This window comes from Callionymus lyra, chromosome 16, assembly GCF_982586985.1.
Source record: "Callionymus lyra chromosome 16, fCalLyr1.hap1.1, whole genome shotgun sequence".
In the NCBI taxonomy this organism is placed as follows: Eukaryota; Metazoa; Chordata; class Actinopteri; order Syngnathiformes; family Callionymidae; genus Callionymus; species Callionymus lyra.
This window is the reverse complement of record NC_141833.1, coordinates 6,843,973-6,988,151: the sequence shown is the minus strand read 5'-3', so window position 1 is coordinate 6,988,151 and position 144,179 is coordinate 6,843,973. Positions and strand designations below refer to the sequence as shown.

At 38.2% G+C, this 144,179-nt stretch overlaps 4 protein-coding genes across 8 annotated transcripts; 3 read left to right on the top strand and 1 right to left on the bottom strand.

Moving 5' to 3' along the window:
- The first annotated feature begins 33,065 nt into the window (after positions 1–33,065).
- Positions 33,066–105,690, top strand: LOC148063396 (uncharacterized). The gene is made up of 27 exons (XM_087811759.1): positions 33,066–33,408; positions 56,132–56,713; positions 67,985–68,124; positions 73,125–73,223; positions 78,084–78,215; positions 80,154–80,273; positions 80,502–80,540; positions 83,561–83,626; positions 85,307–85,366; positions 87,200–87,247; positions 87,359–87,467; positions 89,781–90,401; positions 92,408–92,499; positions 92,775–92,824; positions 94,551–94,711; positions 96,987–97,068; positions 97,145–97,289; positions 99,174–99,321; positions 101,323–101,464; positions 101,543–101,675; positions 101,741–101,938; positions 102,009–102,249; positions 103,747–103,875; positions 103,941–104,104; positions 104,581–104,734; positions 105,286–105,357; positions 105,428–105,690. The coding sequence occupies exons 2-27, from the start codon at positions 56,644–56,646 to the stop codon at positions 105,580–105,582; spliced, it is 3,570 nt and encodes a 1,189-aa protein (XP_087667885.1). The 5' UTR covers positions 33,066–33,408; positions 56,132–56,643; the 3' UTR covers positions 105,583–105,690.
- A 90-nt stretch (positions 105,691–105,780) lies between these two features.
- On the bottom strand, positions 105,781–110,910 carry c8a (complement component 8, alpha polypeptide). Its single transcript, XM_087810258.1, has 11 exons — positions 110,713–110,910; positions 110,499–110,610; positions 110,152–110,299; positions 109,190–109,337; positions 108,935–109,124; positions 107,858–108,040; positions 107,426–107,666; positions 107,231–107,362; positions 106,404–106,561; positions 106,109–106,334; positions 105,781–106,036 (listed from the first exon to the last, which is right to left on the bottom strand). The coding sequence occupies exons 1-11, from the start codon at positions 110,823–110,825 to the stop codon at positions 105,885–105,887; spliced, it is 1,803 nt and encodes a 600-aa protein (XP_087666384.1). The 5' UTR covers positions 110,826–110,910; the 3' UTR covers positions 105,781–105,884.
- A 679-nt stretch (positions 110,911–111,589) lies between these two features.
- Positions 111,590–121,251, top strand: LOC148063394 (uncharacterized). Of its 4 annotated transcripts, none has more exons than XM_087810852.1 (19): positions 111,590–111,699; positions 112,845–113,712; positions 114,551–114,727; positions 115,272–115,776; positions 115,843–115,952; positions 117,397–117,416; positions 117,480–117,520; positions 117,600–117,635; positions 117,694–117,829; positions 117,921–118,080; positions 118,829–118,967; positions 119,027–119,058; positions 119,268–119,331; positions 119,558–119,592; positions 119,672–119,726; positions 120,545–120,637; positions 120,722–120,735; positions 120,805–120,838; positions 120,912–121,251. In XM_087810852.1, the coding sequence occupies exons 1-19, from the start codon at positions 111,691–111,693 to the stop codon at positions 120,979–120,981; spliced, it is 2,598 nt and encodes an 865-aa protein (XP_087666978.1). In that variant the 5' UTR covers positions 111,590–111,690; the 3' UTR covers positions 120,982–121,251. The 4 variants fall into 4 exon arrangements, with proteins under 4 accessions (XP_087666978.1, XP_087666977.1, XP_087666976.1 ...); XM_087810851.1 differs by having other exon boundaries at positions 119,555–119,592; XM_087810850.1 differs by having other exon boundaries at positions 120,545–120,735.
- Positions 121,252–122,194: 943 nt separating this feature from the next.
- Positions 122,195–138,411, top strand: LOC148063393 (phospholipid phosphatase 3-like). 2 transcript variants are annotated; one of them, XM_087810255.1, is made up of 6 exons: positions 122,195–122,477; positions 130,981–131,138; positions 133,606–133,886; positions 133,946–134,003; positions 134,071–134,247; positions 136,031–138,411. In XM_087810255.1, the coding sequence occupies exons 1-6, from the start codon at positions 122,342–122,344 to the stop codon at positions 136,157–136,159; spliced, it is 939 nt and encodes a 312-aa protein (XP_087666381.1). In that variant the 5' UTR covers positions 122,195–122,341; the 3' UTR covers positions 136,160–138,411. The 2 variants fall into 2 exon arrangements, with proteins under 2 accessions (XP_087666381.1, XP_087666382.1); XM_087810256.1 differs by lacking the exon at positions 130,981–131,138 and adding an exon at positions 129,588–129,742.
- The last annotated feature ends 5,768 nt before the right edge of the window (positions 138,412–144,179 follow it).

Below are 144,179 nucleotides of genomic sequence, written 5' to 3'. Positions count from 1 at the left end.
GGACGTTTTTTTTTCACGATGTTTCCGTACCTTCTAATGTTGAATTGCAAAATGTAATAGCTAACATTTAATAGTTTATTATTGAGGTGTGATTTAAGAAACATGGTAAAATATATAAATATATATTTCTTGAATAAATTATTAGCGGCTAATGCTAGGTTTCAGCGGCTAACAAATGCTCAGGTTTGTTGACATCCTGTCGTCGCTGATCTCGTACGACACGGTGTTCAAACAAATTAATTTCCTTCTGCCTTTTTTTTTTTTTTTAACGGTAAACATTTGACAATGACCTGCTATTAGCAGCTGAACCGAAAACTCCATTTCATTCTCTGTCAGTCACAGATTTGTTTTACATGATAATGCCGCAGCCCGCTGTCTCCTCGGGCGTTTTTTTTTTTTTTTTTTCCGAAGACATCACAGGTCAGGGAGCGCTTCCACCGTCGACTGCTAATATCCCACCGCGGGCTCGGAACAGAGGGAGCCGGGAATTGTTGTTTAATGACCTTGCTTCGGGATCTTCGGGAAAATATTAATTGGTTGTGAGTCAGCTGTGCTTGTTATGCAACGCAGGAAAAACAAAAAAAATACACCCATTTTTTTTTGTTTTTTTTAATCGATGATGCTGACGAGACGTTTAAGATTCTTTTACGGCGACGATGGCGCGTGATTTTTATCAGCACCTGCCGTCGAGCCGTCTTCAGCGGCGACAACAAGCGAGCGCGAGATAACATTATGAACAGCCTCGGTAATTAACTGTGTCTCTTCTCCTGAGCCGAGGCCCGCAGTCGCTCGCTCTTCCTCTCTCTCCTCCAGCTCAGCTCTGCCAAGTGGCATTAGTATTCCGGTGGTCTCCGTGTGTGACTCTGCAGAGCAGGTGTCTCGGAGAGTGATAGCCCCCCTGATAAGCCGCCCGAGCTCATACATGATGTTCCCCCTTCAAGTCCATTGAGGTGTTTTTTTTTGGTTTGTTTTTTTTTAGGTTCAGGTTTGTATTAGCTTCGAGGTCTGGTGTGAGGAGCTCATGCGTCTGCGACTCGGACGCCACGAGCATTTGTTGTCGTCCACCATGTCGCCGACGATCACGTCTGGTGTTCGGTTTAATAGCTTTGTTTGACGACAACCAGAGTCAGTTGTTGCTGCTCTAATGTTCTACGTCTTAAACAGAATTTGCTAATTTGTAAATAAGCGCAAACACTTTCCATTTTTTTTTTAATACTAGCGTTGTCTTCTGTCACAATTGCACGTTTATCTTCCCCCCCGAGGTCTTTCAATACAGCCTCCTGATTGGCTAATGGTGAGATGAATGGATGCCGCATTGTTTTTTTTTACGCCACTGTACTGGGATTGAAACACTTTTTTTCACCCTTGAAATTAAAAGATTTACAATAATTACCTGAGTTTGTCTGTCAAATCATTAAAACATTTTATTTTAAATTTAATAGTTTTTTCAAATTTGAAATATTATGGTGAATATAAAATACAGCTACATATATATATATTTTTTTACAATATCAACTTTTTTTAATCTATTTAATTAACCAACCAATACAAATGGGGAATAAATGTATAATAAAATGTTTATCATAAAAAAGACTAATATAAGTGATTTATTTTGGTTAGAAAGTAGTAAAGGGAATACATTTACTTTTAACTTTTTAGAATATGAATAAATGAGTAGCAGGAAATCAAAAAAGGAAAAAAACTGTTGAAATGAATCTGTATTAAAATCAATCAAATATTTGGTTTAACAATAGTAATAGATAGATAAAGTGCAAAGAAAAGAAGCAACAAAGGGTAATAAAGGATCAATGGAAATTAATATTGGTTTAATACGTAAAATAAATAGTAGTCAATAATTAACAGCCAAATAGTTTAAAAAGATAAGAAAACAAAATATATTTTTCTCTAGAGGGCTGGATGGAAGGAAAAAGATGAAAAATTACTTATTTGTGAATTATCTTAGACACTTTAATTTTTAACTAACCAAGCAATACAAATGGGAAATTATTAAAACGAATGGCTTTTGATAAAAAAGTAGTAAATGGATAAAAAAAATATCTTCACCTCCGGAATAAAATAAGTCTGTGATATTTAATTTAACACTAGAAACAAGTACTAAAATAAAATGGAGTAACAAAGTGTTAATGCAAATAAATATTGGTTTTAAATTGAAGAAAACATTAACGTTAACATGATTGATGAGAAAATAAAGACGTAGCCATTAGCACTGCGGTTGGCGTTACCCAATTCCCTCCATCCTAGCCACTGATTCATGACAAATGAATGTATTTTATTTCTTTTGAACTTAATCATCTTGAAGAGACTCAGAGAAGAGCTTGTTCAACTAGATTTTAGTTCTCCACAGTGAGCGAAGCATGTCTGAAATAAAACAAAAAACTATATTTGACTCTTACTGATTACTTATGATTATCTAAGTCAGAATATTGAGGTCATTATAAACCATTTCTCTCCTGAACTGACTGTTTATCCATCGCTGCGTCGACCTCTTCCTTTCGCTCGCGGGTCAGACGTCGCCACGAGCAAAAACGAGGCGCTGTGAACGTGACGTGGTCGAGCATCCGGCCAACGCCGCGGTGATTATCTCTGCTCATCTTTAATATCGTTCCAGGACGGAGGACGGATGCAATAAAGCTGCATCTGCTCACGCTGGTCGTGGCGGCGGCAGAGGTGAGCGAGGACGACCTTGACATGAGGTCGTTCACCTCTACAGACACAAAAAAAAAATGGTTTTAGTTCCTCTTGAAGCGAAACAAACTGGTGAAATCTGTTTAATCTGCTAATATTTTCTTTATTTTTCTGTGTTTTTTTTTCAAAGTTGGTGACTTTGTGTCAACCTCAGTGACTTCCAGTGAGAACGTCTGCACCACAGTGTCGCGAACAAACAAACAAAATCACCACGGGGCTTTTCACTTCTTGCTGAGTTCTAATGTCAGGGTGTGCAGTCGAGTGAATAATTGAACGTTTCCATAAATGAGCAGCAAAGACAAAAGGCATCAGCGTTTATTTTTATTTATTCAAATACATGCAAAAAAACTGCAGTGTAGTTTATTTAGAAATATTATGTATGTATTTCAAAATTATCTTTTTCAATGTATTCAGGTTTGAAGTATTTTCATTATTTATTAATCTGATTAAATATAGTGAGAAAGCATCAGATTGATTTATTATTATATTTCATTCTTTAAGCATAAATCTTTACACTGCTTGCCATAACATTCCAAGGTTTTCTTCATTTAATTACTTGATTTAACTTGTATATACTTGTTTATTATGATTTCTATAAAGTCTACTTTGCTTTTGTATCTGGCTTCCCTAACTTTTTTGGGGGGATTTTTTGAAAATATTTTTCTTGTAGATGTTTTCTTTTGATAATTTAAATTATACAACTATATATATTTTTCTCTTGAGAAATAGCAAATTATTACTGATAAAATACAACATTTTAATTGGATCACATCATTAATTTTGCACAAACGACAGCGCATACCTCTGCCAAAGATCTGGTTTCACATGAATTTATAAATGATGGATCATATGATTAGATAAACTTTATTGATCCCTCTGGAGGTCTCCTTCAGGAAATTGTTTTTCCAGCTTACAGCAACACAGACGATAGATTCATGAAACAAGAACAAAGTGCAATAACAAGATAGTGCAAGATGACACAATCTATATCTAAAGATAATAAAGACAAAGGATACAAAGATTAACATAGAATATCATCATCTTTTCGCTCCACTCCTGCCCCCAAACTCAGAATTAAACAATAATAGCACAAGGAATGAATGAGTCCCTGAGTCTATTAGTGTTGCATCATGGGAAGGAGCATTCGTGCACTCCATCTGTTTCACTGATGACAGTGTTCAGAGGATGACTGTCATCATCCATGATGGACAGTAGTTTATCCAGTGATCTCCTCTCTGCAACTACATGCCATATCAAGGAAATTCTCATTTTAGATGTGCACAAAATCCAGACCAGGGCCATTTTTTCAGCCGTTGGTCAATGAAACTTTAAGATAAATGCATTATAATGATTTGGGTACTTTGGCCTTTTTTGTTATATGATTACACTTTGTTTTATTTCAATAGTCTTTAGATTGTTTGTATCTTCGATACATCCTCTGATGGTCTTGAACGCATCATCAGCGATGTTACCTGGAGCACCGAGATGGCACATACCTCTGTCAAGGATCTGATTTCACATGATTTTATAAAAACTGATCATATGATAAAAATATATCAATATTTCAGACGTACACAAAGTCGGGCGCTATATTGACTTTAAATTAAATAATGGATAATTCACTTGATCATGATCATTTTTTCTAAACATCTTTCTTTAGTAAAGATTTTACAAAAAAAATAAAAAAGCAATGGAAATGATGATAGAAGTGCTCGAAAAGCACTGAGGCAGTGCATACCTCTGCCAAGGACCTGATTCCACATGATTTAAAAAAAAAAAACGGAGCACACGGAAATATTGATGTTTTTGTCACATCCCAAAGGTCAGGACTGGGGGCCTTTTTTTTGGCCCTTGGTCTGAATTAATGTGGCCCTCTCTCAAAATATCAGCAATCCCTCCTTCTCACCATACAAAACTGTTTTTTCCTACAATTGATTCACAAGATCTTTATTGACAATCCTTATTTCAGCAAACATTAAAAAAAAGCAAGTTTAAGATACATTCATTTTGAATATCAAACCTATTTTACTTAAGCATTTATATTTAATGCTTGAAAATAATATTTGGTTGAAAAGTTTAAACACACACATTTACAAATAGTATCTCATGAACAGATATTTCCCAGCATGCCATTTATACTCCATTTGTTGCCCCAATTTCCTTTTGTATATTTTTGCATGAATTGTTTATCTTTATCTATAATCCTCTTCTAATTTTTGTCACAACCCGTTCCGAAAGACGTCGACGGCCACGAAAAATTCCATGTATTTATATCAATATGTACTGGCGAATAAAGCTGTTTGGGAAAAGTTAGGACGACGCTAATGAGGTTTTCACTTCCTCCCCTAAGAAGCTTTAGCTCCACCACCTGCTTAAAACGATAAATTAAAAAAGAGAAAAATCATGCCGAAGTTGGCGTCAAACCCGCGACTTCTGGGCTCGGCTGGACACGTGGATACGAAGAACTCGTGGCGGCTCACCCGGGAAGAAGATTGGTGTTGACAGCGGTCCTTCTCCCGCCGAGCCCGGGAGGAGGATCACACGACCTGTCAGTCAGATTGATGTCCCCTCTGACAGCCCGAGTTAAAAGGGAGGGAGGAGAATGTAATGAAGGAAGGGAAGGGAAGGGAGGGAGAGAAGCTCATAGATGATATCTCGGAGCAGGTGTGCGTCGCCGCTGAGGATCAAGTGTGTGTTATGTCACCGGCTTCATTGTGTATCCCTTGCAACATTTATCGTCTTCACTCGTCGACCTTCGACCGGGTTTCATATCATCGCCGATTCCTTCGCCCCCCCCGTCCTCGTCCCGCTTGGCTGCTTTTTTCCCCTCCGCACGCTAACGAAAATCTAATTTCTATTTTCATTAGACGGCGGCGTCGCTCTTTCACGAGTGAACAAATGAATGTTTCATGAATACTTTTTATGACGAGGACATGCAAATGAGCGAGTGAATCAATGTTTAATGAAGGCTTGTTTAATGAAAAGGACTTATTAACCGGAGCGCTGACGTGGCGGGAGTGCAGGCCCGGGAGCGATACAATAGGTTCTGATTAACACCGAGATAATCACCGAGTCCTGATGGAGGCGGGAAGAAAAATAAAAAAACTCAGGTTTGTCACCTGTCTTCGATCTGCTTTGATTGACACACGGGAAGAGCTGGTTGTCATAGCGGTCGGTGTTCTTGCTGAACTTTTGAAGGTCACGTTCGTCATCTTTGTCCTTCATTCTGCACTTCCTTCACACATTCTTTCTGTTGCGTCAAACTCGAGGTGTGAGATTTAAATACATACTTGACTTGGATTCATAATGCTGATTTAAAGGGCAACGAAAACCATTTTTAATGCTTGTGATGATTCATAGTGTTGAGGATTTGAACCAGCAACACAAGGTTTAGTAGCAGGTTTGATAATGGAAAATTCCTGTAGGAAAATCAACGCAAATCTAGATTAACTTAGCACAGCGCTAAATGCAGAGGCAAAAACTTGTTGCGGAACTTATTCGTGGCATTAACAGATTTTTTTTTTTACATTATTCTATTGTTATGACCCTTAAGTGTTTAAGGAATATTATTTGATACTATCATTTCCAAGTGGTTTAATACTTCTTGAATTTTCTTTTTCAATGCTTTGTGAATTCAACACGCTAACTTCCTGCATTGTACACTTCTCCATTTGAGCTACTATAAAAAAAAAAGTATCTTGTTTTTATGTTCTTTAAAACTAAACTATTGATTAATGTACACTAAAGTGGACTACATGATAGAGACCTGAGGGCCATCACGTGGCATTCATGAGGTTAAAGAAACTATTTTATCTTCTATTTTTGTTATACTATCTATTACTAGTTTCTAAATATGACTATAGGGTTTTTGTTTTAATACTTTTTGTCCTTCTACTTTTGTCAGTTTATTGCCCTTCAAAATGGTTTAAGTGAATATAAAATGAATATTGGTTACAAATAAATGCTTTTTAAATCAACATATGATTTCATCTATGCTGTATGTCTTTCATACATGTATATGTGACAATAAAAGAACTTGAAACTTGAATAAAAAAATGACATAAAAAGAATAATTTAAGGTTGAATTTATTACTTTGTTTAATCAATTTCTCCTTTATTTTTGCTTTATGGCCCCTCACAACAGCCACTGTATAAAATGTGGCCCTTGAGGACATGTATTTGACACATTAGATGTGAGGGAATTTTATTTTTACTTTTGCTTTAACATTTTTGTTAGGAAACTGTTTTTTTAATTTGTTCAAATGCGTCGTTTTCCTCAAACTCCAGTCAGGAATTCTATGAGAATCCAATTTGGACACGAACCCTAGAACTAAAACACTAGTCAAGCGTCGCCACGTGTCGTCAAATGTGCCCTTGGGAGGAGGACACGGTACGACCCCGGGGTCCACCAGGTGGCCCCTCTGATATAATCTCTTCATCAATCCGAAGCCTGCTGGCACTCAAATCCAAAACATATTCCCGGAATAATCGCCATCATCTCTTTGATTAGCTCGAAGCGTCGAATTCACCAAATGGCCGTTCGTGTCTCTTATTTGACCTTCTGCTCCGGCTTCTCCTCCATCCTTCCCCTCTTTTTTCTCTCTCTGTGCTGCTACAGTTTGGGTGAAATGAGGCTTAACAAAAACATTGTCAAAGCGCCCGAGAAGCCAAGAGGAGAGAGCCGGGCGAGCATATCCAAATAGCCTGGATTTGAATTGCTAATTCAAACTTTATGGGGGAAAAAAAAAAAAGAAAAAATCAAAATAAAGCTGAGAGCGGAGGAGAGAGTGTCCGTTATAAAAGCGCTGCCGTTGACTTTTGGGTGAGCAGGATCAAAGCTTTTTAAAAAAAAAAAAGAAAAGAAAAACAGGACAGACCTTCAACCGACTTTTCCTCTCCTCTCTCTTTCGCTCGTAAATCCCCTTTTCCTCACAGCTTGGGCTTTTGCAGGGAAATTGCTACTTCCTCAAAGATGCAAATGTGGGGATTTTATGTGTGACAGAGAAAGAGAAGAGGCAGGAGGATCCGAGCTTTTGTGTGCGATGTCTAAATTTGCTTGTCTTTGTGTGAAATTCAATGATTTTATTTTGGTTGAATAGAGAAATTAGCTTTTGTTCGCATGAAAAATGTTTCTTTTTTTTTGTGCACTCAAATGAAGTGTTAGGCAGCTAGCTAGCCGGCGGGGGGGAAAATGCCGAGCTAATGTTATCTTAGCATCATTTCCAACCGCTTGTATTGTTATATTTATAAAAATGTTGGGGTGACTTTGTGCCAGGAACGATCTCCAAACAGTTGACCTTGAGTAATAATAACTCATTCAAGTTTGTGTTTGCTTGTTACCTTCATAGTAAGCTAGATTTGCGACAAATGTATAACACGGATGATACACTTGAACTGCAGCTAAGCTAGCACCTTGTATTGCAAAAGGTGAGATGGTTTCAGGAATACTTTAGTTTTTTGTAAATAAACTCAATTTCCTTTGTTAATTAAACATTTTGAAACTATATTTATTTTTAGTAGTAAGATAGATAGTGAATTTGCGACAAATGTATAACACGGATGATACACTTGAACAACTGCAGTTAGCACTGTAAGCGACAAGCTAAGCTAGCACCTTGTATTGCAAAAGATGAGATGGTTTCAGGAATACTTTAGTTTTTTGAACATAAACTCAATTTCCTTCGTTAATTAAACCTTTTGTAACTATATTTATTTTGTCTGCTCAGAGGATAATTTTTTTTTTTACTTACAAAACATAGACCAAATAACTAATGCTTGAACTGTTGGGACTTGATTTGTTAGTAACACAACTGGAAGTGTTCTTGGTCCTTTTCTTTTCTTTTTTTTTATTTTAATTTGATTATTGACAAAACGAAAACTAGCACAAAACGAAATTCACTTAGCATAGAGCTAAAGGCAAATGCATGGACCTAACAGCTCTGTGCTTCAGAATTTAAAGGCATGCAAGAAATTCTGTGTTTCACTTGCAAGTAAAACGTGCGACTTTAAACCAGATCTGAGGTCGTACATGTTCAAGTAGATCATGAGAAACTAATTTATTTATTTAGCTTTTATTCCATTATTCATTATTACTATCTTAATATGACGATAGGGTTTAGTTTTAGTTTTTGGTGAGTGTTAATATCTCTTCATAAATGTTTACTGTATTTATATACATATCCTATATAACAAGTTTAAAACCCCCAAAAGTTCTATAAAATTAATTACTAAGCTTGTGTAAGAGTGTTATAATGTAAATCATTGCTTGTGTATTAGAGCTCTGCTTGTTCTGGTTCAGAATGAAATATCTCAAAAGTAAATGTGTTGTTTATTATTATATTATTATATTTTGGCCTTTTAGAGTTTTTATATTTGTAGGTATTTTCAAATGTGTATTCTAGTCTGTGTTTTTCCGGCTGTGAACTTAATAACTTACGATGAAGTATAAAGATGTGACAGAAACAGTTCTTGGTTCAAAGTAAAATTGGACATTCTTCTGAGATGGTTCTGTATTAAACTCTCCTTGCAAGTAAAATTGTAACCAAATTCTGATCATTAAATTGTATCTTTCTAGTTTCCTAACCTGACAGAAATACCACAAAGTAATTACTTCAGTATTTATAATATTTGACTTGATTTTTTTGTTGTATTGTCAATGGACCGTCAAAATAACCATTCTATAAAACTTGGCCCCTGAAGAAATGTAATTGAATTGTGTGTTTCACTGTAGCCAAGTCATTTTGACCTCATTTTGGGAGATTATTGACAATTCTGCAAGGATTCGGTGAAGCTGATTCCCCTCTCTGTTTACTGAGCGACTCTAATAAGATTTTATGCAAACAAGTTGATAATGAATGATGGGAGGCTCTACTCAGCGATTCATGATTCACTTTGAGAGCCAGCATGAAGGAGCTCCATGAGCAGCGATCGTTCGCTCTGATCCTCTTTTCATTTCATCTTGCTGCTGGCAAGTTCCTTCTCTGGTTCGTAGAAGTGGCGGACGACAATTTCTCTCGTTTGCCTGCAAATAAAAATAATGATACACACATGTTTGTTCGTCATCCGTCGTTAGGAAAATTAAAAGGAAAGATGTGACGACGATAGCAACACTGATCATCGCTAACATTGCTAAAGAGTCCTCAGAAGTCTTGGAAATTCCGGATAAAAAGCCACAAAAAGAACATGGCAGAAATGATTCATTTCACGGAAATGTTTATGACTTGTTTATGATTTTTTTTAAAGTTTAAATTTATATAAAATACAAAATATTAACAGGAATAAAATGATTTTGTTATATTTTGCATTATTACATAAAAGCATGTATAAAATATTATTGTAAATTATTTTTCTTCTGCCAAGGAGGATATGTCAGTTGTTATCAGAAAACATTTTCATGGAATGTTGATATTGGTTAAAAGATCAAATGACTTAATTTTGGTTTTGGGGATCAAGATCTATCACATTTAAAAAAAATAATAATAACCTAAACGTTTTACTCTTTTTTGTTTAGAGCTGAGATCATAGTAAAATCTTTTTAAATGATCATGTAGAAATGTTTCCAACAGAAATCAAAATTATTATTGATGGCAATAAGCCCCAGTTTAATTTGTTATTGTTTTAATGCAAAATTGCAAAATGCAATATTGAAAAACATTGATTAGAAAAAAAAAAGGGTTCACATCATGTTTACATTTTCTTTACTCTGTTTATATACATGTTTGAATTATACCATTGTGGTTTTTTTATTATTAATATTATTTGTTTTACTATTTTTGGTTTGAAATGTTATTTTTGTTCCCTGCTGAGCAAATTAAAAAGATAAACCGTTGCAGATGGCGAGATTTGTCGGATATATTTGCTAACGCTGATCCTCGCTAACGTTGCTTAAGAGTCCTCATTAGTCTGAAGCAAATACTGGATCAAAGAAAACCATTTATTGAAAAAGAAAGCTGAAATAATAGGAGTTTTTAATGTTCCTACTGTGTTTACACTCTTTATAAATCACTTCTGCCAAGGAGGTTATTAGATCATTAAGACATTTTCACAAAAAGTGAATAATAATAATATAGTTTTAATCAGATAAAACTAAATGAGCTTATTTGTTTTTGCCATTTTTCAGAGTTGACGTCTTAACTTGCAATATATATATATATATATATATATATATATATATATACACACACACTGTATATACATTACCTTACATTACATTACTAGCTGCAGACCCAGGTGGCCCTTTAAGTGTATTTACGTGGCCCCCCATGAGGACGTCATAAAACTAACTGATCATGTATAAATGTTTCAAACGGCTAAATTAAAAACTACTGTCGATTTAAAAAAGAACTAAAAGAACCAATTTTTATCCTCTGAGAAACCATCTTTAAACTAGATGCTTTGTCAATTTTATTTCCTATAGTTGTTTTATGGTATATTTAAGGTAAGGTAAAACTTTATTATTATTTATTATTATTACTTAATTGTTTTTTTCCAATAGCCACAGAAAATACAGCAATTTTTCATAAAAAATAAATCAAAATAAAATAAGAACAAGAACAAAAATAAATAAAGAGAAGGTGATACAATCTAAGTCTAAAGATAAAGAACATTTAAATTAAACTAAAAAACAGTAAACAGGGTTGGAAATGAGACACACTCTCAAGCTGGCATTTGATTCTTTTCATTTTATATTTGCTCAATTCAAATAAATATCATAAAACTTTTGACTATTTCTGTTTTACGATAATGTTGAGGCTCTTCCTTCTTCACTACTTTCACGCACAGTTTATAATTTGGCCCTTTAAGAAACACATTAAGAAACAGGTTGATTGTCTTCTTAAATTCCATATATAAAATAAAACAAATATGTAATATGATAAAGGTTAATTTCAGCAACATGATGACAACCGTTGAAGATATATACACATCAGTCAGAAGATGCATTTGTTGCAGTGGAAGAAAGTAGCAAAAGGTCATCCCTCTGTCATCGCTGCGATAAAAAGAAAGCGTGGGTTTCGTGTTTCTCCCGCTACCTGTGTTGTCTGCTGTGAAGATTGAATTAACAAGTGGTACATTAAGCAGCTTATGTTTAGTTTATGACTTATATTCCTTGCTAACATGTCGGAGATGAATGTCAAGTCGGGTGTGAGCGGGGGGGCGCCGCTCCACCTCACTCCTGTACCTGCCGGTGAGGCTCGGCGGCGGCGGCTCTGTGTGTTTGTCGACTTAATGCCGAAGCCGGGCTCTAATCTGCCATTAAGACAGGGGGGGAAAGAGGCTTACTGGTGTTTCTCTTACAAATCCACTTCCAGAAAAAACCCCAGCAGAGATGCTGCCTGCATCCCGGAGGATTAGTGACGGGGCAACCACTGCCTGGGAGAGAAGGGGGGAGCGAGGAGGAGAGGAAAAGGTCAAAAGAAATGATTTGATGGCAGAAAGAGTGGAGATCCCATAATATAAGTATCAGCATGAGGCCACGTATCATTGGAAAATTATACCTTTGCAAATACGTACAGGGTGAAAGAAAATCTTCCTCAGAGAGTCCATTATTTATGTTTTAAAAATAAATGAATGTCACCTTTCTTTAGGACGTTTACATTATGTTAGACACTAACACTCCCGTTTTATAGTTCTTACTGTGAATCGTGTGGAATTTTTTTTTTAGAGATCAGATGAATAATTGTTTATTCTGAAGAATTAAATGTTTTTTTTTCATAATGATTTCATGAATTTGATATTAGAAATTATAGGTTTATTCATTTTAAAGTGAAGATTTAGGAAACTGTAATACTAGATAGTAATAATACAAAGATAGCGCTGTTAAAAAGTATACCATTTAGATTAAAATATGTCACTTTACAGTTGAGAAAATATAAAATAATGAAATAAACGTATGTCCATTTTGCTTCTCAGGATGGTAAATTTAACCTTATCTAGTTGCTAAAATGGCTACTTTCAGTCTATAATGTATGATGACCGTCACTGTTAGCGACTAACTAAGCTAAACATTATAACATTCATATAAAGATTTCCTTTGCTTTTCATTATATTTTCAAATTTAAAAACGGTTACCCTGTTGTGTATTTTATCGCTAAATGATTGCAGCTAGCACTGTTAGCGACTAGCTACGGTGAAAGGATCACCATGAAGATTACAATTTCCTTAAGTTGAAATAACAGTTGGCAAAATTGTTTCATATATATTTTTTCCTCATCTATTTGTTATTGGGCAGTAAATTACATCTCATGATGACTGAAGCTAGCACTATTAGCAGCTAGCTATACTAAAAGATTTACTGTTCATTTACTTTAACTGTTACTTGTCTATGTGCTACAGGTGCTAACTTTAACAACACGGGGTGACTGCAGCTAGCACTGTTAATGCTTGGCCAAGCTAACAAGTAGAACATTCAGATTAAGACTTTGTTTGCTTTCCATTACAATTAAGATTTAAAAAAAATAAACATTGTTAAAACGGTTTTCTTGTTTTTTTATGTGTAAGACGGTGTTGAATTTCACCTTGGAATGACTGCAGCTAGTATTTAGTATTTAGTATTAGTACTTTTAGTGACTAGCATGATTCACACTATGATACATACCATATATACTATCATATTATGGGTTGTAATATGATGCATAACAGAGCCTACCTAGCTACCAAAATTTTTTAATTCCTCCACAATTTGATATGATTTATTTGCACCGAGACCTTGGCTCCTGCATTGGTTTGAGGGATGTCAGCTACTGTCAGCTAGCGTCTGTCACTTACCGAAACATACTTGCAGGAATAAGCAAGCGTTACGCAGTGGTGTGTAAAATTGAATTTGCAAGAAATTAAAACAAGAATTTTCTTTAAAAAGTCATGAAAATATGTCGTTGGAATATCTCTTATGGTTTTATATTTCGCATTTTCGTCAGTTTCTTGGTGTTCAGTAATGTGTGCTAGTTTGTGGCTAGTATTAAAATGAACAGATTAACCATAAATACTTAACAAGCAAAGAAATCCAGTTCCTTTTGTAAAAGGACCAAATGAGTTTGAGAAGTAAATTGTTTGTGTTTGTGGCTCCATAAACACTACAACTGTATTTTTTTTTTTTTTTTTTTTTTTAAACGATGGTCTTTTAGTTGTTTTTCTTTGGGCACTAGATACATTTCAGTATCTTGCCGTTTTTCCACCAGTATCCAGGAAGATTCATTCAAGATCCAAACCTTTTATAAATAATCTTTCATTCCCGAAGTGTACATTGAAAAGAGGGAGAAAGTAAAGGGCACCGGGAGTCGTGGGAGCAAACGAAAGGACAATTCGGTGAAGTGGAAGGAGAACCGTCGGGTGAAAACATTCAATATCGGCGACCATCGCGGCGTTTATTTAACGTGGTGAGCAAATATTACCCACAGATCCCCCCGGTCAGCTCCTTGACCCCCTGCTCAAATACAGACCCGGACTCCATCATCTCCTCCTCGCGAGTGTCATTGCCCACCGAGGTGTCACCGCGATGCAGCCCAGGCATGACTAACACCTTCCTGATAGCCGTCCATCTGGGCCGGGATCACTGGAGGATCCGGAAGGTCTGAGATAGAGCGTTCCTGACGGGCAGATGGCGTCGAACTGTCACGCCAAGACTCGGCCCAGTTACTCGCTCCCATTACGCTTCGGAGCCCCATCTGTGGACACTCCTTGAGGGGGGGATTCGGGTCCACCTGGGCTGGTTCTGACTCATGCTTCTGTCCGAGCCCACGCCCGTCTTAAAAAAACGCCGACGCCGACCCTTCAGAGTTTGCCCCTCTGAAGGTAAGTGGTGTTTTTTCCTCTTTCTTCTCCTTCGGCAAACACTCCTGGCTGTCTGTGGGCAGTTGCCATGGTGACCGAAAAAAAAGCGAGCGACCACCTGTGGGCCCACTTCTGATGTAAAAAGCAAAAAAAAAAAAAAAAGGAGACAAATCACCAGACTGCAAAGTGATTGAAGAAAAGTATGCTGCGATAAATCCAGCTTTTCCAGGACCTTGTCTGGTGTTCGAGGACATTCACATTAGGAGTGACTGACAGATGAGCCCAGGCTTTCACGTGGAATTGTGGTGTTTTTACTTGATGTATAAAATACCGCTTATTAACAGAAACAACTTTCTATTGTTACTAAATGAATATAACAGAACACAATTACCATTTAAACCTGGTATTTATCTTGCCTGAATAATTTTTTTCCATCACCACCTGTCGCTCATGTAGCGCCACCTGGAGTTACAAATAGAATTTTTGAGAGGTTCTTTTTAATTTTGCAGCGACTGCTTAACTTGGGGTTCCTTTACTTTGATTTATTGATGCGAGTTATTTGTAGCATTCAAAAGCTAACGGTAGCTGGTTTGTTACCAAAATTCCCAGAGAGTTAAGTGCTAGCTCGCTTACATGCTAAGCTAAACAATGTTTACAGTGTTGAGACTCAGTCTTGTCTACATATTTATGTATTTACTGTTTTGTTTTTTTATTCAAATTGTATCAGATCAAGGTTCTACAGTGAAGAAATGCTAAATATCCATGCTAATATGTATGGAATAACAGCAGTGCTATAATTGGTTAATAATAATCAGAAGGGGAAAAAAGAATTGTGATTAAATTTGTTTATATATATATAAATGTTTGACATTTTTGAGTTGGACTTCATCATTTAGTCAAATTATTTACAGAAAAAGTAGATTTTATAATTAAATGAATGGCCTTGAAAAGGATTATAAGAGATTTTTTTTTTAAATAAAAAAAAAACTTGTCAAACCCAATTATACAAGATCATTTAGTCGACTAAATCGCAGGCCCAAAAAAAAGTTAATTTACCAAAGTGTCTGCGACAGTAAGTATAAGTCTGAATGCGATATTATTTTTGTTCTTGGATACTCAATATAATCCTAAATATCTGTTTTTCTCGTCCTGAAACACTCACCGAGAAATTCCTTCAAAATAAATGATAATTGTTGAGGAGCTATGTTCCTTATCTTATCTTAAACACATTCATCTTTAAGGATCACCATTTTTAATTTACTTTGATTTGAGGCCAGGGCCGGGTCTAGACAGGCATGTATGAGGGGGGCAGCCACAAATCTTGAGGCATTGTGAGACCCGGCTCTGGTTTGAGGGGGCACAACATTAATTTGAGGGGGCCAGGCCCCCTCTTGCCCCTGCCTAGACCCGGCCCTGTTTGAGGCAAACATCCAACAGGCCTCATTAAATGACTTTCACGGCTGACAAAGTCATTATTTTACATTGAAATGGTTGCAAATCAAGAATTTTCAAGGCTATTTAGGAAAAGTCGAACATCGTAACTTCATCCTTATAAACAATTCTTTATCCAACTCTGTAGGTTTGAAGCAACATTTTAATTTCAACCCTTCATTGTTGTTGCACGGCTACAAACGTAAACAAGATATGTATAAGCACGGCGGACAGAAACATGTCTGTGCAGCAGACAGGAATGGGTCGCCCCTCAGCTCAATTTTTGGATCAGTGAGATTGGGGGTCAGTGGCGGTCGGCGTGGGCAGCAGATTTCTACCCGGGTCAGAGGAGCCCTGAACCCCCCCGGAGGATCCCTGCTCCGCAGATTCCCCTCCTGCTGGACATCAATCTTTCGGAGCTGCTGTCTTGGCAGAGAGCAGATTTGATTTCTCCACTGAACAGCACACGACCCCTTGACCTCCGCTCTCTCTCCGAAGCCCGAACGGTCTCAAGTTGTTGCCATGGTAACTTTATATCGCCTGATGGTAGCGGTTTCATCCGTTTGACATGCAGAGCGTTAGAGATTCGTGTGTTGAACGCTCACCTGGAGGCAGGGATGGAAGCTTGTGTTTGTGCGTACATGTGTCGACCCTCGCGAGTGTGCGCTGACTTGAGCCGTTGAGCAAACGCCACGCGTGGAGCTCCCATTGGTCGAGGTTAACAAGCTGGAGTGCACATCTGCATCAAAGCAGGCTACGGATGACTGAGGCCGAACTATTTTCAGAAGTGTGTCACTGAGGCAGGGGTCCTCGGGAAGGGGGTCAATGTGCCAGCGATGGACGGATTATTTCGATAACCGGTAAAATCCCTTGTTACTGCGATCCATTGAATGTGAGCTTTGGCCCCTGACTCCATCTCTGAGGCCTGCATAAGGTTAAAATAATAATTAGAAATGTTTTTAATTTTTGAAATTGCTTTCAAAAGGCAATTTATATTAAGTGAAGTACTTCAAAATGTCATAACATTCTGGAAATCCTAACGTTTATTTTTTTTGCATTTGATTTTCAATTGATGATGTAGACCAGGGGTGGACCGATGAAATCATCTCAGGGGCCACATTATATTATGTCACTGTAATAAGGGGACGCCACGCCAAAAGACAAAGGGGACCAAAAAAAAAATAATAATAATAATTCTTCATCTGACGTTTTATTTCATTGTTTTAATTTGAAAATGTTTTGCATATTTCATATACTTTAAAACTGAAATTGAATGCATCAAAAGAAAAATGTAATGTTATAATTATAAAAATCATTATTTCTTTAAAAGTTGCACATAAAAAGAAAAAAGAGAAATTGAAAATAGAATAACTGAGTAAACTTTATTAGGAATCACAACCAAAGTCCTTCCCCGCTCCGAAGTTGGTTCTGTATAAACATTCAGATTTTCTCTCTCTTCAAGTCCAACAAATCTTAGAAATATACAATATTAAATTATAGGATTTAAAAATTAAACTACTTTTTTTATTAACATGTCATGTCTGGGTTTCCTTAAAAAACTTTCTTTCTGAATACTTAAAAAGAAAAAAACTTTTTTTTTTACTACAAAAAGTTTTAAAAAAATCAAAAATCAACGTCTCAAAAAAGGTTTTAAGAAATTCAACAAAACCAAAGTTCAATATCCGTCTGACCATGTGACACAAATAAATGTTAATTTGCTCTTCTCTCTAGCATGTTAGCAGGTATTTATATCATGTATATAATATTTATATCACTACACATGTCAGAGTTAAGTGCCATGTATATACAGGCCGAGAGTTAATTTTCTATTGTCTATAATTAATGCCCCCTCATGTAACTAACTACCTTTAAAAGCCTTTGTATTTACGTAACAAATGTTTTTTTTCTTGCTACAAACGTTGCTACTTTGTGATGTTTCCTGTGCCGACAAATGTAAACCTGACCCCCGTGTGACCCCGTCATTGATCCCGACAATAGTTTGTTTTCCTTCTCCGAAGACCTCCCGCTCTTCTGGGCATATATACGATAGTGCATAAGTATGTTTTTGTTCCTCGCAGTGTAGTTGTGCGTCTATCTAGGACACAAGCATGTAGCGACTCTTGCGGACATTTACATTAGAAAGCACGGTAACAATGGGAGGAGATGGAATAGCTAGCGGGCTTTTAAACGTCGAAGCCCCTCGTTCTTATTGTCTCCCTCCACCAGAGAATGTAGAATTAGCAGATTGGGCGACGGGGTGGGTGGGTTAGTTGGGGAGGGGGGTTAGAAACTGCCTACATCTGCTGTTTGATTTAGAAGAGGAAAGACAGTGATGATTGTTTGGGCGAGCATGTACGAATCTGCGAGTCTATTTCTGGATAATGAGTGGAATGGTGAGCAAACAGGACCTGATGAATGCCAGCAGGGCCTCCGTAACGCATGTGTCTCCCTTTTTTCTGAAAGTAGACCATGAAATGAAGCGTGGTGGAGAGACAGACGGGGGGATGATGAGCGGAGAATGAGAGAGGGCAAGTCTATCCCTCTTTACCTTGGATTCACTGTCTGAGTCACTGCAGATGGAGAGCATTTTTCATGCTGCATTGCTACACAACCCTTTCTGTTTGTGTGTTGTACGACAATCCTGAAGGACGGTGGCGTCAGTTTCTGACTGTGTAATATAACAAGCTGGGGTAACTGACTGATATTTGAGTTTCATAAACCATTCCATATCTGGCACCTCCGCTATTAAAAAGTTTAAGCAGCGTCGTGCTACATAAGATGCTAATGAAACTCTGGTTATTGCTCCTGATGATAAGGTTCCAGGGTTGAGTCAGTACTTGAATGACTTGGGCCAGTATGTCAAACTGAGCCTGAGAAACCTGGGTGTTGTATTTGACAAAGACATGTCTCTACTAAAAAAACGGACTAAAAACGGTTTCCATAAACTGAGAAAAAGATTTATATTTAGGAAATGATGTCACAACATGATCTGGAGCTTGTAATCCATGCGTTTTTGTCTTCTCGTTTAGACTATTTTAACACTTTGTTTTCATGTCTTAACAAGAAGGATCTGTCTCGCCTGCAGTTAATACAAAACTCTGCATCGAGAATTCTGACCTGCTCTGGTAGAAGAACTCACATTTCCCAGATCCATGAAACTCTGCATTGGCTGCCAGTTTCTTTCAGGATAAACTTTAAAATTCTAGTTCTTACTTTCAGAGCTATTCATGGTCAGGCTCCTCCTTACATCAGTGATCTGATCCAGACTTACACCCCAGCTCGGGCTCTGAGGTCTGTGGATCAGAATCTACTGATGGTTCCTGGACAAGCTTCTGGACCAGAGGAGAGAAATCCTTTCAGGCTGTTGCTCCTAAGCTGTGGAACGATCTTCCTCTCTCTCTGTGTTTGATGATCTACTGACTCCTTCAAGAAACATCTTAAGACGTTTTTATTTGTGCAGGTTTTTCCATTTTTGTTTGCATAAAAGTCTGCATAGTTTCTGTCATACTTTTGTGTAAAACATACATTTAGAGTCCATGGTTCGGTACAAGGTGGGGAGTCGTGAGATCCTGTCTCAAGTGAAGGACTTTAAGAATCTTATCTTGTTCACAAGTGAGGGAAGAATTGAGCATGAGATCGGCAGGCGGATCGGGGCGGCGTCAGCAGTGATCTGTAGTAGTGAAAAGAGAGCTAAACCAAAAGGCAAAGCTCTGTACTGTGTACCGGTTGATCTATGTCCCTTCCATCACCTATGATCAGGAACTGTGTTTAGTTGTATTATATATATATTCTTCACGGTTTGGAAAACTTGGTGAACTCTATATCTTACACTGGAAGCACTCCCGATATTTACCCAGAGTACTTCCTGTGTGTGTAGGATGTTGGCCTGGCAGCTAGTCTAGCAGCGTCCGCTAAAACAAGCGTAAAATACAGACTTATTCAAGTTTTTCCGAAACGATTTCTATCGTCGATGCTTCAATTCAAAAATACAAGCAGTATAAAGGTATTAGGTCCTTGTTTGTCTTTTGGACGAAGATAAAGCTGGAGACTATTAAAATGGACATACAGTACATTATTTTCTATATTTCTAAAAAGGAACCATTTACTTTGAAAATAATCCCAACCTTAAATCAACACGAGGGTGAGTGGAAGTCCTTTAATTGATTTTATTCTGCGCTCTGATTTCATTATGTAATTTAAAACTAGCTCCTTGGCAGAGGTATGCACTATCTTACTTTTCTAGTAATTGGCAATATTTCTCTTCCACTGTCTCCGCCTCCACACTCTGGTCTAGTTTCTCCATAAAACTCAATAAATCTGCCTCTTTAAAAGGTATCGCAAAAAGATTCTTGTCTCTTTTTTTTAATCATTTTTTTGTTGGCTTTAAAATAAACTCCGCCCCTCCCTGGCATCAGAGAGCAATTTGGAGAAGAGGGAGGGAAAAAAATAAGAAAAAAGAAAGCCTTCAATTGCCCTATAGGGTTCTGTAATGAATAGCATAACACAGTCATGGCCCCGGTGGAACAAATCAAATCTGGGTCAGAGTTTGGAAATATGAGCAGAGGAGTCTTATTATCATGTCTGGGTATTGTGGAGATTCAAATTCTGCCAGATAGAAACTCTCTAAACAATAGGCTGGCGCACGCAGGAAAGACTTGGAAGCAGAGAAAGGAGAGACTCCAGATGTCTCTGCAGTGTGTGTGTGTGTGTGTGTGTGTGTGTGTGTGTGTGTGTGTGTGAAGATGCCTGCAGCTTTTAAATAACCCATCGTCAACATCTTGGCAAGCCAAGCATGACGATCAAAGCCTCCAATCTGGCCGTACAACAGTGCGAGTCCTGAATCTCTCATGGATGCGTCGGGTCAGACCTGCACACGTGCGAGTCTGGTGTGTGTGTGTGTGTGTGTGTGTCACGTGAAGTGTGTGTGGCTGGTTAAATATATATGTCAGTTAGGTGTGCGGCGGCAGCTGCCCCCATCTGTCCCGGAGCTCACGGGAGGAGATGATGGAAGCATGTGCGTGTCGGTGACTCTGGATATATCTGAGGAGATGGTTGAGCGATGAAATAGTCACGTCACCCCTACACTCCACTGTGACGCCCCCTTTTTTTTTGTGACACCAACTTTTTTTTACTGTGCCCTTGATCGAGCTTTATCAGCTGACAAACTTCTTCTCTTTCAGAGGTAAGGCAATCCCCACCTCGACTATCACTGTGTGGTATGTTGCTGCAACTGTCGGTTTGTTTCCATCCCTCTTATGGACAATAATGCATGGATGGTAGGATTGTTCTGAACCTTAAAGGGCACCTAAAGTAAAAACCCAACTCTCCTGACCACATGTTTTAAATGTTGAAGTCGTCCTCTTCAAAATTGCTCCGTTTTGAAGTTATTACTTAATAAAGTTCTCTCCCGTCTGAAATATCGCCAAACGAGATTAAGGTTTAAATTAAACATTCTGACGTCACACTGGTGTAAATGTCCTCCCCTAGAAGCCCTAAATCAGTTAAGTACCTTCATGTTAATCGTGAAACAAAATAAATATTTATGTAAACATGGTGAGAGTTACTTCTGCCTTTAGGTGTTTTTGTAATGTGTAAATTAATGCAGCAAACCTTATTTTTATTATTTGTTTTTAATGTACAAAACGGGAGTTTCAGGGCTGAGTTTGAATTTGCGTGAGTCCTTGAATGCAACTCGTGTTTTTGTGACCAATCAGAGCAGAGTGGGCGTGGTTTCTTGGACGGGATTTCATCTCAGCTGAAACAGCACATTTGAAGTAGGCGGGGCTTAAGCGTATTTTGTAATGTAAATATCTTTATTAAAGGGGAGTTTTGTGCGAAAAGAAACATACTGATGAGTATATTAAAGGTCCTGGAACTATTTAAGACACACTTATATCAGCACATAGGTGCGCTTTAAGAAGCAACTCAGCATCTTGATTGTCAACGGTTGTATGCACTAAATGGCCAGATATTTGACTTTCTGTACTTGTAGAATCGTCTTTAAAGTTTGTATTATCAATAAAATGACTGGAAACAACACTCTGCACGTTAAAGCCATAATACAATTTTTTTTTAAACATTGCGTCTGGAACCCCCCAGTGTTAAAGCAGTGTAACTAGAATATCGTAGAACATTTATTGCTACATACTAGTGCCCATTTCTTTACAAATAAAAGATAATCTTCCTGGTAAAAGAGTCTCTCAGTACGTCAACAAACTGATTTACAGCAGCGGGTCAGAGACTGTGTTTTCATGAGGAAAGTGTTTATAAAAAATAAATATTTACAAATAATGCGGAAAATTTTTTTTTTTTTTGAATGTTACTTATTGCTGCTATAAGAGAGAAATAATTCCGTTGCCTCAACCTTATGAACTAAATTCATGTAAGCACTGTTTTGATCTCTCTATGAAGTCAGGAAGTTGAATTCAAAGGGAAAACTGGACGATTAAATCTTTATAGTTATGTCTTTAGCTTACTTTTATTCCTTATATCTCATGGCCTTAGCATTTCACTTTTTCCTGAAAAGCCTCGAGAGTCCAAAGAAAAAAAAACGCAAAGAAAAGGATACAAGGTCCATCTTTGTCTGCATTTTTGTCAGTTCTAAGACGTGCAGAAACGGCTGAAAGATTTGAACCAACTCCTCCACAATAACCATGTTCCAGATTTCAACTCTTGTGTAACCTCCGGGTCAAGGTGACCCGAAGGGCCCGAGACAAACGTGTTTGAGGTATCCCTTGTGTTGTCAAGGTAACAACCTCCTCTGGCTTCCAGAAATACATATGTAGTGGTGGAGGTTGTTCACCTTGACACAGAGACAACGCAAGAGATAACACAAAGATATTTGTTTTCGTGCCTCTGGGTCACCTTGACCCTGAGATAACAGAAGGAGCTTGAACGATCCACACTCCTGGCTTCGTGTCTAAAGAGGTCCATGTAACAACTAGTGTTTTGAGCGAGCAGATGCAATTACTTCACACGTGTGACACCACACAGTTACGAGAGCATGTTTTTCGGAGAAACAGAATCCTTTTTAGTTTGTCTTTTTCACTTTCCGTAAAGAGCATCGATGGAAACCAATTTTCGCTTTTCTCCCCGGATTCATTCGACACTTGGAAGTCTCTGGGATTTTGCACGAACACACACCCACACGATGTGACTGTGACCACACGCGTACACAAAACCCTCTTATTTTTAAAGCAGTAAATACCAAGATTGTATTTTGACTCCCTTTTTTCTCCCCGGGTGGTGACAAGTCTTTTTTTTTTTCTTCTCTCTCCTCTCACATGGTTGAAATGAAATCCAATTATATCTGTAATGACTCTCCAACTCTTCCTTCTGCTTTGAAGAAATCGGGGCCTGCTTGAGTCACCAGTGTTGGACCCAAATGTGTTTCGGTAAATCACCGATGTGCACTCGTGCAAACGTGCTATAGGGAGTGTGTGTGTGTTTGAGTGTGTAAGTGTGCGTATGAGAGTGTGTGTGTGGTGCTTTATAGGACAGAAGGTGACAAGATTCTCAAACTTTCTCACAGTAATGGCGGAATATTTGCATATTTTAATTGAAAAGCTTAAATTTAGACTTAATCTCGTCCTAAATTTATGGGGTAATTATATGGTGGTTGTCCTTGACTTGTCAGCGTCGCACACACACACACACACTCTCCTCCTCCGCCGTGAGTGAATTCATCTCCGTCTTCTGATGGCAGGCAAAGTTACGCTGACACCTACAAACTTTCCTGCCTCCACGTACCCTTCAATTACCCCCATTTTTTCCCGTTCCACTCTGACACAATAAATCACATACTGTCACAATTCTGATGACATGGGTCCACAGTGTGTGTGGGCGGGGGGGAGTGTGTTCAGTCTGTAAGTGCATGGTAATTTTTTTTTTTTTTTCGAAATGTTTTGATGCATACCGGAAAAGCTGTGACATACAACCCCCCAAATACAACGTTTTAAAGTCCATTGTTATACTTATTTTATAGCCTTTAAAATGGTTTAATTCCAATGATACCAATCAGGTCATGGGGGCAGCAGCAAGAGCTAAGAGACCCAAACTTCACTCATTCTGGGAACCAAACTCGTGTTGTTTTCACCTTTAATCCATAAAAAAAAGCTCTACGGACGGCTCTTAATTAAGCGAACTATGCAGGACCAAGATGCCCAATGTCAGACATTTTCAAATCCGAATTACAAAAAAAAGGGCATAAATTTGGTTTAGATTTTTGTCTTGCATCTAAGAAAAAGAAAATGTTTAGATTAATATGTGATATAAGACAAGTTTCAGATATAATTTTGAAATTTTTCATTAATGAAAAAAAGTACTTCTCGACTAGCTTTAAACTTTACACATTTTTAGTCACAAGTAAAGTGTGCTTGCACACACGAGCATGAAAATGGCTAGAAATTACACTTTTTTTAAAGGAGCAAAAATTATGATTGAATATTTTATTGCTGGCTCCCCCTAGTGTCAGAGTAGTGTTACCAAAATAATAATAAACCTGTTTGACTGCTGCCACAAACCACACGTGCATTTATTTACAGAAGGTCTTCTAAAATTTCTGTTTGTTGCGTTATTTTGTCTCTATGCATGTAAAAGGTACTAGTACTGTCAAGAGATTTTGAAATGGTGATTAATTTATATATATTTATATCTAAGGTAAAAAAAAGCTGAGAAACCCCTTCAACTTGGGTTTTTTTTCCATTATTATTGTAGTAGATGAAAAGATTTATATTTGTATGAAAGAATACATTTTTTTCATAAAGTCAAATACAGCAGAATTTAAATTAAGTTTCCACCAGCACGGGTGTTTGATTTGTTCTTTGTATTAATCCTAAAAAAAATGCCGTTGTTAACACTTAAAAAAAAGGGACTTTTGAATACAGTCATATAAAAGATACAAATATAGTCAGAACTAGCATTTTACACTTTTTAATAGAGTTAATCTGTGATTCATTCATAGCAATTAATCACATGTTTTGACAACATTGTTGCAAAATGCTTTAATAGTTTAACAAGGGACTGAAGTTCAGATTGAGCGGAGCCTCCTACGGGATTTGAAAGATGTTTTTTTTAAAGAGGAACATTTTCTTGCTCCTGCAGATTTGAATAATTCTCCACATTAAATCTGTATACTTTAACAAATGCACTGATTGGAAACATTTGCATTTCCATTCACTCCTACACAGATGAAATCCAACAATGTGTGTTAATCTCATTAACGTCCCAGATTAACAGATGGATTTAAATGCATTTCCCAAAACAAAAAACAAAAAAAAACTGGCATCTGTCAGTGTAAACACTTCTGATTTTCTGATTAAGCTCCCGAACACCTTGATCTGGGACCAGGTGAAAAATAAAACCCCCGTCTTTTCGTGCTGATTTGGCTCCCGCGGTGGGAGTTCTGACATTTTGAGCCGTCGCGCAATCAGCTTGTGTAAAAGAGCAACATAATAGAAAGTAATCAGTCGTCTTGTTTCCACAATTAAAGGTTGGAAAATGAGCCGCAGACAAACGACTCGTCTGATAAAAAAAAAAAAAAAAAAGTGATAATGTTTTCCTGGAAAAGATGTAAATATACTGGCGCTCATTTCCTCCAGGAAATGTAAAAAGTTTGGCTCTGATTAGTAAAATTAGGGGTGTGGGGGGGGGGGAGTAATTTGCAGCTGGAGCTGCAGTTCTGGCCGTTTATTCGATTTGAGGCTTTTATTTGTTCTCAACCACTTGAGACACAGTTTGCATCTTTATTTAGTCCCTCGGTGGAGTTCACTGAGTTCCTACAATCAACTTGGCCAATTACAATGAAGCACAAAAGGATTAAAAGAAAAAGATTTAAAATAATGATTTTCTTTTTTTTCTTTTAGAGAAATAGAATGCAAAAATAACCTGTGGAACAAACGTTGTTTAAACTATAAAATGTTTTTAAAATATGATTTAAAATATAGCTAAAAGTAATTTATTTACTTAGACGGTTGCAGGATTTTTTTTTCTTATAATCTTCTGTATGTCATAGGTAATTATATGCAAGTAATGGCTTTAGCTTTTTTCTTTTTTAGGTAATTTCAGTCCAAATACAGTCGTTTTTTTTCCACCATTATGGCATTTTAACTCTTAAAACCTTATTTAATTACAATTTTCAAAAAGTTTTATAACATTCAAAATGAAAATTCTATATATTTGGTTGATCGGTAGGAAAATCTGATAAAACATACAGTACATACAAAATTAATTAAGAATGAAAGTACACAAAAACAAACTCATATTTACATTAAAAGTGATGACTTAAACCACGCCCCTCTGCTGTGATTGGTCAAGGTTTGTCACCTTGTGTCATCAAAGCCGAAAGTCCCCACCTCTAAGGCACTCGTTGTTTAAACAAAGCAGGCGTCATTACAGCTGGCTGGAGGAGAAGTGAAGCCAATTATTACATCATTGTTGACTCTGCTCTTGTAACCTCTCGTTCGCCAAGATTTCAGATGGGGGATTAGTTTATAAAGTAATAAGATCATTTGTGGGGGCCACCAGTTAAATTATTCATGGCACTGGTCAGCACGGTTTGGTGTCTTTTAGCTGTTTTTTCCGCAAATCTTTGGATCCATATTTAATTCATATTATGATGCTTAATGTTTTTTTGTGGTTTCACCGAAAATCTGGGCAATTTTCGACCATTTTTTCGGCATAGTTGTATCCCAAATGTATTATTGAAACGATATAAGTGATAACATTCGAAGTGATTAAAAAATAATTTGAATAAAAAGAACTCAAACGAAGGGCCACGTAATATCTCTATAAACTGTCTCAAGGGACCCAAATGGCCCCAAGCTTAGAACCCCTGCCCTCGACTAATCTCGATGAACCTGCTTCATCTGCATCTCTCCAGGAACTTCCAACCCCTTATAAAATATGTAACACATCATAATCTCAATGAGCGCGACGATCAAAAGTGCTCCTTAAGTATTACTGTAACCAGGAACAGGAAGTCCCTATTGATCAGCTCCAACCCTTCAATTGGTTAACCACCTGCTCCTCTGGGAGATGACTAATCATTTGTGGGGTGCATGATGGGAATTTGGCCTGTGCTAATCTTCAGGGTTGAAGGGAGATTACCCGCCATGACTGTTGATGACTTTCGTCTTTTGTCTTCTTTTTTTGTGTGTTGTCTGGATGAGGATCTGCTGCTTTTATCTGCTGCTTTTATCTCATCGCTCTGCCTCGTTTCTCGGGGGCAGTTCTCCGCCATTATCGGCGAAGTCCTATCTGCATGGAAATCAAACCGATTGCAGAAGTGGAATACAATTAAGAAGGGAGGGGTGGAGGGTGGCGTCTAATCTCTCCCCCTTTTCTTTTTAATTCATGCTAATCGCATGGCGACCTATGGAAGGGAGTCCGTGGAGGGGCCCGACACTGTTTCTCAAGAGCGCCCGGACGGATGGATGAGCAAAGTGTTTTATATTTAACTTCTTGAATGATTTCATATGCTAGGCTTCTTTTTTTTTTTTAGTCTCCGGGCCTCGAGGATTAACTCTCGCCTCGGAGGACACAGCTGCCGACACTGACCTCTTTTGTTTCAATGGCGTGTTTGTGTTTACAGTAGCAGGAGTGTGGCCCCCGGTTGCGGAGCGGATTAGAACCCACACACACACACACACACACACACAGGCCACCTCCCTCCTGTCTGCGCGTGCACGAGCCGTGCAGATGTGTTGGTGACACCAGACCAACAAAAAAAAAGAAAAAAAAGTCCATCTGTGGAAAAAGCAGTGGGATTAAGCTATGCTCGAGCCAAGAGCTTCATGTCAATCAAAGTGTGTGTGGAGGGGGGTCGGAGGGGGAAGGGGGGGGGACCCCGACATTGTTGTTCTCATTTGTAATCTGTTGGATGGAGCAAAGCCAGCGATACATCAATCACTCCGAGGATGAAACAAGGATTTTAGTTTTTCGTCGGCGTCTGAGTTGTGACTGACACTTGGTGGTGGAGTGATACGTCTTTGTGAATAGTGAATCTTTGAAGGTACTCTCTCGTCCCTCCCTCCCTCCCTCCCTCCCTCACACTCGGGCGACGCTTGTTGTGGTCCCGTCGGGACCCCCGACCGGTAAAGCCTGATTTATGCTACAGTGTCATCTCAGCGTTGAACCTGCACTTGTGACCTTTGCTGTTGTAAAGCAGAAAACATCACAACATTCCAACTAGATCAGACCAAATGTGGCCCTTGGAGTGTATTTATGTGGCCCTGAAGAGGTATAACTATGTAAACAAAATAACTAGAACATTTTCTTACAGCTAGTTAACTTATTTTTGTTCATTTTAATGACTTTATTCATTAATCTTTTTATTGAAAATAGACTTTGAGAGTGTTTGTTGTTGTCAAAGGACTAGTGTTTTTTACTCTTTTTGTCCTTTTCGTGATAATTTCCCTCAAAATAAACGCCATCCCATAACATCATTTATTTATAATACTTTATAAGGCTTTGTAGAAGATGTTATGATGGTTTATGATAAAGTAATGATGTGAAATACTTTATAAACTATGTTATAAACCAGGGGGTGGGCAAGTACATTTCCTCAGGGGCCACATTATACACTCTGACTGTTATAAGGGGCCGTCAAGCAAAAAGAATAAAAAATACAAAATAAAATAAAAAATAAAAGGAGATTCTTAAATAAGCTTTAGTGTTAATCTGATTGTATATCATTCATATTTATTTAAGGATTTAAAAAAAGTAAAAAGAATTATATATTTTTTAATTAAAAATAAAGTATATCAAACACATTTTGACATAAAACAAGTTTTGTAATACTTAATTTAATATCAATTCCAATTTAAAATGTGAAAATTAAAAACAATACCAATAAAAAGAACAGAGAGAACAAATAAAAAGAACTAAAAATCACTAAGATCTTTAACAAGTTACATGTAAAGCTGTACTACTAATACAATTATTTGATAGCCATGGAAAACGTTTGAAAACCATCAGTTTTATAGTATTGTTTGGACCTCATATGGGCCGCATAGATGTGGTTGGAGGGCCACATGTGGCCCCTGGACCAAACGTTTTTCTTTTTAAAATTGTATTAAGTTACTGTTATTTATTCATCAAGTCGGCCCCTCACAACTGTCACAGTGCATACTGTGGCCCCTTGAGAAGTTCAATGACCGACCCCTGCACTGGATACTTGCTCCCTGAGGTATCGTCAGAATATCATGAGGTAATGGATCTTTTTAATACCTTGAATCGAGTCTCGAAGTATTCTGACCTTGCCAATGAGTCCAATGAATGACACGGAATCTCGGGTCATGATAGTATTGTAGGTGAACTAGCCGTTGATAAATACGTATTTAAAACTCTTTCGGGTCACATAAAATCACAGGGTGGGCTGGGTTTGGTACTTGACGTGAGACATTTGTATGTTCACCCTGTGCTTGGTTGGGTTTACTCTACGCACTCTGGTTTCCTCCCAAAGTCTGAAATTTTCTGTTTATTGACTCTATATATATATGTATATATTTGATTGGTTATGTGTATTTAAGTGGCCTTAGTAGTACATTTAGCCCTGGCTAGCTGGAATGAGATGTTGAACTTGAAATAATTTGACTTTGTATGGTTTTTCAAGAGTTAAAACATGATTAAGTGCAGTCATGCAGTAAACATGTGAAAAACAGCCGACCTTTGTTAACTTAATAAGTATCCTGTACACATAACTATTATTAAAAGTATCTTAAATTAACGTTTTTTTGGAACACAAAATCTAAATGGTGACTTTGACTAGTTGTACGATATTGAAAAGCGATTTGTTTGAATTTAATTGTCAAAGTTTTCAGGTTTATTTGTAAATAAAAAATAGATTGATCAATATTATTTTTACTTCTTAATTTCAGTCTTCGAAAAGTATAAACATAAAACACTGTGGCTTCAAACAAACAGTTTCCTTAAAGCACAAATATCTGAAGGCAAATGTATACACAGTATAAATGTATATAATATCATGTAAATGTATTTAATACCTGACACCTTCTGTTGTGTCATTGTGTGAATGAAACAATTTCACTGACACTTGCGTATGAAGCTAATAGTTTTGTGAAAGCATCTTTTAAAACAAATCAAATTTCATTGATTGCTTTTGCCTTGTCTCATGTTCATTCTTATCTTATGACTAAAGTTGTAGAAAACTAGCCATTGAATCGTTGGAACGACTACAATTTTACAACCCTGATTTTAACATTCACTTTTTTTCCGTAATTCAAGATAGAAGTTAGCATTAGCAAAAGTACCCTAACATAAATCCCGACAAAAGGTATGAGCCCGGAATGTGTGTGTCCATGTGTGTGTGTCCATGTGTGTGTCTGTGGGGCTTGACCTGGATGTAGCAGAGCATGAAGGTGTAGGGGGTCATTATGCCCCGGTGTGCCGTGTACAAGAGATTGAAGCTGCCTCGTACCTCTCGCCCCGGCTGGAGGGGGAAATTGAAATCAATACATCCTATGATGAGGCGGCTGGAGTGGGACACGTGTGGAGGGAGTTGTGGGGGAGAGAACACGGGAGTCTTGGCGTGACGGATGGCTGGTTAAAGAGGGACAATCAATTACCTTGATGGATCACTTTTTTAGCAATATCCGGAATTAGGAGTGGTTTTTTTGTGTGTGTTTTTGCTGGGAATCAAAAAAACAAACAAATGGATTAATGACCAGCAGTGACTAAATACATGAAGAGTTGGTGTGTTTGTCATTGTCAGGTGAACATTGCTAGATGTAGAATAAAGTCTAGAAGATTCCAAAGTCAGATTTGTTTTTGACTTAAATCCAAAATGTGCCATTTATTTTGCAGTTTTGGTCAAATTGTCAATGTTGACTTCACTGTTGGTTTATATGTTCGATGATCGATTTTGACTTGATGTTGAAATTACAACCAGAAACCAGTATGAAGAGTTTATTTATTTATTTTTTTTACTGGTTGAAGTGCTTTTTATCATTTTTCTTTGATTTTACTGAATGAAAATCAACATAAATAATATCAAGTAAACGATTAACATTCAGGATGTTATTTCACAATATTCAGTCGGTGTGCGTCAGTAGATTGTGTTGCGTCACATTCTTGATGTGTTGTATTGAAGCAAAAGAAACCTTTGTTGAGGGACCAAAAAAAAAAAGGATTTAAAAGGTTCAAAATGAATCACACTGTAATGATTCCAACATGAATAGAAGGATCTGATTTGTCTTTTCATTTTTTTTTTTTTTTTTTTTTTTTTAATTTTTTTTTATTATTATTTTTTTTTAAATTTTATTTACATACCTTCACCAGTTACAATGCAGTACATGTAAACTATAACAGTCACAGAATACAATTGTATTGTCCATTCTGTGGCGGGGCATCCATTGTACATCAACAGTTTTTCATAAACAACTTAGTTGTTTGATATGTATGAAGTATGAAGAGTTTAGATTTGGCGTGTCCAAATTTTGAGGTCTGTAACGCCAGATAGCCCATAATGCTGTGCAACAATCGTAACTCTTGTTACAGTTCACAACGTGAGGGTCGTGTTGTTTCATTTAAATTCCTGTTTGGCATTTTTGTTTACTGGACATTATGGTCATCGAGATGTCTTTTAGGCAAAAATATGTTTAAGATTGAGTCGTCCCTAACATTTTTATCAAGACTTTAAAACATGATATTGAAATGATGACACGTGTAACATTTTTACTCAAGGTATTGGTTAAATAAATAAGTATATGGTTGCGTTGTTTTGTCTAGAATAGTTAAGACATAAAAAACATGTTTCACTGACAATTCTAGGTCTGTTAAGAAATGGACTAACTTGGAAGTGATTTGATTATGTCGCAGGTTCGTCTGGATTTAAGATCATTTAGAAGATTTTGTTGTTCACTTGTATGGCTTCTAATCGCTGCTCCTGATATACAAGTATTAATAAAAGTACTAGTTTGAAGTTGCAACTGGAAGTCTCAGTTTGACAACTTTATTTGGAAGTTGTTTTATTCAAGATTGTTTTACAGTCAAAATGTGTCCCTTGGTAGTGGTGTGCACTCGATCAGTGCCTTAGTATGACTACCTAATACTTCATTATATATTGAATAATATTCACACATTGTGACCAGATAATTTGTGTTTTTCTTTGTTCATATAGTTTATTTAATGGTGGACTTTAATAGTGCCACTATTTCATGGACTGACCTTCAGATAAAAACAGCAAAAATGAAATGTATGATTGGAAAAAAAAAGGTCTTGAATTATATCTCACTATAACGAGTCCCTCCAACAAAATGGTCCCATATAGATTGTTTACTCAAATATTTCCTAGTTATCAGGATTATTTCTTCTTTATTTCCTTTAAACACTTTCTTGTTTCTAGGAAACATCACGAAAACAAGCATCCTGACTTGTCAAGAGTAACAGGCTAATGTTACTTTAAAAAAAAAACTTTTTTAAAATGAAATAACTTTTAGACAGTAATAATAAAAAGTACCGGAATAATAATCGTATATATCTAAAAAATCTTTTACTTTTTCTGTGCAGCCCAGTAATAAATGCCACATGGATAAAGATGAAGACTTGACAAGAGTAAACAAACAAAAAAAGATTGAATTTTCATGTATTTAAGTCGTTTTCAATGTATTGTGTAAATATATATAAGTTGTAATTCGTTGAATAAAAAGAAGGGAAGCTGCTTTATTTGTTTGCTGCTCTGAGTTGTATTAATTTCTGTAAAAACAAAACACCGCCAAAGTTGTTTCTAACCGATGTTTGCCTGGAAAAAACAACCAAGTAACCCCAAAAAAAAAACAATTTCAGTGTTTCTCTCACTTTCATGTGAAGGTCACACAGTAAAAAAAAAAAAACTTGATCTGTTGTTACTTCAGCATCAAAGTGGATTTAAAAAAAGGTGGCCACATCTCAACATCTATGGAATAAATATCAGTAACTTGCATCTTTGTTGTCGTGAGAAATGTCAACTGGTCCCTCCTCCCTTCCATCCATCCTTTTATTTTTTTTCGAAAAAAAAAAAAAACTGTTTAATCCTCTCGGTCCCCTCCCCCTTTTGCCACACATTCTCTTTCTCTAACGGATCCCCCTCTCTCTCTCTCTATTCTCCGTGCATTTTAATTTTTTTCTCCCCTGTCACCGGGGGCCCTAGTTTTCCACGCCCACTCCCCCCTCATTTCCAGCCCTGAAAGTGGGAATAGTGGAGCCAAGAAATAGTTAATCTCTCGGGCTGCTGCTGTGATTGGCCGCTAGTACAGCAGCCTCAGCCTCCTTGAATGAGAAACAGGGGTAACCAGGCAACTTCACTACTGCAGAGGAGAAACATCCACAGCCCGGGATTTTTTTTTTAGTTTCCAACCACCATGGAAAGGTTTTCCAACGCGATGCCCAGACGCGCTGTCATGTCCGGAGGATGGAATTAACACATGGATTGACACGCATCTGAGGAGGAAACAAGGGGTTTGGGGGGTAACCGATGAGGAGGTGGTGGAGGGGGGGTCCTGATGGAAGGTGAGTGACATCTCTTTTTTTTTTTTAAGTCTTAGTAGAAGTGCGTTAAGGCACGTCAGGGTTTTTTTTTTTTTTTATGGGACGCGCCGATCGGGACTGCGGAGCTTCGTCTACACGGGGGATGACCAAGTGGTCACCCTGGGAAGCTGGGAAAAAAAACAGTGAAAATCCTGATGGGGAAAAATAACGACAAGTGCGTGTTTTATCAGGTGTCTGTCATCGGGTTGGACGCGGTGTCCTTTAAAAGCGCAAACGCCGGTTGTCCGGATTTGCGCATAAATTGGATCCAGAGAATCCTTTGGATCCGGTCGTGATCCAACATCATCATCATCATCATCATCGCAAAAACATAGATTATTCTCCCACCTCCTCCTCTTTTCCCCCCCACCTCTCCTTCTACCGCAACAGCGCTAAATCATCTGTAAACGACTGTCAACGAGTTTCTGGACCTGTGTGTGTGTGTGTGTGGTTGCGCGTGTGTGTGCGTGCGCGCCGGTGACGGTTCCGAGGATGACTCGCTGGTTTTTGGTTTTAAGGGATGAGGGGTTGGGGGGAGGAGGGGGTCTAAAGTCTGTGTTCGGTCATGAAGGACCTGTGGATGGAGAGTTGGATCAGCAGTTTTTGCGCAGAAAGATTCCGGGCCCAGTATGTGCGCCAGATTTAGGATCTGGATCAAGAAGACACACCACGTGACATCTCACGTCAAAAGATTCGAGTCTGATTCAAACACTTCGGGAAATTTCTAAAAATAAATATATAAGCTTGTCTTTAAAACCAAAGAGGTTCTTTTTTATCGGAGGAAAAAAAATGATGATGCGTTCACGTGCTTCTTGTGAGTCAGTTTTTGGGTCATCATCCGATTTCATAACGTGTTTCTATAGAATATGTAACTTGCGTGTTTAGACGCAATTTTACACCCAGTTGAAATCATTTTCCATTATGTTAAGTACCAATTGGTAGTCCTTTCATGGATGAACTTGCATAAAACTTTTCCCCAAAACTTTGGTTGTACTCTGGGCTCGGATTTTTGGTTGTTTTCGGAATTCAATAAGTCATCGGTGAACAGGGTATTCTATGAATCGCATTTTGCCTCGACTTGTCGCAATCTTAACCTAGGTGTTACCTCAGGGTCAATGTGACCCGAAGGTCCAAAAACAAATGTGTTTGAGGTATCCCTTGTGTTATCTCTGGGTTAAAGTGAACGACCTCCACCACTGCATATGTATTTATGAAAGCCACAGAGGTCGTTCACCTTGACCCAAAAGCGACACAAGGGATACCTTAAACACAATTGTTTTCAGGCCTTTGGGTCAGCTTGACCCTGAGATAATGGCTCAGAATTGGCGTTATTTTTTATGATGCTTTTTATTACCAAAAAAAGGTATGTTTTTTTTCAAGGCAGCGTCAGAATGGACTTCGGAATAAGTATCGTAATAACAAAATGTCGGCTAAGCTAACAATGTCCCTCTGTCTTCGCCCCCAAATGGAGCCATCTTGGATGCAATTCTCCAAACAATCAATCACTGATATCTTACAATTGTCAGCAACATCAATCTTAAAATGATACGCGGCTAGCATGCTAACAAGCTAACAACCCTCTCAACCTCGCAAACCTCAACCAAACGATGCTAATGTAAAAGGTAGTCGTCTTTAAATGTTTAAAAATGGTGCCACTAACTCAGTTTTTTAAACTTTATATGACATTTTCTTTAGAAATGAGCGATAATACAGTGGTACACCACATACTTTAAATGTATTTCAATGACTATAATAGGTTAGGTAGAACTTTATTGATCCCTCAGGAGGTCTCCTTCGGGAAATTGTTTGTTTTTTCAATTAGCCACAGCAATACAGCAATCTTCATAACAAATAAATAAAAATAAGAACAAAGAGAAAGAACAAGATTATACAATCTAAGATAAAGAACATAATATAGTTGTGTATACTTTTATTTGCCTTATTTCCAATATATTATCAATATTCATAGAACAGTTTGCAATAGATGGTTTGATTATCTCTGTTTTTAAGAATCTTTTCATGAATTCCTTCTTCTGGTCTTGTCTCTCGTGTGGCGCGAGCGCTCCAAGAATCTCCATTGAACTGATAAAAGGTTCGACTTGAAAGCAGCATCTACAAGTTTTTACATTTTCCTTTTCTTTAATAGACATTAGCCAGTATCTTGATACTGCATAATTCAATGAGACGCCATCTTTTAAGAGATTTCTCAAAAACGACCTGCATGAACTCTAATCCCATTTCGCCGCACGACAACGTCACATGTTGACGACCACCTCTTGATGGGATATAAACAAAGGGTCAGCGTTTGTTTTGCAACAGACGAGGGCCAAGGTTCAATGCCAACTTCTGCCGGACTGATTTCGGTAATCTCCTTACAGGGGATCTTCTGCAATAGACCCCTTAAGCTTGATTGTGGGACACATGTTGTGCGCGCACGTACACACACTCGCAACACACACTTCCCAGTCGTCCTCCCAAGACGCCCTTTTCTGCAGAACAGTGTGAGCCGAGCGGCTTAAGTTGGATCTTAACGGAACACTAGAGAGCAGAATCTCCAGTAAAGACTTCTTTGTTGGGTCCCTCTGTGGGAAACACTCTTAATTTAGCTGCTGACAGTAAAGCTGAGAGTGTACGTGGAAGATACAGTACATCTGATCCCATTAAGACGGAAACACTCTTTCCCATAAATCTGCGCGAGTTCTCGGGGAATATAGCAAGGTCGGGGGTGCTCGAGAGGCTTCTTATATAATCACGGACATCTTGTTCCACTTCCTGTACCCGCTGTTCATCGACTACTAGTCAAGATTTTCTGAGCAGAAACAGAACTTCTTGAGATCCTCTTGTATATGTTTGAGCCAACAATATATCGCAACACAATTGACAGGAATTTATTCTTCAAGATGTTGATCTGACGAAGTTGGACTTAGCTAGCTTGTTGGAGAGTTAGCATCTGTAGGCTAATTTGCTAATTATTGGCAAATAATGGGCGTAAGTTTTTTGTAAAGACGAGTTATCTTTGCAACACTACTAAGGTGCAGAAGTTTACTTGTGTGATATACATCAGAGATCCCCATCCCGGGGACCGGTACTGGCCCGAGAGGTTTTGTTATGGGGCCGCACAGAAAGAATAACAATTTGTTTTATTGATTATTACTGTTAATGACTAAAAGATGGTCTTTTCTACAGTAAATCCCAAGTAAAATCCCTTTTGGTTCTTGACACACCAAGGCGCTTTTTTGAGTTTTTATTTAAAAAATGAACCTGTAAACTAGTAGTCTCTATTTTATTTTTACTGTTTCTAGCTTAAGGTCGGTCCGTAAATATAATTCCGACATGATACCGGTCCACAAAAATGACTAGGGACCCCTGATATACTTTATTCTACTACCAACAAACAATAAAACATACTTAGGAGTAATCTTCAAGGCTGGAAATGGATCCATAATCCACTACTTTTAGAATCCAAATGATCAAAACTTTCTGATTTTAGTTGAGTATCAAGTGGCACAGGTAATATTTGAAGCTAAAAACTATCTTTTATCGTTTGATGTAAAAAAGCTGAACTTTAAATTGATGTAAAGATAATGGATTTTGCTGCGTGGGTGTGTTGATATTCAACAGCGGAAAAGCCTGAACATGGAAGTAAGAGTTGTGAATTAATACATTTGGACTTCCTGTCACTCATTTTAAAATCTTTATCAATGAACAAAATGTACTATAAATGATAAATATTAATCTATAAATATATATATTTCAAGACTTTAAAACATGATATCGATTGTTATTTTATATTTTTTATCAATAAAAAATGTAATTTAAAAAAAGGTATTTAATAATCCTGAGGCACCATTCAACAAACCTTTTTGACGCAGAAACCTCATCATAACTGGACTCTTACTGGAAAAGTAGTAGGAATAATGTTGTAATGGCCAATATAAGTTCCAAGCAATAGTTCTTTATTCCAAAATATATTTTCATTTATTATTTTTTTCTGAATTCATTCAAATCATCTCCTGCCTCTTAACCTACATAGCTGGGACCTCCAGCTGAGCGCACAGATGCAGAAAACCAGCGCTCTAAAAAGTTAAACAAAGATTCTCATTGTATTGTCATCATGAAAAGCCTTTTCGTTTAATCACGTCGCTTTTTTCAGCCCCGACACCCTGAAGGACGGAACACAGACTCACAACCGTCGTCGTTTCTGCCGTTCAGCAAACGTCGCCCCAAATCTAGAGCAGCCTGAATATTTCATACAAGTATCTTTAATGAGAGACCGAGGTTGTGTCTCTCGTTTTTTTTTTTTTTTTACTCCCGTCGGCCTCGCCACATCAGCCGTATTCATTAACAAAGAGGTGGCCCCGGGTAGCAGGAAGGTCGGAGGTCACACCAGCCGCACGTATAGAGCGAGCAGAGATTGCGGAGATAGCCGGTGTTTTAACGGACAAGTGAAGGCAGCACATGTTCCGGCGCGAGAGTAATCAACATGACAGGTGCAGGGTTAGTGGCGAGAGCAGGGCGAGGGGTTTGAAAGTGTCGAAGGGAAAGGGTGGTTAAGGGGTGAGGGGGGGGGCAGAGACTAAGACTACAAGCAGTGAAAATAGATTAAGAAATGGCTCCGGCGTCTGCGACGGGAACATAAAATTTCACCTCCAACAAGCCGGTATAATGTGATGGAAACAACACTTGCTGATTACTCTCCCGGAGCGCTCACGCCAAATATGAAACCTGAAATTGAAAAGATAAACATTTTCATTTCGGAAGGGAAAATGTTCCTCGCCAGGTTTTTCGGCTGATGGAATTGGAAATGGGTCGACGTCAACAACACGACTGAATTAAGGATCTCGCTCGCTCCCGTTTTTTTTTTTTTTGTGTGTTGTTATCTGGTTTCACATGGATTGGTTAGATTTGGGCCAATGGTCATTTAGACGTTATGTAAGCAGGGCTGGGAACCACTCACACGTGCGCAACCTCATTACGAGTGAACTAGATTCGGTAATGAGAAGTGGTAAACAACAAATCATTTACTACAGTTGGTTCCAGGCCAAACCTTCTGTCTGACGCTATGATGGACGGTTGTGAGTTGAGTTTGATTTGCTCTTGCGATGTTTATAGGATGTGACGGATGGTTCTAATTTTATTTGAATTCATTCTTCGAATCTGGTCATGAAACTGTGTCAAAATGTATTATCAAAATTATTTATTTATACTTCAATATCAAACCTCGAACACTTGCCGTCTATGACTAAGACACTGTTTTTTTAATTGACATGGAAGTAAGTAAGACCAGGGTCACAAAGCACTTAAACAATCAAAACCATATTCAATAAAGTATATACTTTAAAGGTCAAGATAAAACTGATAACACAACAGGAGTTCCAGAAAATCAAGGAAAAGCCTGAACAAATAAAGAACCAAATTATATCACTCAAGCTGGTGCCGGAGCCAAGGTCTTAAGAAGCCACCACTCTATTGTTTATACTCTATTTGCTCTTTTTGGTCGACGTGGACAGTTATGCTTAACCGGACCACCCTGTACCGCTAAATAGAAAGAATGATTATTAGATAGATAGATTGAACTTTATTGATTCCTTGGGAAAACGTCCTTTGGGAAATTAGGATTCCAGTCACCGCAAAGCCACATGAAAAAAAAGAATGAAACGCACACAATAAGAACATTAAAAAAACAAAAAAAACAAATAAGAATATAAAGCAGTTCATACAACAGTCTAAACATATTAAGACTTGGTAGATACTCTTCTCCATCACTCAAACTAAATGAGTAATTGAGTAAAGTATTCCTAATTATTTTCACAGTTTATTTTAATTGTATTGCAAAGTGAGTTTAAATCTGAATGCTATACTTGTTAGCTTAGCTACACCAGTCGTTTTAGCACCTGTAACACTTGGAATATTTGTATATTTTAAACACCTGTATTCTTTAAATCTCCAAATAAATAACAAACCTAACCTATAAAGAATATTGTCTGTTACACGGAAGTAAATATGAATCAATATTTTCCAGGAAAAATTACATCGGAGACAAAATAAAATAAAAGTTGGAGATTGATATATTATTATTTGAGGGACAATAAAATGCCACATGACAGTGGCTTACATTTTGTAAAATGACCAAATAAATCACCAGATACTAAAAATATAATTTATATTTTTGTATTTTATATTGAATTAGAGTACACAATATTTAGAAATATAGTAAGTTATTTTCCTCTTCAAATACTTCCCTACTACAAGTTTCATCATAAGTCAAAGTTGTAGTGGGAACATATTTTCCCTTAAGTTTATTTTTGTTTTGAACATCTCTGAAATGAGGTTAGATGGTATAAAAATGAGGTAAAGCGTGGGTCGGGTCATCAATTCTCCTCAGTTACTGCCTTAAAATGCGTTCAAGAAAGTTAAAGTGATGCATAGACGTGTTCCTCTGGCTAGCTGGTGTAAATGCTGTACTTTGTCTTCACTATTTAAATGGTTCTACTTCCTCGGGTCACAGCAGTGGTTCTTGGCTAAAAGTTTAGAATTGTTTAAAGGAAATACATTTCAATAGTTTTATCATCATTTTAAGAATAATACAAATGGAAATTTTTGGTCGTATGGTACAAAGAAATACAAGCGAAATAATATCGTGATGTTGATGATGAACTTGACCAGTGGTCCCTTGACTACATACCCTTTGGATAGAACCCACCTCCACACTTGGCCCCGCCCCCTGAACAAAACCAGATACGTATTTTAAGTTTTTTATTACATATACAGTACGTGACTAAAATATAAGACCACTTGTTTTTAGGGGGTACATTTTGTGAGTAGCTAAATCAATATAAAGACGTTTTTTTGTTATCGTACACCTACCTACATTTTTTTTTGCTCTTAAAGGTCTGGTTTGAAAGGTATCTTATGGGGACTTGGCCCTCACAGGTAAAGGTTTGGGGACCCCTGAACTAGACGCACAAACCTGACGAGAATGCAACACAAAAAACGACTGTTAAACTCACTTGAACTTTCTACCTAATCCATCATCTTTGGCCGCTAACATGCTAGTAAATCCCTCACGTGCACTTATGTCGATGGCAACATCTGTCAGGGGCCATTGATTTTTTTAGTGTTTAGCAACAGTCATGTGTCTCATTGCATGTGCCATGTTGAGGCAGCGACCCAGACACTGTATAGTGAGTCAAATCGAGTAATGAATCCTCAGTCTGTGGCACAATTACTTGTTGTTGTTGTGAGGCCTTGTTGACGGTCCCTTACGCCGCGGCCTCGGAAACATCTGCTGGTTTGCGACTGAAGTTTTCAGTGGCGGGGGGGGCCCCGACATCTCTTCCAAGAGGGGAAGCGGTCGATGCATCAATGACACCAGCCTCCACCGGGGGGACGTGTCGCCCGCCAAACCAATGATTCATTAGGACTCAATTAGCCGCCAGGCATGCGGTGCCCCCGCCATATGCCTTTCGAGGTGATACCGCAATCTGCACCAACTGTCCTCCCAGACTGTCTTTTAGACATCGTGTACGGTGGCGCTCCGTCTGCTCCGGAGTCTGGCTCCTCTCAACTTAAAAAAACTCGGCAAAACCCCGCCTCCCGAAACTGGAAATGAGTCACAATGACCTTCAGCTCAACTCGTGTAGCGCCAGTTGGCACCGAATAAAACGCTCATCCGTCCGGTGAAGTACGAGGTACTGTAAATCTTAAGTAAGAGAAGCCTCGCTCGATATCGACTGCGCTCCGTCTGCCAAGAGGCGGCGGCGTGCGCTGCCGACAAGATCTATCCGCCCTCAAATCTAGTTTGTCTTGTTATCTGTGCCAAGGCCTCCCCTCCTTCCTTCCCATCCTCGCAACTCCCTCCCTTCTTCCGCTCCCTCACAATCAGTCCTTCCCATACCTGGGATTAATTGAATTAGCGTAAAGCGGAGAATGGAAAAAAAAAACGGTGTAATTATACAAACATGATAAAACGACACGTCGCTCATTTCCACGACGGATCTGGATTGACGGTTTCCTCTGGTTCTGAAAAGGGCACAGACGCTAATCTTGCGATCCAATCCACGCCACCGGCGATCACGGTTGAGCGAAGTGACATCGGAAAAACACAGACGTCGCGTTGAAACGACGCCGCGAGCCGACGAAAAAAAAGTCAAACGTGATATGATGTCATCGCCGAGGGTCACGTGATGGTGTGTGTGTGACATGAATCATGGATGTTTGAAAGGATTGTCAGGATTCTAGTCGCCCTGAAGAAGATGGAAGTGAACGCAACATGATTTTTATGCTAATGACAGTATGTAATAAATATGATTACAATTTAAGATGTATTCAATTTGCATATAAAATAAATATTGAATTGACCTTTTAAAAAATACATTAAATTAAACAATATTCATAATTCAGATAGTAGAAGGAATTCTTGAACCAGAATCTTCTGGTCCAGTTAATAATAATCTGAAGGCTAACGCATATTTTGGAAAATATTTAAAAAAAAAAGGTTATTTAAAGGGCAAATAATGCTTTGATTAAGGCTTGTGTTAAATAGATGTTGTACTCATCAGTATGTGTCTGTTTGTACAAAACTTTATTTCATTGAAATATTGACATTAGAGATGTGCTTAAGCCCCGCCCACTGAAAACACTCCAATCAAGGTTTGTCACTGCGCATCATCAATCTCGGTAGTCTCCAGCTCTAACGGACTCAATGTATAAACAAAGCAGGATGTGATTACAGCAATGTTTTCTTTTTTTTTAAATACATACACAAAATATAGTGGGTCATTTTTTTTAGTTTTTTTCCCCAAATACTGTTGCTTGGTCATATTTTGTCTTATCAGTTGTCTTGAATTTGCATGTTGACTTGATGGACATGCGAGTACTTTAGCTTTCGTAGCCTCAGCTAAATTGGCAGAGTTTCATTTGCCAATCATAATTCAACCCCTTTTTAAAGAACGGTTACTTTCCTGTCATTCCAGGTTTGACCAATAACAGCACTTCATTATATGCACCCTTTAAAGGACTTATTTGACTTTTTTTTCTATTTTTTTTTTCTGTATTTTCTTTTTTCTATATTTATCATACAATGGTATGGTATACTAACTAGCATAGCCACCTTATTTGTCCAAAGTAAGGCCAATGGTGGCCCTTTAATAAACTATTTTATTTATCCAGAGAATATAAAATCAACAAAATTCAATAGATACAATTTCAAACCAGCTTCAACTTAAGACACCACAAAGTCAAGACCCTGTCTATTAGTGGTACATAATTATCTGGAGATACGATACGCATAAAGATACAGGGACAACGATATGATGTATTGTGATACTGTAGGCACAACAATATATTTGTAGTATTGTCTTTAGCTTTAAAAGCTGCTGGAGCCGACTGTATCCTCTGGTCCTCAGTCATCACTGGAATCTCACATGATTTCATTGTTCCTTTAGCTGCGGAGGACGTAATGACTGCTGCCATCCAGTGGCCGGCCAGAAGTTTGATTGCTACACAAAAATGAACAAACCCTGTGAATATTTACAATTTAACAATTTAATTGTTTTTATTTTAAACGCACTGTAAACCATTGAATGTTCTGTTAATTGTAAGTCAGTCGACTTGGACTCAGAAGTGTTGAGCTGCGTTATAATTATGTTGGTTTTTATTAACGTCTCACTGTGAAATTGCTCTTTTTTTCTTTCTTTGCGTCGTCGTTAAATGTTCTGTTGTTTCGCCTCATTAGCCGGCGCTCACACGTCTGTCGGTCCTTTTATCAGAGCGGAAATACCAGACCGTGTGACCCAGCAGTGAAAGAAACAACACAAGACAATTGAAATGTGAGTTGAACAGTCGGTTTTGCGTACTAATATGGCGAATAGCAAAGAGTTTTTGCGGTCGGCGTCGTCGCCCCCAGTTGCACAGCCGTCCTAGCAACCGGCGTTTTCACCGCATTACCCAGAAACGCCACGTACGCGTGACCCAATTTATCAGCCTCTCCTCCCCATTCATCTGCTCGCACAGATGCACTACAGGAGCCGAGCATTCATCACCTCCGAGTGCCGGAGCCCTAAGGTGGCATCCTGTTGGCCCGAAGAGAGGGAGGAGAGGAAGGGAGGAAGGAGAGGGGGATCGAACGCTGCTCGCTTTTGTCTATTTAGGAAACAATCAAATACCTTCGTCTCGACCGCGATCGTCATTTCCAATATGGTGCTGTCATAACATAAGCCTTCTCAACCCCCCGGGAGGTAACGGAGATGTTTAGCTCAGCCTGGAGGAGCGATCAGAGTCGGTCCTCTGGAGGTTTCCCATCATCATGCATCTTTCTCATCCGCTTGATTTTTTTTTTTTCTTCTCCACTTCTGGGACCATTTTACGGTTGGAAGAATCAAAACCCGAAGTCCTGATTCAAAGTGATGGATACAAGCAAAGTGATTTTTCCTATTTTTTTTTTCCTTCTGTTTGGCGGAAACGGCTCATCTGTTGCTGGATCCTACAACCGGTTATTATGTTGCTTTTGTTCAGAAGTTGCTCGTTTAAATTCCCCTGGATCGCGACACACAACACATACCTGCTCTTGTCAACAGAGTCGAAGCTGAATGTAAACATGGTGACGACCTTTAACTGTTGCAGTGCACTTTAAAGACTTGTATTTGGAAGTGCTTTTCTAATAAATTCTAAGTTAAAAAAAAATAGGATTTCACTCCAGAGCTAATATAATTCATAAAAATTAAGATCAAGGCTTTTTTTTAAAAAACAAACACATTTAAACTCCTCGTAAATCTATTTTGCGATGTTTTCCACTTGGAATAAGTGACTCATTGAAGCACGACTGTAACCGTGGAGAGCGAAAAAAGGAATAAGTAATAAAAAAAGAAAGAATTGCGAGCAGATGGTTTCTCTGACTACGTGTCATGATCCGGATGCTTTAAATGTGGAAGAGAAAATGAAAATGAAGACTGAACTAAATATAATTATTTAATCAACACTTTTTCACTTAACCCTTGTCTAGAAAACAAATGTGTTTGTTGTATCCCGTGTGTTGTCTCTTGGTCAAGGTGATCCTAAGGCGTGAAAACAAATGTGTTTGTGGTATCCCTTGTGTTATCGCTGGGTAAAAGTGAACGACCTCCACCCCTGCATATGTATTTCTGGAAGCCAGGGAGGTCGTTTATATTGACCCAGAGATAACACAAGGGATACCTCAAACACATTTTTTTTTCAGGCCTTTGGGTCACCTTGACCCTGTTGAGATTACATACCCATATTAAATATATCAGTTAAAATCACAGTGTTTAAAAAAGGAAATTATGCAATAATCTTGGCATAATGTAATGTTGCAAAAATATAATAATAAATTAAAAATAAATATAGAATTGAGGCGGCAAGATTATTTTTATTCGTGCTTTTATTTTGGTAAATTTAAACTGCAATATAAGTTGCCTTTCCCTACATTATTATTATTCTTTTTTATTTAGTGCAACTTCAAATGCCATCATAAGTGGCTCAACATCCACATTAAATGGAGAATTCATCCATCTTTTCTCTCTGTATTTCTCATTCGCCGTTGCCACGGTAACAACCTCCTTCAACCTTAACCTGTAAATATCATCCTCTCTAGTCACACATCATGTCTTTGTGTCACTAATGACCTCATTTTTCATTGACCTCCCTGCATCCTGATGTCACTTCTGCAGGTTCCACCCTGTCTGCACTCTCTTCTTCGCCTCCTATGATCTGAACCTTATGAATCATATAAAAATGTTGTCATGCGAGTGTTTTCACAAGTCGTCTGATCAATTCCGTCACCGCGGGTGACATTTGAATCTGCTAATTTAGGTGATTTTTTAGCCTCCCGCCCGCCAGTTAGACGTGATTCATGTGCGGTCGCACAGCGAGCGTCTGGCGTGGACACGCGGGGTCGGCATGACGTCTGATAAAACCCCGTCAGATCGCTATCACAGCATCTCGGCTGGAGGCGACCATGATGTTTGCCTCTAATCAGGAATCAAGAAGTTAGGAGCGTCACCGTCTGTGGTTTTGGTGAAACAAACTAGAGAACTAAAACCAGACAAACAGAAGCGTTACTTTTATGTACCAGATCTTGACCTTGCCTCCTCCCAACACTTATCATTAGCAGCATGATTAGCTGCCAATGGGGCTGTTCCGCCATCGTTTAATCCTCCCGGAGTCTCCGGAGTGCGATAACATATGAGAACGACAACAGTTTCACACCCAGTTTCACACCTCCTGTGGTTTCATTCGTCGCAGCAGCCCTAATCACTCATGTGAGATTAATGAGAGACGTCGAGGTGCGTCGGGAGATTCGCTAATTACGTCGGTACACATCGTCTGGAATCCAGGGAATGCTGCTCGCAACCTGTGCTTTTGTAATTTGGGTTAACCCGGTCCAATCGCTACAGAGCGAGGAAAACATGCATTATTTCATTTTGTGTCTCACGAGGCTCCTAAAAGAACTTAAATCTAATTTAAAGGAAACAGAAATTAAGATTTGTTTCCAACACGTTAGCTTTAAACCTTTGGAAACTAGCATGTCAACCACTGACCAAAAGGTGAATGGTTTTACTGGGGTCCGACATAAAAATCGTCCAATTTAAATAAAATGTAAACCATGAGTGTTTTAACTAAAGTAGGAGAGACTTCCAATTCCATCCAATTTTAAGGAGGCATGAAAACTAGTCCAGAATTTAAGGTCCTTCCTTCCTAGTGTAGAAATCACTAACTAAACATTTGTAGAACAGACAGAACTTAATATTAATATGATTTATAGCTTTTAAATTAACACATTTATTACACAAATGTATTTAAAAAAAATGTAAGTGTGTTCTTTGCTATTCTATATCCTAGTGCATGTACTTTGTTGCTACTGGAAACCTGGAATCATCTTATCTTATCTTAAAATTACGTACATATTACATTAAAAAAAGGGAGATTTCCAGAATTCCAGCTTTTTACAATACGAAGAAAAACACAAGACTCCCTTAAAAAAAAGCTTCAATGAATAATAAATAGTAATAATTTATATAATTTTAGATTCTTTTCATAATTGTAAGGCCCATAACTTTAGTTATTTCATTTTAATTTATTAATTTCAAATTAATAATTTAATTTTTATTTGCCCACTTTAATGTACGAGTCACTTTTTTCTGAATTTAATTTAATTTTAATTGTATTTCCATTTAATAATGTATCTAAAACACCACAACAATATCCTGTTCCTAGAAATAAACAGATTGTGATTCTGATCATCCACTTGCTTCTCTTCTACCCCCCCCCCCCCCCAATTAAATTAAATACAATTTTAAATGAAGTTAAAGATATCATTCATCTAGAAGGTTTTAGGGAAAACATTTTACGCCGTAAAAAAGACTATAAACAAATGATTTTGAACAAAAAAAGGGATAATAAAACAAGTTTTAAAGTGTAGCTTAATGAAAATGAGAGGAAATTAGCAAATACTGAAATAAAAAGGCAATGTTTTGTTCTAAATTTAAAGCATGAGATGTAATAAGAGAAACCTAATAAAGATTAAAAATCTTAAAATTAATTCTTAATAACGCCAAAAAGTCAAATCTATATTTTCTTACAGTGAGGCGTCATCCCCCTAAACCTTTTGGTGGTAGTAAAAATCATTTCCATTGAAGGGATGATGTGGTTTCTGTTATGCCTTGATGAATAAATGACAGGAAGTAGAAAGGCAACTGTATTGGATCTCACTTCTGAGGAGCGTTTAGCTGCGATCTGTACCGAGCGTTCCCGTTCACATAAAAGACGGTTACATCAAACCCGAGGATGGAAATGGGTTACAGAAGAATCTAATAAGCACTTCTTTCCCGCAACAAAAGCGCCTGGACAGGATGTTGTCGTTTGCGCCGCCAAGTGTTTGAAAGATCATCAGGAACTCAAATAATTCAGAATCCAACGGCAAAAATATCTTTAAATCCATGTGGTGTGAAGTTTATGATCCAAATTTTTGACTTTTAATTCCAGTTTTAAATCAGCGAAAACATTAACACTTCTATTTTCACTTAAATATGGGTTTTCCCTGCAGCAAGAGATCATCTAGGGTGAAAAGATTAAAGAGTCCACTCCAAATATTCCAGACCCCCTCTTGTTCAGCTTACAGCCAAACACATAATCCTTCGTCTCCCCCTCACCCCTCTAAATTTCCTCTACAGTCCGACGCGGTTTCTTTTAATGTCACTGTGCGGTTCGGTTTTGTACTGAGAAAATACCTTTTTCTGTGTGTGTGTGTGTGTGTGTGTGTGTGTGTGTGTGTGTGTGTGTCATCCCATGACAACATCACACAAGACTGTCTCAGTATCTCGCTGGAACTTCCCCACAGCTTCGTTCTAGCTGTCAGGCGGACGTAATGTTGTTGCGCGCAGCTGTTTTGATCGTGCCAACTTTTATCTTCACAATACACGACGTGTCTTTTAAGTCGACTAGAGAACAGTGAAGTAGCTCATAACAGTCCCCGGTAAAGGCTTCTTAAAGTGGCAGTGTGTACGATAAATAGTGGACGGCAGCTCTGTAAATCCAATTATATCGCGAAAAAAGCGTCCGAGGGTTGTTTATAACTTGACAATTTTCGGTAGTGTAGGTGGTTGAGAACAAAAGTCTTGGGAAAGCCAAAGAAAAGGGGCAAAATTTCAAAGTACAAATAGTCTGAGACAATGCTAGAACACATGGAAGGTCAGTACCAAGCACGAAATTGAGACGTTCTGGCAACCGCAAGAAAAACTTGGATTAGACTTTAGCTGTTTAAGGAAGTATAGTATATGTTGACAGTGTCCTGTCTGTTCTCTTGTATACTGTATATTCAGACCTGATTCTGGGAAATAAGTTGTATTACTTATTCGATAAATATAATACAAAGTAATGTTTCTAATATATTGATAGAGAACATTTGTGCTTTAAGATGTTTCAGTTAAAACGGCCCTTAAAATGACTTGGTGTAGTCATGACTCATGCAGTCGTTATTTTAATGATTGCTCTTCACTACATAACTTTGTCTGGGCGACCCATCTAGAGGGTCTGAACGTCCATCCGGTCACACCGTAGGGTCAGAGACCAAAATGTTATGTTAGTTATTGAGAGTCTTCGACACAAGAAGAGCCTCCGTCTCCATTTGTCTGGTAACTATACATTAAATCTTGTATATTGCTACTTTAAAGATTATTTTAAGGTCTCCTTACGACAGTTTTGAAGTACATTTAGACTAGGATTTTCACCTCGACCAGGTATGTGACATCTTTTGATGAGTAAATGAAACGTATTCAAAGGGTTGAACATTTCATAGTGCCTTTTTTGAGTATTCTTTAAAGGTAAGTAAGTCATTTGTATTTATTTAGCACTTTTCCAGACCAGGGTCACAAAACGCTTAAACAATCAAAACAATACTCAATAAAATATATACTTTAAAGGAGGTACAGGTATATAAAGAATGAGTTACGACCATTGAAAACCCCAGGGATGTAGTTTCACTCTGATATAATTATACAGTCAATTTGGGTTTAGATATTAAGGATAAATATCTCCATGCTTACATGTTTTAAGTTCGATGACAACCCTTCTTTTGCCATATTTTAGTAACTCTAGAAAAACCTTTTTCTTCTCAGTTGTGCGTCACTAATTCAACCGCCTTGTGACTCATCTTTTTTCTGGTAATCCCAGCAGAAGCCACAACACAGAACAAGCTTCAACCTTTTTCCTCAGAAAAAAAGGCACCAGGAAGGTAGACGAAGGAAAATGAGGACACAAGAGAGTTCGGGTGGGAGTGAGACGAGAGAGAGAGAGTGAGCAGTGTGGGAGAGAATCCACAGAGCAAAGCAGAGGTAGAAGTCTAAAGAAAAGCGTGATTTTTATCAAAAAAAAAAGGTCTCCTGGAATCCTTCACGTCCTGAAGGAGACTCGGGGCCACATGTTGTTGTCGGCCTGTATTTATCGGGTCCTTAGGTGGCCACTGTGAAAAATCCTAGGTTACTGTTTACTGAAGACGGTATGCCTTCGTACCAAAACATACCATCTGCCTTTATTGATGGTATTCTATAGTAGGAAGTATCTCAGTTCAAATAAATTACCTTTAATAGTTCTGAGCCACTCTAGTAGAAGAACTCACATTTCTCCGATCCTTAAACCTCTTCACTGGCTTCCAGTTTCTTTCAGGATCAACTTTAAAATTCTGGTTCTTACTTTCAGATCTATTCATGGTCAGACTCCTCCTTACATCACTGATCTGATCCAGCCTTACACCCCAGCTCGGGCCCTGAGGTCTGTGGATCAGAATCTACTGATGGTTCCTGAACACAGAGAAATCCTTCCAGGCTGTTGCTCCTAACCTTTGGAACGATCTTCCTCTCTCTTTGCGCTTGATGGATCTACTGACTCCTTTAAGAAACATCTTAAGACATTTTTATTTGTGCATTTTCCTTGATTATATACTTATTTACTTATATTTCTATAGGAGGGCACCTGGGGGCGGGTTGTCCTTCGAGGTCCTCAGCGATACTCTGAAGACTTGCTCTTCCCCGCTATGAATCAGTTGAGTTGCTATTTTTAAGGTAACTATTGCAACATCTCCCTGGTGTTCTGAAGAAGACCCAGCAGTGGCGGAGAGATAGACTGCTCGGTATACCACAAGAACCTCTAGTCTGGGACTCTTTGCCGGTGTTATCAAACATTAGTCTTTTTTTTTTCCTCCGGAGTCAACAAGGTCAGGCTGTGATAAAGAGTGCAAAGGTTCCTCACACGGATAAAAGGCGGTCAGTTATTTGGGGCTCCCCGTGTTGGGGCGAATACGCCTGTGAACATTTTCCAAATTCCCTTTTTTTTTTTTCGCAAACAGGGCTAAGTGTCTCGGGGCACACATTTACTCTCACGCACTTACCCTTCGCTCTTCCCTCCAAATTGGGCCTAGTTATCCCCCACACAGACTGAAGCGATAATGCAGGGAACACTTCAGAGGGCAGATCCCCGCCACACTGGCGGAGCCTGATCCGGCGGAGCCTGAGCTCCGAGGGCCTCTTCAGACGAAAACTCTGCACTATGTAAAGACACTCATTTAGTTTTCCAGCCGTAGTTGCTGAACCTGAAACATTGATTACCCCTCAAATGGCAAAAAGAGAAAATGTCCAAATGGAATACTCGTATGCGTGCCTTCTTCTCATTTTGTTCACTCACTCGACTGTTCCCGGGCGTCGGCGGCCCCTCAGTCTTGTCAGGATGAGGCTAACTAATGGGCCATAAGGGAAGAGGCTGAGCTCCAAAGGCTATTAGGGTCTCTTTGGAAGACCAGGCGGAGAAATAAAGAAAGAAGGCGAGGACATAAGTTTCATGGATATATTTCAAACAAGATCATCCGTTTCTGCTTGGTAACGATTTGAAAATCGACCTTGATTTTCACATTGTAAAGTTAAACACATCCACGAAGGTCGACCTTTTCTACATCATCTGAATGATGAATCAGATGACACCACTTAACATGTCATGTCACAAGACATAAATCAGTTAAAAGAATGTATAACTAGCAGTTAAAATGAAACTAGCATTTAGAAAAAAGATGGAACATATGGCTGGAACTGCTGGCATCACCATCCTCTGCTCAGGTGCATTCAATACTAGATTTAATTAATACAACTTAATAAAGATTGGATGTTAATTGAAAAAAACATAGTCCAAAATTGATTATGAAACTTTAAAACATAAAGATTGCTAAATTTTATTGCTTTGGAAATAACTTTTCCCTCATATTTAAGGAGCCGTTAGCTTATTAGCATTAGCATGTAGCCGATCCCCATATTGCCTCAGCGCTTCAAAAGAGACTAACACATCCGTACAATGTTTGCGTTGGTATAGTCAATACCTCAATTACTGTCTTACCAGATTTCCCTCAATGTGGTAAGAATAAAGGCAACATTTATTTCATGTTAGTTCCTGCTAGCCAACGGACATTTTTGAGATGATTGTTTATAGGTTGCGCAATTATACATTTGGTATAACCTTTTAAAATATAGTTCTTCTACAGAAATGTGAATATGCGTAACTACAAGTATCAAAAACAAAGAACCGGACTAAAATGTTCAACTTGTTCAACAAGAAAATGAAATTAAGAGCTATTATAAGTACAAAAGGTTGTGGTGGACTTCATGCATAATGGTATATTAGACATTTGCACATAAAGTAAGTAAGTCATTTATATTTGTAGAGCACTCCTCCAGACCAGGGTCACAAAGCACGTAAACAATCAAAACAATACCCGATAAAATATATACTTAAAAGGTCAAGATAACACCAAGTACAGAAAGTCTCAGAAAATCAAAAACTTTCTAAAATAATTAAGATCTTTCAATGTAAAATTAGCTAATTTATATTCAATATTCAAAATTGTTCCCAGAACCCCACTTGTGTTCTCTTCTCTTCCCGCCTTGACCCGTGGAAAAAACAATTAACCCACTGAATCACACGGTCCTGTGGCGTGTTAGACTGACAGTGTCCAACAAAGACCCATGTGCCAGTTTGCTCTGAAATCAAATTAGTCAAACAAGGAGAAATTAACCTTTTGTGGGATCCAAGGGGCTATCAGCCACCTGTAAGCCACAGGAGACAAGATGTTATTGTTGATTAGAAACACACGATAAAAAGCTGGAATCCGCTCCTGATTGGAAATCTAGCATCAGCAGAGATGAAAAGATAAAGTGCAGCACTTGTTTTGTGGGTCTTTGTTGTTGGAGGTGACACACGGAGACACAGCGGGGCTATTCAAGGGAGACATGCTTGGCCAGGTTGTGACAGACGTGTCCTTTGTGTTACAAAGATGACCAGTGCTAGGTGCCAAAGCGGGGTCTATGGAACACATGGTCCACCAGCCCCGGGGCCTTTGCCAAGCCATTGCCAAGAGGATACATACATGGTCCAGGGCGCAGGGACTTCCCACTTTACACCCCTTACAAACAGGGCGAGAAGCTTGGGCGGAGGCTCACATGAACGGCGGTGTAATCGTCCATGTCTGGTGATAGATGACTGTTCAAGCCGTGTTGCTCATCGGCGGCTGGTGCTCACAGAGGCTTGTCTCACGATGTGAGGTTGATTGTGCAGTCTATTAAGCACCGGGTCCCAGGTGGAAACGGTACTTACAGGATGGCGGAGCTTAAAATAATCTCAACAATTGATCTGGTTTTTACAAGCGATTGACTATTTTGTTGCCAGGAGACTCACGGCAGTCATTTCACTCGCTGTGACGACCAAAGTTTTTGATTTCCTTCCGATATAATTAGTCCTGGAAGATTTAGTAAACAATTTCAGTTTCACTCCCAATCTACGTCCAACAAGAAGATTCTTATCTTCTCTTTCCTGGCAGGTCTTTTTGGAAAGCTTTTATTTTCCCTTCATCTCATTGATTCTCACTTTTGGTTTGTTTAGTAAGCAATAAAAAGCCAAGAGGGTTTAAATTAACAGTTGCAAATGTTTCTTGTTTAGCTTGGAAGTAAAAAGACGATGTTCTGGGAAATATCAGTAATAAACACCCCTGACTTTGGATTCAGAACAATATTAAGAAGGCTAACAAATGGATCATTCGCCTAAATTATATTAAAAAAAAATCAATGGGAAATTTCTTTGGATTATGTATTTTTAGTCTAACAATTTAGTGTCGGACAGGGTCGTATGTCGAGAAACTTTGCCTCCAGAGGCAGTGTTGAGGATATTTAAATAATTTGGTTTACTTTATTATTAGTTACAATGCGTTTGCTTGGATTCCCTCCTATACCTCTGAATGAGAATCATTTGTATCTCCCTTTTGGAAATTAGAGAGATGTCTTATTCTTTTAAAATATGCTCAAACCCAAATGGGGAATCTTCTGCTGATCTTTTAAAATGTATATTCATCAAAAGATGTTTTTCGTCCCGTTAACTTTCATCCCTCAATACGACCACAATTTTCCGTCCCTACCCATATTTTTTGGATGTGACGTCTTTGCTTTGCCAAGTATGTCAGTATTTAAACGGCCGTTAAAAACCTTCATGACTAGGGAGGATTAAGGGAGGTTAAAGTGGTGGCCCCTGATGGGCAAATGCCAAAAGTCATTAGCCTTCTGACTTTGTGCGTCTACTTCTACTGTAGCACTGTTTCTTTTAGTTAATCCTGCGGTACCAAGACACGGCTAACGCCATCCTAGCTTGAAGTAGTACCCAGGAAAATACATCCTCACCTTTTGGGCTCACCCTTTTTACTGTTTCTATGCATGAACCAGAATTTTTATTTCATTTTTTTTGTCTTTAAGGCTTCAGTCCTCTCGCCTTTTTTTTTTCCTTGCAGTCTGTAATGGACCACCTCCTGAGGGTAACCTTGACTTCAGCACCTTGCAAATCTCAGCCTAATCTCAGATACATTCTACGGCAACCCACTCAGTTTGCCACACGCTACGCCACACAGTACCGACGAAAAAAAAATCAATATCTTGCATGATGGATGCGCTGACGTAAGGAGAGATTCCACGTTTTCCTCGCAGCGTGCCGTTTTTTTTTTTGTTTTTTTTTGTCGACTGAGCTGATAACGGTCGTGACAAATATCCATAAACTCTCCGATGAATGCATTAACAAGTCGAGCAGCCGTTGAAGAAACAAACAAGCGTTTGATCTCCAACAAAACGGGAGGAAACTGGAGCGATCCACAAGCATAGGTGGTTGCCTGTCATCCCCCAGCGTCGGAGAGTTGCCGGAGTAAAGAGTGATGTTTGCTAACTGTGACCCAAATCATAAGAGACAGTGGGATCTGCTCCGACACAGAGCACATGCAAGAGTCTGGGTGACCTAGATAGTGTATCGGTAAAGCAGCTGTATCTCATTTTGAATCGCTCTTCGGTTCGAGCACGATGAGGCGCATCTCCGATCGGAGCATAATGAAAATTACGACCCTGATGTGATGCTTTGCGGCGAGGAAAACGCCTTCACCGTCCCTTACGCTCAACCGGTCGGACGCAGATGTATTGCCGTCCACATATCACCATCCAGGTGACCTTCCGTGTTTGCAAGGTGGTCGGCACCCGAAGGCAGGTCGTGGTGATGAAGGTGTAATGACCCGAGAAGAAAAGTTCATGAAAGCAGGAGTTTGATTTACCTTTGTCTGCAATGAGGTATTTTACTGGAAAACAACTGGAGAGGATTACTCACCCCGACGGTTTTCATTGGTCAAAAAAAAAAAATCTGTTTTGTCAGTGCGTTTGTTTTTTTAGTAGGATTATACAGCCTCATTTTTCTTTAAGGTCAATCAAGGATTTGTATTTGGCAACACACACGTCTGGAGCGATGTTGTTGGTTGAGTGCTAACATTCTACCAGAAAAGATGTTTCTTTTTTGACTTCTTCATTGAGTTTGTTACAAAAGGTAGACCGGGGTTAAAAATCTGGGCAAGCAAATCTGTGGTTGGCATGAGAATATGTTTCAATAAAACAGTGAATTAACTAGTTTTTTATTTTCGTTGCCAAAGAGCGGGCGTCTCGGCAGTAACTCCAGGCAACCAGCCGTCGTATTTGGTTTAACTACTCCCTGCAAAATTCACCGCTAGTACCACTGCAAGACCTTGGCGCCACGTTTTATGCTAGAGGGGGGCTTTAGCCCCAAGTAGTCGATTCCACCGGTAAATCCATTTCCTGCATCTTCAAATTTGTTGCCCAGGGCAAAATATCACTCACAACCCTGCCATTCATTTTCTGGAATCAGAATTATTTTCATGTCTATTAACCGTGCAGGATTCCTCCACTTGGGAACTTGGGAGCGAAAGTTACACTTAAACTGTTAAAACAGTGCAGATTAAGAAATAAAAGTGTGTTCCAGGCTGTTGTTCCTAAGCTTTGGAACGATCTTCCTCTTTCTCTGAGCTTGATGGATCTACTGACTCCTTCAAGAAACATCTTGAGACACTTTTATTCGTGCAGGTTTTTTCTTGATTCTCTGAGACTGTGTTTGTCTCGGTGTTGTCTTGACCTTTTAAGCATCTATTTTATCGGGTATTGTTTTGATTGTTTAAGCGCTTTGTGACCCTGGTCTAGAAAAGCGCTCTACAAATATTACTTACCTACTTACCTACTCATAAAAGTTTGTGTTCAACCAAGGGGAAGAAACTGTTGTTATTGCGTGAGGTTCTAGTTCCAGGTTGATTCAAGTCTAGGGCCAAATGCTTTGTTTTTTGTTCACAGCAGGGATTCTACCATACAAAACCCCTTCACCCCCCCACCTTATTTTTGTAAAGGTCGCCACAAGGCAGATTAATCCGGGGTGCAGGAATAATTAGAGAATCGATGAGTAGTGACAAATGACCCAGAAAAAAAAAGAGGGGTCTAAAGTAATCCAGGATGAATGTGTGCTACAAGTGCAAGACGGAAGACGATGTCGAGAATAAACACAATTAGCTGATCTTGTGTGCGGAGGAAGGAAAACAGCAAAAAACATGAGGTCATTAGCCGAGGTACGATTTATCAGAGGGAAGTGAGGGTCGGTGGGTACCCTGGAGTCATTGTGTAACATACGGGTGACGATGTAATGTCCACATAAAACCAGATATTCCAATTTGAAAAAGCTTGTGAAACGATAAATATAGCAGGGAAAACAAGAGTTTGTATCAAGACGACATGTGAGCGAACCGCAGATGTGCCATTTTTTTCTGATCAATAACCCCCGTCTTCTTCTTTTTTCGCAGGGTTGAGCATCCGTGATGGGCTGTTGGGCAGCATCTGAAGTACTCCACCAAAGCACAACATCTACTCCCGACGCACTGTGAAGAACAATATTTGATTCAATCGATGTCCCTGCCTCCCCTGAGGGGGATTAGTCCTGAGCCATAGGTGGACCTTCAGCAAAGAGCAACAGAGTACCAACGCCATGCTTGACCTTCACGGAGTGATACACAAGTACACTTGAGAAGATGTCAGATCTGCTCTCGTGAGGATCTCCCAGCCCGTGTCTTATTGAGCACTACTTCAAAAACAATGGTTCCAGTGATGACTGAATTATAAATGCTGGATCTTTAATCGCAGAAGGAGAGCCGAGACTTCTCATCATGCATTTGAAAGGGCTTTCAGAGGGACTGTGAGAAAGAGCAGTGGGCGGGATTTGGACACTTGGATTTTTTTTGGGGGGACGGAATAGCTAGTGTGCCGCTGACCAATGGTGGATCTGCTGTGAGCGGGACGAGGGACTCATTAGTGGAGGATGTCAGCGGAGGCCGAGATCCAACCGGGTGTCAAAACCAGCCAGCGCCGGGAGTCCAGGAGGATCAAAGGTAAAGTGCCTTAAAAACTGTTTTTCAGTGAAGTTATTACTTCGATAGAAAGTCACTTTGCCTTTTCCTTTTGCCTGTATTCAGCCGGTCCTTAGTCCTTCAGTGTCAAAATTATTGGATTTTAACTATTTCTGCTGTTTAAATTAACTAACTTTTAACTAATTAAAAAAGATCTTATTGTATGCATTTGTTGAACTCTCTATACTTTATTTAAAGACAAGGATAATAGTACATCAAATCCTACTTTTCAATTTCTTCATTCCATCTCTTCAACTTACTTTATTTTATTTTTAACCCCCAAGTTTTAATGTGTGTTTCTATTTTTGCTTTTCCTTTTTTATTGTTTATTATTTTTATCAAATAATGACAATTAATTGGGTAATTCATGGTTGTTGCCGAAATTCCCTTTTTGAAATATTTTATTTTAATAATTATATTTAAAGAATTACTGACAAAAAGGGCAATTTTGGGTTGAATAAATTGAATTGTTTTATTTCACTGGAAAGCTTTTTATGTCTAATACACAAAAAGCAACAACTTTGGGTCAGTTAAAATAAAAGAATTTTAATTGATGGCCCAACTAATATAAAGCCCTGCTCTAGATCATCTGTGGGTCTTTCTCCTTGTTTCTTGAAATACACTGACGCTGGTTCTGTCTAAATGTCAGATGAAATTGGTTTCAGCACCTGGTGACCTCAGCCACCGACCACTAGGGGACGACTGAAGGAATTAAGTTTGACGCCACTGTGTCTAATGGCAGATGCTACTGAACAAAGCTACCTGACACAAGTTATTTCTAAAGCAAGTTTCCGAAGACCTTCAGTAAGCCCACCCCGTAGTATTTATATCATCTAGGTTTTGGGAGGACACTATTCTACGGAAGGTTTCCCACACAACTTGATATGATGATAGTTAGCCAGGGTTTTTAAGCTTGTAGCATATACATTATTATTATTATTTTTTATCATATTATAAATAGAAAATCATTTTTTAAATGTATGAAGTTCTCTGTGAACGAGAGGCTACATAATCACAGCCCATTATGACGTAATAATGGCTTCACTCCTCCTCCATTCAGCTGTAATCACCCCCCTATTTGTTTATACAACGAGTCCCTTGGAGGTGGAGACTTCCTGTATTGATGACGCTTTGTAACATACCTCGATGCTTGACCAATCACAGCAGAGTCGGTGTGGTTATGGTAAACAGAATTTTACCTTTTATGGCAAAACAGGGGTCCCCTACCTTTTTTTGCACAGTGGGCCGGTTTAATAATAGATTTGTATTCACTGACCTTTATATAAAACATTTTTCCACTAGTTTATAGGTTTATTTTTTGAGTGAACTTGACGTGTCACAGGCTAATGTTACTTTAGAGAAAATACCATAGTTTTTCAAAGTAAAACGCCTATAAGACGATAATATTCAAAAGATCAGAAATTATATAAATCAATTTTACTTTCTCTGTGGCCCGGTATTAAATGCCTCATGAACCAGTACTGGTCCCTGGTTCAAAGAAAAAAAGGAATGATTTATTTACGTTGGGAAATATTAAGTTCCATAGAATAGGGACCCACTAAAAAATACACTGCGATGACATAAAGAAATTCATAGGAAGCTTCATCCAGATCGTAGACTCCAGAATGAAATGAGACACAAGCGAGTTTCTGCTTCTTACTCGAGGAGCCAATGTTTGGGGAATCATTGAAGGCACCGAGTGAAGAAGCACCTCGACACGCTCGCCCAGAGGCTTCCCATCTCATCTCCTGTTGTAGTAACAGCTATTCTCTGCAGCCCCGGGGTTTTTGGTAGTGGCATGATTTAGGTGTCATGGACAGGGTAATTCACACCCTGTCGCTTTGATATACAACATAAGTGATGTAATCGCACGAGGCATTTCCACGAAGTGTTTCGCTAGGAGATTGAAATGGGATTGAACTGGCTGAGAGAGTGCTGGAAAAAGAAATCTGATTCAAGTGGACTGTGGGGAGAAGAGGAGGCTTTCTCATTTGCTGTGGCACTCTTCAAGATCTCTTTTACAAATTTCGCCTTCCACGTAAAAAAAAAAAAAAAAAAAGCCACTCCAGCTCGTCCAGTAAATCTGGGTTCTTGTAACGAGGCCGTCTGCTCGGGGTCCTCTGCGGCCGTCTCGGCGCGTCCGTCGGCACGCTCGGATAAATGGCGACGCTGGAGCAGCGCCCATCGATTTAAGCTAAGTGGAAGTGGGGGGGTCTGTGGAAATCAGGGGGGGGGGTGGGTATTACACGTGTGGCCACGCCGCTCATCAAAAGGGGGGCGACCGGCATGTTCCGACTCCAGCATGTTAATCACTCGGGCTTCAGGGACCGCCCGCCACAATCAGCAAAGATGCTATTTTAGGGCCATATAAATGGAAATGGGTCGACGTAAATGGATGCCGTCAGACGTCTCCGAGGGTAGTTGTCAGGTGAAGGACGTGAGCAAGGATCCAGGTAATCACACACATAAAGCTGGAGATGGGTTTTTTCAAGGCGGCGAGGCTGAATTAATGGTTTGGTCGACTTGTGTGTGTTTTTTAAACAAGTCTGAACAAGGTCAAATCAACTTCAACACTTCCTTATGGGCTGAATAAGGTCGCGATCGTATTCCAGAAGCAGAAGTAAAAACTGTGTTAATATTTGCACATCTACGCAAAAGTAAAGTCGATGTCGAAAATAATGTTTAATTTACTTGAAATTTGATTGAATACATATCCGACCTAATTTAATATGAGCATTAGCCTAAAATGAAACATTATTTATAATATTTACTTGACCCTTGGCCATCTCTTAACAATAAATAGTTAAAACATTATAAGAGTAAATTTCCAAAACTATCTAGTCAATGTGTGTTTGTTCCTGGGGAGTGAGGCACCAATGACGATACAAATATTTAAAGTGATAGTTCACCAAAAAAATCCAAACTTCATTCATTTTCTACTCGCCCTCATGTCGACTAATTGTTAGGACTATTTTCAGAGACATCCGTTTCTCCGAGACAAAGGCAAAAATGTCAGTCAATTTTAATGTAGTGACTGGCGTCTAGTGGACGAACTTCCTCCAAAAAGACACTTAAAAACCTCCATAAATCTCCATAGTGCTTGTCTACAGAGTAGACAGTAGATAAGTTTAGTTTGAGTAGTTTATTCGTAGTACTTCCTGTTAATATTGCTTGTTATTCTTTAAACATCTACCACAAACAAGATATAAAAATAAAGACTCATTTAAATTTCTAAGGCTTCAATACAAGTTGGACGTTAAAGACGAGCACTATGGTAGTATTTGGATGTCTCAGTCAATACAACAAAATAAACATACATTTTTGTGTTTAACTCTGAAAAGGAACCGATTAATCTGAAAATAATCCCAACACTTGGTCGACAGGATGGCGAGTACAAAATGAGCCAAGTTTGAATTTTTGGGAGAACAAGCATTTTAAGTTTTATTTCGACATTCCAGTGATTAAATACTATATTTTACATTCTAGATTCCCGACGTATTTTCGGCCATACCACCGTACACATTTCAGGGATTCAGTATATTGTGTTTTTCTTTTCTTATATTAGAAAAGAATCCAAATCATCTTTCTTTCTTGTTTTGATCTAGAAAACGACCTCTTTATCTGTCTCCGGCTGTTGTGTTGTGTCAGATCATACTTTTTAGTATACTGGGCTCTGATTGGCTCAACCAAAAACTATCACCAAGCTGCCTTTAAATTAGTGATGCCACCTTCTTCATTTGGTCTAAATTTTTAATTTCGTCTCTCCTTAGTGTTCTTGAACTGAACATAAGTGACAGAAGACGATTCCAACCATCATGAAGACCATGAAACTCCTAAACACCTTAAACAAAGGGCTTTGGAAAAGGCCTGGAATGATGTATAAATGAGATAGAATTATAATAAGATGAATAATTTTGGCTTGTAAACAGGTATTTAAAAAGTATCAGGACAGAAAAATAACTTTGAGGACCTGAGAGTTCAAAGACATTAAAAAATGACCTCAACCAACACTTTTTTCTACCGTTCGGTCAATGTTTCATGACGCATATTGACAACAAACACGGATATAATCGTTACTAATTAACACCTCGATCTCACGTTATCACAGTCGGCGTTCCGTCCACGGCGGCCGTGTCGCCCTCCATTAACTCTCCGACTGTTCAAACCAAATCCTCTCAGCGACGGCGGGATGTGAACCCAACGGCGTCCCGGGGAACACGTGCTGCTGTTTGCAAATGTGTGTCAGTGTGTTTCGCGGCGGCTTACGAGAGTCACTCTGCGCACAGGAGCCGGAGACAGATGGCGTGGACAGATTTGTCTTCCGCAGACATCTCTGAAGCTTAAAACGTACAGCATGGTCTTTCTGGCCGACCCTCGTTTTTTGTGGATACTTGCATATGCAGATTACTGAAATGATAATATGGAAGTTTGCCAAATTTGACATTCTTTTTATTTTATTTTTATTTTCAGGATATTTTGTCATTAACATTAGTTTACAGTTAATGTGGGATTTATATAAACTTAACTTTACAATTTATGTTTTGCAAACCTCTTACACTTACGTTTCAAATTGTACGATTGTTACTTATAGTGTAGTAGTTGGATTTTTTTGGAATTCCTTTATGATTGGCAAACACAATGTAAGTTTTGATTTGAATCTAGGAAGGTTTAAAAAAATATAATTGTTTTACTTTTATGGCTTCTCACTGCTGTTGCTCACATGCAGCCTACGGTATTTTTTAATTTAACATTAACATTTTTCTAAAAATAAGTCAATAAATAGGTCTACTATTACATGATTCTAGTGAGAAAATGCTGTTTTTATTGTGTATTTCAATCTAATTTTGACATAAACATTCGTTTTTTTGCAACCGAGAGTTACTTCAAGGGCACCATTAGTTTTGTAAACACTTCTGAATTAACTTGATTTACATCATTAGGCATGAACAGTTATATTAATTGTTCAATTACATTATTGATTTTTCGACAATTACCAATAGGGAAGTATAAAGGAAACACGAAACAAGATTTGTATTATATATAAAATGTTTTTTGAACAGGCCAATGGTAGGTCACTTCTTGGATGTCTGTGGCCTGTGTTGGTGAGTCCTGGTTTACAGTAAACATCTTACATTTGCGTTTTAAATTGTACAATTGTTGCTGGTAGTGCAGTGGTTAAAGTGGTGCTTATAGTGAGGAAATACATTTTTGAATTCTTTTGAGATTGACCAATTTATATCTTAAATAGTTGATGTTTTTGATTAGATTCAGTGTGTTTATGAAGTCCTTCACGGAGATACATTTTTTATAGTTTCAAGTATGGATTGAAGTGGTAATTATTACTCTTATCTGCTCTAACATTAAAAAAAATTACATTAAGAAAGATGTATTTACGTTGCCAGATATTTTTGGCAGGTCATGTGTCTTATATTACGTTCAAATCTCTGAATGTATTGTGATGTTAAAATGCTTTATATATATAAATATAGCTATACCTGAGTCACTACCATCGCAGAGCCCTTAGAAAATGGTTATGTCTTTCTCACGCACATGGATTCTAAAGAGAGGCAATGATTATTTAATTTGAATTAAATATGAAAGATGATCAGTTGATCAAGTGATTATTTGAAATGTGTGTTAAATCTAAATGATCTATGACAGTAAAGTTGTCATAGCCTCACATGATAAATGATGATTTAATGTGTTTGGTAAAGAAAGACTTCATTAACCGGCGTGTTGCAAACACACTGATCGATGGCTGTGTGCTGTGTGTGTGTGTGTGTGTGTGTCTGTGTGTGTGTGTGTGTGTGTGTGAGTGTGTGTGTGTGTGTGTGGGTGAGCTGCTGGCAGACAGTCACGGCGAGATGAGAGGACACACACTCCAAAAAGGTAATAGGTTAAGCTCATATGATGACAAGATCCCCAACAAAAAGTCCATGGCTGCCAAGTGAGTATATCTGGAGGGGCACTTCTGACTCTCCATCTGTTGCCATCTGTCCCTTCACTGTCCCCATTCTAGGTTGCTCGGGAAAAAAATCTAAAGCTGTGAGCGCCTCGGCATGAAACACGGTATCGTGGTAATTGTTCGTCTCCATAGCGGGGGATTTTTACAGTCTCCGTCAGGGAAATCATCAGGTTCGTTGTAAAGGTGAAAGGGCTTTGTTTACCCCCAGACCTTTCTAGACAAAAGTCTCCCAGGATTCCCGAAAAAAATGGCAGCCATGTGTTGCTATGTTTGGATGCGCCCAGATGCAGACTAACAGCCCGACAATACTGCAGGCCAGTTCCTGTCAGACCCATTTCGGGAGCTCTGGACTCAAGAGACGGACCGTTCGACCCTGTGTAATTGTAAATCCCGGACAGCCAGAGGAGATTGTGTCACTCCTCTTTACAACCCACACCTTCCCTTCCCCTCTCTTGGCGTGTAGCTACATGAAACGTCCTGCCTCGCAGCCTTTTTAGTCTTCAAATACGGCAGCGGCTTTCTTGATCTGAACCCAGAGCACGCGGCACCCGAGCCGATGCCGCCGTGTCAGGATTCTCGTCGGGCATGCAAAGGCCCTCTACGTTGTCTATCTCTATGATGTGTGAACCTCAAAATCTGTGCTGAAGTGTTAAAGTGTTAAGACTCCAATGGCGGAGAACGTCTGGTTAAAGCTTTTCGGAGGGAGCGCTGCCGAATTACACCAGTCGTGTTTTTGAGCTGGAGGAGCCTGGTTTTATGTTGCGTTTAAAAAAAAAAGGGGTTTCGTGAGTCGGTGATATCTGAGGGGAATACTTGATACACTGGGATTAGACTCAGATCCAGGGACGAGGCTGGAGTCGCTTCTGAGAATTTATCGCCACACAATTCCACAGTGTACTCTTCAGAGTTGAATCATCATTCATGGTTGCAATAAGGTATTTTTTTAATCCACCAATATCACTCACCAATGTCTGTGGTTTAAATCTGTTTAAGTTTTTAGTCGTTAGGATGCAACATCACAGTACCAAAACTATTTAAAGGAAACTGATTGAAGGATATTGTCATTGCTAGAATCAAGACTTACCATGGACTCGATTGAAAAGTGGTTATTTTGCTGTGGAAAATAAAACCTTCCGAGGACAAACGACTTGTTTACCATGAATTCCACTGAAATAACATTGACTTCGATTAAATCAGTTGAGGTACTAATGTCTTTATATCGATATAAAGGATCATTCAGCCAGGAAACCAGTGATAAACGTAAAGTATATCCATCGTTTTAATCTCGAAGAAAATCCCACTTGATTTACCTGACACAATAGACGACAAGTTTTATATTTTTTAAGGTCCAGAGTCACCAACTTAAGACACCTGGACAGGTGATTAGGAATTACTTAAGAGTCAGAGCTTTTAACCTCATTCATTTTCTAGTTATAATTTCTAGGTATTATGTTTCAATCAAAGCTGGACCTACACAAATGTCAGTTCTGGGACATGAAAAGTAGGATTGAGTGAATTTATGACGCTATCTGGACATAGAAAATTACTTCCGCTGCCGAAAACTACGACAGCTTTCGGTATGTTATTTTCACCTTTCAAGAGGTTACAGTATATCATAGTCCCTGTTTCCCTTTTTTAACATAATTCCTCAGATTGCAATGAAATTTTCAGAACATATAAATAAAACGTAAAAAAAATATTTGAAACCTGAATCTGTTTTGTACAAGCAACGTTTACGTGAATTCCACCTGTGCTATTGCTATCAGTGATATTCCAAAACATCCTAATATGGGTTCATCAATAAATACTAACCACCAACAGTATAAGAAAGTTATGCATTTGAAAGTTCTGTCTTGCAAAGGAGAAATATATCACATGAACAACTCTAACGTATAGTCTTATCTTGCAAGACACCAGTGAAAACACAGATACTTTACATTGTATCGTGACCCAGTTAAAGTGATTCGTATCATGTGGTTCCTGCAAATACTCACCTGTATTTCCACCTGTTAATCGTCACATACGAAGTATGGGTCTTTTTTTTTCAAGGGAAGGGATAGAATTGAATAAACCTTCAGATAAGCTTTAATATCTTATGAACTATTGATAGAACTTTTTGCCTAAGCATTGATATACAGTATATGTTCAAGGATGTTGATGTAACTGTTGCCCTTTGTCTGTCTGTTAGCAACATTTAAAAACATTGTAGTTTTATTTTCTTAAAATGTTGCTCAGTAGATCCGGGATTGAAGATTGCATGTTAACATTTTTTTCGACTGACCATCAGGATCCACAAATCTGTTGAAGGTTTTGCCGGGTTCACTTTGGTGAGAGCAGATAGCGTCAAGCAACTCTTCTTCGACTACTCTTCTATGCAAAATACTGCTATAATTGATGTTGCAAATACTGAAAAAAAAGACCTTGAAATATTTAGACAAAGGGACAATAATGTTGTGTAACAAATATTGTAATGTGGGTGAATATGAGCGACTAACAAGAGGTCTGTCTTTTATCAGGAATATTTTAATGAATAATGTATGTCTGTAAAAAGTTGTGTTACTCCTTGATTAACGAAAGATACCTTTAAAGGGTTAGTCGACTAAAATTATTGAATATATATGAGAAACTGGTTCCAAAATTTCAATAGAAGATGGATGTTACAGATGAGCCGTGTGGAGGTATTTGGATGATTTTTTTGGGGGCAAGGAGGAAGTAAAAATTGAGCACTGTTCACGCCCGTCATGCAGACTTACATTTCTGCCTGTGAACCCAAAAAGAGACGGATTACTCTGAAAATAATCCCAACCCTTAGTCGACATGAGGGCGAGTCGTAAAAAATTTAAATTTCGGGGCGAACTATCCCTTTAAGTCTTAAAAAATATTCCGTGTACATGCTTCACAGTATCAGTGCCCAAGAGTCAAGATCCTTTGGCTTTGAAACAAGTCAGAATTAGACAAGATTTGACGTCCACATGCTGCGAGACTTTAATGACTTTAGCATCAGAAGACCCTTCCCCCCTCCTCATGAATAAGTGAGCGAGCGTTCGTACACAAGACAAGCATTGATGCTTTTTTTTTTTTCCCGTTCAATCCGGTTAATGCCTCCTCAAAAAAATGTGCATTTCCTTTTTTTTTTTCAACGTCTCATAAGTCAGGACAGGATTCGATTAGTGATGTAATGAATGAAGCTGGGAAAAGTGTTGCCGAGTGGAATAAGCTCATTTTTAGGGGGGAGTACGGTCTATGAACTGTGCCTGGCAACCTCCATTAAACCATGTGCCGCACAAAGCTTAGCCAGCCACTTAAATGAGCCGTAAACTGATGCGTGGAACGCGCCGCTGACCTAGAATTGAACGTGTAAAGAGCCTGAAAACTGTAAAAATTCTCCAAGGTGCTGGTAACCTTCATTTTTTAATAAAAAACAAAAAAAAAAGGTTTTGTGTCTTCTGTGTAAATGTGGGAGTTTGCGGTTGCGTGGGTAATATGGGGGTGGGTTTATATACGCCGTAGAAACCGGCGCCCCCCGGCTCTCAAAACAATTCTACACCAAATGAGAAAGGTATCAGTGTCAAGGTGGTTCTTTGGGCCGATGCACAGCGTGATGGAATTATCCGGGGGAGGGTTTGGGGGAGGGATAGCCGAAGGGGTGTTGGGGTGGGGGGCATCCAGACACATGCTCCCCACCACCCAGCCACCGCCCGACATCCATCACCCAGGGAGGGCAGCGTGGATAGCGAGGGAGCGCTGGACCGAGATGATTCCCCCCCCCCACACCCCCATAGCTGCCATTGAAGCGTTGAACCACCAGCTTCAGCACCCATGGGACCCCCCGAGTTCAGACCCCCCACCCCCCATCAATTCAGTCCCTCATTTACTCCTAATTAAGTTCCAGGCTTATGTCATGTTAGTATAACTAAAGATTTTGTGTGCACTTGGTGATCTTAATGGTTCGTTGACAGTGATTTACGACTTCTCAGCTAATATATAAATTAACCTGTTTAAACTGTGTAATCTAAGTGACACCGAGGGGGGAAATAACCCCAACATTTATGTGGACGATCACTCGACTAATTGGATAATCAATTGTTCAGTGGATAGATTTCGGTGCCTGGTTTCAACAGGGATTGACTTTTCACCCAGAGGCCCATCAACCCACCAAGATTGATTTTTGAAAATGCTCCATTATATCCTTTATTGAAAACAAAAAAGAACCTCTATCCTCCCTTGGACCTCCAGCAGAGGACCTTTTTAGTGGTCCCCGAACTGCCTGATTAAAACTAAACCCCAGACAACATTATAAAAACACAGTATTACTATTGTAAGGGAAACAAAATACGTAATTTTTGTAGGTATATTGTACAATATGTATATACTATACAGATGTGTATATATATTTGGAAAACATTTCCAAAAGAAAATAAAATAAAATGTTTGTAAATCTCTATTATATATATATTTCCAACATGTACAAATAAAAATATACATGTGTCAAAAAGCTCAGGGGCCAAAGCAAGAATAGTTGGCCCTGAAGAATATTTTAACATTTTCACACAAACAGTTTATTGTTTAAGTTTTGCAGGACTGACATTTCAAAGGAAGTAAAAAAATTAAAAGAAATCATCATGATCATGGGAAACAATTATAAATATGTTGGAAACAATGTGACTTCTGTAAGTATTTCGAAAATAGAGTTGACTCTTTTTTAGATTAACATTTCAGTTTAATACATTTATTTCATACTTTAATCAATATAAATAAAAATTCATCAGCCAACAATACGCTGTGATATAAATGTATATTATCTGGTTGTGTTTGAACCACGTGTTGATATCTTTAAACCACAAATATGAGTAGAAATGATGTTATGGACTTAAAAGGGATATTGAAAAACAAATGTTAAAGAAAATGAGCGGAACATATACAACAATCTGAGAAATAATGGAGGTTAAATGAAACATTCATTATTCTTTTGGTTAATTAGTGATGCTGTTAAAAAAGTGATCAATTGACACAGTTGCTTTTTTATTAAAGGTTATGCTTAAGTTTCACTTCTCAAACGAGGTCACGTCACAATTTTTGTCGAATATATTCTCATTTATCGCCGCTCTACAAATGATTACCACTGAGAGTTGAAGTTCAATATTGCTGCACAGTTTGCTGCTGGTTCCCTTGAATCAAATATTCATGATCCCGTCAATAATGGAATTTTTATTTCACAAGAAATCACTTCCTTTTTATGTTTTCTTCGTCTTTCTCCTCATGACTTGTGTTCCTTTTTGCGGGTGCAGGTCAGGACAGGACCGAGGGCGGGCTCATCAAACGCTTCCGTGGCGATGGCATGCGATACAAGGCCAAGCTGATCGGGATCGACGAGGTGACGTCGGCGCGAGGGGACAAGCTGTGCCAGGACTCCATGATGAAGCTGAAGGTAACGGACACTCTTTGGTCCTCCACTGGAGCGGCAGCAGGTTTTTTCGCATTAGAAGTGAGTCATGGGAAGCCGTCTCCTCTGGTGATTCACCCGAAGCTCACTTTAAGACCAGACGGAACAAAACGAGTCCGAGGCTGCGGTTCCTTAGGACTCGTTGTCTGAGTGAATTCTTCTGTACCTCCACATCTCCAGCCTTGCTCACAGGCATTTATTCATCCGGCTTATTGACCTTGCAGGCATTTTTGCGCCCAAATAAATTCACCAGAGGAAGAAAAAAAAAACTTTTTAATGAGCTACTGCAGAACCAGTAACCCCCCAAATTATATTCTTTTGCTTCTTCTCTTGTCAGCCCCGACTAGCTATTTTTACAACAAAGTCTGTGATGTTTCACTTGTGGCGCGTATGCAAACTGTGATATTGTGACCCAGATAACGTTCCTTTGCTCCGCTCCGAGCCCAGTCGTGCCTCAAAATGAGAAAATGTTCACTTCCAAGTGGCAAAGAGCGAGAATCAATCAGAACATGGGGGGACAGATGAAACGAGTTCAGAGAGAAGGCACTGGATTCTGACACATCCCTAATAATGTCACTCTTTATGTGGGAAGTAAGAGATGTTTAGGGAACAGGAGTTTCCAAACAATAGCAATTTTCTTTTTTTCTCTCACAGTGTATAATAGTGTGAATTGGTCAGAATATATCTTGATACTGTAGTAACAAGGATATATTTGTAGTATTGACTCTGGTGTTGCAGAATTTACAGACCCTGTAACTGCTGTCATTTGTGTTGGAACCTAAATATGTCCAAACATCAGATTTAAGCTACTGGAGTCGACTGTATCCTCTCGTCCTCAGTAATCGTCGGGGTCTCTTAGGATTTCATTGTTCCTTTAGCTGCGAAGGACTAATGCAATCTAGCGGCTAGAAGTTTGTAACACAAAAAATGAACAAACAGGGTATATATAACATATATATATATACTTAGAAGTTAATTGTAAATTCAAAATATAGTCTTCACATATCAATATCTAACTTTTGTAATATAAACCATAAAGGATATAAATAAAAAAAATTAAAAATGATTTGATTGTAACAAAAACAAATTGATACATATTTAGGTATTAATATCTTTTTGCAACAAACATTCTGGGGATAAGTCTCTGTTGACCATGATGTTTCTTCATGATGGAGTGATTTTCGGTGAGATTAAGGAGAAGTCTGATGCAGTAGCATTATAATATTTTAAATATAACATATATTTATTTATATTGTGATTTTTTTATTTATTTTTATTTAAATAAAACAATTGGCAGCAGTCTATCAAAGTCAATTTTACCAAATACTTTTCATAAATCCTATTTTAAATGACCTTTATTTTGTGACAAAACCTCTTCTTTCAAATAGAAATTCTTCAAATAATCCAAAAATTCCTCCAAAGGGATGTCTAACAAGAATTGAAATGCTTTGATGCACCAATGTACTAGTTTTGAAATTAAAAGTGAAATAATTGAAAAAGAAATGGTGGTCTCTGTAAAGACAACAAATATATAGAATTGTTTTTCTCCCTTTAAAAAGATGAATATTAGCAAGATTCTATAAACTGAGAATTTGATTTGATTAAACTTTGATTAAATACAGATTTTATTGCTGTGGGGGGAAACCAAGAGCACAGATTTGACTTGAAATCTATTTCCCAGTGTCTATAATTACATGTATATTTATTCAGGATTTTAAAAAACATGACGTTTAAGGCATGAAGTCAAGATATTAAGTGAAAACATAAATTTTTCAAACTCACATTTTTATTTAAGACGTAGGCGGTCGTGGGACAAAAATCTTCTCTCTCAGAGAATGGATGACGGCGAACATCTTCCAGCGAAGCTTCAGCGTGTGGGCAGAGACCCCAGAGAAGTCTTTAAGTCCCTCTATATCCACTCCACGTTATACAGTCTCTTGAATTAAACTACTTGTGCGCTGCCTCCGCCTGACATTTCAGTAATGTCCTCCACATGACTCCAGTAGTCGCAATCCAGCTGCCGCTTCCAGTCGATAGAGACCAGCTATTATCTGGGCAGAGGATAAGAGAGGGGACGGGGGTCTCTATTGAGCCGCCGCTCGCTGCCTTCAGTACTAATCCACCGAATGCAGAAGCCAATCGCTGATTGACAACCAATATCGACCCCCTTTTTTTTTTCCTGCTTCCCTTCTCGCCTCTATCTTCATCCCGCCCTGTGCTGTGCATTTACAAGAATCTGTTAATCCATTTTTCTCCTGCAGATATTGATCAAAGCTTTTTAAAGTGCTATTGTTAACCGATGCCTGCATTATTGTAGCTAATATAGAAATGTCCAGTTAAACATGTTTTTCTTCTTTTTTAAATGGTTGGAAAGGCTCAAATCATTTCAAAGTACACACAATTTTTTTTTGTTCTGCTGTCTGTCGGATCACATCTCCTGAGGCTCTTTTTTTTATCCCCCAATTTTATTGCTCATAAAACAGATGGAAAAATGCTACTTCATCCAGGGTCCAGATGGGTTATAGTCTTACACAGGGAAGCACTGAGACGGCGCATACTTCTGCCAAGCAACTGATTTAACTTAATGACTTCTTCAAAACCTGACATAAAATCACATGAATAAATCCAAAATAAATAAAAAACTTTCTATCCAAGTACTATCGATAAAATGTATTTATTGAAATCAATAGTGCCTTTTGAAGGATTTAGGGAAATAAGGGATGGTGCAGTCCAACATTTCTTTCTTTCTTTCTTTCTTTCTTTCTTTTTTCTTTCTTTCTTTCTTTCTTTCTTTCTTTCTTTCTTTCTTTCTTTCTTTCTTTCTTTCTTTCTTTCTTCAAACTCTTTGGATCTGTGATCCACCCTTTTAACTTTCTACCAGCTTTTATACCATGTGGACCATGATGTTTCTTGATTATATAGTGATTTTTGGTGAGACTGAGGAGAAGCCTGATGCTAACAATATCATCATTATAACATATATTTATATTGTTTTTTCTAGTCATAATAACAAAAAACAATTGACAAAGCATTTATTGTCAATCAAAAAACAATTTTAACAAATATTTTTATACAAACCGTATTTTAAATTACCATTATACTGTGCCTAGTTCAACTCTTCAACTCTTCACTGAAATGGAAAACCATCTAGAAATCCTCCACAGGGAGGTCTTACAAGAATTGACTTGTTAGTTTTGAAATTAAAAGTGAAACAATAATAGGTCAGGTTTTTTTTTATGAGCATTATCTTTAAATCGTCTTGGTCGACATTTATCCATATTTATAGTTTTCATTTTTTCTCTCTTTAAAATGGCAAATTAATTAACTGAGAATTTGGGATCAAAGTGTTTTTATTTTATACTTTTGAAATGACTTTGGGACTTAATTGCTGGGGGGGATCCACAGGGCAGAACCAAGAGCAGAGAATTTACTTAAAATCTCAGTTTACTAAATTCTTCAAAAGCACTATTGACTTTACACTTGAACCTTCTACTAACCTTTGACCCCCATACAAAGCATATTGACTTACCTTTGTGGATTCGAATTGAGAGACGATGGGATGTTATTTTGTGACAGGAAAACCAACTGCTATTCAGGAACAATCACTACAATGACTAGCGCTGAGGCACGACATACCTCTGCCAAGCAGCTCATTTAGCTTTAAAGCTATTAGGATCCAACTTACAATGGTAAGTAAGTAATTTTTATTTATATTGCGCTTTTCCAGACCAGGGTCACAAAGTGCTTAAACAATCAAAACAATACTCAATAAAGTATATACTTTAAAGGTCAAGATAAAACTGATAACACAACAGGAGTTCCAGAAAATCAAGGAAAAGCCTCAACAAATAGAAACGTCTTAAGATGTTTCTTAAAGGAGTCAGACTTCACACTACTCCACAGTATGAGAAGATCGATCTGTTGTTTGTGTGGAAGCAAATATACCTCCACGATAAAACAACAGCTCTTAAGGTGGGTTTACACCAAACACAACTTATTTATATTTAAAGTTAACTTAAGGGCCTTATTACAAACTGTTGCTATTCAATTTTCGAGTAAATTTTAAGCAACATGTTTCAGGTGAAATCTGTAATAAAATACCCCTGAATTATTAAAATCAATAAATCTGGCATAAATCAAACCCTTCTTTGACCATTATTTAAAAGGACCACCTCAAGAAGTTGATAGTGCCTTTGAATGACCCACAGAATGCATCATCCAGATATTAAATTTCACCTTTTTTTAAATAGGTTTTAATACTTTTTGCCATCATGACTATCCCATAACTTTTGACCCCCATCCTTGAAGATCGTTTTGACTTCTGTAGATGCAAATCGAGAGAAGATTGAAAGTTATTTTGTCATCGAAAACCAACCATCGCTTGCATTAAAAACTACTGACTCCAAAGGGAGCCTTAAATAATCAACAATAGCGACACGTTTTCTGGTTTTCGCTAACTCTTACCGAGCCAGGTGAATGTCAAAATCTTCAAACAAGCTCTCGAGCCACGTCAAAAAAAGAAGAAGGTGGAGTAAATATTAATTGTTTTTCCAACATTAGCATGGAGGGCGTCAGAAGGAGATGCCCAGATTCATGGGAAAGACGAACTTCAAAGGCGGCGTTAGATGTTCAGTCAGCGTTCTGCGGCGGCGGCGTCGGTCAGCAACTCTTCTCCCAGCTAATCTCACCTTATTGTTGTTGCAGCGCCGTCTTTTCACGCCGAGGAGACCTACTTCTTTTTTTCCAGAGAGACGCGATGATGATGAAAGCGCAGCGATTATTACACAACTGGCTGCACAAGGCAACGTGGATCCCTCTGGGATGGAAGCGTCAAGACGCATGAAAAGCACATTCTGTTCTTAAATCACACCTTATGTAACTCCGTCACCCGTCCTCCCGCTCACCTGCGTCGCAGGAGTCCAAGCCTTCCCTCGTCTTCTTTTTTTTTCTTCATCTTCTGCTTCTTCCCTTCTCGTCCACTGCAGGGCATGGCGTCCTCGGCGCGGTCCAAGGGCGAACACAAGCAGAGGGTCTTCCTGACGGTCTCGTTCGGCGGGATCAAGATTTACTGCGAGCGAACAGGGGTGAGTTTAGTTGGTCGTGACCCCGTGGCGGAGCTGCTCCGTGAAGCCCCCGTCCAGCTGTGGGAGCAGATGTTTGCACGATTCATGTCACAGCAGCTGCGAGCGCCGACGTCTCTGCTGTTACATTAGACTCTGTCAGCCAACTTCAGTGGAGGGGAAAATACATACGATTCAGCAAAAATTCGTCCGATTTCTAATTGTGTTTATTATTTTTAAACCTTTACTTATTCATAGACAAATCCACAAAACATTAAACGACAACATTTTAATACAGTTTGTATCAAGAAGTGCTTCTTCCTGTTTGATATATTCAGACAGTTATTGTTTCACGGATATAACTATAAATATCTTCAAAGCAATAATGTCTTTTTGGAAGTAAAAAGAACATAAAATATGGGTATGGTACCTGTGACGTCCATGTCATTAAACAATCTGGGAAATCAGCGATTAATTTGCGCTCTTTTGCACTAAAAACAAATATAATATAATAATAAAACTAATCTCTCGTCTCAAAGCAGAAATGTTATGAAAGCTTAAGAGAGTCATTTTAAGGCATTATTGTGGTGTTGGCTGCCATGTCGGTTTAGATAGAAACATGCTGTGAGCTCTCTATATTTGAGTTTGTAGTCGTACAAAAAGAGTTTGTCGTGGATCATTCTTTGAAGCTTGCAGTTTATCAAAAAGGTAAATCATTGAGTCATGTTTAGGATAATTTAACAACAATACAAGGCGAAATGTCCTGATGTTTGGAGTAAATTCACAAAAATACTCAAGACCAGTAGAGACAATAGATTATTAGCTATATAAATAAAGTTGTTGTATTTGCAATGGATCAGAGATTTCCCAGATCATGTATTGTATTCTGCATTTGGTTTTTTGTCCAAGGTCAGTCTTCTATTACTGAACCACAGCTTTAAAGCGGTTGCGACCATCTTGAAAACCTCTGGTTTAGCTAGGGCTGGATTTATGATTGGTTGATGAAACTGTGCCTATTCAGATGAGGCTACAGCAGTCAAAACACGCTTACTTGTCAAGTCAAACACGCCATTTATTAAGTTAATTCGTGCAAAAATGAGGAACGGCAACAGTTTTAAAAAAAGGAAATGTTTAAAAAATATATTTCACCCCTTGTATAGTGTGTTCCATCAGTGAAAATGGTTTAAGAATGGGTTTTTTTGGCTGGAAATATGATTTTAAAATTCTGTAAACGTATTTATAAGCAGGATTTTTTGCGTCACTATTTAATACCTGATGTTTCCCTTGAGTCGAACCAATCAGATTGTGTTTCTCATTGAAGAAAATTCTGCATTTTTTTGGAGAGCTAGAGCTTTTCGTTCTTCCGCATTGGCTTCATTTTTTAAAAACCTGATTGTTGCCCCTTAAGTCCAACAAACCAGATTGTGTTTCCTGTAGTCATGTCATATCCACTAAGTCTCATGTTCATATGAAGTGAAAACATGAATTTAAATGAAATAAAATTGTCAAAATATCTGAAAGTGAAACCTCTTTGCCTGCAAATATCGCTTTATGCAGATGACACCATTTTCCCCAGACCCTTTAAAGTTTAAATAACTAGTGGGGCCAACACGACCATCTCATGTGCTGGATAATTTCCCCCCTTATTTTTGCTTGTAGAAATCAAACATGGCAGCGTTAAAAACCCACTGGCTTACGTCGAATAATTGAAAGTGGTTTAACATAAACCCCCAGTAAGTCCAGGAGGGGGGGGGTAGGAAAAGCTTTCGGAAATAGTCGGAAGGACCCCGATGAGAGATGCCGATGGTTATTAGACGATCCGTTTTCCATCTTGACTCCCCCCCCTATCCTGCCGGCGGACTCGGAGGCCTGCCGCTGCTCCATTATGGGATGATTGAAGGGCTCGGCGCTCCTCGGTCCTGGGGCGCCGAGCCGGCGAGATTGGCCCACTCTCGCTCATCAGCCCCGACTGATAATTAGCACTCAGTTCCACCCCTTAATGATCATTGCCTCTAATACTAATTATACCAGCGCTCCACCTCGGCTGCCATTACAACTAAACTGATAATTATGCAACTGTATTCGCCCCTCGGCTGCCGACCCCCCACCTTTCCGACCGACATCCTCTCAAGGATTTTTTTGGGATGTTTTTTTTGACTGGATGATGGTGCGATAGCAGCCGCTGTGATGGAAAATGAAGCCGCCGCCGCCAGTGGCTTTGACAAGCCCATTTGTTGGTTCGGATATGTCGCTCCCCCCCGACGATCCTCATGTTATTTACTGATTACTGGCAGTAAATAACACTCCACACTTAATATCCCTCTCGAGTTATTATAGAAAGAGGGATCACGGCAAGCCTTTTAGACACGACGCTTCATGTAAATCTGACGGATTCTCTGCTGAATCGTCGAATTTGCTCTGTATTGTACATTAATCTGAAGCGTTAGCCGCCGCCGCCGCCGCTCTCTGCTGAATGCATTTAGTGTCAACTAATATTACTAAAGCTGATCCCCAATAATGGCGAGATGTAGGTGGGCGAGCCGGAGTGACAAGGAAATTGCTAAACATTCATCTGTAAACGGAGTCGTATTATCATCAAACTGTTTTGAGACGTTCTTCTGTCGTGAAATATATATAAACCATCATATTTTTCTTTGGGAATTGGTATCGTGGAAATTATAAAGAATGGAGAAATGTATTTTCAGTTGACGGATGACAAGTCAGTGTCTGCGAGCGCTAACCAAGAGGTTGTTAGCAGCTTATTATCGCGACGTTATACAACAACCCTAAAACATCACACGTTTTGTCCCCAGTCTGAAAGTAGGTGCTGGGTTTTTTTGGACCCAGTTGTAAACTTTAATACTTTTTACAACCGCTCCAAACTTTCCTAAATCTAAACCCCAAACAACTGTTTTAAAACAGTTTTGTGTTAAAACAATAAAATAAAAAAATATTTTGCAACAAATCACATGAAAGTGGGGGGTTTTCAGCCCCCATCTACTTCAAAGTATTCTTAAAACCATTAATATAGCAACCCCAAAACAATGAACAATAACCCATTTTTTAAACAGTACACATTTTAACCGATCATATGGAGTTCAATAATTTTCTTCTAATGTGATTATATACAATATGATAAACAATACATTTGTAGCTAGCCATGCTTGAGTAGATTATTTGTGTATATATATATATATATATATATATTGTCCTGACCTGATTAGTTATTCAATTCCTGATTATTTTTGTTTAATCCAGATGAAACTCCAAACCCCTATTTAGAAACCAACATCTCACGAAACATCCTTTAAAGGCAGGGGGTCCCAAACATTTTCTTGTGAGGGTCACATATTTCCCCTTCACTGATGGGGGGAATGGGGTCGGTGTGTAGCAGAAACGGTGTGATGATCAGAGGTTGGTCTAAATGTAAAAATGTACTGTTTTTCAGAAAGTCACACATAACCAAATATACCTTCCCGGGTTCTTCACCTAAAGAAAAAGTCACTAAAAAACTAACATTATAGATTAGATAAATGAAAACCAAAAAACCCTCTTGGGTTCAAACGTTTAGGCCATACAATTTGGATGTAAACCAGAATATCTTCGAGAGCTAAAAAAAAATGTAGGTATAACAATAAAAAACATCCAGTCTTTATTTTTATTTAGCTAATCTATGAAAAAAATGTACTGCCCAAAAAAGGGGTGGTCATATTATTTTTGTCACACCCTGTATATGAAAAAAAGTATATATACTGTATATACGTCTCTGGTATTGTTCAGTTTGGGGACCACTGCTTAAAGTGATAGTTCACCCAAAATCTGTTCATTTTCTACTCACCCTCATGTCAACTAAGGGTTGGGATTATTTGCATGTAAATCCGTGACTTTTTAGAATTAAAGATAAAAATGTAAGTTCAAGCACTGGAGCTCAATTCTCTTCGTCAAAAAGACACTTAAAAACATCCAAATACCTCCATAATGCTCGTCTGTAACGTCCATCTTGTTGTAACACCTTGAAAACAGGAGTTTTTTTTAGAAAACATATGAAATAAGTCTATATTTTAAGCTTGTTTATAGTAGAAGCTAAAAGGCTAAAGTGCTACATAGACAGAAAACAACACGGTCTAAACTGGAATGAAAAACAACACCAATTGTAACCAGTCATATACGAGTATATTATTTTTCTTCTTCAATATCGACATAAACCCAAATAGAACTCCAGACCACCATCTAAACACCAAAATATATTCATCTGTTCCTCCACCCATCCTACAGTTATTTGTATTCTTTATTCAGTAAAAGATTGCCGGACCAGAGATACTTACTGAACCTTTGAAGTTGTTTTTCAGACAAAAGGTGACAGAAAACCTAATTTTATTATCAGAGCTAGTGAGACAGGTTGAATTTTATTTCTATAAAATATGGCACGACCTGTTTTCCTGATGCCAAAACTGGTGAATCTGATGGATTAAAGGTTGTAGATTAATCTGTTTAAGTGCTCTTAAGTTGGCTCTCTACGGGGGAAAATACGATTTAGTTTTTTTTTTTCTCATTATTATTGAATTCAGTGGTTGCTGCTTTCGGTAAAGGCCTGCATGCCTGTCAAAACCATATTCTCTTTGTTTGGGGGGTGACAGGTCTTACTGCTGCCCACCATGGATAACTCTTCTGCCTGAGAGCATCATTTTGAATCCCTCCCCCCTCGACTATAAAACTGTTTATACATCACAATACCCCACATCTCAAGTAGGTTTGACCTACTTTTCTTCTCTTTTTTTTGGCAGTAAACTCTGCTGCACTTGCTTCCACATTAAAGCAGGAACCTCCAGCGAAATTAGTTTTTCATCGTAGAGTTTAATTCCAACCGTGTGTGTGTGTCTGCAGCTGCTCATGCATCACCACTCGGTCCATGAGATCAGCTACATCGCCAAGGACACCAGGGACCACCGGGCCTTTGGATATGTGTGCGGCAAGGAGGGCCACCACAGGTTTGTGGCCATCAAGACGGCTCAGTCGGTGAGTTTGATCGTTTATAGGAGGAAAAATTATGAAGTAGTTATTGGTGGTTTGACTCGTCTGAAACTAGAGATTAAATGGAAGTTAGTGATCCAGAACCTTAAAGGTAGCGATGTTTTTCTGGTGCATTTCTTCTTTAAATCTTTTTGAAATAATTAAATACTCTGTCACATGTACAAAATACAATCAATTTTTAACTAACAAGTGTAAATGATTGTGTACAGAATTATAGCAATAGTTTTGTTGGTATGTTTGAGAAAAGAAGTAAGTGAACCAATGCTACTGCTTTCGAGGATTGGCATTGGGAGAGAGTCTGAAGAAAGGAATTCAAAATGCAGCTTGCAAAAAAACTTTTTCCAAGATAACATACCACAACTTCAACATATATGGACGGGCACCAATTTAAACTAATCAATTAAGAGACAAATTGTAGTAGACCAACCCTTAAGAACATTTTTGGGATTTAATCACATTTTTTGTAAAATTTTTCCATTTAACAATCTTTATCTACCATTTAATACACAAGTTTTCCAAAATCGAGTTGAATCATAATCAAGGATTCACAATTTACTCTACTTGAAACTGAAAATAATCTTGATAGATCATAACTAAGACGTTCTTTTTACAGAGGAAACTTTTTTTTCCAAAGATGATATTGGCAGAATGTAGCGTTAATAAATGCTGTAGGAATGGGAATAAATCTAACTGATCTAAATAACGCTGATGAAACAAACACATAAATAATAATTAAATTAAACGTCAGTTAATTTCTATCCGTTCTTCAGCAATTTTCTGAGACCTTTTCAGCACCGTTCTCAAAATGACAGTTGTGGCACTGCTGTCAGAATCAGAATTCTTTATTTTTGGTTAGAGTGGTTATTGTTATTAGTGGAGAGGGTCCACTAATGAGGATTTTTTTTTGTTCCACTGTGGAATGTGTGTATGAGAAGAAACTTAAATGATACACATCCTTATCAAGATCTCCCCTCTGGGTTTATGTTCAACTGATTTTGGGCCATACATGTATCAGTATTTTATGTTTTTTGACTTAGTCCCAGGAGCCACATACTGTATCAGTATTTATGCGGCCCACACATTGAAATGACTTCTAAATTTAAATCCTATTTTGTACTTTTTAAAAAAGAATTCTCATTAATTGGTTAATGATAAATGATACTTCTTTCAGACCTTTTGATTTGTCCATTTTTAGTATTTCGTATTAATTTAAGCGGCAGAAATAATAACTGTTTTTCACTGCACTGCTTTTCAACTATTGTTTAATCAAGGTTGAAAATGGTTTGAATACAACTAAAAACTGTTTGATTTCAATTTATAATTTTAATTTTTTTTAATACTGTTTAAAATACGTGTATAATGTACATTTAAAGTCTACGGTTGTTAAAGAAGGTCCAGAAAACAGAATCGGTTGGACCCAACCTCGGTTTTGAAATCTTTCATAACAAATAAGTGGGATGGTTTGAATTTCATGATTCCAAGGAACCAAGTTTTTAGCCTTCATTTCATATATTAAGATGACAATATTATTATTTTTAAAAGCTGTATTCTATCGAGCGCCAACTGACATTGACCTTACTCTGACAACATTGGTAAGGTCAGTTTTTAAACGCAACCGTATCCACTTCAACCATATTTTTCCAACTATAAACACATTTTTTTCTATTGATTTATCTGTTCCTATGACATATGTAAAAGTTTTCCTATTTTTGTAAAATATACATGGTAATTTCAAATGTATCTTATCTCTTTGATGATGAAGAATTCAATGGGTTAGTGATTTGGAGCGTGATCGAGAGTTTGGTTAACTTGTGATGCTGTTTATGGTATATTTATCTGGATAACTGTTAATATTTTACGCAAACACTCGATCAGCATTTCGTACCTCTGTTCTCCTCAACTTCTATACCCTTCTGTCTCCAGGCCGAGCCGCTCATCATCGACCTGCGTGACCTGTTCACGCTCATCTACGACATCAAGCAGCGCGAGGAGATGGAGAAAAAAGCCCAGAAGGACAAACAATGCGAGCAGGCGGTCTATCAGGTAACACACTTTGGCGCTCATGTTGCTGCATGTCGTTGCTTTTTTTTTTTTTTTTTTTCTACGCGAAGGCGAGATCACACTCGGATGCTGAGCCAGGAATCTAATCACACCACGAGCACTGCGACGCTCTCGCTCTCTCCACTCTTTCATTGACAAATATGTGACAGAAGATAAATGGTGAATTTGTTTGAAACACAATGTGCCGTCTTCTCTCCCGTCCTTCAACAGACCATTCTGGAGGATGAAGTGGACGATCCAGTTTACCAGGTAGGATCAAAAAGCCACGTAGGGCTTATCTGAACGTGGAGTATCCTAAATGAATTAAGCTTAAGAGAAATAGTTCCTAATATTGGACAGTTTTGTTCAACCATCCAACTTCCATTTTGCCAGTGCAGTGTTGTTAAACCATGTCTTTTACGTTGTGTCCGTGATCTCCTCCCAAAGAAAACACCCCCCCCCCCCTCCCGACTGGTTGTTAACCTCCTCTTTTTCTATTCTTTTGATTTGGCTAAATATGTTTTTGTGTCTTTGCTCACACTGAATACAGACAACACTAACTCGTACTATTAATACATATGTCCAAACCACACCCCCCCGTCCCCCCGAATCACCTTGAAAGTGTGTTTTGCATAAAGTCATTTCCATTCGCAGCTTTCACGTTTGTTGATGTTGGTTGACAAAACTATGAATGCCGCGAGGTTCATAAATATATTTCTAGATTTGTCCTTTGGAGACTCGGGTGAGGAGATTGATGACGTTGTCTGTATGTAGATGGAGGGAGCAGTCGTGGTGCACTTCATGCACACGCTACACTGTGGTCAAATGTTTTCCCGATGCATTATGGGTAATTCTACTGTCAGTCGGGTTAAGGAATCGGATTTACTATTGTACTAGATAAAGAATAGAAATCAGTTCTGGTTTAAAGTCGCACATTTTTACTTGCAAGAAAGAAGAACAAAGAGTTTACAAGTCTGTCTTAATCCTCTCTGGAGCATTGAGCTGTTAGTTCGCTGTTATATCTCTGTCGCAGTTTCACGAGCCATTTATTATCAAATGTTTCCACCAAAAACAAACTTGGATAAGTTGTTATTCTCACTTTTTCAGAGACCCGTTCTTGGCATAAAGGCATCTCTAATCCTTGCATTTCTCACACAATATAATCAAATTATACGTGGTTAAGTACATTTGATACTAGCTCATGACTTTCCCATGACCGTCTGGTCCATTTCTTGAGTGCACGAAAACCTAAAATTGCGTGAAAATTAATTTTTAAAGGATACATTTTCTAATTCTACATAACCATGTTTCTAGATTATTTGGTAAATTTCCTACCAAAAACATGGATCGTCTATATCAAGAAAGTAGATTTATCATTCAACAACGGTGTGGCAAAATTGTCATTTCTTTTGTTATAATAATGAACTTCATTTTTAAAGTATTATTTTTTATTCATTGCTAATCCCGGAATTCTACATAAACACTTTGTTACACATTAATGTTATGTCTAAGTAACTTGACAGCTGATGATGTAATCTTCTATCAAAAGCCTCTCTTGTATAAAATAATAAAATAACACAACTGTCATTTCTAATAACATCATATGCCTGTTACAAGGTTAAACTCTCCAATTCAATCCCAATAAAACTTTTCTTTACTCTTAGCCTGAGGGAGGAATTCTGGTTGTTTCTAGTAAAAACAACACTAAAATGATTTTTCAAATATAAAGTGAAAGCGGTACTAGTTTCATAGAATGTATATATATATATATATATATATATATATATATACAATGTTTATTCGTGAGCTGTGAAATGAGTTCAATAGGGTTTTTGCTCAAGGTCATGTTGGGGTTGCTGTAGATGTTTTTGAATTACTTTGTGGCCTTAATTGAAAAGATAGCCAACGACATTTTTCGATCAGACCTTTGGTTATTTTCTCCTTTGTCACAATAAAATCACTAGAATGTGACTAGATTAACATGAATTAAACTCTTATAAAGTGTCTTTGAAGTATCAGAGATGAAGATACTTTGGGACAGAATTCTGGGGAATAGATAGTATCGACAAAGAAGGAGGAACGCCACTCCTGGATGAAGGAAGTTGAAAGTTGAGATACCAGGGAAAATGCAAGACCTGGATTTGTGTTTAGTTGGAGAAAACGTCTCAGGATTTTGTCGGTACACGATCTGGGAAATCTGCGCGATGAGGAGAACGTGTGTGCAATGGCCGGTTTTGAGTCGTCATGTTTGTATTGCAAATCGATTTCGGCAAAAAACGTAGTACTGTATAATAGTGTCAGTTCACGAACTGGAAAAACATCAGCATCCATTTGTATGCATGTGTGTTGTATTGAAAAATATAATTTTATTTATAAATCTAAGAATGTATCGTCTCATTGAGTCAAGATAAAGAGGAAAACGAATAATGGAGTGTGTGTAGATTTATTTTAAAACATCAGGATGTTTTCTACGAAGTGTACGATCAGTTGAAACGTGACACAATTATTAACCTGTGATAAACTTGGAGCTTCCAACCTCAACCACTGTTTCACAGGACAAACTTTTTTTACTAAGATCATCAACACTAACAAAAATCTGTGGAGCTAACAGGCTAACGTTAAATGCTGGCCAACAAAAACTTTCCCTGGATCGCTTAATAGTGATCTTGATTGTAACCAGTAGATGATACAGACACGATTAATTATTTTTCAGATAATCTATGCTCAGAGACTTGAAGAGACGCTATGTCAACGGCTATATAAATAAAGTTGTGTATTTTGAATGCAAAACACACGCACGGATAGTGTTCCACGCTTTATTTTCCGAATCTGGTTACCGTAAAAACATGGAGGATATAAACAGGCTATTTCGCATGCGTTCCCGGATCGCGCACCGACAGTACGTTTGACGGCGTAAGCTAGCTGCTAGCATCACTGCTACTTCACTCATACAGCAAAATCAATCTTCTCACCGTAACCTCGGCACCGATTCAGCGTTTCCAAAAGACCAATCGATTGCTTGTGATTAGGAATTGAAGAGGTTGTTGTCTAATGGTGGGGTGGAGGGTTGGGGGGCACATTGCCTTGAACTTCTGCCTGACCTCTTATACTTGTGCTCTTTCCCTTCCCCGAAAAACCCATCCTCATTCCATCTCCCCGCTCCATCTTCCCATCAACCCCCTCTCTGATCTCACTTTTTCACTCGATGACCGTCTGTATTTGACAACTTTCTCCCACCTCCACGCCCTGTCTTGCCCCCCCCCTCCTACCCCACTACTTCTGTCCTGTAGTATATAGTGTTTGAGGCCGGACACGAACCCCTCCGTGGCCCCCAGTCAGAGGAAAGCGTTTATCAGGTACAAATACAAGCATCGCCCCCTCTTCCTACTTCCCCCTTTTGCTTTAAAGAGTGTTTTTGACGAATGCATTTGTTACGAAACAGGAGCAAACATTTGTGCAGATTTAGATTCATCTTGAGTTTCAAAGGCTTCAATGATTTTTTTTTTTTTCAAAGAGCCAACGGAGGTTTTTGGATGAAACGGGGTCAAGTAAAATTTAACAAATTCAAAGGATTTTCATCCGTAAAAAAAAGAGGTTGAGATCAGCTGCTAAACCTCTCGCCGCCATACTGACCTCTCTAGTTTAAGGTAATTTAAAGGTACAACTCGACCCCCGGGGGACTCGTTCCTATCGTTTAATCCATTCCCCTCCAGCCTTCTCTCGTTCTCTCGCTTCTCCGCCCGTTTTTTTTTTTCTTTCTCTCCTTTTTTTCTGTATCTATGCTCTGAAGATGAAAGATGCAACGAGAGGGAGATTAATCACTCGGCCATGCCATTTGATGTCGGAGTGAAACAAGATCAATAGACTCGGGGAAATTGTACCCGAAAGTTGGGAAGGAGAGAGAGAGAGAGAGAGAGAGAGAGTGGGCAACCGAGGGCGGGGGGGCGGAGAGGTTAAATGAATGGTTTGAATCTGCGAGAGGGGGAAACGTACGTCACCAATGAAGAATGTTGACTCAGTTTTATTTTTTTTGGTAGTTTGCGAGATTCACCCGCAGGACATCCTCAGCCTCCGTTGGTGATTTGGGAAAAACTTGTTTCATCTGCACAACTGTAGAATTAGAAACAATCCTGTATCTGAAATATTCATTTAAGCAGCGACTTCTGAAGCATTTTGAGTTATTTCTGTAAATAAAAGACAGCTTTTTATGTTTTTTTCTATGGATTAAAAGAGTCTATTAAGAATTAAACTAGTGTAAGTGTTTTCATTATCTAGTTGTTAGTAATGGCTAGCATTTCAAATGTATGTTTATATGACAACTTTATCCAACTTTACAAAAATATATTATTGAATACAGTAAAAAAAAAAAAAAACATTATTACAATATTTTTAAATTTAACTTATTACAAAACGAATATAATTAACTATATAATTCATTTTGAATTAATAAAACGTCAAAACAATTATTAATGCAAATGCTTAAATGGCCTTTAAAATAATTATGAAACACAAGTAAATAGTAATATTTAATGGAGATAGTTATGCTATAAACTGTAAATATAAATGAATGACTAAATAAATATTTCTTTCTTGAATATTATAAAATCTTATATTTAATCATTTTAATTTAAGTCATTGTTTCTTTTTGAAAAATGCAAAATCAACCACACAAAATGATTATTTAAAACATTAGGACATGGAATCAAATAAAATTCCGGAAATATTGTGGAAATAGCAAAATATTAAATGTTAAAAAACTATTTGTTTATATTTATATTTATTTTATTATATAATTTATAAATGCATAAATATAGCAAAACAAAATAATTTTAAAACGTTTGTTTTTGTCAAGAATTCCAGTAACAAAAGTTTTGTTTTAGATGCATTTTTTTTAGATAAATCTGTGTTTATTGATTCACTTTACAGTTAATTCCCAAGATAATCCTAATGCAATGTCACTCAAAAACACTTTTTATTCAAACATTAATTCCAGAAATCTGTTCTCACGTTGAAAACTGACCTTCGATTCAACACAGGTCCCAACCAGTCAGCAGAAGGAAGGAATCTATGACGTTCCAAAACGCCATTTCATGACTGTAGGTGTTGTTTTTTTTTGTTCTGTTGCCTTTTTTTTTTTTGGTCTCTTCCACTTGCAAACCTCTCTGTTCGATCCTCACGAAGGAAGTTTCTCACACTTGGCTAAACTCCCCTGGCTGCGGAGTCAGAGGGAGGTCAGTCCTCTGATGCTGATGAAACAAAAGCCTGGTCGTGTTTCGCCTGCAGAACCGGATCAAACCGACTGGTCAAAGCTAAATAATCGGACATGGCACTCATTTCTGAGTTGGAAGACCTTTTTATTTAATCAAAATTGAAGTAGATGTTGGGATAAAATTGTGGACAAGGGGAGAGAGGAGGGTGTAGATGCTTCCTTCTTCTTCTGAACATGAGAAGTTTGCATCGGTCGGGTCGAGCCTGCATGTGTATTAGAGCCACAAATCCACATTTCACACCGATGGCCGAATCCATGTTTGACTTCCTCACCATCACGCTATTTTTTTTTTTCCTGTGCTTCACCTACGGCTTATTTTTTTTTGTGTGCTTGTTGCGAACAGATAAAACGGCCCCTCTGCTATCTCCTCACACAGCCCATGCTAGTTTAAGTAGCAGCGCTTCCATATCTCTTAAGTGCTTGTCTGTTCATTCAGTTGGAGCTTTTTTCTGAGCGTCTCGGGGTCCCCGGGCGAGCGTCCTCGCCCGCGGGGAGAGACAATGTTTACCTATTTTCCCCCCCTTAAAAATTTGGACTCAATGGCAATTTGAGTGCAATGTTTCAGCTTTTGGACGTGGCTGCCCACTGTTGCAGCGTTGCTGTGAGATCCCTCTTTATTTTTCTATTATTTAAAATGTCTGTGTGCAGCATGCCAGTCCCTGTGTGTGTCTTTATTTTATATATATATATATAGTCATACATTGTCTGCTTCTGCATGGCCCTGACCACATTTCATGCACCTTTTTTTTTTTTTTAGTCTCTTTTCATTTGTGGATGACTCGCTAACTCAGCCTGAACTCTCTCACCGACAGATATTTTCTGATTTATTTTTTTTAACTGCATTTTATCTCCTGTTTACTTCATCAATATTTAAAGAACGATCAGAAATAGACGACAACAAATCCTTTTTTTGAATTATTAAACGTTATTTTTAGTGCGTTTTGACTCGTGCAATAAGATCAGGAACGCAGCGAAAACTTTGGTGGAATCCCATTTTGCAATAGACTACGAGAAGAACTGGGATTTTTTAAGGTTAAAAATCCACGAAAAAGTTAGGAATAAAAAATGCAAAGACCATTAAATTAAGTTTTAAATCTTGATGCGCGCTAGCATAAATTTTCGGCCGATCGCGACAAATTCAGAAGCTGCTAATGGCTAAAAGAAGGCCGAAAACATTCCTTTTGAAGGCTGTTACTTGCCTAAAATTTGAGCTACACAGCTGTAATTTGTTTTAAACTCTTCCTTAGAATGGGATGAAAAGAATAAGCCTATTCACGCTTCTAAAAATTACAACAATGGCGGTCATTTTGAGCCCTTAAGGAGCTCTCCAGGAGCCCTTTATAGACATATATTTAGCTTAATTAACTTCAGTATTTCTTCTGTGTAGGATTCAAAGATGAATATTGCACTTGACTAATGGGTTTAATATTGTCGCAGTTGGGTTTCAGGGATTTTCTTCATATGGAGAATGATCGAAATCTGAGAAAAGTACAGCAAAAATGATCGGGACTAATAAGAGAAAGAGAATAGAAGTAATAAAAGTGATGTTTTTTCAACACGAATGTCAAAAGTATTTGTCAGTACTATATTTTACCGTCGTATGACTCTGACAAAAACAACACTAAAAGATGTGTCACAGTCTCTTTTCGTTCCCTCGTAGAACATCAACCACTTCGATCTGTTCGGCGATATGTCCACTCCCCCGTCTGTGAGTATCCACGCAAACATTGTGATGCGGACGGAAGGTTGACTTCCAGACGACTTTGATAGTGACATCTGTGGCTCTGCGTGTGTGTGTGTGTGTGTGTGTCGCTTCCAGATGCCTCCATCACCTGCCAACACGCTAGATCCGAGCCGCAGCAGCCGCCAGCAGCAGCACAATCCGGCCGACATGTACGCCCCTTTCAGCCCCACGTCTGTGCCATCAGGTGTGTTTCCAGGTAGAACCCTGTGGAGGACGGCGCTCTTGTAACGGCTGCTGTGTGTGTCAGTGACTTCCACTACTAGATACTGTCCACGAAGAACAGAAAGGATGTTATTGAGTAGTTTTTTCTCTTATTTTCAATTAAAGGAGCGGAAAATATCGAAATATATTTGACAAAAGAAGTAACAAAATCATAGTTATATTTTCAAATGGTAGCTTATGAGGATTATTTAATTTTGTTGTGGACGTTTTCTATAAAGATCTTTATTTGAATCGACAAAAAAACTTTCAAATTTGTTGGAATTTGTGTAATTAATACGAGCAAAAGACAGGTTATTATGAGATTAAATATTTGTTTGACTTTTAAATTGAGAAAATGGAGGACAAGAATTTTGTTTCATTAATTAAAATGTGTATTTAAAAAAAATATTATTTAGGAAAAAATGTTGAACTACAGTTCAAATATCTTTATAATATATATTTGTTTGTTTGTTTCAATAATGTGGAATATTCAATTTGGTTTATTTACCTCTTTGTTTGAAAATTAGCATGTCTTTCTTCCCCAAAAAATTAAAATGTAAAAAAAATATGGAGGTCGCGAGAAGATCATTGTAGGTTCGTTTTAGTTTATTTGGATTTGTGTGATCTGTTTGAATGTGTTTAAATGTGTGTTATCAACATTTATTTAGCCTTCGGTTGCTGAGCTAATGTGTATTTTGTCAAAATAATGAATGTTTTAAAAATGCTATTGAAATTAATTTTAAACCGAACACATAACTCAAAAAGTCAAGGCAGTGGAGAGACCTGTCTGGTGTCCCCTGAACCACTCATTTCCTACATCGCCTTTGTACGATTGTGATTTCAATTTAGTGAAATAATAATGACAAAATATTTAACTGCTTCTTTATTTGAGAGCAAACTGCAAACTGCAGTTTTAATTCACTACTACCCTATAAATGGGCAAGTATTTTGTCATGTAGTCATTGTTCCAAGTTTCAAATCTTCCAATGAATCCAAATGTAAATGAGAATTAATGTGTTTACACGTCACTGAAGTGTTTACACACACATTCTGAGTGTGATGTGAAAATGTGCTAATCTGCTAATTAGGAATTTGTGGAACGTCTGGGAAGAGCCTGTGAGGACGAGGCTGTCGGTCTGTCCTCGTCGCCGATGCCTCTTGATTAGCTGGAATCACAGATGCAGATGTAATGTTTTAGTCATTCCACTTACAGTCGCGCTGAATTAAACATCCCCGATCTTTGCTGATCCAATATTAATGCTCCGATGCGGAAAGGAAAAAAACGGGAAAGCTCAAGGATTTGTGTGACCAAATGTTGACTCAAGAGATTCTATATGAAAGCAGCATGAAATATTGAACGTCTTCTTTGAACTGGATTCAGTTTGTGTTATTGAATCTGATTGACTGTAAGATTCACGCTCGGAAAAGACAGTCAAAAATATAATTTAGAATTTATGTTGTGCTTTTATTTGGTGACGGCAAAACAAAAAAAACCATAACAAATCACAAATATAAGCATCATAGTATATTAAGAATCAGCGACATACCGAATTTTTAATGGAATTCCACTGTGGTTTCCATGGATATAAGTAAGTAAGTAATTTATATTTGTAGAGCGCTTTTCTAGACCAGGGTCACAACAACGCTTGAACAATACAAAAAAAAATACTTAAAAGGTCAAGATAACACCAAGAACAACACTATCAAGGAAAACCCTGCACGAATAAGAAAATCTTAAGATGTTTCTTGAAGGAGTCCATATCAGGCAAAAAGTGTTGCGGAAATTAATTCCACTTAAATGTCATTCATTATATTTGGACATACAAAAGGCAGTGTAACCGTTGTGACTCAGTGTACAGTGAGGGTTTGAATTTAAAACCCAAACTTATCCTAGTTTACAAAGCAACATGTAAACCAGAAATCAACAGGTAAAATCAGTAGTTCCCAAAAACGTTTGCTGTTCCCTGTAAAATAAAAATCTCCGACATATAGGCTATTGCGGTCCCCTATATATTTTTTCTTTTTTCGTGTCCCACCCCAATGAAGGCCGACCCATTGCCATTGGGATCACATCCCTTGTTTTAGCCACATTGACCACTTGGTTTAATCCGTAAATAAAATACGTTATTGTAGACCCTGAATCTCTTTGCAATGGCGTTTGATCAAGATGTAAAAGAGGCTGTAAAATATATGTAAAGGTTGGTCAAAGAATTGGTCAAACTAATTCCCTACTGACCTGATAACAATCCTGACAAAGAGCAGCATGTCAACTAAAGTTAAACACTTTTTTTTCTAGGTTATATGACCATGGGACCGGTACAGGCAGCCCAGTGGGCGCAGCAGCCCTATGCCGGCCAGGCTCAAACCCTTGCGTTCCCAGTGCAGGGACCCCTCCAGGTGGCTCAGGTCCTGCCGGGGGGTCAACCAGTCATCTGGAGCCAAGCCAACATATTCCCTACCACGCAGCAGCAGTGGGCGGCCATGGCGGCGTACATGCCGGCGCAGGCTGTGGGCGTGGGAGGCCACGCCATCCCGGCCGCCATGCTCCAAGGCCTGGTACCCATCACCACCATGTGCCCCCAAGCGTGTGACCTATCAGCACCATCGTCGGCCATCACGAGCCCCCAGCACACCCTGCACAGGCAGGTCAGCTTAGGAAGGGAGGGCCTGAGCGAGGACTTGGATGGAGGCGAGGGTCCTTCGACGTCCGGATTTGCCAGACCGGGCACCTCCTCTGTGCCAGTGAGCCGTTGTGGGACTCCGGGTCTCATGATTATACCGGACACGCTGACTTGCAGTCAGCTGTCACCTCCCACCATCACGCCCACACAGGAGGAGGAAGAGAGCTGTAGTGACCTCGATCTGTCCAGGATGACGTTGAGTCCAGGAACCTCGACATCGCCGTCCACTGAATCTCGTAAGCCTTTTTTTTCTTCCCCTAAACCCTTCAGCAGACTGTCTTCCAATTGTTCAACAATTAATGTAGTCGCTGACCTGTGTAGATGCAAATGATCTAGATCCACTTGAACGTTTAATTGTAGATACTTTTACAAGATATATTGATGATTTGCTTCACATCTTTAAACTCAAAACTACCCATGACTTAGAAGTCTTCTGATGTTCCTTTGATATTGTGTGCCAGTTTATTTCCATTTCGGCTTTGGAAAGCCGCCATAGTGAACATGAATCATGCATGTGTGAACCAGATACATTCTTACTGGTGTGTCTTGATCTCCAAATGGAAAAAAAACTAGGTTTCGCATGCGAACCTCACCCTGACCGAGCAGCGCTAAAGTATATCCTTATGGCAGACATTACATTACTTTAATTTAACGTACTCTGTCATCAAGAGCAACTAACAGAAGCATGAATAGCATAAACTACCATAGCGATTAAAATCAACAAGAATTAAACCAAGCTACTCACTAAGTAACTACATCAATTACGTTAAGCAGAATGTTGCAAGTTGGCCAAATGACAATGAAAAGCTCACCAGTTTCTGGATGAAGACAATTCTCTCAATTTGGGTAAAAATAAAAAGGACCATTACGTTAAATTCACACGTATCCATTTTGGGGTTTTTTGCACATGAATCTTGTCATTCTTGTATGGGTCAAATCCCATTAGACCTCAATGCAGACGATGGTATCCAAAGATTTACGTACCTGTTCTTCTTTTCACGTATACTGTGACATCTTTCAACGTCAGAAATACCTTTTTATGGAAGCTTAAAAAAAACCTTTAGGCAATTGGTTCTAGGAAATCCAGGTGATTCCATCCCTGTTGTCTCGGTTTACACTTTGCACATTTCTAAGTGTATTGGGGTCCTATGATTGTTTTCCGGGGATTACCGGGAGCTGTGGTGGTAGATTTTGGGCAGGTTTTGGTCCAGACAGTCTGGATTAACTGCTTCTAAAACAGGGGTGGACAAACCCGTCCTTAAAGGTCCGGGGTAGTGCAGGTTTCTGTTCCAACCGATGGAGCATGCACAGTTTAACCAATGAGGTTTCAGCTAAAACAAGCAACACCAGACTGCCGGTCAACTGATCACACTCCTAAGATAACCTGATTGGTCAAAAGGTGTCCTCTCAATTGGTTGGAACAAAAACCTGCACCCACTGAAGCCCTTTGTGGAACACTTTGCCCACCCCTGGTCTCGAAGCACCAAAAGAGGTACTGGCGGTAATCCCTGTGGTACTTCATTGAATGATCATGGGTGTTTAGACCAGGACAAAAGATACGTTCCTTACCAGAAGTTAACCAAAAAATGGAGTTCTAAAAGTGGTTCGCCCGTCTCTCTGAAAATACAAGCGGGTGGAGAACCATTCCTGGTGTATCGTTCTCGATAACCTGTACGGTGTTTGAAGAAACGGGCAAGGTTGGAATTGGAGATGTGGATTTGGAATACCCTTGCCCCGATCCTGTGCCACCTTCTGGTCTTCTTCTTTTCCTTTCATTTGCTACCATCAGGGGTCGCCACAGCGAATCAACCTCCTTCTTATAAACCCTGTATCCCCCTCTCTCACACCAACCAACTTCATGTCCTCTATCACTACATCCACAAACCTTCTCTTTGGTCTTCCTCTAGACCTCCTGCCTGGCAGTTCCAATTCCTTCTACCAATATACTCACTATCCCTCCTCTGACCAAACCATCTCATTCTGGCCTCTCTGACCTTATCTCCAAAACATCTAACACATGTTAGATGTTCCTCTGTGCCACCTTCTGGTCTCAAAGAAAATCTCCCTGATCTTGTGATGTTGACGGTTTTAAGCCTTGGTTCTCCCTGGTGTTGGTGGGTTGAAGAATGGCTGCGATTCCCAGAATTTCAAATTCTACTCATGGTTCCTTCAAGGAGTATGACTCACCTAATGATCTATGCTTCAAAAGGTCCATCATGTATTCCATCTTCTTTCTCCACAGCGTCCACTCCTGCGCCTCAACAGGGCTCCGCCTCAGACCTCCCCGCAGACCCCTCTCCCGTAGACTCCAGCGCCACCAAGGAGGAACAATCGGTGAGTCCCCCGAGGGCCACGAGCAGTCAATAATCGTCACCTGGAATGATGTCCTTTCATGTACGACGCTCATCACGCGGAATGTCACGCGACTCATCCGGGCGAAGATGTTTAGCGAAATGTCGAATCAATTTGGAAGCTAAAGGTCGAGCAATTATTCACGCGCTGTAATTACGGCATTTGCGATGAGATCAAAGATCGGAGTTGTGATTTACAATGATTGTGTGATGTTGGATTAATTCTTCAGTGAAAGTGAGTAACGTTGTCGTCCTCAGGACTGTGCGGAGAGGCCGGTGTCTCCGTCACCAGCAGGTGGCACTCAAGAGCCTGCGGAGATTGAAGCTTGTCCACAGGAAGACAGCTAGAGAACAGGAGACACAGTGAGTGTTTCATCAGCCTCTTCCTCTTCCTCCTCCTCCTCCTCCTCTCTTCTTATTAGCCTCTATATATGAGCAGCCTGCATTTTGGTCCTTGAAGTCTCCGCCATGTCAGTTTAATCTCCTTCTATTAAGTCTTGAGTGAAGTCCTTTTTTTATATAAGCTTTATATTTTCATGTGTTACTTTATCTCCTCTCTTCTTGCAGAGGGAAGCTTTACTGCCAGTGAGGGGAGGAGGGTCTTGTTTTAAGAGCAATTCGTCTGTCATTGTGACCGCGCGAGTCCGCTCTGAATTTAGAAAGGCACAATGTTGCCCCTTAGAGGTGAAGATGGGATCACTTTTCCACCCGCAACTTTTTTTAGAAGGAAATAAATAGTTAATACTTTTATTTCTTTGAATGGAAGCGGTTTAAGGAATTTCCGAATATGCTCTGGGTTTCAATAAAAATATTTTTTAAAAATTAAAAACTTTATACAAAAAGTATGAAATATTGAAAGTTGAATTTATTTTTATCTTGAAAGATAATAGAATGAACAGTATAATCTTTCTGATCATTTTTTTAAATTTTGTGCTCTCAGCTTTTTTTTTTTTTTTTACTACAATTTTAAAGAATTTAGAACAAATAAAAAAATAAATAGTAATAGTATTAATAATAAACTAAACTTGTATATTTTGATATGGATTGGTTAAGGTACATTTTTTCTTCCTTTTTTATCTCTATTCATCTCTATCTCTAGTTTATTTCCAAAATAAAATGCAAAAATTCATAATTATAATAAAACCAGATAACATTTCTTAAATAATGGGAAATACATTTTTTTAAAGATCACACCATGATAAAGTAAAAACTATGGATGGTTGAATTCCTTTTTTCCCTTCCTTTTTGAGTAAATTACAAGGTACAAATAAATATACAAATAAAATACAAATATATACAATAAAATCAATAAATGATGCTAATATATTTGATCAAATGTAAAGGTTGAGAGTGCAGTGCATTTTAAGTTGCATTTTTTTCAATTCCAAATGATAATTCTATTTAGAAAATGAGTGGGAGAGTGAGAAAATGAATATTAAAACATTATTTCTTATGATTATGATTTGCTGTTATGTATTCCAAAAGTAAAAGAATAATTTAAAAATGTTTTCAGTAAAACCAAATTATTCATAATACGTTTTAAGACTCTTTTCACTCTTTTAATTAAAAGTGAAAAATGAATTATAAATAATAAATAAATATTAAATGTCAGTATTTTGGATTATTTTTCATAACATTTCTTTTTGGCCTACACTTAGGATCTACACTTATTAACATTAATACATTTAATTGCAATGATTTTATTATATTCAAGAGTGAGCAGGTCTAATTTAGTTCATATAGATGAAGAAGCTTTTAATCACTGTGTGTTTAATTCTTAATACTAGTGAAAATAAAATGTTTCTTCTTCTCTTGCAGGGACTGAAGTTCTTACAGCCAAAACAGTCATAAGATAGTTGTGGGATTGCCGAGTGCAGGTTCTCTCCACCGCTGGATCACAAAGACTTGTTCTTTTTTTAACCTTAATAGGATATTTTGGCAGTATGTTTATAAGCTGAGAAATCCTCCAGAGGCCAAACACTGTTCTCCCCTCGCATGACTGTGGCTTAATCATCCAATCGAATGACATCTCAGCAAGGAAGCGATCAGTGACCTTAAACGAGTGGGATTTGAACCCTTCAGTGATCGATCTATTTCTGGTGACCAGCAGAGACTGAGCTCATGGTTTTTTGCCAAAAAACCTTCTGACGGCGCGGCTGGTGGACGACCATTCGCATGTGGAAACATCCAAAACTGTGAGCAGCTTTTCTTGAAAGAAAAATGACTATGATTTTTATTTCCTGTTTTATAAGCTGTGAAGCCGAAATGGTGACTCTGAGCCATCGAGAAACGCCAGAATTAAAAGACTTTAAGGCGTCGAAAAATTGCCAAACTTCTACTTTGTAAATAAGAATCTTCCCTTTCCCTTTTCCTGAGCTTCTCAGCCATATCACAGCTCTTCAATAACTTTCTTTAAAAAGACAGCGAACCCCTCCCTCATGTTTCTGCTTCCACTTTTTCTTTCTGCAAACCTCTTTGTTCGGTGGGTGAGGTATGAAATGTGAATCTATGTGACACGGTCTTTCAGAGTAAGGTCTGCTTTATCTGCCTCATTTGTTCTGGGGAGAAGGAAAAGAAAAACCACAAGCCTCTTGTTTAAAATGCATTTTTATTGTGAAGAAGAAAAAAAAAAAAAAAAACAGGCAGAATTTCCTGCTTTTTTTTGGTGTTATTATTTTTTAAGATATTCCACAAACATTTTTTTTTTCGCCCACACTCAATCAAAAACATAAATGCAGCATTATATATATATAAATATATATCAATCAATGGAATTATCACTACTCGACTCGGTAATGGTAACCCCTTCTTGTGTATGGAAAAGGAAAGTCCAAAAAATATTTTGTAAATTTTATTTATGGAGAAATGTCATTAAGAAGAGAATAATGGACTTTTGTACTTCTATGAGTTTCCCCGTTGTACCCATGACACTGTTAAATCACAAATAAAATATCATGTGATTCCCACTATTTGCTTTTGTCGCCCACTTGTTTTATTTTAGTTTTTTGAATCCATGTATTGCAGAAAAAAAAAAAAAAGTTTTGCGGGAAAGGTTTGTTAGCTCCCACCTGCTAGCTTAAGTTAGCTTCCCTTTGCACATTGCAACTGCGCCGATATTGATCAAGAAGGTATATTTAAAAAAAATGTTAAAAAGCATTGTTTCCTTACTAAGAATTGGTGAATCTTTTGAAAATGTAGTAAAATTCAGAGAGAAACGTCGCCGTTGATGCAATTTACCTAGCCATGTTAGCTTAGCTCTGGGTAAAGTATTTACTCCAAAAGTAAGTAAAATATCAACATGACGATGTTCTTTTCTTTGATATTCAACAGCACTGTAAACATTTAATTTTTGACTTACAAATCATATTTGTCATTTTTGGTTTGTAGTTCAATAAAGTGTGTTTAAAATAAATAATAATACATTTTTAAAATGTGAAATTAACATGCAAAATACTTTTGGGTTGGTTAGATGTCAGTAGTCATTACGCCCTGACGATGACTGAGGATGAGAGGATACGGTCAACTCCAGAAGCTTTTAAAGCTGATGGACATATTTTGGTTTCTGCAACACCAGAGTCAAGTACTTTGAACAAAACTACAATTATACCCTTGTCTTGATTATCACAATATATCGCAATACATGGATTTGTTTCTCCTGTATTTAATGTGTATCGTATCGCTGGATTTTTGCCAATACACAGCCATATATAATAGTTACAAATGTTTAAATTCTACCTATAGTCCAAGGATAAATCATTTTAAAATGACAGTGGTGTGCATTCGCACATATATATATATTTATATGTATATATATATATGTAACATTAACTCATATTTGAACTATTTCCTAACAGAATAATGTTGGATTTGATACATTTCTGTACTTTGCTGCACTAATAATAATAATAATTATAATGTAATAATAATTTCCATAACAAAATGTTAAATACACGGGCATTAATGAATGTGTCCTGGTAAGAGATTCAATAGTTTGGGGACCCACAAGAAAACTAATCATAAAGCATCAATATCTGAAACGTATTTAAAGAATAAGTCGCCGACATGCACATTGCTCAGTTAGTCACGGCTGTGCGTCACATTATTGTGTCATTCTGTAAAATCACTGAAGCTGAAGCCAGTTTAAAGTCTATTCATGTGCTCAAATATGTCCCAAAGTATTTTGATCAATGTGGGGATTTATCATGTTGTGCAACCACTTTCAATCCTATTCATTTTTGAAAAAAATATTTAAAGTTCTAATATATACTTTAGCTGCTGATCCAACCTTTTAAACTTTTGTTTTGGTGACATGAAGTCCTTTTTTTTAAGGAACTTTTTTTCTTAAGAATAAAGAGTTGAAACTACTCCGATTGGAGAGTTAAAAACCAGGCTTCCTCTGTTTGTGTATTGGTCTGATGTTGAACCATGATCAGTGTGTGTTTGCACTGCGACGTGTGTGTCTTTGTTCAGATTCCAACACAATGTTTTCAGCGCAGACTCACACAAATCTTTGGAATTTCTTTGGCTGTGCTTTTAAACTTCTTCTAATCAGGTATTGTCTCCTAACATTCTTATATTTCTACTACCAGAGTTGCTATTTCTACCATTATAATGCATGTTTTGTGCAGCAACATTGCGGTGGTCGTGAGCAGCCGCGATGATCCGGTCACGCGCGAGGCTCGGTCGGTGGTCGATCGGCCGGTTCATCCTGTGGACTGTGTCTTGTCAGAGTGGAGTCAGTGGTCGAGATGTGACACCTGTCAGAAGAAGAGAGTACGTATGCTAACGCTAAACAGGCTTTCAACATTTGTGAGGTCAACCGAACAACAACCGGATATCTGGGTCAATCTAGAAAACAAAGTCTCATTTACGCTTGACATTTACTAGTTTAGATTTATGGTATCCAGGGCATCATTTAAATTGTTAAAGTAATGTAAATGTATTCATTTTAAATTAAAAAAGTAGGCAAAATACTTTCTGGACATGAGGAAACTATGCAGTGACTAAAGACCATTTATTCACAATGATATTAAAATGCCTAACTTAACAGTTTTAATTTCCCTTTTATGTGGTAACAGAAGATTAATGTTTAATTTATGACCTTTAAAGAGTGTTTCAGATAAGGAACAGAGATCATTGATGTCTCAAATAATACAGAGACCTACAAAAATAAAACTGATGTCAAAGGAAAGATATTTGTTTTAGCAAGGATGGCAAATACGAAGATAGATTTGATAAATCAAGCCTCCAAAAATTAAAAGAAAAATCATAGGAGTCTTACTTCTTGTTAAAAATATTAGGGGGCGATATATCGATATAGAGATACATCGTGATATTATTTTCCGCGATGCTGTATCGATATTCAACAGCACTGTATCCTTTTCTTTTTTTAATTTTTGGCTTGAAAGTCAAATTTACTTTTTACCATAGTTCTTTTATTATTTGTAATTTAATAAGTATTTAAAATATAATAACTAAATATAATTTACAATTAACATTTGTTCATGTTGTGGTAATTTGGGTCGCAAATAAACTTCCGGCCACTAGATGGCAGCAGTCATTACTTCCTATACAGCTAAAGGAACAATAATGTCCCACAAGATCCAGATGATAACTGAGGACTAGAGGATACAATCGACTCTGGCAGCTTTTAAAGCTGATGTTTGGTTTCAAAACCAGTGAAAACCGTTCTGACTCCGTCAAGAGTCATGTTGACTGTAAATCCTGCAACACGAGAGCCGAGTACTTGAAAAATACTACAAATACATCCATGTCTCAATTATCACAATATTTCGAAATATGTGGTTTTGGTTTCCCGTGTACCTGATGCGTATAGTTTGCCAGATTTTTGTCAATTCACACCAACAGTCATTACATCCTCCACAGCTAAAGGAACAATAAAAATCCTGACAATGACTGAGGACGAGAGGATACAGTTGACTCCAGCAGCTTTTAAAGCTGACGTGTGGTCACATTTGGGTCTCAAAACAAATGAAAGCAGTTACGACTTCATCAAGAGTCATGTGGTCTGTAAATTCTGCAACACTGAAGTCAATACTCGTATAATACTACAAATACATTTGTACACTATCACAATATATCACAATATGTTGTATCGCTGCCCCTGTATCGTGATTTGTATCACTATATTCTAACCAATACATACTCCTCGTAATAATTGATTGATTAAATTAAAGAACCTTCTTGTAAATACATTTTGGCATTTTAAGAGCATATAAAATTGTCTGTACAAGGTGAAAACTAACCAATCGTTGAGGAGGAGCGCACGCCAACCATGACTCGGCGTAACTGTGAAAGAATACAAAGATGGTGTGCGTCCATGTGGCGCCGACATTATGATGCAGTGCATGTCGTTGGACTCGGGTGACACACTTTCACATCTCGGGGAGGAAGGACAAAAGCGCCAGCGTTGCCAAAAGGTCTCCGCTGATGTACTTTGCGCCTCGATCTCATCCACTCTGCACAGAAGCAAATTAATAAACCTGACATGACAAAGTGAAAACAGCCCACTAATGTAATCCCGCCTGTTACGGCTCCCAGGAGTGTGTTCCAGGCTCCCTTCTCCACTTTTATTGGATGCTGGCAAGCGGCCTCTTGTGTCTTCCTGACCATTTATGTCTTCCTCTTTTCCTGCAGTATCGCTTCACCAAACTAGTCCGGGCTTCTCAGTTCGGAGGCGAGCCGTGTCATTTCCACAGCAGGCAGGAGGAGGCCTGTGATGTTCCCGCTCGATACAAATGTGAAAATATTCCTCCGTGCGATGGATTCCTCTGTAGCCAGACAGGTAACTTCGCCAACGCCGTGGTCTTCATCCTTGCTACACCTCAGAGACGCTTATGAATTCAAGTCACAGGAAGATTGTTAATATTCCGCCGACGATGTAGCTCAGCTTTCCCCCCCTGCACGGGTGCAGCTTCAGGATGTCTTTTAAGACATGTTTTTAGTAGGAAATCCTCCAGTAAGGAGGTAAAAAATATATTTAATTTAGGGGAAACGCTTAAGTCTACAAGGTTCTAATCTCTGGTATAGAAAAACATAATTCACAATCAGAATTTGATGATAAAAATGACAGCAGCTTTTTTTATACTGGGTGTTTTAGTAGTGAAATCAACAAGATTCTAGTCCGTGACACAAGTATTACTTAAACCAGGGCCGGGAAATTACATTTTAACAGTGGTCACATTTTTTTACTGTGACTATCGTCAACCAATAGTAAAGAAACCAAATATTTGCTAAACAAATTTAAAAAGCAGAAGATTTAAAATATGTCTTTATGCCCTGACATTTCATAGCTAAGCCAGATAAGCTGCTGTTGTTATTTTATTATATATAAAATAAAATGTTAAATGTGATAAAAGCCATGGTTTTTCAAAATAGGACTTGAAACTTATGTTAAGGAAAAGTAAATACTCAAAAGGAAGGTAAATCAAAGGAAGGAAAAAAAAGTGGAAAAGCAACCTGTGATGTTTTAATATGTTAAAATAAATGAATCAATTTGTAATAAATTGCACTTTGTCCATGTTTGGGTTAAATGGTTCTGAATAAGTCAACTAATAGTTACTATTATGTACCACAACTGCTCATGCTATTATGTAAGAGAAGGGTAACAGTGTCATCTTTAATTACCAAGCAAAGTAGACATATTTTAACCAGTCAGAGCCCAGGTTTTACTTTCAAGTTTACAGATAAAGAAGATTCTCCAAGTTTATGGCATCTCCGAAGGTTCTGATGTACCATGGAAGCAGATTCAGAACTGTTTATAAGGAGAGGTTAAAAAGGTTGTAGCTGTTAGATAAGCCAACGATTTTACCTTTTCTCGCCATTATTTCAACTAACTTAAGACTTGGCCCCCAACAGATGAACTAACTAAATAGAAACCAAACCAACAACCACAAGTGTTAAATGGATAGAACACCAAATATTCACTCATTTTCTACTCACCCTCATGTCGAACTAAGGGTTGAGATTATTTTCAGAGAAATCTCTTCCTTTTTAGAGTCAAAGACAAAAATGCAAATCCATGCTAATGTAGCAACTGGAACTCAGTGGTCTTCCTCTTCATCTTGGTCCAAAAAGACACACATAACGTCCATCTTGTATTAAAGCCTCCACAAGAGGAACTGTTTCAGAAAAACTAAAATAAGTCTATAGTTTAAGCTTGTTTGTAGCGGGCGATGCTGGACTAGCTGCTTCAATAGTACTTGGACGTTACAGACAAGCAGTATGGAGGTGTTTAGATTATTTTTATTGTGTCTTTTTGGTGGAAGATTACGACAAAGACAACAGAGCTCCAGTCGCTACATTAAAATAAGCATACATTTTTGCTTATAACTATAAAAAAAAGAACAAATTACTCTGAAAATAATCCCAACCCTGACATCAGGGTGAGTCGTAATTTTGAATTTTTGGCTCAACTAGAGGGGTTTGCTTGATGTACATAGTATTCCTATTATGAGGATCAGAACGAGGTACCGAAATATAGACTATTCCATACACAAAGGTACACAGGATACTCAAAAAACTATAATCCCAGTGTGACACTGGGATTAAAAGATTTTTTTTAGTTACTTTCAAGCTTTACTAAGCAGTAGCAAGTAGCATATTAAGTAAGTAATTTATATTTATAGAGTGTTTTTCCAGACCAGGGTCACAAAGCACTTAAACAAGTAGCATATTACTGTTTAACAATACAAGTCTGCCCGAGGGACTCGTTTATCCGCATGAGTCAATATTTTCTCAGCGGCTGTTTGTCTCATTTGATCTCAAAAATGACATTATCATCCAGGTCGCTGTATTCCCAGAGGTCTCCAGTGCAACGGCGAGGACGACTGCGGCGACATGTCCGATGAAGAAGCGTGTCAGGGCGTCCGGAAGCCCTGCAGGCAGGAAGCCGAGGAGTACTGGGGGATCGAGAACCTCGCCAAAGGGTGAGTCGCACTGAAGTTGGAAATGATAAGAGGTTCTCTGGTGAAAAAGGTGTTCTGAGGAGCTTCTTTCCCTGCTAGAATCAACGCGTTGAACAGCAACCTGGAGGGAGTCGTGCTCGACAACAGATACTACGGAGGCAGTTGTTTGCCGCACTACATCCAGGACGTCAGGTTCAGGAAGCCTCACAACTTGCAGCAGTACACAACCCAGGTGGATCGCCTTCACTCCAGACGGCTCTCATTAAGAGACATCTCTAACGTATATCTTTCATTCAGACAAAGGGCTCGTTTGATTTCACTCTGAATACCTTTGATTCATACTCGGCCTATATGGATCACACCATAAAGGAAAGGATGACCCAAACACAAGTTTTCACTGGGTTTAGCTTCCCAGGCGTTTTTGAGTTTGGCTACAACTACAACAATGCTAAATTCACCAAGTCGGTCCAGAAGACTCGCCGGGCATCTGGGAAGGTGATCCAATTTACTACAACATTTTTTCCTTTAGAGACTTTACGACGATATAACGCATTTCTTGTGACAGAAAAGCAGTTTTGTGAGGGCCAAGGCAGAACTAGAGTTGGCCCAGTACATGCTGAAATCCGAAGGGCTGATGCTTCACAAGGACTTCCTGAAGCGACTTCGCTCTTTGCCACAGTCCTATGTTTACGGCGAATACAGTCAGATCTACAGGGATTACGGGACTCACTATGTCACGGAAGCTGCACTCGGTGGTGAATATGAACACACTGTCATCCTGGACAAAGAAAAGCTTGAGAAGACTGGTAAGTAGAAAGGTATGAAGCTACAAAACGGTTAGTCAACAGAGCAAACCCAACTAAAGCTGCAGAGGAAAAAGCCATTCTTCATACAGGAAGCTCTAGGGGTGTTAAAATATATATATATATTTATTGATATTTGGTTTGCAAATAACATTTTATGTGTTTCCATAATACCTTTAATAGCTCAAGTATGATATGTATATATATATATATGTATATACTGTACATGTACAGTCATTATGTCCTACGCAGCTAAAGGAACAATGAGGTCCTGGCAATGACTGAGGACAAGAGGATACAGTCAACTGCAGCAGTTTTTAATGCTAATGTTTGGACATATTTTGGTTTCAACAAATGAAAGCAGTTACGACTTCGTCAAGAGTCATTCGGTCTGTAAATTCTGCAACACCAGAGTCAAGTACTCGGACAATACTACAAATGTATTCTTGTTCCTACAGTATCACTATATATTTTATCGTTTCAATACGTATTGTATTGCGAGGTTCTTTCCAATACACACTCCTAGTAAATATACACATTTTGGCCCCTTGTGCGATTGAGTTAAAGACCCCCTGTTGACAAGTTTTATGACTTGATGAATTAGGCTGTATAATGTTAAAATTAACCAAAATTTTGATGCCCATTTATCGTGATTCATATTGTGTTGATGGATCCTTACGAATACTGCAGGAAACAACTCCTTGAACAAGCCCAAAAGTCATCTATAGAAGTTAGCCTAAACCAAATTATTTTTAAAAGAGTAAAGTGGTGCTAAATAATAAGCATATACACAACAACATTGACAACTAGTAAACAATCATACAATCGACAAGTTCTCAAACTAGCAAAAACTATGTGACTATGTGAAAGAAATTCAAAGTTACCCAAGTCACTAGCTATCTTGATTATTCAGTTTATAGCTTGAGAAGCATCAAAATGATAGATCTAGGTCTTCCGGAAGTTCCTAACAATATAACTATGTAAAAACACACAAAAAAAACTTTTCTTTCACAAGAACCTTAAGGGTGTACTATTTTATGGGTAACAGAGGACCAGGGGGGCTTGATTTCTCCACCACAGCAGCAGACTGGGTTTAACATTTGTTCTTGCAAGTAGTTGCTTTCTACTTTTTTCCTAGTTTCTACACGAAGATGGAACTGAAACCATCAACGCAAGTTGCCGGTTCTGGATCCTGTTTCCAATCTTGGGAGATTTGGGAGATAAAAATGTTGTCAGTAGGAAAATTTCCAAATAGTCAAACACCAACACTAACATTTTCCTAGTTAAACTTAATAAATGTACATTAGTTGTTCAAATAATCCTTAGAATGCAGTTTGGAAGGAACAATACAGTAAGAGGCAAACAACAGTTGGTATGAAGAAGTAACACAGTACCAAATAAATCTAAGGGTAGCTTCCAAAAGTAAGTCATGGAAAGAACCAACCATAGCTGGATCCCTACCATCCATCCATCAGCACTGAGCTGATTTTATCATTTCAGATTACTCCTTGGAAGACTACAAATTCTGTGTGCAGCGAGGCCTGAAGCTTGGAGCCAACATATACGGCGTTTATGTATCAGTGGGCTTCCAGGGAGGGTCCTGTGAGGGCCTGCTCAACGAGATTGGAGGTAAGATTCCACTCTTTTTTTTCAAACATCAGATCTCATTCACTCTCCGGCTGTAACATCTCTAGAGGACACCGTGAACGGCCAGATGGTGGAGGACTTTGTGGCCGTGGTCAGGGGCGGCACGAGTGAATCCATCACCGCGTTAGTGTCCAAGAAGCTTCCCACCCCACAGCTGATGAAATTATGGGGCGAGGGCGTGCGTTTCAACCCCGACTTTATTCGGAGGACGGTAAATATCCTCTTTTTTTTTTAACCATGTATTTTATCTTTTATTACACGGTCTTATCTGATGTGAGATACTGTCGCTTCAGTTATACTTCATTGGAGGGTGATTCTCATATGGGTGTGATATTATCAGTTAATAGCAGTGACCAGTGTCTTATTATTTGTGGAGCTTGTGGAGAGAAAGCTAGACAGAGATGTATGACTTGAATAAAAAATGTGATTTCAGACTTTAAGACATTAATAAATGGTCATCCACTACATATTATGAGAATGCATGTAACTTACTTCTGGATAAAAAAAATATGTGTATTCATTTAAAATACACTTTTGCAAATATTTATAATTAAATATATTTAGATTCAATTTACTAGTCAACATAGTCTTTCATAGTAATATAATAACAAGGCACACTATGACAAACCACTGAACGCGTAGGGGATCTTAAATATTGATTTGGTCTTTTCCCAATTTGGTGTTTAGACCAGGCCTTTGTTTGAGCTGGTCACTTCCAGAGATTTCACCGACGATGCCATTCTGAAGAGGAACCTGAAGAGGGCGCTGTCTGAGTACCTGGCCGAGGCCAGCTCCTGTAGGTGCGCTACTTGCCGCAACAACGGTGTCGCAGTCATGAGAGGTCAGAAGATATTTTTACGTTTCTTTAGTCAAAAAGAACAACATTTAATTAAAATGTTTTTTTTTTGTTGTTTAAAAAAAAACAAAAAAACTCTGTAACAGTACAATAGGAAAAAAAAAAAATTAGAATTAAAAACAAGGTTTATTTAATCAAAATAAAGTAAATAGAATATTTAAAATGAAAATAACATATACAGTAATAAATACAAAAGTACATGACACAATTACATAAAATACTGTATTTACGAATATTATATAAATGATTAATAAACTAAAATAATAATAGTTATAATAATATACTTTTTAACACATACCAAAGAACAATAGTATTACAGTTTTCTGTTATTATTAAAAGACCATTACTTTTATTTTATTGCTATACTGTTTTATGTAAAATATATTTTAAAAATATGTAAATAAATAAATTTAAAAAAGGGAAAAAATCGTTAACTTCATTATGCATTATGAAGTATCTGTAAAAAAAACTCCACCAAATATGGAGGTACTACTTTATTACTATAACTTTGACATTTAAGCACTTCCTCTCAACAGGCACTCGCTGTGACTGTGTATGTCCGGTCGGCTACGGTGGTCTCGGCTGCGAGATCACAGATAGGCCGAAAAGTAAGTATTGTAAAAACTCTCGATAACATTTTTTCTTTAATCTTTAACTCTCTATATTTATTTCACTCAGCTGTAGCCATTGATGGCAGCTGGAGCTGCTGGGGGTCCTGGTCCTCCTGCAGTGGGGGGTCTATGACCAGAAGCCGACAGTGTAACAATCCAGCTCCTAGGGACGGAGGCCTGAACTGTCATGGAATCCTCCACGAGTCCACACGGTGCTTCTGAATTTTAGTTGATGACAGTAAAGTGTCATCCCTTTTACACCGTTAAACTGCCAACAAAGTTTTCATTACAGTATGTTTTAGCAAGATAAACAATGTGATCAATTATAAATCTTTGTGACTTAAGTACATTAAAAAGTTACCAAATTAAGGTTATTTTCTAATAATGATGTAAATAAATGTGATAAAAAATGTTCACAAGTTGTTAAATGTGTCCCTTATTTTATTATGTCCCAAAATAAACAGCATCGAAAAGGCATTGAACAGCTGTGTTCCGATAAAATGGATCTTTAACGTCACGTCCAATCAGCAACTTTTCGTCTGGGAGGAGGAGCCTAAACAATTAGCCCCGCCCCCGGCCGGTACAGGGTTAGTGCAAGTTCTGCTACGCGTTTTTCTTCCGGATGTACAAGATGACCAACTGTTCCAGCAAGACCAGGACCCATCCGTTCTCCTGTCTGTTGAATAGTTCAACAACAATAGTCAGAAATAAACATCGTACACACCTTTATTTCCGTCTTCACCATCACCTGCTCTCCGGGTCTCCTCGCAGGCGTGCCCCATGAATCCAGACTTGCAGATACAGCTACAGGAAGTTCCGGTGAGCACAGGGATGCCGTTGTGCCTGCAGGGGGCGCAGCGACAAGGATGGAATTGCGCCATGTACTCGTCCCACGCTCGCTCTAGGTTGCTCAGTCGAGGACCTACGTGACCCGCGGCCGTGCTGAGTCGCACGAGCTCATAGATCGGCATCGTCTGTGGTTGAAATACAACACAAGGTTGCCCTATCTATTTTTAACAAAATAAGCATAAATTGATTTGTACCTCGTATTCCACTAACGTCGGGTTATATTTGAGCGAAGCCCCCCATTTCCTGTAGGTGTCGGCGTCCCTGATGGCCAGCAGTCCACCGCTGCTGACCAGGTTTCCTCCTTTTACTAAAGTGATGATGTCCTCAATGTGAGCCGAGCCGGCGTCGTTAGCTAGCCACGAAAATAACGAATTTTTCAGCGTTAATTTCAGTTCAATTCAAATATGATGTTCGCTAAATAACGCATCAATGAAATTAAAGTAAACGCTAATGGGAAAGTAAAAAAATACAATTCGATTTTTGGTGGTTTAAGCTAAAACAACTCTTTTTCTCCGACTGAAGACTTGAGGAAATGTGGTCTGTGGGCCACGTGCGGCCCTTTGACTGTATTTGTGTGGCCCACGTGAGGTCAGAGCAAAATTCCAAAAGCAAGTAAAACTTTCGGAAAGCTAACAAAACCATCTTTAATTTAATACTTGTTTTATTTAAGACTTGGATTTCTGTTTATGTGAGTATTAAAAAAAAAATTGAACTGAAAAAGGAAAATGTTTAGATCTCTTATGATGTAGATTTAAGTAAATATACATGCAAAATCAAAGTCATGGCATAAATAAACTTCTCTTCTATGGCTACTATATATTTTTTCCCCTTCTAACTTTTAACTTGAAAACTCTATCTTCAAGTTTGATTGAGTTCCTTGCTATCAATATTTCAAATGCTAAAAGAAGTATTAAATTAGATAGAAAAACGAATGCTGGGCAATATTATAAAATGAGCTGCTTGGCAGAGGTCTAGCTGTCTTCTGTGCTATGAGTTGATTGACATTCATTTAACATCCTACCTTTAGTAAAGGTCCCTTTCTTTTTGCAGACCTCCTTCCCCACTGAGAGCTGGAAGGTTTCGTAGCTATCGGTGGAGTAGCTCATACCAAGAGAAACGCCGAGACATCGACCCGCCTGTTTCATCTCAATTTCTGATGGGAAGAAACGAGATTTTGGTAAAGTTAGTCCACCGTGAGATGGACTTTAATACCGACTCGACTCCGCCAGGGAGGTTTTGTTGACGACTACGACGTATTCCAGGTTTCCGCCCATGGTTCCCTCCGTGACGTAGTGAGTGCCGAAGGTGTTGAAGAACCCGGAGTACATCCCACAATCGTACCGCTCCGGCAGCTCCATCAGCGACACGTAGAAGTCTTCATGAAGCATCAACCGATCGCTTCTCATCTTGAAATGCGCCGTGTGGACTTTGGATAAAATGCGAATAAACCCGAGTTCCTAAGAATGATTTTCAATTTTACGTTATTTTTGAATTCCAGGTATTATCTTGAATGTTCCAGACATTGATATTTCCAAGGAACTCTAATTCAGTGAGCGGATTCATGTGACTTTTAAAGTTCGCGAGCGAGGCGATTTAAAAATGTTAACAAGGATTTAATGTCAGCTTGATATTTAAGACTCAGATTTACCTGATTTCTGTGCTGCGAAACGTTCCTCAGGAACTCCGTCTCTTTGCTTCCACTCAGTCCCACTTGCACGTAATAGACCCCCACCGAGACGCCGGAATTCGATGACCTCATGGTCTTCCGAGCCTTCAACAAACTCACCACGTCCTGGAAATATTCCTGCGAGCCTTCTGATGTCGCTTCAGCCTACAGGGGAGACATTCTTTTAAAAAATAGCTCTTTCTGGAAGTCATAGGTAGTGATGGTCTGATGAAGCTTCATAAAGCAGTGTCATGTTGTTTAGAGGTCAGTAGGTGGCGCCATCAGTTTAAAAAATATATAATCTTTCATTAGATCTGTTGTTTAAAAACAAAGGAAAATAGTGCAGAGACCGCCATCTAGTGGACTCTGAAAATATATATTGGACCTCTATTGTACTCATCAGTATGTTTGTACAAAACTCTATGGAAATATTTAATCTGTTTTAACACAACCTCACCCACTCTGCTATGATTGGTCAAACATAGAGGTTTGTCACTGCGCGTCATCAATCCCGGAAGTCTCCACCTCCGAGGGACTCGATGGATAAACAAAGCTTAAAACTGCCAGCTGCGCAGCTGAGGTTAAATCTACCATCTCATATCTTATTTATACCTACTTTATTTATTTTGAAAAGTACAATACAAACCTATACTATCTTAGATTAGATTAAGGACATGAAAATGTGTGTGTTATAACTCAAGTGCATCTTGTCTGTTACGGGGTGGTTAAGATAAATTAATCTAACGATAATATGCTATAGGTGGGAAAAAGGTTTGGGGTTATTTCAGATCAATATTAAATTGGCATTAAAAAATAAAATGGCTGAAATAATATTGTCTGACAGAGTAGTCTAAGTAGTCAAACTGCACAGCAATGGAAGAAAAATTGTTTTAGAATGTTACAGAGATTTGAGATTTGCTGAATTCCAATATTGTTTTTTTCCAACCAAGATGTTCATTTAAATTCCAATATTATTATGTTTAGCCATTTCTTTTCCGTTTAACCTCTAAGCCCATAACTGTCATAATATCTTGTCGCAGAAAGATGACGTCACAGTACCACAAAACGGTAGGAAAGGTAGTTGTAGGGTTTCCTGTAGTTCTTCTCGTCTTCGTTGTAGTGCAGATTCTCGCAGAACGCGTCGTAGGCAAACTTACGCCACTCGCCATTGTAGACGTACTCACACTTCCCCCCGAAATACAAGGGGTCGAGCACTCGATCCATAAACTCTCCCGTCAGAGCATTGTACCTGTGAACAGATATAATTCACGATTGATGTGTGAAGTTGAAATTGATAACTATGCTAGTTTTAACCCCAGAGTTCCAGGTTCTGCTCCCGGAATGCTCCGCAAACCAGAACACTTGTCTCGTCTCTCATTGATGCTTTCACAATCGTCCTCGTCAGAGGAGTCGTCGCAGTCGTTCTCTCCATTACAGCGAAGATTTTTGCTGATGCATCGACCTGGAGAGACACAAACACAACAAGATGTCATCAACAAACAGTGTCGTCCCAGAGAGATGATGCTTTTATCCTTAAGGATTGTGTCATTCATCTTAACCCTCGTGTCGTGTCAGGGTCAAGGTGACCCAAAGGTCCTCAGAAAGGAGAACGGGATACCTCAAACACATTCGTTTTCAGGCCTCCGGGTCACCTTGACCCTAAGGTAACACAGTGGTTATAGGATGCCTTTATGTTTCATTGCAGATGAAAAACGAGAGAAGCACAGAGACGGTGCATACCTCGGCCAAGGAGGCAATTTCTTTTCTTAGTGACATAAAAAAATTAATTAAAAGAAAATTGCATTTTTTAACTCCCTCCTGCAACTGCTGTATTGTACTGCCCTTGTATTTTTCTACAGTTTTTTCTATTATATTTATTATTAAATCATCTAATATTGTTTAAATAAATGTTTACTCTATGTTTATTATTTTTTTTTGTTAAACTATCTGCTGCGAAAATTCAAATTTCCCCAATGAGGGACAAACAAAGCAATATCAATAAATCAATTTTCCAGGATTTTTAGTTAGTTCTTTGTTTTTTTTCTGGGGGTTTCTATCCAGTTCTGACTTCGCTGACTCGGCATTTAAAAGCTATTGAAGTGAACAACACTTTTAATCTGATGAAAATTTCCTGAAAATGTTATAAAATGCTTTAATGTTTTTTTTAAACGTATATATATTTAGCTATCTTGCCAGCAGGTGAACACTGGCAAAAACATAACATCCTTGGCTGGGGTAAAAAGTGTTTTGCATGGATGTTTTGTGACAGAACTGGCCTGTTTCTCTGCAGGTGAAGCTCTCGCCACAGTAGTCTGGCACCAGACACGGCGTGGTGGCAGCAGGACACCACTGTGTCTCCCACAGCGACTCATAACACGCCGACCCACCAAACTGTGAAGGCTTCTCCATGTATCTGAAACGAAACTATATACCATTGTGTACAATCAGATCTAGTGTGTGTCACACAATAAGTTTGTGTTACTTCATGAGTGCTGCCTTTTTTTATAACCTTTGGACTATTTGATTATCCAGTGAGTGTCAGATCAATATTTGCTATTTATTTTCCAAACATATAACAATAAAATCACAGACATTTAAGTAAAAAAAATAAAAACTCTGTCACCTTTTTGTCTGTACATGAGTCACACAGCGTCCAAGACGACCAGCTCCCCAGCCTGCAGTTGATCGGTGTTGGTCTGTTTACATCCCGGACCCTTCTGGCCAACGTTGTGTTACTGAAAGTGCAAAAATATAACATCAGTTATGGTGTACGTACTTAAAGGTACGGTTACAGATATTAAGATACAATCATGAGAATGATGAGAAAAACACCGTACTTGTTATCAGGAGCGACTCGCTGCCTCCGGGGAACATTTACACTGGAGAGAAGGTTCAGTGTGGATGAAAGAATGAGCAAAAATAAAGTTATTTCGGCACGTGTCATAGGCATGTTAATCCAGAAAATAAAGCAAAAATAAAAAAGACTGCTCTTGGAAAATCACTGCAGCGGCTTTACCGACTTGACTAACAGCTGTCAATCATTAATCCAGCGTAAACACCATTGCTAAAAGTGGGAAAGTTTGGTTCGCAATGGTCAGTACCAATGAAAGTGTTTAAAGGGCGACTAATGTGTTGATTTAAGTGTGTCTAAAATAGATGTTGGACCTCTTTTGTATCATCAGTATGTATCTGTTTGTACAAAACTCTCTTTTCATTGAAATATTTACATTAGAAAATGTTCTTAAGCATCACCCACTTAACACATTTTTGAAGATAAACTCTTGTTTACCATAACCACACCCATCCATCCATCCATCCATCCATCCATCCATCCATCATCCATCCATCCATCCATCCATCCATCTATCCCATTTAACATATTGTTTATTATTTAATGTATGTTTATTATGATTTAATGTATGTTTATTATTATTTAATGTATGTTTATTCAACATTATATTAAGGTAGAACTTTATTGATCCCTCAGGAGTTTTATATAAGTTGTTAAATATAAGTTGTTAAATTAATAAATTAAATTATTCAATAGTTTTCGATCAAATTGAAATAACTTGATCTCACCCTCATTTTTAAAAATGATTATCTGTTTGTCTTTTATTATTATTAATAGGGACGCGGATTGGACGCTCTGTGCGCATGCGTGTGGCGCGCGCGTTCAAAACGCAGTAGCTTCTGATGGTGATTAGCCTCGTTAGCTTCTCTCTCCCTGGTGGCTCTTTAGCTGCAGGCGGCGGTTGTTGCTGCTCGCTTTTTACAAACGTCCAAAGTCGCACAGTGATGACAAAGAACCAGCAGCTATGGAAGAGGTGAGTCTTTTGATCGTTTGCACGTTTAGAAAATGAAGCGAGACGATAAATAGCGGAGACTACGGTGGCCATGTTTTTAGCAGCACAGGTGTTGCACAGGCAGGTACGTCTTGAAAAAAATGCCCAATAATGTCTCGTTTTTATTATTTGTATACCTCATTTTCAAATGGAAATGCATTTCTAAAAGTCTATATTATGCTAGAGTTGATTTTTAAGAAAGCTGTGCACTTATAATACTATCTGTATATATCCCACAAGAGTGAATGACAAAATATAATGTATTTTTCTTCTGTCCTTATTTTCATCAACGTAATGCTTCTGTGAATAGATTTTAAATTATTTTAAATATGTGTATTGAATTAAACTTTTTTTTTTCCACCAAATGTTCTTTTATGCTTTATTTTATTTTTTAAAAGGACAATAATTTCCCCCATTCCTCTATTAATATATTATAGGGTTTACTAAATTGATATGCCACTGTTCTAACATATCTTTATTTAACATTGGGTTTCGTTTTGTTCTAAATGTTTCTTCCAAAGTTAAAAAAAACTAATTGGTGGAAATTATTACTATGGCAACTACACTTTTGACCTATTGATTTGTTTCTTCTTAACATAACCTATTTCATGATATTAGATCAGTTATTTTCTACATGACGCGTTTAATATGCATTTATAATTATTTCAATGGTGAGGAATATCCCGTTAATAGTACTTTAGTCAAGTGGTAAAAAACATTTCTCATTTTCACTCAGGAAAAGCAAAGATGAAAGTTTAGAAATGTAAGACTTTACTGAGTCGGACATCGTTCAGTTGATGGAGGTAGTCGGGCAGAATGGTATTAAATTGATGATGATGCCAGTTATTTTATCTTTACTTTAAAAGGGATAATTCAAATCACCTTCATGTTGACTAAGGGTTGGAGTAATCTTGTCCTCTTTGGAGTTAAATGTATGTTAATATGGATATGCATTTCTGCCTGCAACTTCAAAAGACCGATTAAAATTCTTCCAACTTTTAGTCGAGTGAATAGAGAATTACATTTTTTTTTTTTTTGGTTAACTTTCCCTTTGACAATTCTCTTTGAAAACACTTGCATTTTTGTCTTCCAACGAGCTCTTTTATTCATTTAACACTGATTTATAGGAGGGTCCAGTCAATGTCAAAGCACTAAGGGCGAAGTTCCAAGAGGAGGCTCTCCAGTCTCAATCCAAAGCTAGTCGGCCAGTTGTCGCCGAAAAGCCCAAACATCTCCCCCCTCCTTGTTCAGAAAAAAAGAGTCCACGCCTCATGATTAGAGATGGCCTGAGATCATCTGGAGGGAAGCGACCCAATTCTTTCCCACCTCAACCTCCAAAGAGCCCATTATCTTTAAATGGGGAAGGTGCATCCAAGAAGATCCTGAGAGACCAAAACATGAGACTGGTTCTTCCTGTGCTTCCTCTTAAGGAGAACAAAACGGATGTCTTCAGAAAACCTGAGGCGTCTAAAGATGTCCTGCCATCAAGTAAGATCAAGAAGAAGAGTTTGCTGCTTCCTTTTAAATCAACCAAGGCTTCAAAGATTTATAACGACATTTGCGATGAGCCCACATATGCAGACCTGACCACCAGACCTTCGAGTGCCCCTTGTGAGCTCCCGTCTTCCGAAAAATCCATCGCAGAGGATGACGCTTACCTGCAAGGTGACCAATCGTCTCGGGATCACCCTCTATCCAGCCCCGATCTCCCTCACACCCCTCCTGACGACACGAGCGTCGAGTCCGACAAAAAGAATTTGAGCACACTGGAAAGGGCGAAGAAAAAGTTTTCACGACGAAAAATGTTTATCCATACAAAACCTAAAAATGTACGGTCACCGGATTTATTATACAGCGTCAAAGGTTTCCCATCGCCGCCACCGCCACACATCCAGGACCCCGACCTACCTGCGCCACCACCTCCACCAGTCGGTCTCGCTCACCTCGCTTGTATTTCTGCTCGGCCTTTCTTCAAAACTGACAACTCGTCAAGAAGTAAGTCTTATTACAAAGGTATCAATTCCATTTTCCTTGGGGGGCCACATTATATATATATATATATATATATATATATATATAATGACTGTATATATGGGGCTTTCAAGCCACAAGAAGGAAGGGACAGATAAAGAATTAATTTTGGTGGAAATAATAAATGATATCCTTTTTTAATATTCTAGAAATCCATATTTTACTAATTAAATTAAATCAACATTGTATTATGCAATTAATCGTGTAACATTTCATTTTGAATATACACCTTTTTAAACTGGCTTATTTACCGTAACTTTTGTTTTATAGTTTCCATGTTTTGTAGTTCCCTTTAAAAACCTTTTTAACATTGTACTTCTAAACCTTTTACTTTTGTTTTTAATCCGTCTGTATGGTGTCCTTGTGTTTTCTAAAAGGGGTCTTAAAAGATTGATCTCACAGATTTATTTTTTATTTATTTGTGCAGCATCCCTAAAATAATATAAACATTGGCATTAAACACAAATGCATTCTTGTGCAGATTTCAAAAAATAAAATGTCTAAAATAAGATCAAAATGTAATTATTAATATACATTACATACAAAAAGCACTACAAAAATTGTACAACCAATACCCATAAAAGGACAAATTAAATAAAGAAAAGGGGAGAAAAAGGACTTGAAACAAATATCATTTACAGGTTTTATGTAGAGTTGAACAAGCAACAAAACTGTTGAATTGCTATCAGTAACATTTGGTCTGGTTTATAGTATTATTTTGACTTCATTCGGGCCACATAGATGAAGGCAGAGGGCTGCATGTTCAACATTGTTTATTATTGTCAACCTTCTTTCCCTAAAGAGTTGTATGGTTGGAATAAGCCTGAGATTGTCTCCATGGAAACTGAAGGATCTGCATCGCCGTTGCCTCCTCCGACAAAATCTATCCCTGATCCGAAGACCCTCTTGCAGGCGCCAGTGAAACCCCCCAGACCACCAACAGTAGATCTCGGTTGCTTTCATCCACCAAAAAGCAAAGGTATGCTTGTGGAGCAATTATGGTCAATCGGAAATAATGTCTTGGCGATTAAATAAATCTTGTAAATGGAGCTAGACGGTGACATTCTAATCTACGGGTTCAGTCTGACTCGTGCAAATCTCTCTGTTGTTTTTGCCGTGTCTTGTTCACACTAGAAATGATTTTTGCAAATTACAGAGTGAGTCAAAGTGAGTTGCTCGCAGCAAAACCTGCATTATGTTATTTAGTCATTATCGTCTGCTCTCATTTCTGTTGAGATTGTCAGAAAAAAAGATACAGCATGTGATCAAATTGTCTCTGACGGCATCAGAAAAGTTGTTTTCTGACTGCGACCAAGTAAAGCTGAAGGAATTTCACGTGTGGTGTTCCAGCGAACGTCTGGAAAGTCTTCCACATCCAAATGTTTCTGTGCATTAGACCTTGGCGTTTTGGTTTAATGCGATTTTCCTTGAAGGCTGATATTTTACTTGGGAATCAGTCCTCATTTTTATTTGTTTTAGAGTTCAAATATGCTAAAGTGCTGGTTCTGGTTTCTTTTTTGCAGAAGTGATACCAAGTCCCTGCCAAGTGCCTCCCGAAGAGCCAGAGCCGGAACATCCATCCGTCTCCAGCTCTGTCCTGGTTCCCCCAGAGTTCCCAGACTTTGAGAATTCTGAGCCGGACACAAGTGGAAGAATTATCGATATTGCTGGACTTGAACTGGAGGCCTTAGACATTGTTGGCTTGACTCATCCTCCAACAAATGACTTGGAAGCGTCCGATTTTGAGGACCAGCCATCCGAATTCTGCGATTCCGTGGAGCCTGCTGCGAGTTCTACTATTCAAGATCTGAATCTTGGCAGTCCCAACATCTTTCCACTGGATCCGTCCAGCTTCCCTGAACCAGTGAACCTTCCCGAGTTTCCAGAAGCTTCCAAAATGAGCGAGTGGAGCAAGGACGCCGTTATGCTTCCTGACGAAAATGGATCGTCTGCTGTCGACTGCCAATCGTCACAAGATGAGCTAAATAGCCACGCCGCTACCAGTGAAGACAATCAACCATATTCTTAGTACGTCTCCCCTTTTTCATGCTTTTGTTCCCCTTTTGAACTCATCTGCAATGTTGCTCTTTCCAGTTCAGAACAAGGCGACTACTATGAAGCTTGTGACAACGTGTACGAGGATGTGGAGAACATCAACAAGATGCTTCAGATCCAGCATCTGCGGAAATTAAAGAGCGTGAAGAGTAAGGGTTTTATTTTTAAAGACCTCTTCAAGACACAAGGCACTTATGTACTATATAAGATGGAACAAAATAATAATGCAAATTAAAGGATTACGCATATACCTGGGGCAGAAAAACGATCGATAAAAGGAATAGTTAAATACAAACAAAATCATTTCTTTACCTCTTGTTTTCTCTTAGGGTCAAGGTGGCCCGAAGAAACAAATGTGTTTAAGGTATCCCTTGTGTTGTCTCTGGTTCAAAGTGAACGGCCTCCTTGGCTTCCATAAATACTTGCAGTGGTGGAGGTCATTAGTCTTTACCCAGAGACGACACAAGGCATACCTCAAACACATTTGCTTTTTTGGGCCTTTGGGTCGCTTTGACCCTCAGTCAATGATTTTAGCCTAAATCTGTTCTGAACAGTCTGGTAATGGATTCTAGAGGACAAACCTCTGCTTTTTACTAGAAAATATTGTACCTGAAGTGGAGATGAAATGGAAGTTTAAAAATACTAGAAGTAAATGATTTGGATCAAAGATGGATAGAATATTTCCGGACGATGGTGGAATCTGTGATTCTTGCAAAGTGAAAATGGCAGTTTATGTTGAAGCCATTTAATGTTTTATTTACTAAACTTCATTTATAGAGCACATTAAAACAACAGCAGTTGGCACAAGGTGCTGTACAAGAACATAATATAAAGCACAAAATAAAAAACAGTTAAAAATGCCAAGATGATACAATAAAAGCAAATAAAACTAGTAAATGCACTTAGACCACTACCGTGTATTATGCTGAGATAAAGCCAGGAAATAAAAGTGGGTTTAAGACTATTTATAAATATGGGCAGCGAGGGCGGGCTTCTCTGACACTCCAGGGCATTAGTAGTCAAGTATAGATAAATCAACTTGTATGATCATTTTGATGGCTTATTTCGGACTAGACTTGTTTTATTTTTTAGGTGTAATTTATGTGTAAAGAAGAAATGTAAGAACAGAAACATGTTGTAAAATATACATTTTAATTTGAGTTGTATTTTGTTTTGCTTATTTTTAAATAATTATCGATCTCTTTCCTTAACTCAAGTATGCTATGCTTTATTAGTTAACAAATATTGGGTTCAATAGAACACTCTATAAATACAAATAAAATAAATGAATGTCCAAGATTTGATCTTTGAGGTACACCAGAAGAACTCTTCTGATGCGGTTCCGTTTCTGGTAGGCCATTTTGATATTGTTTCCGTATATTACAAGGTTCACAGTGTCAAATACCTTTTGGTAAATCAAGGAACAATTACTCTAATTTTATAATTGTCTTTTGATTTTAAGGGTGTCATTCACAATGTAAAGGAGTGGAATTTTTGAATCCATACCAATGTGTGGATGAAACTAAATTTATTTAAAAATACTAAAAAATGAATGTCAGTCTGTAATCAACCATATTTTTTCATCTCATTTAGATCCATATGCTGAAAACACGGTAAGTACACAACTTTTCGTGGAGACTTAATTTTCTCATGCAAATTGATTTTTCTACTTCAAGAAAGAAGAAATGTGCCTTAACGTCTGGCCTCGGAACCCTTGGTACATCCTTGTTTTAAATAAAAGACTCCTTGTATTGGTTTTTGTTTAATATTTACTGACTTTTTAAATCCGTAACCAGGGGCCCTGTAGCAGGAGATCCTAATCACCTCTACAGGTATATTCACTTGTTATCATAGTGTTGTCTTTTTTCTAATCATGATTCTCTTCAACAGCGGTAAGGAACTCCAAAGCCCAAACACAGCTGACTACAAAGAAAAGAAAAAAAAGGAAAAGCAAAGAGTTGAGAGGGAGAAAAAAGAGCAAAAGGAGAGGGAGAAGAAAGAAAACGAGATGAAAAAGAAATTCAAAGTAATTTGTTTCTAGCAGCCAGGCTCGCACATTAATAATGCAGTCAAAAAGACGCTCACTTTATTAACTGGCTCTGAAATGTGGTTCTCAGGTTACCGGAGGAGAGGAGCCCATGTACCACGCCAGGGTGATGGTGGCCAACAAAGTCCGCAAGAACGACCTGCCCGTCAAGAGCGGAGATACAGTCAGCATCATTCGAACCACAAACTGTCCCAAAGGCAAATGGCTGGCGAGGGATGTCGACCACAAGTGTGAGTTGAAGATCGTAGTTGGATATCTAGAATTAAGTGTTCATAGATTTCAAATGTTTTGAGACAAATTATGATATCTCATTTATTTATCATTATCTCAATTGGAAAGTGTTGAAAAAAGCCTTGAACTTTTGTTAAGGGCTAAATGGGAATATATGTGGGAATTTATTGTGTGTGTGTGTGTTATTGTTTTTTTTCCTCATTGTATAGTACAACCAACACAACATCAGATAAAATCAACATATAACTCTCCTTCCCTGTAGGCCATGCCTGAATTTTTTGATAAAATTAGATGAAATGATTGATGCATACATTGATTTGAATTAAATATCCTTATTCAACTTCTTAAACTGTAAAAATAAAAACCATAAATAACACAGAGTGCAAACATCTAAATAAAACTAGCTACACTTAATGTAATTATTCAGTACTCTCTATAATGCAAGATAAAAAATGTTTTTAAATGGGTCTAAGGCGCTTCATCTCTGTCTACTTTTGTTTCTGTCACTTTTTCTTTTGAACCAATGCAGTTCTTTTCATTTACATTCTGCTGTATAAGGTTTTGTCTTAATTAATAATAAAAGAAAATAAAAAAAATCAGGTCTATATAAAGCAATATAAATTAACACTAAACTACAGATGACATTTTTGTTAAAACTATAAAGAAATACAAGTTAATATGTTTATAGTTTCACTTCCAGATTGTTCAGATATTTGCGTCTTACTTTTCTTTTTATTTCTGCTGCAGACGGATACATTTCAGTGATGAACGTGGAGCTCAACATCAAGGAGATGCTGGAGCTCGGCAAGAAGGCTCAGGCAGCAGGACGAGGGGGAAACTCGGACGGAGCTCCTCAGGACGGAGACACCATAAGCATCGGCAGCAGGTACAGGTGAAAACTGGCGTCTTTACCCGAAAGATTGACTGAAAGTATTTCCTCTTTAGATCCTCAAGTCACCCTGTTCTAACCAGCAGTTGTAAGTAGCAACACAGTATCACCCCTTTTTATTTGTCATGGTTACTGAGCAGCATTTCAATAACTCGATCAAAGACTAAAGTGTTTTAATAAACACGTGTGACAATAATTGTCTGGCACGGGCAGAATAATTCGGTTCAGCACGGTTGCGTGCCAGCGTTCCTCCGTCATTATTCCCACTGCTTAATCAAGTGAATTTGTTTTCCACAGTCACTGATGACAGCGAGGAGTGGGCCTATGAAGACGAAACGCTCTCCGCTTCAAACGACAGCCAGTAAGACCTGAAGAGTTTCCAGCTGTTTCATCCTGCCTGCTTTAAATTTGATCTTCAAGGGACCAACCATGATAATGTGAACCAAGATTCGGGTTTTTGTTTCTAGGTTCCGTTGCAGAACAAACAGAAATCTTGCTCTGCAGAAACTCATTTCATTGCACATATAGTTCAATCATTTTACGTTAAGGGGGTTAAATAATTCTCTTCTCTGTATTGTGTCCAGTAGCTTTCCCCCTCAAACGTCCTCCATGCCAGATACGTGTAAGTACTATGCCCTTGTGTACTGATGGAAGTACAACGTAGTTTTCTTTCGCACATTCATCGCTCATTGTATTCACAGCATGTGGTGCTCAACATACTCTCAGCGACGCTAACCTGGAAGACCTTCACACGCAGTAAGTCAACGGGAAGTCTTTCGTACACTTGAACTCTTAAAGCGTAGATTTGTAAGATTTTAAATGTTGCTTCTGGCTCCTCCCACTGTCCGAACCGTGTAACTGCAATGTCGTGGAACCTCTTTTTACACCAGTGCAATTGTTAACAAAAATTATACAAAGGCTGTTTTTATTTAAAATGTATAATTTTATTTCATGTTCACTTAAAAAAAAACTTGTAACTTGGTACTACGATATTTGTAGTATTGTCGAGTACTTCTGGTTGTGCAGAATTCACAGATCACATGACTCTTGATGAAGTTGTAACTGCTTTGATTTGTTTTAAAACCAAAATATGTCCAAACATCAGCTTTTAAAGCCGAACAGGAGTCGACTGTATCCTCTTGTCCTCAGTAGGATGTAATGACTGCTGCCGTCTAGCAGCCGGAAGTTTAATTATAACGGGAAAAAGAACAAGGATATTTTTATTAAATGGCGTGAATGTTTGCAGTTATTTGTAAACTTTTTATTTAAAAATAATTAAATTATGTTTAAACTCCTGAAGCTGTAGGATAAAAATGTATTTGAAAGCCTTAAAAAATAAATCATTTAAGTGCTGTTGAATATTGTTACGGTATTGGTATTTTCTAAACATCTAGTTTAATAATGATTATTTATCGCTGCTTTTAGATTCACAATCGCATTCATAGCTTAAAGCAATGTTGAGGAAGATCAAAGAGATCCATTCAGCTCAGTTTTGTTTTCTTAAAATAAGTCCAATCATGAAAAAAATGACTTCCTGGTTGCACTTTTCACCCTCATGTGGGTTTCGTCTCCAGGACCAGACATGAAGCGTTGCAGAAACTGGCCATCTTCTTCCAGCACGGGAAGAATGACTTCGACAACGATGATGAAGTAGCAACGCCAACAAAGTACACTTGTCTCTCACTGAAGCATTTATCAATTTGTCATTCACCACTTAAGAGTTTCTCTTATTTTCCCTGCCTGGCTCAAAGTGTCGATCCACCAAGTGAGCACTGCTTCTTTTTTTTTAGTTGTCATTTCAATCTAATATTTAACAAGGTTCCTTTTAATCTAGATTTCCTGTCTGCTGTTGAGGAGCCTCCATATTCGTAAGTGGAAAAAATAGATTTTTGTTTTTGCTGTAACTGATGAGCTTTATTTATTGTTTCATCCCAACAATAGGGATCAGGAAGTAGACTTCACAGAGCTGGAGCTCCTTCCTCCTCCACCACTGTATGCAGACGCCTTCTGAAACATCAAGTGCTTTTCATAGTGTTATGAAACGTCTGTCCTCTTCAAGTAAACATCATCAGTAGCTCGTCTTAGTATTGTTTGTCGTCGCTTTGTTCCGCACGGTATGTTTGTTACACAAGGTTTCTTTGTTAACTTTAAGCCATTAATCTATTTTCACGTTTTTCTCAAGAGCAGTTGGATCAGGTAGTCGATTGCTCCGTCGTGCAAGTTGACAAGTCTCACGTGTTATCGTTTACGTTTTGTTGTTTAATAAATGTTTTTCACTGAAGCTTTCTACATGTTTTCTGTCGCCAATGATTTTACAACATTTCACTTCAATAGCACTACATCACTTTGTCAGGTTTAAGTACGGAAAACTTGCTAGAGCAGACAACAGAAAGTTCAGCACGATAAAGGATTCTGATCTTTTGGAAAAGAGGACAAGTTCATACAGTTGCTATGAAAGATGTGGGTATTTCTTTACTGATCTTGAACAAATCAGCTGAGAGATCTTCTATACCAGACGTGGGTAAAGTACAGCCCGTATTTATGACTGTATTTATGTGGCCCTCATGATGTCAGACAAGAACTTATCTGTGTAGAATATAGTTCGGACAGCGACGGCTAACAATTTATTATTATATTGGCCTGAAATACAACTTTCTTTTATGTTTAGGACTGTTTTATTTTCTTTGTTTTTGTTTCTTGCCCCTCAATTAACTAAAGTGAATGGTTAAGATCACATTAGGAAATTAAAAATGTTTTATCTTCATTTTACATTTTTTATAAAAGGTTTATAAATATTTTACTAGGATGTTTTTTTTTTAAAGTCTTTCCTCCACTAAAAATAACTAAAAAAAAGAAAAAGCGTTTTTCTGTTATATTTTGGCTGTTCGCTCATCTTTAGTATTTTTTATAATGTGGGCCCTGAGGACATTGATTGGCCCATCCCTGTTCTATACGTTACTTCATAATGCCAAACATTATTTTATATATGAGATTTGAAATCATCTTTCACATATTTACACACGGAACTTACATGCATGTCAACTTTTACCCAGTCATTTTTTTTTAAAAGAATATTTTCAGTTGGAACTTAACCTTGTTTAAAAAACGACTTTATTGACTCCATCTGGTTTTAATTGAAGGGGCGTGTCCGGGGGCGTGTCCCCGCCAGGGGGCGGTCACTGAAGCCACTACTCCTGCAGAGAAGCAGAGGATGACCAGAAGAAAGAAGAAGACGCCGAGGGTTGCGAGACTGAAACCAAATCGTTTCAACGTCCAGACTGGCTGTAGAGTAACTTCATGGTAACCCAGTTGAAAATTAAGAGTCACTGGAGTTCGTATTTTGTCCAGTTTGTAGCACGAAGAAGTTTTAAATGCAACGACTGATCTGCGAGAAAAGCATGGCAGCCGAGACGAGGAACGGCGGGACTTCACTCAACAACAATAACTGCAAAGACCACAAGAGGAGAAAGTTGCTGGTGGGAGTGGACCTGTTCTGTCTGTTCCTAGGTAAGACACCTTTCACCTGGCGAGCAGTGACGCCTTTGTCACGACGTGTCACTCAAACGACTGATAAAGTTTTTTTGAATAGTGCTGAAAACATCTCTACTAAGCGCCTGAATAAAATAAGAGAATTTATATTCAAACTATATCGTAGCTTTATCTAAGTAGCAAAATAAATATATTTTAATTTTGTTTTTGTTTATTTAAAATGAAGGTGTAAAGATAAATATGGATATAAATATTTATTTAATGTAATGTATTATTCAAACAGGCGCATTAGCTTCACGTCATTGTCTTTATTTAAAGTCCTAAGTTGACAATTGACAGAAATTTTCGCTGTTTTGTTTCTGGATAAAATTAATTTAAAAAATAAATAACTTTTTTAAGACTCTAGTTGATGTTAAAATAAATGCAGAACACGTTATTTTTGTTATAAACTCAACATTGTTTTTTGGTGATGACATTAGAGAATAAACATATTTAAATAAATAAATACAAAATAGCAGCCATGTAAGGCTTATTTATTGTTTTTTTCTGAGTCTCATAATAATTGATTCTATTTTTTTTAATGAATATGGGTTTTTTCATAACAATATTATAAAAAAAAGTGAACACAAGTATTCTGTTGATCTTCTAAATGTCGTTTTTAAGTAAGTAAAGTATTGTTTTTTTATGAGATCTATTGAAATGCTCATATATTTTCTTTACAGCAGCCACGTGTTCTACATTCTTTTCAAGATGTAACTCATCTTTCAGTTTTTTTTTAATTTATTATTATTGCTAAAGGAAAGAATTTGTAAAATAAGTCTCGTCTCTCTGTCTCAGGGATGTCTCTTGTTGTCTCGCTCTGTAAACGATGACGAAAACTGTTAACTTGTACTTACAGGGTCAGTTGAGAAGACTTAAGAGTTTCCAATATAAGAGAAACACATAAAAAAGTGCTCACAGTGGGGAAAAAAGTTATTAAATTAGTGCAGGTGTACGTTTCTCGGGTCTCTACTCACACCTGAGTTTGACTTCTGCCTTCACTCTTCATTATATTTCTCTAGAATGTTAGACATTCCTCACCAGGAGGAATTCTCTTGATCCCCACATCTGGATTTTCATCTGTTTGTGTGTGGCAATTAAGAGGATTGGTTAAAGGTCAGACGCGAGTGCTGAGGATCTCTGGTTTTCAACAGCTGCGCACACAAGGTTAAGGTTGTTTTTGTGGGCGAAACACATGTTGGCCTCCCTTCTTTTTGCGTCTCCCTCGCCCTCACTGGCGTGCACTTCACTCATCGTGCGTTATACAAGTGTGTTCTCCGTTACACATCATGGTGGGCAAGACGTCTTTTCTTAGACTGCGCTGTGTAATCTTCTGTAATCACTTTTTGTCCGTGTTTTTCTTCACTTCTCGAGGGTGAATTCCCATCATTTGTTCTCCGAGGACACGTTCCCTTGAAGAGGCCTGTCAACAAACCAGCAGTATTTTTTTTGGGAACGCTAGAAAAAAACCACAAGTAGGAAATTGCGGGCCAGCGCTGGCAAATTACCTCTTCACCATTTACACACACTGATTGCACTTCCACTATCAAGGCGTTCCATCTCTAGCACTCCAGAGCAGAATCCTTACAAGTTTATACCCACAAAAATATTCAGTTCGGATTCATCGTCTTCTGTAGCTTTTATTTTATATATTTATTACTTATTGTTATGTGATTAAAATTGGGTTGTGAATGTGTATGAAAAAAACAAATGGACAGACCCGGGCAAAGTGCAGTACGGGGGCCAAATGCAGCCCTTTGACTGTATTAACGTGGCCCTCATGATGTTAGACATGTGGATAATGTTTCTAACAGTGACGACTTACAATTTTATTTTATATGTATTATTGTGTTAACTCTTAATGCAACTTTCTTGAGTTCTTTATTAACAACCTTTTCTTTAATAATAATAATTATACATTTTATTTAAAGGCGCCTTTCTTGGCACTCAAGGTCACCATACATAGGCTACGTGCATAAAACATTTAAAACACAATCTTTACTTTGTCCTTCAGTGAATAGTTATTGCCCTCAAAATAAGTTGACTTTTTATAGAGATAAACTTGATTTTATATCTGTATTTATTTTTATGAAAGGATTATCAGTATTGTATTAGCATATTTGGATTTTCGTTTTTTAGTAGTTGGTCTTTTTTGTAGTTTTTTCCATCATATTTTGGCTCTTTGCGCCTTTCTTTTGGCTTAACGGCCCCTCACAACAGTCACAGCATATAATGTGATAATGTGGCCCCAGAGGATATTTAATTGCCAACCCTTCCCCCAAAGAGTTCCCGTCCCTGCAAAAATAATTTCAAAACAGATTAACCTGTTGTAAAAAAAAAATCCAGGAAGCTTTTGCAGGATTTGTCATTCACTTTAATTGCTTTTAACAGTTGCTATCATGTGTTAGTGTTAAAAACATGACTTTGATTTACCTTTTAATTGTATAACTAACTACATCTATAGTTGAATTATTAGTTTATAAATATAATCTATTATTAATTTAACATTGTTTTAGGGTTGTTCAAAAACTTGAGCAGAGCTTTTTCCTCCTGTTTTCTGGGTTCAACTCCCTGAAACAAAGGCCAACAAAACTTTAATGGAGCCCAATTCTGGAATAATGGAAGTTATTTATCTGTATGTAGTTAAACGTGTAATTGGCTCCTTTTGACCAAGCTACAGTATGTGCTCCCAGAGTGCTTTGCTAGTTATAGTTTTCAACTTAATTCATGTTTTTAAGATACAATATCAATTAACTGCTCAGTGTAGGCTTAACTGTTTTGGGTTAAATGTGCTGAATAATTCAGATTTTAAACTGAAATCCACATTTTTATAGCTTTGCCATTTTGTTGTTTCTCAGCGTAACCTCTTCTTCTATGGCCCTCTTCATGAGATTCTTTGTGGAGTTTCTAGTGTTGCACAACCTTATTAGAATCCCACAAATCTACCTTGTGTTTTATTTTCGTAAAGCCTTTCTTCTGTAGAAATAGTTGCCTCGTGCTGCTTCGATAAAATGTTTCCCCATAGACTTGTACAATCGAGCCACTGTGGTCTGCTTTTCTTCATCCTTTCTTTCAAATAGGATTTGGATTATTTCCTCATAGATACATTTCTCTGTCAGCGTTTTCATTGAGGCGTAGTTTCATTAAAATTCCTCTTGCTTATGGCGAAAACATGAAGAAAGACCACTGGAACTACAAGTAAAACAAGTAATTAAACATTTTTCACACAATCATAGATTGTTTTCCAGGTTGAAAACATTCAAATACACAAAGTTTAAGGAAAAAAATAAGAGTTTTTTTGGTCCGACTCTCAAAAAAGTCGTTGATTAAGGCGTTTGTGTTTGTTAAGAAAACATCGACACAGTTTATTGTCTTGTAACGAGTAAAGAAAACAAGCAGCATGGGCGATGCCGTCAACATTCATTCCCTGAAAATAAAGCAGATGCACTTTCTCTCCTCCTCGGCGGTGGAACTATGAAGTCAGTCCTGCAGCGAGCATCAGACAGGGAGCAGGTTGTGCTGCAAGTCAAAACAACTGTGTGTGTTTGCCACAGACATGTGTGCGTTTCTGTGCCAGACACTGAGAAAGTCCCTCCTCATGGAAAAAAAGTGTGTATGTTTATTTTAATAGTCACACTCTGTTTTGGCAAATGCTTCTAAAACATGGGAGTTTTAATTCAACGGAATGGACGGAAATATTAGGGATTTTTTTTAGTTTTTATCCACATAAACTCGCTGAGAGTATACAATTTATTTTACAATATTAGAATAATAAATCAAATTTCCCAGTGACTTTTTTTGTCTGGCGCTGAAGGTTGTGTGCAGATCAGGAATCCCCCCTGGTGTTTTTTCAGGAATTGAGGAAGGGGTTATGGCTGGGAAAATCCCAAGATGCAGCGGTCTATGCTGATGCTGCACTGTTTTTGATGGATCAGAATGAATCGAGGAGTAGAGAAGAAGGAAAAAAAAAAACAGACCGACTCTCTGGAAAACAAGATCTGACATTTTCTTCTTGTGGTTTTCAAATGTTTTTTTTCCTAAACCTATGTTTAAAGTCGTTGACCCTGTCAGCAGGGATTAGACGGTGACACTCTAGTCAATAATATTTAACTACTCAAGAAGAATGTTGTATATCTACTGTATATCTGCTTCCTCCTGTCCACTAGAACACTATGTCTAGTGGCCTTATTGATTTTCAGGGCAGTAGATTTTTAAATAATGAAATCTGTTTTATGAGGACTCAAATCTAGATTGCCAGAAATATTAATCCAGTTATCTTTTTATCACAAAAAAAACAACCTTTAAACTATGATGTCACTGACTTGTATCAAATATTAAATAAAGGTTAATGGTCACACCAAGATAAAGGGCTCAAATATTAACCCGTAATAAACTTACCTTTTTTCTGCTAACAATCAGTACTAGTTAAGTACTTGGTTACTCAATCACACAAAAGGCCAAAACTTATATGTAAGAGAAACTATAAGTCTCATTTTGATATTTTCATTTTTCGGAGGCTAAACCCATTTGAACCATCATCCTCTTTTACCAAATGCATTGGACTTCTCTTATCTATCTATCTATCTATCTATATATATATATATATATATACGTTTTTACCAACTAACTAAATAAATTAAAGTCAAAAACACTGGAACCTTCTTACCTGCTCTAGTTCATACTTTTGTTTCTTTGGTTTTTTGTTTTTTTTTAAGGGACGGCTAGGTCTCACTTGACCCTTTACATCGTCGTAAATTGTGGCTCTCAAATTCTACCAGACAAAACTCAAAACTATGGTTAGTGCGCCACCTTGATGTGAACCGAATAGTGTCTTGAGATAACTTCATTATGATATGACACTTTGAATAAAATTGAATTAGATTGAAATTGAATTATGGATTAAAAAAAAAGCATAGTTTTTTTAACAATACAATTGCACTTTAAGAAAATTTAATTTAAATAGAAAACAAGTCTTTATGTGTTTAAAAATGATATAATTTAATGTATTTTTCAAATAATAATCTTTTAAGTGTATTTGTATGCATCATACATGTTCAACTTTTTAATAATAGTAATAATAATAGTTTTTGGGGAATATTGTGTAACATTTGGACGTATATATGTCTTTGTTAAAGTATTCAAGTAAGCTGTATATATGTTTTTATAAAATATAGATTATTTTTGCGATTTGTTGATTTAGTCATTCGATTAGATATCTATTTAGAAATACCTCAGTAAATTCCTTTATGAAATTAGAAATCAAAGTAAATAATGTGTCCATTTATTCCAAGCTTTGCTGGACTCCCACAAATCTACACAGAGGTACATCATCATGGCGTCACCTCTCATGCTGATGAAAGGCTTTTTCAGGATTGTTGTCCATGATGTTGTGCTTGAGTCGTGGCCAAGCAAAAAAAAAACGGGCCTGGATCAGACATTTAGCACAGTTTCATGTTTGAGTTTATGTCTACAGTTCCAGAGCTGTGAGAACCATCAGACCCCGAGCTCCACATAATAATATTTATCTGCAGACAAAAGAATGAAAAACCTTAATAATCTCGCTGAATGCGAAGGGAACGCCGCCGCGCTCCGGTTCCCATCAGGCGGCACAAGTCCGTCCGAAACTTGAGACGGACCCAGCTGGACCTTCAAAGGGGCAGTCAGCTGTGTGTGTGTGGACGTTAGGGGGTAGAAGGGCTCAACAACTGAAGCGTGTGTTGACATTTGGTTTGAGAAATGATGCCCCCCCACCCCAGAACCCCACCCCGGTGCCGGCTAGGTTGGCGCTCTGGGCTGACCTCTCCTCCACCGTAACCGTTCTGCCACAGGAAGTGAGTGTGAGCGAGGGAAGAGTTTCTTGTTTTTGGCAGATCACAGAAACGCTTGAAAGCTTCAGAATGAGTTAAGGAGGGCTTTGAAGTGATCGGAATGAGTTTTTTCTTCTTTTTTTTTAAGGAAATCTCTAAGAGATTGGTCGCCTCTCTCGGGGGTTTGCACTCCGATTTCAAAGACCAATCTTTTGGGAACGTAGAAAAACAACATTCTTGTCTTGATTTTCTTTCTTCTGCAGCTTAGGATCTTTTGGGTAAAGAAAATAACAGAAATCTAAGAGTTCGGTTTTAACCTTGAGGAGTAAATGCATGTATTATTGTGTGGCTCCGGGAGAAAGGAAGTGCTAATGCTAATGTCTCTCATAGCCCTTTTTATGATGGTGCTGGAGGGGCCCATTAGATCTTGCCCCCAGGTAAGACTTTAAAGGCTTCTCTACCATGAGATTGTAGTTGCATTTTTTTAAATTGCATCAAAATTGACTTTTTAAACCCCAAATATTCCTGATCTTGGACTGAAGCATCAAAATGGATTTGTAGATAATGATGGAACCAAAAATGTTAAGTCAATATCGCCATATATCTCATCGTTGTTCTAGCAATATTGCCATATATCGTATTGTTGTAAAGCAATATTTTGATATATCGCATCATTGTTCCAGCAACATTGCGATATATCGTATTGTTGTTCAAGCAATATTGCGATAAATATCTCAATGTTCCAGCAGAATCACGATCTATCGTGTTGTTGTTCCAGCAACATTGCGATATATCGTATTGTTGTTCAAGCAATATTGCGATATATCATATTTTTGTTCAAGCAATATTGCGATATATCGCATCATTGTTCCAGCACTATCGAGATGCATTGTATTGTTGTTCAAGAAATATCCCTAAATATATCATCATTGTTCCAGCAACATCGCAATATATCGTATCGTTGTTTCAGAAACATTGCGATATATCGTATTGTTGTTCAAGCAATATTGCGATATGTCGCATCATTGTTCCGGCAATATCGAGAAGTATCATATTGTTCTTCCAGCAATATAACGATATAACATGTCGGTGTTCCAACAACATCGTAATATATCATATCGTTGTCCCTGTAATGCAATATGTAACGAATCGCCTGATTAATGATTTATACGTTGTTATTTCATAGACAGGTGTGTGTAAGATAAATGTATTTTTGCAGGTAAAAAGGAAAAAAGTTTCTACTTCATACTGATCCAATGTTTGATGTGTGTCCGTCATGCAGTTTTGCTTGTGGGTGTATTTTTGCACAAGTGTCCCTTCCCGCCTTACCGGAGGGGCTTCTTCTGCGACGACGCCAGCCTCAGACTGCCGTATAAGAGCAGCACCGTGTCCACCACTGTCCTCACAGCAGTGGGGGTCTCTGTGCCTGCTGTCTCAGTAAGTCGAGGTGCAGCAGGACGACTCGGGGAAGCATCACCAGGGGCTCGCTCAGGGAATCCCAGAAAGAAATCCATCTCGAAAAGAGATTCCGTCTTGAGTCGGGCTCTGCGGTTTTCCATGTTGCAGCTCATTAAGTGTTAATGTTGTAGAAATCTGCTGCGCCGCACAGTCTTTTTCACATCACAATTACACAAGTTGTCATTTACTAAACAGTCTATAAAGTGCTGGGATAAAAAGGCTGATTTGGTAAAAGCTGCGGTTGAATAGATGTAGGGTCTAAACTGTCAGCTGTCAAACTCGTCTACGAAGTTGTTCTAATAAACCATATTCAAGTTTAGATGATTTTAATGCATATTTGCAAAGATAGGCCTGGAAGGAATACTATTTGAATATTCAATAAAACAAACTACGGTTTAAAATCAAAATTAAAAGGATTTTATTTCCTTTTTACTATATTGTCTAAAAATCTCAATGTAAATTCTATAACGCAAATAAAAAGGTTAAGTTGAACGTAATGTTGGCCATTTTATTAATAATTATAAAATATGAATTTATTTCTCATGCTAACAATTACTATTGAATTGTTTTTATGTTTGTCATTAACATAAACTTTTCATCTGTACAAGAAAACATTTAGTACGAAGTAAAATGTCATTCTATTTTGGATATTTGTAATTTGATTAATATCTAAGAACACTGGCTATACTGGTTATACTCTATTAAAATCTCATGCAAAAATTATTTAAATGACCAAAATATTCCATAGCTGGCATCTCTAATCTTAAAGTATGAAAATGTTGTTGGCATTTAGTGTATGTTGTATATTTATTATTTCTTTGTCAGTTAACAAGATAATAAAAGCATTTTTATTAGTTACTAAGTCAAGTTAAAAGAAATATTAAACTTTAGCATCATCTCTCTCTGATTCTGACAATCTTTCGAGACATAATTGTATATTTAAATAATAACGTTCATTGTATCGCAGGGTTGTATTTCGTTTGACGTCAAATCTAAGATATACCTTCGAGGTGCAAATGGAAAACATATTTTTTCTACTAAGCCACATGTGGACTGAGCCAGCCCCAGATGTTCCATCATTCTTGCTCGCACCTAAACCTAATCGATGTTCAGTTCATTAACCACACATCTTCATCTTTCTTTCCATCACTCCCCCCCCCCCCCCCCACCACCCATCTCTCTTTCCTTCTTTGCTGCTCACCGCTTCTTCACACTAGCCGGCCTGCCTTTCTTGGTCATTGAGACCAGCGCTGTGCAGCCTTACCGCAGAGGGTTTTACTGCGACGACGAGTCCATCAAGTACCCTGCCAAAACCGGGGACACCATTAGCGACGGTGTGCTTAGCGCTGCTGGCATTCTTATCACCATCCTCTCTGTAAGTCACCTCACTCACTAATGCCTTGATCACCTTTCTTGTGTGTGTGTGTTTTAGCAGGACTTCACTAGTACTAGCATCACCTACTGACCCGTTCATTGGTTCACGATGTTTTTGTATCAACATGTGTATTTCACTTCAGGATCGCCACAAACACTTAGCCACTGATTTTTCAAGTTGCATCCACCTGGGAGAAAACACTGTCGTCTAAAAAAAATGCTGTTTTTAATTATACATTTTTGAGCATTGTTTCAAAAGGTACATTTAAATTTAAATCTGCTCAAACTATAATAATCATACATACAATACTAAATGTATTCCTTCTGTTTGACAGTAACAAATGCCTGGTACTGGGTCTTATACTGAGGAAGTTTCATGGTCACTTCAAGAAATTTACTTTTTAAAAATGGGGAAAAAATTGGTAAAAATGTACTCGCCAAAGCTTTTATTATTATAATAAATGCAAGCCAGGGAATCAATTCCCGGAAATCCCTAAAGAAACTTTATATATATATATAACAAACCTTTCTAGTATTGTTCATTCAACACAATAGGAGATTTGCAGGACACAAACTAAATACGTGAAAAATTGGCTTTTAAAAAATGAGAATACTTCAAGACATGAACGCTACAATACTTTCTAGGCTATTTTTTTTAAAAAAAGCTAATGCTAACTGACAAGTGGTTGTGTCGATTTTTGTACGTGTACATTTTCCCCCGCTTTCCGCAATGAAGTATCGGTTTCATCTACTAGAGTGTTGAATGATATTATTTTTGGGTCTTTAAGGAAAACAAAAAGAATAATATATTAAAGTATTGAAAGTGTCAAGTAGAATGCTCAAACTACTCTAAATAATAAAAAAAATCTAAATAAATATTTCAGTATAAATTGTTATTCATTAGGACTTGGAAAAATATAATGACATAGGTATACTGCATATACTACTGCAAATGACCGATAAGGTTCAATAGAAAGACGTTCATTATTTATTATACCGAGAGAAAAAAAAGATTTGGGATTCATTCCATGGTACATGGCTGGCACTGGTAAAAACAAAAAACGTAAAACACTACCATCCATACTTCGGTAATCTTCTAAATATTAAGATTAAAACCCTCTTCCTATATTGGGTTGGCAAATTACTGCATAATTTGTTCCCAACACCCACTAGATCCATAAAAAATCTTGACTCTTGACTCCAGCATTTCGATGTGGGCAGCTTGTTAGCGCCAGTGTTTGCGTTGCTGCCGTCTGCTATTAGCTCCTCGCCGTGAACCACCACAACCCTCACGAAGCTATTGGCCGAGAGCCTCTGGGGGGTTTTCTAGTGAGAACCCTATGGGGCCTGTGTAATTATGGTTGACGCAATGGTTATTCGGTTAAATGCCATAATAGCTGCGGTGGAATGGTGGTAGGAATCTCACACATCGGCCAGATATCTCTCTCTCTCTCCCGAAATGTAGTCTGTGAACTTATACTTATTACCGCCGCCCACCAAGCTGGCCATTTATGACCCCAAAGAACACTGGGTGGATTCACCCAAGAAATCTTAATGATTTGCAGCTATAACGAAAGGAATTTAAATGAAGGATCTGACCCAAAAACTCCCCAATAGTTTTCCAATTCGCACTATCAAAATGAATGTATTCCTCCACACGGCACTGTGTTTCTGCACAAAGAGAACCAGATGTTCTCTCCCTCCTTTGACTCCCATGAAAGCAGCCGGTCTGTATCGACCTGGATCCAAAGGAGTGACCGGTGGAAACGAGGCCCCAGCTATCAGCTTGTTGGATCGGCTCAAGGGGTTTCTCCCTTCTTTTTTTTTTTTCCAGAATCTGACTTATTTCTGCGCCCCCTGAAAGAATGTCAGATGAAACCGAGATACTAACATGAAAACAGCCAGGCGTCCCTGGAGAAATCGGAGCCGGTTCGGAGAGACAGCCAGGGAAAATGAAAAACAAACGTGCCCCCGACGCGAGCGCCCCGGTGGAGTCTGGCCACCAGAATCCGACACGTTGACAAGCTCAGCACTTCTGCTGATTAGAACCAGCGATGCCTCCCCCACTCCCTGCCATCCTCCTCTAGACGCCCCATTCCTCCTCTCGCCTTTAGTCCCGCACACCTTCTCACTTTCCTCCTTCACTTTTTCCCTTCATTATCCAAGATTCTTTTTCTCATTTCTTCGGGAGGGAGGGTAGACATCTTGAGCTGGAACAGCTGTTCCGAGTTACGATCGTCCTCCTCCTTCCCTTTAAAATATGCCGTCCATCGTCGAATCAAATCGTTTATTTACACGCTTTCTTCAACGTGGCCAGATTTGAGTCGCCTCCCACGATGCCTCAGTGTTTTCTCTCAGGTGTAGAACAGCACGGGTAAACATTCCACTAGACGGCACATACAAAAACAATCTACATTCATTGTGTCTTCAAATTCCGACTAAAAAATCCTGATCGTTTTTTGAACCAGATCATCATCGGGGAGAGCTACAGGATCTACTTCCTGAACGAGGGCTCCAAGTCTTTTGTCGGGAACCCGTACGTGTCGGCGCTCTACCGACAGGTCGGCGTGTTCGTCTTCGGCTGCGCCATCAGCCAGTCGTTCACCGACATCGCCAAGGTGTCGGTGGGTCGTATGCGCCCTCACTTCCTGGACGTGTGCAAACCGGATTTCAGCACCATCAACTGCTCGCTGGGGTACATCACCGACTACCAGTGTCAAGGGCCGGAGAGTAAAGTTCAGGAGGCCAGGTAAGATTTAGAGTCTTGGGTCTGGTTGAATTATTTGCTGATTCCGATCTTTTTTTTAGGAAGTCCTTCTTCTCTGGCCACGCCTCTTTCTCCATGTACACCATGCTGTACCTGGTGGTGAGTTCACGCTCTCATGTCCCTGTTTCAACAAACTCTACATCAGTTTCTGCCCGTTTTCCCGCAGTTATACCTCCAGTCGCGCTTCACCTGGCACGGCGCTCGTCTGCTGCGCCCCCTGACCCAGTTCACCCTCGTCATGATGTCCTTCTACACCGGCTTGTCCCGCGTCTCCGATCACAAGCACCACCCCACGGACGTCCTGGCCGGGTTCGTTCAGGGAGCCCTGGTGGCCTACTGCATAGTGAGTCTTCTTCAGAATCAACCGTCATAGCAGTAGATCAACCACCAGATGTCTTGGACACTGATATTTACTATTTTTATGTTGAGCTCAGAAATCAACATCTGAAAAATACTTAATTAAACTTTTAAGACTGCAACTATACACGCGTTCCTAAGGTTTATTTGCATTTCATGACTTCAGAATTGTTACATTTTTGCTCTTTTTAAGATAAATAAACTTTCAACATTAGTGTGCAAGGGAAAAAAACGAAATATTTTCAACTTTACAACATGGTAAGAAGTATTTAATGGCAGGTACAAGCAAACTGATGTGTTAAATTTGTTTGAAATACATACAATTATAAGCAAGTAAAATATAATCACTTAAGGACTGAAAGTAATACTGCCTTATTGTATGCTTTTCATTAAGACTTCGGGTTTTTTTAACTTTTGAATACAATTTCTTTTATCCTAAATACTTTTTCTAACCTTATAAATCTGGGAATTGGTCCATTTCACTTTCTTTTTGAGTCAATAAAGTTGAAAATGTACTTGTTTCTTGAGAATAAAATGTCAAAGTGTTCCTGGAAAACGATGTTTGTGATGGTCCAGACGATTTGACAAGTTAGAAAATAAACCAAAGGGTCCTTTTTCTTGTTCAAATGTCGGATTAGGTTGCCATGCGAAAAGATTTAATTGGATCAACCAGCTGTCATTTGAAACGGCTGATTTGTTGTTTGGAATATTACTAGATTTAGCTATTTAAAGATCAACTAATGTGTTGATTTAAGTGTGTCTTAAATAGATGTATGTGTTTGTTTGAACAAAAACTCTCTTTACATTGAAATATTTACTTTCGAAAATGCACCACCACCTAAAATGCTTCGATAGTAAAGTATCAAAATATAATTCTTCTTTTAGTGCCAAGTTTCTGTACCCATGTGTGATCAAAACTTGATAATGTTTGGAGTTTTCTGAAGAAAAACTGGTGGGTGACAAAGGCAATGAACATCTGATTAATTTCTCACATGTTAGCAAATGTTTTTTTGCACAATAATATTTATTGTTTTCGTAAGAAAACGGCATGGAGTGGAGATTTACCAAATCTGAAAAAAACTTAAACCGAGAATTGTACTTTGTGTAATCGTATCATCCTTTTGTTAGAATTGACCTGATAACGTTGGTATAAAAAACAAGGAATCTTGTATTGAAGTATTGGTACCGACCAGCACTAGACCCGAATGACTCAAAAGATTCCATTCAGTGCATGTAATCAAACTCTGGCTACCACAGAAATGTACAAAGTACACAAAAATAATTCTTAACAGATAAATATGTTTTTTATTTGTCTTAAAAGATCAGTTTAACTCATTTCATTAGTAGCTCAAAGGCTGAAAAAGTATGAGCAAACCCACAATAAACTACTGTTACCATCTCCACCTCACTCCCTCTCATTGAACTCATCGCCGCAGCAGCACATTTTTTTACAGTTCCTGTTACTGAAGCTTCATGTGTTTGGAGTTTGGGATTTATGGTATTTGGAACTCGGTCATCCAATAGAGGCTCAGACTAGATCGCTTTATCCAGATGAAGTAGCTCAAGCATCTTCAGGGGGAACTTGCAACCAAGGTCACACTGGAGAGATTATTTTTCCCATGGTCGTCATGGGAACGCCATTAGAATTTGTCTGCTGCTTTGGTTTTACTACTCAACCTTAGGTAAGAGATGAATTAATGACTGATTTATGTCATGTTTTTTAAACCATTAAATACTTGTGTTAACAATCCCTTATTTTCTGATCCCAGGTGTTCTACGTGTCCGACTTGTTCAAACCTCGGGGGAGACGCTCCACGGTCTCGCCGACCCCCGTGAAGAAGGACCTCGTGCCCCCGGTGGACATCCGAGAGAGAAGCAATCATCTCATCATGGCATGATGTTGACTGCAGGACGCGGCTCCCGTGAAGCCAAAAGAAAAAAAAATCACCAGCGTGGCTGAAGACTAGAACTATTGGTCAGTCCTCGGATGGATTGAAAGACGCCACAGTTGGTTTAAAAGACTGTCCGGAGTCTCAAGACTGAGACGTGGCAGCTGCAACCACTGTTGTTCACATGGTGGCCATAACAGACTCAACAAATTCCTCTATAACAGGAAGGATGTTCCTTTTACTTTTCCTACCCATATTGTATTTTTATATAGCACTATTCTAGCTACTCTATAACGTTCGTCACCACTTGAACAACCTGAAGTGAAGCTTTTCGTGTCGGCGAGCTTTAAGTGTTGATCGGAATGTTGCACATGAAGGTGGAACGCCGGCGTCCGTCTGCTGGTCAGGACGAGCCCCCGCCGAGCCATTTCATTATGACTGTCTGTTACGTTAAGCAGACACGTGTTGTTCGTCTGTGTGTGTATGTCTGTGTGTGTTTGTTAGTGTATCTTAAGTGTGTCTCTGTCCGACCAACCAAAAACTTTCCATGCAGCACAGAGACACCATTTTTTAACGCCAATTCCAGCAAAATCTGAATTAAGATTTTAACATTTATTTTCTAGTCATCCTCATGTTGACTGTAGGGAGTATTTTCAGAGTTATCTGTTCTTTTTAGAGTTATAGACAAAAATGTTTGTTCATTTTAATGTAGCGACTGATGCTCCGTTGTCTTCGTCTTCGTCCAAAAAGATACTTCAAAACATCCAAATACCTCCATAATGCGCATCTTTAACGTCCATTTTGTATTGAAGCCTTGACATTAAAAATTGTTCAGAAAAACTTAAATAAGTTTATATTTTAAACTTGATTCTTGCGGAAAATCCAAGTCTAAGTGTTTTAAATAGAAATGCATTGAGAGATTTACGCTGAGACACCGGGATCTTTGGTTTGAAAAAAAACTTTTTTTATTAACAATTTCTTATTTTGGGGCTTCAATAGAAGATGGGCTTTAAACGGGAAATATGGAAGTATTCGGATGTTTTTAAGTGTCTCTTTGGACGAAGGCGAGTCAGCGCTACGTTAGCATGGACTTATATTTTTGCCTATAACTCTCAAAAGGAAACGGATTACTCTGAAAATAATCACAACCCTTAGTCGACATGAGGGCGAGTAGTAAACAAGTCAAATTTACATTTTTGTTGGAGTATTATTTTAACCAATATTGCCTACAATTCTCCCTTCCAGCCATATTTTCCAAGTTCTTCATTAAGCTAACATCAATTAAAACACATCCAGAATAAAAGAACCAAACATTTAAATTGGTTAAGGCTTTGTAGCATATGCTAGGCTACAAACAGCTAAACAAGTACAATTTTATAATTTGATTGAATTTTTTTCCCCATGCTCTTTACTTGGTTAAAGACATTCAAGTTAAAGACATTCAGAATTTCCAAAAAGACTCTTAACCTGACCTTTTTGGAGAAAAAGAGCATGTTTGGTCAACCTAGCTAATGCCACTAACCATTTATGCTAGCTATGTTTAGCTAGTCTGATTAGCAGGTTATTTAGAGAGTTTTCTTATTTTTTTAATAGTATAGCTGGCTCAGTAAATAAACATGGCACATAAAAAGCCATAATGCACAGTTTTTATCATTTCTAAAGTATTATCTCACAACATTGTTGGTGTGAGTGCTAATTTAGCTAATGCTAACTTTTTAGCAAATTGAAAAAACTGGAAAGTAACAAACGCAAGCTCAGATCGCTCTCTGAGGTCAACGGAATATAATAACTGCATTCACAGTAACTGCACATTTTTAATAGTTTTATGTTTTTGGTTTTTTTACCACAATCCTACTGAAGTTGAAAGAAAACCATCTCAAAACCACTGTCACAGAGCACCGTTCTACCTATTTAACAACACAGTGAAGCTCTCTTTGTGTGTACGTCGACACGCCATACCTTGTACTATAGTGTACCATATGTTTGTTGTGTTTATTTAGTGTGTGTAACGCCCACTATGACATTATGTCGAGACCTGTGTAAATGTCAAATGTGCTGCTTAGCGAGGCGACTCGTTGACACATTGTGAATGTTGGGTTCTCAAAAAGAAGAAGAAAAAAACAAAGCCTTCTGGGGGGGAAAGGCTGACACTTGGAAGAAAGAAAAAAAAATAAACTCCTCCAGTGTTTTTATGTGAAGTTTTGTATTTGGAGGAAGCGTGGGTGAAATGCCTTTTAATAAAACGCAGATAGACAAAAGAGCGCGCCGGTGTTTTTTTTCGTTCTGCTCAGAAGAAAATGTTCTTTTGACTTTTTTTGCACAGGAATTCAGTCTGCATGCGATGGAGGGATCTGGGCGTGGGGGCAACGGTAGACTTCCATGCTCGGCTTCCTGTGGGGAAATGGTGAGCATTCCAAGCTTTAACCCCTTTTCCCAATGGTGCTCTGGAATAATATAGACGGCGGCGTTGAAGCTATTGCCACAAGAACGTCCACATCTGAGAACAGTTAAGACGCATCTTTGTTTCGTTCAGAGCGGAATTAAAAAAAAGAAAGAAAAAAAAATCCTTCAGGTGGTCGATCGGTGTGTTCCAGGCCAGTGTTCACGAGCCAGGAGCTGATGCCGAAGGTTTCCTCAGGCGCCATCTTTGGCCAAGATTTTGAGGGGAAAAGGACACAGTGGAAAAACTGAAAGTGTTTAGAGAAATTTGAAAAAAAGATTAGTACAAAATAGAGGTTGGTTTAGTTGTATTTCTTTTTGCTAGCTTATGGAGATTGAATAAATAGATTTTTTTTTTAACATGATTAAAGTTGTGTACATATGTTTATTTCAAGATAAATACATTATAATGTCTCGTAATGAACGTAATATATACGTCATGTAAACTTTCATTTTTCCCTAATAAGACAGTTGTTCTTAAAATAAAAGGTTATATAATCAAAGATCTTATTTCACTGTTTTTGACTAGCTCGGCTAACTTAATTTACTTTCACGGTTCAATTATCTGAACACCTGGACGGATAATTTGATTTTGATACTGTTTCGTTAGATATGTTTACACAAGTTGTAAGATCTGTATCTTCAGAGTAGTTAAGAGTGACACATCCCAGAATTCCGAGTGCGTTAAGCATATGCGTTAAGCATATGACTCCAGAGAGTGACGTACGTTGTTTCCTCCAGACCTCATGCGTTCTTTCGTTATATAATGTTGGCGAAAAAAACTTTATTACTCGTGCAAAATAACCAGATAACAACACAAGGTCTCCAGTCGACACAATCAACAACATTGTAGCCTAGGAAGAAGAAAAGTTCTACGTTTTTGAAATTGAAACTGTACCGTCAGTTGCTAGTTGAAGTTTACCTCTTTTTAACACTTTCTATATTTTTATTTTGCAGATTAAAATCTTAAATCTTAGACTTCGTTGAGTTTTCCAGATCTGACAGTTGTACATAATACTTCATAAAAGCTGCGTCATTTCACAAGACAATCAAAAGTTTGAATGTAATTCTGTTATTGATATTATGATCTTGTGCTGTTTTTCCTTTATCATTGTATTTATTTATTTATATATATATAAGAATATCGACTCATGATTTTTTTCTTTCCTTCCTGTAGTGGAATTTTGCCAACCACCATATAAAACTTGCATGTTCTGATTTTTGGCACTTACAGAACACTATAGAAAGAGCCAAGGTATTTGGCAAATTACAACAAAATTTGATCGGATTGTTTCTGCTTTTTTTTTGTTGCTTATAAATGGAGAAAAAATGAGACTGAATGATGTTCCTGCTAGCTTAGCTACCGTAGTTCTGTACTTTGTAGAGTGAGCATTTTTTGGCAATTAGAAAAGAACAATCTTGAATCGGTTAAAACCAAATTTTCGTTATTAAAAGGATGTAAAAATCATTTATATTTAAGAAAATGTTTTGTTTCTTACCGTCCTGGAGTTTGGCATACCACCCTGTAACGTTTACAGGTTCTGAAGGCATTACTCAAACCATTGAAGGAGCCAAGGTCTCAAGTGGACAAGTTCCAACAACTTTTTAACAAAAGAAAATGTCTTCTCTTTTTGGTACCTTATGAACAGATAAACATTTTAGACAAAATTGTGCACTTGCTAGCTTAGCTAGTTGATTACAGTGCTAGCTCGAGTTGAACTTTTCCAATCTGTGACACTTTCTATATTTTCAAGATTAATATCTTAAATCTTGGACTTTGTAGAGTGTATTTGGCGATTAAAAATCAAGACTCTTGAATGGGTACAACCAAAGATTTTGTTCTCAAAATTATTGTATTTTAATTAAAAAAAAAAAGTTTTTTTTTCTTTTTATCATCCTGGAGTTTTGCATACCACCCCGTCATGGCCTTACTCAAACCATTGCAAGAGCCAAGGTCTCAAGCAGGCAAATTGCAACACAATTTGATCAGATCTTTTTGGTAGCCTATAAATAGTGAAAAAGAAAAGTTTTTGGACTGAATGATATACCTGCAAGCTTAGCTACAGTAGTTCTGTTCTTCGTAGAGCAACCCTTTATTTTGGCATATAAAAGACAAGACGCTTTTTGATTGGCTATAATTGGGAAAAACAACTCGCTATCTGAGCTAGTTGATAACAGTGTTCACTTGAAATGTACCACCCCGTAACACCTATATTTTCAAGGTTAAATCCTTAAAACCTTTTTTAACGAAAGAGGAAATGACTGTTCCATCGACCCACAGGTGATCCGTCATTTGTTGTTTCATGACAGAACCAACATTAGGTGGATGTTCTCCACAGCCAGAAATGACTTCATCCGTCTTCACTGTTCACTTGTTTTTCTTCTCTTTTTTTTTCAAGTGAACGCCAGACGCTTGACATCATGTTCATCCAGGTGACCCAGGCCTGACCTTCTCCATTAAGCCTTCAGAATTCCATTCTCTCAGCGATATTTTCAATATATTTCAGGACCTTCACCCATGGCAAGACTTTTTTGTTTTGTTTTGTTTGTTTGTTTGTTTCAAGCCAGACCCACTTCTCTCTCTCTCTCCGCAAGAGGCTTTATCGATCAGCCCAGCTTAACATTCTGCCGATGAAAAGCCGCCACTCGTGGTCACAGATAAAAACTGTTGTTGTGTTTCCTCGGTGCACTTCAAAGCCCATTATTATTTGGAGGTAATTACCCGGAGTGGTTTACAAACCCCGCACGCGAACCCGTCGGCCGTTTTTTGTCCGAGTTCAACAGCTTCAAATGCTTTCATCCATTCATAGATCAGCGCCGTAGTTGACGCGCTGCCCGTTGCGAAACGGCTTCGTAATCGGAGGCAGATAGAGGAAGTGGGGCACACCCACAAAACACTGATAAGTGACCCCGTCACGGCTCCTTCGGGCATGTTTTTGCTTCTCCTTGATGATTAAACGGCTCCCCCCACGGGGGAGAACGGATCTTTCTTGCCGTGCCAAGCTCTCTTATTGTGTGGCTGGGGAACTCCAATCATGGCTGAATCCCTTGATGACCAATGTTTCCAGAAACCTGGACTTCTCACTCCATGTTGTTTACTTTCCAAAAAGTATGTCGGGGAAGCGAAGCATTCCAGGATTGAAATGACGCATTGAGGCGAACGGTGGGGTATCGGTTAGTGCTACTGCCTCACAGCAAGAAGTTAGCGGGCGATCCGTTTTCCTCCCACAATTCATAAAAAACATACAGAGGTATATTAAAGTGATAGTTCACCCAAAATTCAATTTTCACTTATTTTCTACTCACCCTCATTTTGACTAAGGCTTTGGATTATTTTTAGAGTAATCTGCTCCTTTTTTGGTGGACGCTGCTAGGCTAGCTGCTAGGCTAGCTGCTAGGCTAGCTGCTAGGCCAACATCCTGCACAGACAAGAAGTACTCTGGGTAAATATCACGAGTGCTTCCAATGTAGACAGTAGACTGTATGTGCTCTGGAAGTACTTGCGATGTTTACCTGGAGTTCTTCCTGTCTGTGTAGGATGTTGGCGTAGCAGGGTCTGCTAAAGAAAAGCTTAAAATATAGACTTTTTAAGTTTTTTCGAAACAATTTCTCATGTTAAGGCTTCAGTACAAGATGGACATTACAGACGAGCCCTATGGAGGTATTTGGATGTTTTCAAGGGTCTTTTTGGACAAAGATTTAGATGAAGATGACTGAGCTCAAGTCTCTACATTAAAATGAACAAACATTTTTGTTTGTAACTCTTAAACGTAAAAGATAATTCTTAAAATAATCCCAACTATTAGTCGACATCAGGGTGAGTAGAAAATGAGTGAAGTTTGGATTTACGGTGAACTATCGCTTTAAATATTTTGCATTCCCGTCAACGATGGACCCAACATCTGGCTGGTGAGCTGTACAAGTTGCCCCTCCGACTCTTGCATTATCTTGCACATCTGGAATATAGAACCCAGCCCCCCCCCACGACCCTGATACGATCTTTTTGTTTATCGTTACTTCCTGTTTTGTCCACTTTCTCCGTTCACGCTTTGTGTAGGTGGGAAGCGGAATTAAACAATCTGGTTTATCTGGACATCTGCGGAGATAAAAGGGATCCTCATATTCCTTCTACAGCTTTGGTATGTACAGTGATTCTTGGAAGACAAAATATTTATTTGCTTGATAAATTTTTTTGCTTGATAACCGCTTTATTTTCGTTAATCTGGTACAATTTGCTAGTTTTTTTGTTTTTTTTTCCGCCCTCAATATTTCAATAACCTCTCTGAATTTGGACAGTTAAAAAATAACTTGTATCTTTGAAGAATTGCTATTTATTTATTATATTTATTATAAAGCTAATACATTCAGTTCTATAAGACTGTATAACAGAGAGAAGGGGTTGCCTAGTTTATGTTACCCTTTGTATCCTTTACGATCTTTGTGTTATTACCCTTTGATCTATGCTTTTCATATTTGCACTTTGTTATCTTTTTGCACTTTGTCCTTTTTTGTACTTTAGCTCTTGCTTTTATTAAACTTGCTGTACCTTCTATTGTCATCCATGTACTGGAAATCCCCGGAGGTATTAATAATGTCTATCTAATCTAATCTAATCTAATTTTTTGTCTTAAAAAAAAGTGAAAATGTTCAGTTTGTTTGACTTTACAATTCAAATGAAACGTATTAAATCTTTTTTTTTGTGAGGTGAGGACCCTGCAAGATCAGGATTTAACGGGTACATTTTTTATTTTACCTTTTTTCCCCTCACGTATTGCTCTTAAGATTTCAACTTGCATTGCTTATATTGCTAACAATGTAAGCACCATCTGGAGGATTATTCTTTTAAGCTACACATCGAATTACATTTTTTAAATGAGGTAAATAAACAGTTTTTACTCGCCCCAGCTTTTCTTCTCAAGCTTAGGTCGGGTCAGAATCGCTGCCTTTTTTTTTCAACTTTGGTACAAAAAGTCTTGGAATTGCTTACCATGCAAATATTAGCATATACACACTCCACCGTTGTCTCTATAATCTGCTTCCCAGCTGTAGCATTCTGCTCCAGATACATGTTTCCACGATGTCCTGCATCATAAACCAGTGAATTTGTGTAGCAATCGACTTGTTTTATGTGCAGTCACAAACTTGTAGAGTTCACCACAACCTTCCATCCATCAAGTCATCCAGCAGCTGCACTCTTTCTCCATCCATCCTCCCTCCTGTCCTAGATATGCAAACATCGAGTGGGAGGTCAAATCCCTGCCATCTTTGTTTATGGTACGGACTTCACTGACACACTAGAGCTGCTGTGTGTGTTCAACACTGGAGATCTATCGATTTTTCTTTTGGTTGGCGGTTGAGTCATCAATCAGAAACAATATCACGGATGTTTTCTCCTCAAGTTTGGTTTCCTAGAAGCGGGAAATAACCCAAATACTTACAGTCGATACGAGAACGGGTTTTATGGACTGAGGATTTTCTAATTTTCGGAATGAACACAAGAGTTGTGAGTCCTTTCAAATCTCTCAAAAGAAACCTACAAATATCTTCCTTCCATTGACTTGCTCACATTATCATCAAAATCAAACAGACA

Coding starts and splice junctions, on each gene's coding strand:
- LOC148063396 (XM_087811759.1), top strand. CDS start 56,644: ATGTCAGCGGAGGCCGAGATCCAACCGGGTGTCAAAACCAGCCAGCGC. Junction 83,627..85,306: donor CAGAGGAAAGCGTTTATCAG/GTACAAATACAA, acceptor GATTCAACACAG/GTCCCAACCAGTCAGCAGAA. Junction 101,676..101,740: donor TGCAGCAGTACACAACCCAG/GTGGATCGCCTT, acceptor TCTTTCATTCAG/ACAAAGGGCTCGTTTGATTT.
- c8a (XM_087810258.1), bottom strand. CDS start 110,825: ATGCCTATGACACGTGCCGAAATAACTTTATTTTTGCTCATTCTTTCA. Junction 108,041..108,934: donor ACCTTTCCTACCGTTTTGTG/GTACTGTGACGT, acceptor TCTCCCCTGTAG/GCTGAAGCGACATCAGAAGG. Junction 107,667..107,857: donor TTTCGCAGCACAGAAATCAG/GTAAATCTGAGT, acceptor AATCATTCTTAG/GAACTCGGGTTTATTCGCAT.
- LOC148063394 (XM_087810849.1), top strand. Junction 119,593..119,671: donor GTCCTCCATGCCAGATACGT/GTAAGTACTATG, acceptor TTGTATTCACAG/CATGTGGTGCTCAACATACT. Junction 119,727..120,544: donor CTGGAAGACCTTCACACGCA/GTAAGTCAACGG, acceptor TTTCGTCTCCAG/GACCAGACATGAAGCGTTGC.
- LOC148063393 (XM_087810255.1), top strand. CDS start 122,342: ATGCAACGACTGATCTGCGAGAAAAGCATGGCAGCCGAGACGAGGAAC. Junction 122,478..130,980: donor CCTGTTCTGTCTGTTCCTAG/GTAAGACACCTT, acceptor TCTTCACACTAG/CCGGCCTGCCTTTCTTGGTC. Junction 134,004..134,070: donor ACACCATGCTGTACCTGGTG/GTGAGTTCACGC, acceptor GTTTTCCCGCAG/TTATACCTCCAGTCGCGCTT.